This window comes from Acartia tonsa, chromosome 1, assembly GCF_053477335.1.
Source record: "Acartia tonsa isolate MP-2025a chromosome 1, ASM5347733v1, whole genome shotgun sequence".
Taxonomy (NCBI): domain Eukaryota; kingdom Metazoa; phylum Arthropoda; class Copepoda; order Calanoida; family Acartiidae; genus Acartia; species Acartia tonsa.
In genome coordinates, this window is record NC_137260.1 from 38,251,980 (window position 1) to 38,396,158 (window position 144,179).

The 144,179-nt window shown below is 31.3% G+C and overlaps 2 protein-coding genes and 1 long non-coding RNA gene across 12 annotated transcripts; all 3 read left to right on the top strand.

The window, feature by feature from the left end:
- Positions 1–8,033: 8,033 nt before the first annotated feature.
- Positions 8,034–9,275, top strand: LOC145318924 (uncharacterized). Its single transcript, XR_013879589.1, has 2 exons — positions 8,034–8,311; positions 8,794–9,275. It is a non-coding gene; the product is annotated as an uncharacterized LOC145318924 (long non-coding RNA).
- Positions 9,276–13,792: 4,517 nt separating this feature from the next.
- On the top strand, positions 13,793–62,185 carry LOC145318913 (uncharacterized). Of its 2 annotated transcripts, none has more exons than XM_080160613.1 (12): positions 13,793–13,860; positions 14,316–14,418; positions 18,900–19,033; positions 43,887–43,973; positions 51,614–51,698; positions 52,981–53,045; positions 53,732–53,814; positions 55,771–55,830; positions 56,319–56,511; positions 56,742–57,880; positions 58,300–59,770; positions 60,464–62,185. In XM_080160613.1, the coding sequence occupies exons 3-12, from the start codon at positions 18,915–18,917 to the stop codon at positions 60,555–60,557; spliced, it is 3,396 nt and encodes a 1,131-aa protein (XP_080016739.1). In that variant the 5' UTR covers positions 13,793–13,860; positions 14,316–14,418; positions 18,900–18,914; the 3' UTR covers positions 60,558–62,185. The 2 variants fall into 2 exon arrangements, with proteins under 2 accessions (XP_080016739.1, XP_080016749.1); XM_080160623.1 differs by having other exon boundaries at positions 53,732–53,787.
- Positions 62,186–71,889: 9,704 nt separating this feature from the next.
- Positions 71,890–95,816, top strand: LOC145318929 (uncharacterized). 9 transcript variants are annotated; one of them, XM_080160642.1, is made up of 18 exons: positions 72,048–72,188; positions 74,404–74,503; positions 74,898–75,071; positions 75,454–75,635; positions 78,255–78,413; positions 78,765–78,842; positions 79,030–79,128; positions 79,465–79,601; positions 82,019–82,146; positions 82,496–82,578; positions 85,153–85,230; positions 86,529–86,629; positions 86,947–87,037; positions 88,524–88,586; positions 89,943–90,041; positions 90,331–90,479; positions 91,394–91,657; positions 94,312–94,935. In XM_080160642.1, exons 2-18 carry the CDS (start codon positions 74,405–74,407, stop codon positions 94,485–94,487), a joined length of 2,160 nt encoding a protein of 719 aa, XP_080016768.1. In that variant the 5' UTR covers positions 72,048–72,188; position 74,404; the 3' UTR covers positions 94,488–94,935. The 9 variants fall into 9 exon arrangements, with proteins under 9 accessions (XP_080016829.1, XP_080016811.1, XP_080016838.1 ...); XM_080160650.1 differs by having other exon boundaries at positions 86,529–86,623; XM_080160657.1 differs by having other exon boundaries at positions 86,541–86,629.
- Positions 95,817–144,179: the final 48,363 nt, after the last annotated feature.

Genomic DNA, 144,179 nt, shown 5'->3' on the forward strand with positions numbered 1-144,179 from the left:
TTCTAGTCGCAATAGTGGTGAGGAGAACCATATCGGTTCAGCGGTTATATAAATATGTCGATACCATTAGTAGTTCTGCTCGGCATGGATGTTTTTCTCACTGGATAGCTAGGATAGAAACCAAAGCCTCTTTTATTGGCAGGTGCGACTTTTAAAGAAAAAGCTCAGCTTAACACTGCCGCCTATCTCTGCTTGTTAGTAAATATTAATGAAATCATACACATCATGAAGGTGGGTGTAGAAGGTTGACAACATTCTTCTTAATTTTAAAGTTTAGTAAGTATTCCTTCCCCTTTTCTCCAACCCCTCAGTATTTTACACCCACCTGACAAAACCCTGTGCTCGCCACTGAAAAAAGTAATCATTTAAAATTTTAAAAACAAAGTAAATGAAAGCTAACCTCCTAAAGGTTTCCTCTGAAAATGGTCATCCTAATTAAAATAAATTACTATCTAAATTAAGATGGACTATTTACCTAATTAATTTTGTGATGATTGTCCAAATTTTTTTAGTATTATCCTATTGTGAGTGCAATCCATGGTTCTAGTTTTAATTCTGGGATGTTCTACAATTTAGCAAAAAAATGAAAACATACTGATATGTGGGCTGTTTATTACACTATTCCCCAAAGTTTTGTAACAACGTTTTCTTATTCGTTGGCTTAACAACTTTAGGGACTTAAATTTAATTTTAATTGGTTGGTACATTAACTTAAGTGACCAAACGTCACTGATTGTAATCTACAGAAGGGGTAATTTTGTATATTATTATTGGGAATTTACATCAACGTATTTGCCTCTGTCTTATCCCTTTAGATCACTGCACTGGTGTAATATAAAAGTGTGAATCAGTAGCAAATCTTCTCAATAATTCCAATATTGTCAAACTGTTCTTCAGCTACCTTATATAGGAACGTCATTTTATCAGCTTCTATTAAATATATCTAGATATGTTTTGCGATGATTTCCATGATCAATAATAACCTGCAAAATATCTAAGTTTGTTTGTCAGTCTGTTCATCAAGAAGACTAAACTTTTAGATACGAATTTTTTTTTGCATGATTCTCAAGGGATAAGACATTGGCCGATAATTTGATGTATATCCCAATGATGATAAACAAAATTACTCCTTCTGTAGATTACAATTAGTGGTTGAAATGTTTGGACACTCAATTCAAATAGGAATTGTTCTTTGTAATTTAGCTTAATTAAACATCTTTTAGATTTAATTTGCTTTTTTTGTAAGAAAATTATTTTATTGAAAGAGAAATGTAAAATCTGTCAAATCATTAATTTCTCAAACCTAAATCGTGCGTAAGACTTTGTCATTTAAATTTTCAGGCGCTGTCACACAAAGTATAATATTGAACAATGATACCCCCCTCCCCCTTATTTTAAATCAATTGAAAATACGGAGGGGGTGATTTTTTCGTTTGTATGTTTTTTTTACTTTTGTTTAGGTTAGGTTTCATTGGGTACTAATTAGCCCGCAAGGTTAGTGCCCCCGCAGAGGCTAACATAGGAAAAAACTATCTGCCCTTTTCTAAATAAAAATAGAAAAAAAAACAAAGGTTAGGTAGTTAGTGATTAATCGGCTACTTGTGGGAAGGCACCAATTTTCATCAAGACATTATCTAGAGATTTTGAAGAAAATTTAAGCAAAAGCCATGAAAGTACAAGTAATCTTTGGAGGAAAAAATAAGTAATTTAGATAATTTAATATTAAATTAAATTTTCAGTGTTGCAAAAAAAATTCAAATAATTCTTTTATTCTTTAAATTTAGGATATTTCTATCCTTGTCTATTTCTATCTCTCTTTTATTCAATGTTAAAACTTCATTTTCAAACAATAAAGATGCTTAGCAGTAGTGGCGTGCACAGATGAGTTGTAGGGTCTTTGTAGACACCAGTATCAAAGCTAAAGTGGACAATAAGCAAGCTAGAAAAAATCGTTTGAAAGGGAGGGGGGGGGGGGGGATCTGACGTCTATCGATTAGGGGGATTACTTTCCCCTAGCGCTAAAAAAAGAAAGAAAACGAAATATCTTCACAGTAGCATTTCTCCTATTTCTAGCCCCAGCGGGGGGTTTTAACCAAGCGGGGCATTCATTAATATATTCCTAACCTAAAATAACATTTCAAAAGCTACTGTGAAAATACGACGAACCCCACTACTTCGTTTTCTTTCCATGATCAAAAAAAACCTTGTTAAATATCTGAGCACGCTCCTGTGTAAAACATCTAATCTTATATTTAGTTAGCAGAGCTGACTGCAACAAAGAGATGTTTTTACTTTTAATGAACAAGTCAATAAATTAATGTTTATATCCCTAATGTTGAAAGAAATTGAATTATACAATTATAATAAAATAGTTTTAGTAGAGGTCCTTTGTTAGGAAAAGGATAAAGGCGAAATGAGATCTTTAATATTTTTGATTTCTTGATTTCAAAAAGCAAGGATGAGTTTGTCAATAATGAAGCCTGATGTGAGTTGAACAAGTATTTTAAAAAAGGTGTTGAAACTGATATAATATGGTTATGCCGTTACAAGAGCTTTAATGTCTTATATTCACGTTGACTTTAATTCAACTTGAAGAGCTACTCTGACTGAACTAGTCGTTGTATCTAAATTTGTCTCTAACGTAACGATATGTGGGAAATGTGATCTACTCGGCTGATATGTTAAGATGGACAGCTAACATTTTTGTATATCTTCTCTTACCATAGAGTATCCTGTATATAAATAATTTAGTCCGTCTTTTATACACCAAAAAAAATAAAAATTTAAAATTTTCCGTAATGTTTTCTAATTTATCTCATTTTCACATTTTTTATGACATCTTAAAATCACATTTTTGTGCTTCGGTACTTATGGATGTTGTTTATGTAAATTAATAGACATCACCCGAAAACGAGGAGGCAAAAAAGTGACTTGTAAAGTGCTTAGCCTTAAAATTTATGGATGTCTTCCTAAAAGTGATAATAAGATAATTAGAAAGTAGAGTTAATGGTGTTTAAAATGGCTAAAGACCATTTGGAAGATAAGAAATTAAGCTTTTTTCAGGATAGCAACTAAAATTAAGCAGTAGAAGCGAAGCTAATTTACAATTTACCCCTTACCCCATCGGACGACTGTGTAGATATTTTCTTTATATTAGTATGAAATTGCCTTCTTCCGCTTTAATTTATAATTACCCAATTGTTCTAGGAATCGCATTTCTAAAACGAAGAAAGTTAAAGTATTAACAGACTTACTTACGGCTACACTCTAAACGTAGGAATGCAGTTTTGTTGGCCCTGAGAGGCCGATGGCTCGGGCCATCTAGACTGGTATTGATTTTTATAATTCTTATTTTATTATTGGAAGAAATACGATACAAGGTCTTTCAGAACCTAGTAAAAGTTTCTGACTCTGATTATGACGTAAAAAAAATTAGCCAATGAGAGGCCAGTATACACTGTAATTGACCAATGGTAAAATTCATAGTGACCTCTCATTGGCTAATTTTTTTACGTCATAATCAGAGTCAGACACTTTTACTAGGTTCGGTTTTTCAGTATCCAGCGGATGTTAATACGTTTCAAAGCCACACTGTTATACAATCAAGAACTATTGAGTTTAGAAAGACAACTACACAAATACGGAAGCAAGATTGAGATCTTATCTAGTGATGTATCAGAAGCTCAAAATTCAATACATTCATCATGCTGAAACATATTTTTATATTCTTGACCATCTTATACTTTTTATCTAAAATATCAAATACTAGCGGCTAAGCCCCTAGAGGCACTCTTGAGATTTGGAAAGAAAGTAGATCAACACTTTTCCTTTATTTTAATTGGCGGGGGGGGGGTTGGCTTCCAGAGGGAATCTCTCCCCAAAAATAGTTAAAATCCTTCAACAGACCTAAAGCAAGATCCTAAAAAAATACAGACACAAAGAAAGATATGGTGTTATTTTTATATGAGAATTGATAGCCGCGTTATTATTTCCTATAATAAAGTTAACTGGAGTGAAACTTAAGACACCAAAACTAATCTGACCTAAATAATGAAACAAACAAATGAAAAACTAACCATCCCCTCTAATTTTCTATGTATTAAAAAAATAGTGGAGTTTTCGAAAGGGGGTGGGGGGTGAGTGTTATAAAACCTTGTTATAGAGTATGCGAGCTTTCAACAAGAAAATTAAATAAAGAAATACATTTGTAGCATAATTTTCTAAATTTAACAAAGTAATTTTTATACCAAACTGAATTTCAATATGATAATGTTGGGTAGGTTTACATTTTTATGCAAGTTAACAATAAATGCAGAAACAATTTTCAGTGGATCAAGGTATGCTGAAAATGCATTTTTTTCGGTGCTTTTTATGAAAGCAACACCCTTTACGTTTTTGTTTACTTATAATTCTATTCTAAAATTAAGACAGTAGTTTTAATTGCAGCTGACTCTAGGCTGTAGAAAAATGCGCGATTTGCTGAACTACAATTATTTTAGCGGCTGATAGCATGATGGAGTGGAAGGCATTCGCTAGCTGCTGAGTATGATGCAAAAAGAGCGAAAAAGCACGAAAGTAGCTTGGCCACGATTACCGATACAAGTTTATTATTTACATCTTATTATATGAAGCGGTAAGATTTTTGTGTTTGTAGCTTAAGATTGCGATAACTACTGAAAGAATTAAGTTCTCTATTTTAGGAGAGGTTCACATAGGTCCCGTGGTGGTTTTAGGCTCTGTTATTTTAGATTTAAGTCTAAGAATGTAAGCTTATTTCGTCTTTTCCCTACCGCTTAGAGTAGAGAGCCCCTAAATGCTAGTTGACTTATAAACTACTAGTGGCTGCGCCCCTAGCATCTAGGGGCTCTATAATCAAAGGGATATGGATGGGTAAAAATAACTTAAAACCACCTTAGGAAATTTAAGAAGCTTCACTGTAAAGGAGAACCATATCTGTTCGTTAGTTAGCGAGATCCTTCGCTACAGACAGAAAAAAGCATTTTACTTTAAATAATAGGATAAAGTGATTATTTTCTCTAAATCACTATCCTATGAATTCTGTAAAACGTTAAGCATCATATCTTTAGTTACGTCACAAGTATGCATCAAACCAAGAAGGCGTGATGCCGTCAAAATTGCATTAAGCAATTGCCACCACCTCAATCAAATAAGAATGATGAAATCCATGAGCAAACCTCAAATAAATAGATATTCAGGGTCACAAAAACAAGGAGTTACAATATTGTTGATATGCTGTATATATATTTCTAGCGGCTACGGCTTGAGGCCTCTAGGGGCACTTGAATGAAGTCGACCCTCAACTTTCAAATTAAGTTTTTAAAAAAGGTAAAACAAGTTTTTTTTGTGGATTGGGTATAATTTTTTTCAGTGATTATTTCTTTTTGAGTTTGGAAAGTACCCCAAAATAGTTATTAAGCATCATTGAAACTATACTGTAAAGGAGGAATATATTGGTTAAGCTACACACATATGGATAGGAAGACAACATGTTACTTTAATTAAGGATTATATAATTCTCATAGGTCTCATCTATCTATCAGAGCTATTCTTAACGCCGCAAAGTTGAAGTAGGACAAACACGCCAAAATTTTGTAAAAGCATCGCTAAAAAAATCTTGCTACTTCTTTATTCTTTAATGGATAGAAATTTAAATTCCAGTTCTAAATTAACGTTGCAACTTAAGTCTGCAAGAAAACATATCTGATTATTTATGAGCTTAATCTCTAAACTTTGCAATAGGCAAACCCTTGGGTTGATAAACATTTTTGGTGAATTTCTTTTTGTGCAAAATAAACCCCCTCTCCCAGAGTTGATACATTTACTCAAGGGGGGGGGTGATGGATGAATCTAGCCGTACATAACCTTAAAGAAGCTCATAAAGCTCATTAAGATTTGCTCCACGGGGAGGGGGGTTAGGGTGAAAAGTTGTGTCACGTCTTCAATTTGAGAGATACAGAAAAAATTTTTCCTTAATAATTTTGTAGATAAAGTATTTAGCAGATCCTTGTTTCTGTATAATTATAAAACATATTTTTAAGAAAAATTTGTTATTTTAATACTTAAAATAAAAAAAACTGTCTGGCTTTTACATTTTAATGTATCTTTTATTGTATTTGAAAAGTGTCACTAAAAATGTATGACAAAATCCATAAAATGAAGGGCCAAAATTACTAATTGTGGCAACGAACAGAGTAACGTATCTGATATGGATAGAACTAAAATTTTAAAACATGAAAAAGAAAAGTACAAATAAACCTTTTAAAACCAATTATAACAGTCATCTCAGCCCAAGGGCAAGGGTTTGAGTCCATGCAGCGTTTTTATGACAAACGATTCATTTACTATATAATAGAAGTGTAGGAAAAGCTATTAAACGTACAATTAGCTTGATTCATATAAATGCTTTGCATCTATCCTGGTTAATCTAGAACCCTGTGTTGACATACAATTTCAATTATATATTTCGACAGTTAAAAAAGTTATGCCTGAAATATAATTTTCTAATTTACAACGAAGAAAGCATTTTTACTCTATTGGACTTTTAATGGTCTTATTTTGATATGAAAACAGCATTATGATTTGACAGGGTGAATTTCCTAATTCCGGTCAAGGAACTCATAAATACAATCTTAATACACAGTTACAATTTATAACAAATAGTTTCCAAATTTATACAAGTCAAATGACTGTATCCGAAATGACACACATTAGTACTAAGAGTTTGTATAAATTTTAATCTTTATAATTTAACAAGATACTTAGGATAACAAGTACAAAAGGTGCTATTTGGGCTTATAAGAATTTTTGATAATTTTATAATGGTTTTAAAACTTAATCATACATTGTAAATAAAACAAAATACACTTTTTTGCTATAATTTTAGATAGTTTTAAAGGAATATAATTGAAAATTAGAGACAAAACAATATATACTTATTTTGTAACATTACAAATTGTCTAAAAAATCAGCCATGTGACGTCATAAAGATGAAGAATTAATATTATTTTTCTCTTTTTTAGGGATTTTCTTTCCCACTTCTCGACTCATCTCCCTCATTTGTTATGACGTTACATGGCTGTTTTTTGAGACACTTTGTAAAGTTACCTTATTTTTAAATGTTACAATAGAATATTTTGATGTACATTAAAAAGAGCCTTTTTTTACTAAAGCTGCTGTATAGATAGGCTGAAATCTCAGAGTACAACAGCTTAGTACAACGTGTGCCGCTTAACAACGGCCAAATAAAATGATTATCGCTGAACCATAATATAGTTTTACACATTTATACCTTGAGGCAAAAATAACATTTAGTCCCAATTATTGCCAATTGGTCATTAATCATTGACATTACTTGTAGCGCCACTACTTTGTAACTAGTGTTTGATTGTCCGTACGTACGCTGTTTTGCTTTTTAATATTTTTTTGAACTATTTAAATCCAAAAGAGCTGTATTGAATCAAAACCGATTAATATTCCGCAGGATTAGAAATAGTTTTCAGCAATACGGAAAAATCTTCCAAATCATCGTATTACTGACGATTATCCACGAACATTATAATAAAATGATAATATTGATGCTACTAGTTTTGTTAGCAAGTCCTCCCTCGGGTTTTATTCTTCCAATTTTTTATTTCAATATTCACAGAAAGCTGTCTATACTACAATGAAATAAATAACTATTTTTATTTTTAAAATAAAAGAAGAATAATCATCGTATTTTTGTATAAGAAAGAGAAAAAAAATACAAAAGCAAAAATGAGTCATTTCCAACAAAGGGTGTAAAAGCTCAAAATTTCTAACTCATTTTTTTTTCTTTTCCCTTCTTTGTGCTTTTTTCTCACTCTCTTTATGGGCTTCAAAAATCCCTATTGTCTAGGAATAAAAATTGTTTGAAGAAATGGTATAAATAAATATATATAATATACATGAATGGCCACCGCCTTTCTATATTTCCTACGGCTATAGTTGCTGCTACCCTTCTTGCTAAAACCAACTAACTTGTATCGAGTTCAATTTTATCTTTGCGACGGACAATATCTGATTGTTTGAAGGCATAACTTTACTCAGTTGCTATCTAACTGCTGTGGTGGTCACATCCACAACCAACCACTCTCACACACACACACACACAACAGCCACTGCACCGCACCACACCGGAAGTTGTGCTGTTGTTGCCCCTGTTATTCCGCCCACAGCTTTTTCTAAGTGTGTGCGACGACGGGACAAGGATTGTGTTTTTATGTTTAAGTTTTGAAGTTGGTGGAGTTGTGTTGTTAAAAAGCCCCCTGAGGCAAGAATGAGATTTATGAAAATTATGTCTAAAATTACAGTATTGTTCAAAAATAAAAGTTTCAGAAGGAGCAAAAATTTGAATTGTTATGTTTCGCAGTAAAAACTTTAATTACCCTTTGAAAAAAATATTTAGGGTAGATTATAAACAAAAATAAGTAAATTTACTTTTGTAAGTAAAAAATAAAAAGATCATTTTCCAAAACGTTTGCCTTTTAATTGTCTTTTTAGGTTAAATGTGAGATATTTTTTTTATAGTTAAAATTTAGAGGAAAATCAGTCAAGAAAATATTAAAATGCCTAATATTACCAGTTTAGTCATACAGGGTTTTGATAAGTATTTTTGCAAGAAATTTAATGTCTAAGTTCACTTGAGAAAGCCGAGACCATTATTTTCGCATGCATATAAGGCTGTATTTTTGCACATAGCTACTACTATCATATCAACACATCAATCTTATTCTTTCCCGCTTAAAAAAATAGGATCTGATATTTGTGGTATGTGAAATCTGGAAGGAAATCCCAAGTTTTAACGTTAGTGACCATTCCATTGACTTACAAAGCCATAGGAATTCAAACTATAGTGATTAATTTTAAGTGTAGTGATTAAGAAAGCCAAAATAATCAGACAATTTTACATTAAACTTTTATTTAATAGTTTCTGTGAAAAAAATCTGGACCACAAAGTAAAAGTGATAAAAAATATAAAAACAAAAACACTTTTTTTTGCTCCAATTCTTTTGAGGGTAGCATAAAGGCTTTAAAAGTATTGTAGTCTTTTTTATATTAATTGTATAACTACTATTTTAATATAAAACAATATTTAGAGCTCTTGACAGTGTAATATAGAAGCGCTGCATTCAACCGTTATAACCATATTATCGTGAAATAACTTAACTGGACGAATTCTCAGTTTGGCCACAATAATTAAATAATACAATTACTACACGTATTATTAAAAGAAATAATAACGAGTATGTCTTACTCGTCTCAAGGAATTATATAAGTATTAGAAAAGAAAACATTTAAAAATCTTGAAAATTTAACAATATAGGTAATTTTTAAAAAAACCTGATGTTTTAAGATATATTTTTGGTTTTTTTTTTATAAAAGGACAATTTCTTTTATTTAGGTTGATCAGCATCTCCCCCCTCCCTACAAAAAATGTAAAACTTTTAACGCGATTTTGGAACAGACAGTCAACTATTCCATATTTCTATTTTTAAAATTTTAACAACAAATATTCAGATGAATTTGAATTTTAAAGACAATAATAATAATTCAAAATCGATCATCTTTTTTTCCCCTTCAAATTTTGCCCCAATCTACTTTATTGGCTTAAAAATGCAATTTGTTGAATGAAATTATGAATTATCCAATAACCGCAGTAACCATGATTTATTTGCAATTATGTCCAGCGTATAGATGCGTTGTGTCTTTACAAGTGTTAGCTTCCCATGCACTCTATTCAATCAAACTTTGTTATTAATATAGTCATAGATTCAGGGATAGGCAAATGTAAGATATTTTTGTCCTCCTCAATCTTGCAGTGCTAGGCAGCTACGCTTGAGCCGCCTAACTACACTAGTTTGGTTGCTTGAAAAAATATAACTTAACGGACAGTTTTGCCATATCATTAGAACAGTTTAAAATCAGCCTATTTTTAAGTTAGGTTTTAATTCTGCCGAATACTAAATCTTAAATTACTTAATTTCATAGCTTATTGATAGAAAATTTAGTATTTATTGTATTAAGGAAAGTATCTTTTCCCCTCCCATTTCCCTAACTATTGTACTAAAATTTATCTTCGTAGGCCAGGCAGTTATGATTCGTGTATATTCTTGTTTAAAACCAAAATTATGGTAGTTAAATTGGAAAATTAGTTATTCCAAGAACCGTGATCTTGATATCTTAAAAGTGAATTTTAAGTATCCTATTTTTATTCTTAAATTATTCTCAGTAAGAATTTAATTAGTTATAAAAAATCACATATTTCTTATTTAAAAAAAAATTCTATGAAAATTTTACATTATGATTATGAATGAAATGACCATAAGAACTGACTTTTGATTGATTAGTACTATAATTTTAATCAATTGTTGCAAATTTACACGTAAAAACGCTCACACTCACACACAAATACACATCTACAACATTAAATTTATGATATTATTGTCAACGGGGCTACTAGTGGCTAGTTTGCAAGTATAGCTTATAATAGCCGGGGGCTAGTAGTGGTTTAAATTTACAATTTCTCAGAAGGCATTAACGGTACACAAATATTTTGAATGATATTGATTTTTAGAGACTTTAAATCCAGGGATAACTGGTTACTGGATTATTCATCATGATTATTTTTACTATAATCAATTATATAGTGGCTTTGCTCCTAGCATCTATGGACTATTTTGATTATGAGAGGAAGAGAGAGAAGGTGAAATAGATGACAATAACTTAATTACAAATATAAAGCTTTCCTGAAAAGGTTACCAACTAAACCAAGTCATTTTTAAGATTTTTGCTTCAAATATACAACTTAAAACTAAATGATATCATACATATAGTAGGGTTTACTTTTGTCTTAACCCTTACAGATCGGGGGGGGGGGGGGGTCATATTGACCCCCCCCTCTAGTTTTTTCAATGGCATTTTTTTGTAGGTAAGATAGAGAGTTGTGACTTCATGACTTTTTAAGTTTAGTAATTATACGTCGGCAAGAGTTGATTTTATTAGGATATCTGGTCTGTGTCGGTCGTGGTGTCCGGTCAAAGTCGGTTGGGTAGCACCAAAATTTAAAAAAAATTCTAAATAAATCTTAATTTCTACATTATGACTTTTGTGTATAAGGTAGAAACCTAAAATTTTTTTTGGTGAATACTTAGATATCAATGACCTTATGAGAAAAGTGGTGTTATGACCGTTTGACCGCTCCCTGACCGACTTTATGACCGATTTTTGTCCGGCTTTTACTACAGACATATATCATGAATATCGTGGCTTCTATTACAGCTAGAGACCTATAATTTTTTTTGGTAAATCCTTGAGCAACAATAAACAGATAAAAATATTAATTGGCGCCGCCAACCGCCGTTTTACCGCCGTAACCGCCGAAAATGGCGGTTTCCGTTATTTGCCGTTTTTCGGCGATGATCAGAAAAAGTAATTATTTTGTTATGAAAAATTAAAGTTCGTCCTAAAATTTGGTCATCCTAGCTGCAAAATTGGCCGCTCTACAGCTGTTTTAAAATTTAGCGGCTGGCCGCTAAAAAGCGGCTAAGGAGCGGCCTGACCGCTATGACTAGAAAAAGTAATTTTCTCTAAAAATACACATGAACCACCAGAAAAAAATTTTACGTCTTTATCTGTAACAGAAGCCGAGATAGAGGGGGGGGTCAATATGACCCCCCCCCCGATCTATTAAGGTGGGAATAGGGGCCCGATCTGTAAGGGTTAAGGAAATTTCCCCCTAATGAGAGTTTAATAGCACCCAAAATTTAATTTTCATTATTGTTTTTTTAAAAATTCAGTTGGTACTTGCTTACATGTGGTAGACTGGAGCACCGAAAACCCCCCCCCCCCGCTTAGTTTTGACAAAAATCAAAAATAAGGGGGGGGGGGTAGTTTTTTAATGTCTGGAAAACGGCAAGGAGGCAAAAAGCACCGCAAGGCAAAGAATTAACCCCCCCCTTAATTTTGAAGAAAATCAAAAATAAGGGGGGGGGGGTAGTTTTTTCACTGTACAACACGCCAGAAAGTTGAGTGAGGTAAATCAAGTAAATCCAGTATACCAGAGGGGAAACCTTATTACGAGATATTCATGTTTTGTGGCGTAATTTTCTTATTATGCCCCAAAACATGAATATCCCTGTAATAAGGTTTCCCCTCTGGTATACTGGATTTTCTTGATTTACCTCACTCAACTTTCTGGCGTGAAAAAACTACCCCCCCCTTATTTTTGATTTTCTTCAAAATTAAGGGGGGGGGGGGTTAATTCTTTGCCTTGCGGTGCTTTTTTCCTCCTTGCCGTTTTCCAGACATTAAAAAACTACCCCCCCCTTATTTTTGATTTTTGTCAAAACTAAGCGGGGGGGGGGGTTTTCGGTGGTCCGGTCTTCACATGTAAGCAAGCACCATTCAGTTTTTACCATTAACAGTTAGAAAACTACTGCAAAAAAAATATTTTTATGTGATTGAGAGAGAGGCAATTTTTCTTAGATGGAAATTTAGAGGAAAATAATGTTTTTATTAAATAGGAAAGAGAATGGGTAGTACATAGGTGGAATGATTGATTTTTATTTTATTGTTCATGCATTTTTGCGCCAACCTGTTATATAATGAGCGATTTAGATGTGATAAGTATCTTCAAAAATCCACATACCTTAATTCCGCCATCAATGCATTTATCCTATGGATGCTTAGATTTTTGCTTCACCGCCGACCATCCGTGACTAGAGTAGCGAAATCAAGAAAAAACAGTAATATATATGTTATTATATCTTTCAAACGGATTTTTACAATTATTATCTTTCTTTTGATGCTTTGTGATTTTTCATATTGTATACAAAGTTCACTTTCTTAACAGTTTCAAACAAGGATGACTATGACCTAGAGTGGATGCTATACGTGGATGTTTTGTCAAGGGAATTAACTTATACTTGATAAATTGGGCTAAAGCGTGTGTGTTTTTAAAGATTACGAGCCACAAATGTATATAAAAACGATCCATAAAGATTCATAATAGTAATGACTTGAAATGTAGTTTCGGATCATGTTTATTTTGCATATCTTACAAAAAAAATTATTAAACTTTCAATTCAAATTTATGAAGAACTTTGAAATTAAAGAAATTTTGATTTTGTATGATGGTATCTGATTTTAAAGTGTGTTAAGTCAATTTATTGAATAAATATGAAACTGTTTTATGTCACACACTAGCGGCTGTGAACCGGTTCTAATCCAATGATTATTAATCGGTTTCGAAGCCATACTGGAATTTTTTTATATTTTTCTGGTTTACTGGCAAATTATAAAATTTAGATTCTTTCAGAATCATTGTGGATCATGATTACATCTTGTCAAATTAAAATGAATATATATTATAAGATTACACACATGTGGAGACAATTGTTCTTGTTTTTAAACAATAATAGTCAGGGATCTAAAGGGATAAGACATACCAATAAATTGATGTACATTCAATAATGATGCATTTATTCTGTTGAGTAAAATTGGTGGTTAAAACGTTTAAATACTAACCTTACTCAATCAACAAATCAAAGTTCCCTGAATTCCCAAAAGTTGTTAAGTAAACAAATAAGAAAGCGCTTTTATAAAACTTTAAGGACTTTAAGTGTAATAAACATACTATTGTCCCGTGTCTCTCTGATTAATATTCCTATGGCTATATTTTATAATAATTAAGAATGATGTTGTTATGATATCAAGCTACTAAAATTATTACTTATATAATAAACATGGTGTATAGAATTTGTAACTTCATGTGGAACAAAATATGTGTAAAAAGAAGAAAAGTTTCTTATAATAAATCAGGTAATATATGGTCTTACAAATAATAAACAAGGACGATTAAGTCCAGTAATATTAAATTTTGTTGTAAAGTAAAATAGCTAGACTAAATAAGAAAAATAAATCTGTATATGTCGTTATTTTCTTAAATTATAAGGTATTCATTGATTAAAAGAGATTATTTATAATTTACAGAATTTATATAGATAAATATTTGCAGTTAAGTTTCATCTTGCTAATTAGCAGAGCTCGGCTGCCGCGCCTCAGCCTCAAATTTAAAGCCACTTGTGTGCAAAAAAAATAAAATTCTGAAAAGATGGATTGTCTGTTTAGGAAAAGGTTTAGATGTCCAGCTAAATTTTAAAGATATATTATGACACTTACGATTTCACTGAGACTTACACGCGGCTGCCGAGCCCTGCTAATTAGGGAGAACCCCTTTCTTAAATTTTGTAAGACCATATCATATTGCATATCAGAAGAAAGAATTGTACTCCAGAGTATACAGTGAAGAAATAAATAAAGAAGTAGAACTCTAATCAGAAACAATATTAAATCAACACTTATTCATTACAAATTAAGGTAATATTTTTTTTTGCATTTGTTGGGAAGCTACATTTCAACTAACACTATTTGTACGTATATATTTTATATACAAAGTACAACAAAATATCAGTTTGAATCAATCTTAAATTTAATCATGTTATCTGCCTGTGCGTCTGTTCTTTTAGTACTTTTTTGACCAAAGGAATTAATATATAAACATGATAAACATCATAATAATATTGCTTTTTATGAATGTTGTCATCCTTAAATCTATATTCTTCTATTTTTCATAAATTTGAACAAATATTTTTGACCAGAGCCAACAATTAAACGTAAAACCACAAAAAAATATTGTTAAAAGATTTTATGTAAGTTTTTGGCCGGTTTGCATATCTTAAGTTGTCTATGATTTTAAATATAAATTGACTAAGTACGAAAAAGCATATATAACTAAGAATGATTCAAATCAGATAAATCCAACTAGCGGGTATGTCTTTAAAGCCCTTTTGGTGGGGGGCCCTTCACTTTTAATTTAAGAAATTCTCCTTCTTTTTTTGTTGGGGGGAGGGGGGGGGGGGGGGCGGGGTGCACGTTTTTTACTAGGGGCGATTTCCTTTAGTAGTTTCTAACTTTAAAACTTTTAGTTAAACGGTTTGCGATATCTTTCGGTTCATACAGACAGATAGAATTCCTTATCCTATTTTAAAAAGTGGTAAGGTTTTTAATCTAAAGCTTGAGATCTTTCGTACTGTTCTCTATAAGGTTCTCTATTTTAAGTAGGCTTTACATAGATCCAGTGATAATTTTAGTTTATTCAATTATTAGATTTCAAAATTTGTTCATTTGATCCCATTTTGATCATACTTAATACCGTTTTTTTATATAAAATAATAGATAATTTTAACATCTTTTAATTAAAAAAGCATAACCTTAACAGTTTTGTGAAATATTCATGCAATAAGAAACAGTAATAAAATAGTTATAAGTTAGTACCTCAGGGCTCAAAAAGTCCTAATTTGATTTGGCTTTCAATTTACTTTTTTTTCTTTGTCTTTAGTTTTTTTTGCCGAGGGCTGCTACAAATTATAACGTTTATAATTCAATAATGATTTGTAAAAAGGTATTTTAAATATATTAGGTGCGTGCGTTAAAACAAGAAAGTGTCTATCCAGAAATAACAAAGCTTTTTCAAGAATATCAATTATATTTTACTTGTAAAATTTAATTGAATCGATTAGAAAGGGGCTTTATATTCAAAAGGATATGTAAGGACAAAAAATAGCCTAAAACCACCTCAGGACCTTTAAGAAGCTTCACTGTAAAGGAGAACCATATCAGTTCAGTGGTTAGCAAGATCCTTGGCTACAGACTGAAAAAAGCTTGCTACTTTATATAATAGGATAATATTTTAAAAACAGCAATAATACTAAATGACAAATTGATGACCGTGTTTTCAGTCTTATTAACGCAATAAATATGTAAACATTTCAGTAGATAAAATATTTTCGGAATGATATTTAAAGAATAATTTCACCCTCCGCCCCCCCCCCCCTTAAAACATAAATCGAGGGGGGGTGTAATACAGACAATGTTAAAGAGATTGCTCAAATTTTTTCACACCCCTTGGCTGTTTTAGGGGGTAGTAAGATTCAGTATTCAATCTAATTAATTTTGCCAGGAGGGTTGATAAACCACTCTTCTATATGCTTCTATTTATGGGGTAAATCTTCACATTTTAAAAATCTTATATAGAATTTAATGTGGTTGTTATCATTGTATTATATCTGAGCATGAATTCAGAGGTGAATTCTCAAAAAACTTTTGCCCCACTAAAATCAGTGAAGGAAACTTAAAATTTAGAGGGGATAATTTTGCCTCACTAAAATTTTAGTGGGGAAAAGGTTTTTTTAAGAATTCACCTCTGATCTATAGTAAATTTTTTCTGCCACTGCACTGTATTAATGCACATTGTTATATACTACTGTGTTCTTAATTACAATAAGCAAAGTGTTCATTCATATCAAACATTTTATTTTGTGTTTGCCAAAAAGAATTAACTAACTAACATTACTTGATTAAAACAAAAAAAAGCGTAGGTAACAATTGATTGCACAATCTTTGTCTATAAGTTTTATTTAGTTCTGAATGACAATTGTTTGTAATTGTTTATAGGACAAAATTCTATACTTTACATGAAGAAGAACTATAATATTTCTCAAGGTTTTAAAATCCAAAATTTAAATATAATTTTTACTTTATCGGTATAAAAATGATATAATCCTATCATATAAAGTAGTAACGTTTTTTGTCTGTAGCGAAGGATCTCACTAACTGCTGAACCAATATGGTTCTCCTTTTCAGTAAAGCTTCTCATAGGACCCAGAATAGTTTTAGTTTATTTTTTTAAGGTCTGGGTAGAATTTTAGGCTATTTTTCTGCCCTTCCATATCCCTTAGAATATTGAGCCCCTACATGCTAGGGGCGCATCCGCTAGTATTGTACAATATGACATGCAGCATACAATTTTAACTATAATGCATAAACGTGAAACTATGGACCTTGAAATAAAAAGTTGTAATAATTATGCATAATCTAAATGTAATTTTTAGCTGTTTATTAAATTCTGCTGAAAGACTTGTTCTTAAATTTAGCAACACTGGATATATTTGTTTAAATAAAAAAAACTGTCAAAATTACACGAATTTAGTAAAAAAAAATACGTAAAAGAAGAGAAACCTGTATTTTTCAAATTTTTCACTACAACTGTATTATATGTATTATAAACAGCATATGATCATATGCTGCGACGATATATGTTGTGTATAGCTGGCAGCAAGTAGCAAAAATATTGACATTTGATCACGTTCATACTTTTGAAGTTGAAATATTTGCTGAAAAATAAATTCGCAGTTGTATGAAAACAGCGTGATGTATAATGTAAGGATATCTAGGCTTATGATCTATACCCCTACTTTATAAAGACAATAACATTGATATGTATATTTATGTATTTCAATGCATGCCATTATTTATTTATGTAGGTTTCCGTGTCTAAATTCATTTTGGTATTTAAATCAGAGGTGGATTCTTTAAAAAATTAGGGTCCCTAAATCGGCAAGGGGTCACCAAATTTATTTTGTACTAATTTATCTATAAATTTAAAGAAAAGTGTTTAAAATCAAAGAAGGGTTAAAACCATAGGATTTTATTGAATTTTCACTAAAGCTGATAGTTTAATTTTTAAAATTTTTAAAAACCAGAAATAATGGAAAAGCCTTTAAAGAGTAAAACGCAAAACTACACTTTAATTCTATATTTCAGGATACCAGCCTAAATATGAGAGAGGGTGGAGTATACACGTGTTGACCCTACTACTGAGTGTAGCTACTCTATAATTCTATATTTCAGGATATTAGCCTAAATATGAGAGGGTGGAGTATACACGTGTTGACCCTACTGCTGAGCACAGCTACTCTATAATTCTATATTTCAGGATACCAGCCTAAATATGAGAGGGTGGAGTATACACGTGTTGACCCTACTACTGAGTATAGCTACTCTATAATTATAAATTTCAGGATACCAGTCTAAATATGAGAGGGTGTAGTATACACGTGTTGACCCTACTACTGAGTGTAGCTACTCTATAATTTTATATTTCAGGATACCAGCCTAAATATGAGAGGGTGTAGTATTCACGTGTTGACCCTACTGCTGAGCACAGCTACTCTATAATTCTATATTTCAGGATACCAGCCTAAATATGAGAGGGTGTAGTATACACGTGTTGACCCTACTACTGAGTGTAGCTACTCTATAATTCTATATTTCAGGATACCAGCCTAAATATGAGAGGGTGGAGTATACACGTGTTGACCCTACTGCTGAGTGTAGCTACTCTATAATTCTATATTTCAGGATACCAGCCTAAATATGAGAGGGTGGAGTATACACGTGTTGACCCTACTGCTGAGTGTAGCTACTCTATAATTCTATATATCAGGATACCAGCCTGAATATGAGAGGGTGGAGTATACACGTGTTGACCCTACTGCTGAGTGTAGCTACTCTATAATTCTATATTTCAGGATACCAGCCTAAATATGAGAGGGTGGAGTATACATGTGTTGACCCTACTACTGAGTATAGCTACTCTATAATTATATATTTCAGGATACCAGCCTGAATATGAGAGAGGGTGGAGTATACACGTGTTGACCCTACTACTGAGTATAGCTACTCTATAATTTTATATTTCAGGATAGCAGCCTAAATATGAGAGGGTGGAGTATACACGTGTTGACCCTACTGCTGAGCACAGCTACTCTATAATTCTATATTTCAGGATACCAGCCTAAATATGAGAGGGTGGAGTATACATGTGTTGACCCTACTACTGAGTATAGCTACTCTATAATTATATATTTCAGGATACCAGCCTGAATATGAGAGAGGGTGGAGTATACACGTGTTGACCCTACTACTGAGTGTAGCTACTCTATAATTCTATATTTCAGGAAAGCAGCCTAAATATGAGAGGGTGGAGTATACACGTGTTGACCCTACTGCTGAGCACAGCTACTCTAACACTCGCAGATTTCGAAGTTCTCAGTCACATCTGCAAGTTTGGAATTCATACAAATGGAGCGAGGTAAGTTTTAATTTTTTTTTCTTCGGTTATCTTAAAATAATTTATATTGTTTCTCCCAACTGGCTAATATAACGATACCTCTATCTCCATTTAAGACTTTAGCCAGTCCGCTCCCCTAACCATGGAGGAATCCATTGACCAATATTTGAGGACTGTAATAGCAACCTTAAAATTAACTTTACTATTTTGTTCTCTTAAAGATTAACAATAACATGATGTTCAATCAAGAAATCAATACACTTTATCTTAATCATGATTAATACTTTATTTAGTTTATCATACTTCGACTCTCAATGCCTTAAATACACAGATGATATATAAGTTCACAAATCAAATAAAACGCATTTCAAATTCATACAAATACAAAAATATTAATTAAAATTTCCAAATCAACAGTAATATTTTTTAACAAGGACAATTTTGTCCACTTGATTTGAAAATACTAACCCTGAAAAACACACTTATTACAAACAATTTTTAGGCCAAAGTTTATCATTTTTATGCCTATCTAACTTTTTAGAGGAAAAGTTACCTTCCATCCTAATTTGTCTGACCGTCTGTATATCCTATAGAGGCTTTGTAATCTATTTAATACCCAGAAAAAAAAGAGGCCTAATCTAAAGAAAATTGCAATAAGCATGCACTTGTTAGCTTTTCTTTTCTTTAAATGATTAAAAATTTAATGACAAGATAACGTGAAGGTGTCTAGATGTTGTTATTATGAAAAATCATTCTTTACGACCAAATGAATGTTTGGTATTTGTCAAATTAATAACAAATTAAAAATTCTTTTGTGTCGCACAGACAAGGCCAATAAGATGCAAAAGACGCAAAGTGTATAGCAGTTTTGTAGCGCAACTACTCTTTTTTCAAGCACATATCAGTCAAAAGATATCGATATAAATATATACACAAATCTAACTTCGTTATCACATGTATAGGGGAAGCTTTTGCATTGTAAACAAATTAAGATTTAACAAGATTTTCCTAAGTTTCTTTTATTGCTTTTTTTTTCTTTAAACTAAATCTGAATCAAAATGCACTTCTTAAGGGCATAATTGTCTTAGATGTTGTATTAATAGTATGCTAATATATGCGAATGTCAAACCATTTTATTTCAGAGTGAAAAATTACAAAATCCGCTATTCGATATTAATGTCACATATGCATTTTCCATTTGATTGTGTTGGGACCATAGACGCCCCCCTTCTCCCACTAAAAAAATAGTGTAGGTGACAATAAACAAAAACAACAATTTTTAAAAACAATTCCACTCGCTGTGTTAAAACATCCTGTAATTTTCTTCTTTTTTTGTTGTTGAAAAAGCCAGCCACTTGGCTCTAACTTAATTAATACAGCTATTTATTTGGTTAAACCTAATTGTAATTATTCTCAAAGGATTTTGTTTAACCTATTAAAGCCCCCGGGGGGATTATATGCATATTCGTGATGATTATTCCCAGCGATTTCTTTGTTCTAAGTAAAATATTAGGAGCGTAGCTTCTTTAAAATTAGGATTTTTATAATGTATCTGAAATGTTAGCAACAAATCTAAAGCATTAAGATATAATGGACAAAAGATTTTGAAGACAAAAGACTTAATGGACAAAAGATTTTGAAGACAAAAGACTTAATGGACAAAAAACTGAATGGGATAAAGGCCCAATATTTTATTTTTATTCCTTACGACTGTTATTGTTTTCCTTTGAGTCTTTTGTGAAGTAGGTCTTTTGTCCTGTGGGTCTTTTGTCCAGTGGGTCTTTTGTCCAGCGGGTCTTTTGTCCAGTGGGTCTTTTGTCCAGTGGGTATTTTGTCTAGTGGGTATTTTGTCCAGTGGGTCTTTTGTCCAGTGGGTCTTTTGTCCAGTGGTTTTTTTGTCCAGTGGGTCTTTTGTCCAGTGGGGCTTTTGTCCAGTGGGTCTTTTGTCCATTGGGTCTTTTGTCCGTTTGGATTTTTAGATGAACTGAAATTAGTTTCCGAATGTGAACACATTTTCCGAGGTGTTTCCCAATCCTATCTCAATATTTGCTACTAGATAAAAAACCTTCAAACTTAAAAAAAAATCAAAATTTGAATGTATTAACGATTTATACATTATACATTCAAAGTTTTAATTTTTCAAATTTTGATTTTTTTTTTGGAAGTTTGAAGGTTTTTTAGCTAGTAGCAAATATTGAGATAGGATTGGAAAACACCTAGGAAAATGTGTTCACATTCGGAAACTAATTTCAGTTCACCGATTTTTATCCAGTAGGTCTTTTGTCCCAACGCTGTTTTTTAGTGTTTTGGGTTCATAGAATGTTTCTAAGACGTTATGGACGGACATACAGACATATCCTTCATGTAAAACAGCTACACCGTAATTTAACACAACGTTCTGTTGATTTCATTCATACATCAAATAATCAAAATTCAGTATTATTATCATAAAATTAAACTTTACGGATCAAAAAGCACAATATTCAGTTCACAAATATAAAAGTACCACTTATTACATTTTTTTGGATGAAAATTCTTGTAAATTTGTAAATAGTAATTTTAAAGTCTGCATGGTTAGTCAATGGCAAATTAAAATGATTATTTTCATCAGAAATATGGGATAGGTCTATCGGATAAGAAAAAAAGAAAATCTGTAATTATATAAATCTATCAAAGATTCTATAGAAATAGATTTTCATGTTTCCAGTTTTACCAAAATTGTTCTGTTAATTGGGAGGGGACATCGGACTGTAAACACATTCTTTCCTTCGCGTTGGGTCAAAAACTTGGAGGATTTATCAAATCTGGATTAGGAAGTAAAAACGAACAGTTTCAGCAATTATTTATATCAACAGAAATTGTGATTTGTTCGTCGTAATTGGGGGATTTTATCCTCTGTTGTCTAATCCCTTTAGATATTCCTGGAATTTGGAAAAGTTATTTTTTTCTTCGATTGGCGTATCTTTGTATACTTTATTTATAAACAAGATAAATAAAGGAACACATAAAATTTAAATTAAACAATATTTTTTGAAACGTTGCAAATCATATCTTGCAGGGGCAGTCCGTCTCATCAACAATTCTTCAATAATTCTTCAACAATTCTTGGAAAATCACCAAACCTACCACGGTAATTGTCAGCTGATATAGCAAAAAGAAAGATGCAACTACTTCTATTATGTACTATTGTTCATTTATCTGAGTATAAATCATAAGTTATCACCAAACCTTGTTAGCTTAGAATTTTAGAATTGCCGTCTGCTGGTGGAATCAAAACAAAGATTTCTTTCTAAAGAATTTAGAATTAGGGAGATTTAAAAAATATTTTAAAAAACTTCTTAAAATTAAAATCTTTAAATTTTTTTCTTATCCAAAATATTTGTAACTGTTTAAAATCAAAAACAAAATATTTCAAAAAATTTTTAATCCTAAACATTTTCAAGCACTTTGTTTAACCCCCTGAAGTAGGTTAACGCAAAAGTTTCAAAATGATTCAATAACTAATTAATATCTCACTTTATGAATCTATAAAAAATGAAATAGGACAAATTCAATCAAAACAATTTGGATCTTTAAAGAAAAATTGAAAATAATTAGAAAATAATCAAACTTATGCCTAAAGCTCAAAATTAAATTCATATTTCATTATTTATCAAACAAGGATGACAACATCTATGAGATCAAAGCTCTGATACGATAGGACAAATGGACATGAACACTTATAGAATGTCAGAACTGAATAATCAGAAGTGAAATGTATAAGAGTCGAAGCAAAATTGTTAGTAAACTTTGTTGAAAAACTGCTTAATACAGGATAATGTTTATGGACATACTCACATTTCTAGGACTTGATTATAGAGTTGCTTCGCTTATAATATTGTACTTTGTTGTCCCAGGAATCAGTATACCAAATAAATAGGATAATTAGATCACATAAAAATTTGTTATTAAAAAGTAAAAAAAATCAACATAATGTTTAAAATGGACATATGGACATTCTGGTAACAATTATAGAGTTGCTACGCTCTCTAAATTGTATCTAACTACTACAGGAATCACATGCAAAGTTTTAAAACAATAGGACAATTCTAATATGCCGCCCTTTTGATCGTTTTCAATTTGTTTTACATTAATGGTAGGGAAAGGGGGGACTCTGTGCTCTACAAGGCACTTTGAGGGAAATTACCCATATCTTAAATGATTCAAATGTTTGTAAGTTGTAATATTCGGAGAAGATTATAAGTTTTTAGGTTTGATTATTGCAGTACTTATTAAATCATGATTTCAGGGAAGCTTTTTTATTTTACTTCCCTAATTCGCCACTTTCCTCCAACGTGTTTAGCTATTAGAGACAAGAAGTTGCCAAGAAAGTCCAAATCAAACTACTACAAATATTATAAAATGTATTATTGTGAAAATTCATAGCTATGTAGTTCAGAATTTTATTGCTAGGTGTCGTAAAAACCTTTTTTGAATTAAAATATGTATATGAGATAAATTTTTAAATAATCTTAAATTTTTTTCAAAGTATCACAGCTATTCACTCTTTAGGATTTTTATAAATTTATTCACTCTTTAACATATAATTTAAGAGTAGTTTATGATTTAGATAAAATACCTAAATATTGTAAAAAGCTTTATTTTTGCCCATACATCTTTAAACTGGACGTGCAGGCAAACTCTGTCTATCCTTTTAGCATGGCTTTTAGTAAACAAAGCAAAAAGTGTTAAAATAATGCTTGAGTTTATTATCAAATTCTGCCAAAAGTTGCTTTATCTCATCATCAAGTTTAAACTGGAAATCTAAGAAATCAGCTCTAAAGCATTGTTTGCCAGAATAGCCTTCCCTTGTCCCTGCATATCTTGTGGTTATATAGCGAAGCTACTCTATATTTAGGGTATGTTTGTACGTCACTCTGAGGCAGTAAGTCATAGGAATGATATGTTTCTTCTTTGTTTATTAAGATTATATTAATGAAGATCTCTTCCATGATACACGGTGCAGTTATGACATACTGAAAAATCATGTATCGTATCATATTATATCCAGTTTTCTACGAATTTAAAATTGTACAATTATAAGATTAAAAGCAGTTTTGCTAGACCGTGCCTTCGGCATCTCTGGTCTAACAAAACTGGTTTCAATCTTATAATTGTACAATTTTATATCTTAAGCAAGTTGTTTATAATATGATGCTATAAATAACTATTATTTCCTTCTTTTGAACGGAATGTTCCTTGTTTTTTAGCATTTTTTTTTGCATAAGATGTAGGTTTACATTACATTTCATGTTTAGTAATAGTTACACGCAATTTCAACAATTCTTAGTTTGTTTGTTATTATCATGTTTTATCTTATTTTACAAAATAATATCGCTTTTTATTTATTGCTCGTTTAGCTAGTTGGTCAAGAATTTAATTAAGAATATTTCTATTAGATTCTGTTAGAGCAAGTAACTTTTGATAGTCACAGGTTCTCTTCTTGGATCTCTTCTTTATTAACAAAACCTAAATTATTTTCCTCACAAATTTAAAAAAATTAAAATGATAAATTACAAAGTTCGTAATTAGGAAGAAAGTTGATTAATTGAAACCCCAAATATTTAAAATTAAAGATTGGGGTAAAATTTACCCTAGTAGAAAGAAAATAAATTGCAAATATAACATAAATCAGTGGCGTGCACAGCGATTCACCTGAGGGGGGGGGGGGGGGGGTTAAATCTTTGGGAAGAGAAAAAGGTGACGACAGGCCTTCTCAAATTTGATTTTAAGAGGGGGTGGGGGCGTTGAAACCTTTCTACACCCCCTACCATACGTTACTGATATAGTGTATTATTTGATATTTCTTAGATATTAGGTAGATAATTTTAGCTTTTTTTTCAATTATTTTAATGTTAAGTCGGGGAACTTTTCATCATAATCTTTATCTAATTAATGAAAGGAAGGGTGCTTCCCAGCCTTTGGTGCAGTAAAAACCACATTTCAAAACAAATGCAGTTCATTAAAAAATAAATACTTGCATTTTTAACACGCCCAACGTGTTCTATAAAGGTTCGTTTCCCTTTGTATGTCAGCTACTAATTACAATACACAATTTACTCTATCTATTTTTACATTAACTAGTTATTTCTGTACTTTTTATGAACAAAATTTTCCTAAATTAGAAATTCATCTCAGAATTTAAAACATTTATACAAAAGATGCTAAAAAATATTTTGCAATTAAAGGTAGTTTGTCAAAAATTCATTGAAATATTATGTAAAAAAGCAAAAAAGTTTTGCTAAGAAAATGAGTGAAAAAATTAAGTGTTGGTGGGATATGCCTCATTTAACACACATATTCACTTATTTTAAGGGATTATACATTAAAAAAACTAACACTTTTCCACGGAAAATTAAGAGGAAAATGGTTTAATGTTATTTTTTAAAGACAATCCACTGACAAATAAATATCTAATATAGAACCTTCTTTGTACGTCTGTATGTCTGTTCCTCAGTTCATGCTACTAGTATCCATTGATTTTCAATATCTAAACTCCTGGAAACGGCCACTATGCACTATATATAGGAGTGTGTGATTTCAAATCTTAAGATAAGCTACGGAGTGATAATTTAGTAAATCTTTGGACGTTTGTCCCACTCCTAAGTCTGTCCACTCCGACGTTTGGGTCTCCTACGTTTGGGGTAGGACCCTTATTAAAACAGTTATTTGTGTCTGTAATAAAATAAATTTATAATAGTTAAATTGGTTATAAGTTCCAATAATAACTTTTTCAAAGGCAAATATTTTCTGAGATGAAAATCTTTGTTAAAAATTGTATTGAATAACTGGTTTATTGACTACTTGTGGGAGAGGGAGTAAGTCAAACTCTCTTATTTCGTTGACTCATTGAAATAATTATTGTTATTTTAATATAAAAGGTTAGATATCAAAGTGTGTAACAGTCTGTTCGAGTGTTGAATTATTTATATTTATGAATGATCACATGAAACTAATTAATCAAAATAATCTGGGAAAATTAATTTATCTATGTAATCGATGTTTAAATAAATACATGTTTATCATGTTCATGTTTTCAACAAGTTTTTATGATCATTATCAAATTTAAATTTTAAATCCCTCTTTGAAAGTTTTCATTTTTTTCTAATCCAAATCTTAAAAAAAAATATCTTTTTGCTAATCTGCATGTATTAATCTAATCTTGAATGCATGATTAAATATTCAATAGTTGGTTAGTTGTAAGTAATGCTTGGAGAAATTCTATTTCTTATACTTACAATTATTAGGTATTATTGCCTTTTTTTCATTCTATTTATCACATTGAAGTGAAGCCCGAGATGCAGTTATAACACTCCCCTCTCTTTATAAGAAATTACAGCTCAACATCTCTAGTTGTGGAGATGGAGAAGGTAACATTTTTTTTCGCTTGAGCAGAAGCTAACCGGCCCAAAAAACGGCGGCTCTACATCGCTGCATGATCATATTATGTTCCATGCCTTACTTCACCACAATAAATGAATAAAACACAAATTCATACTATCATTAAAATACCTTTGATTACTGTAAAAGATATAATATGATTAAAAAAAATAAGTGATAGAACAATTTGACAAACATTTAAATCTCCGATATTGATTTTATTGTTTATAGATTTTATATGTAATATAAACTTTAATAAAAAAAAATTAAAATATTTTTAACATATTTTTAATATTTTTAATGTCTTTGGGATTTGTTTATCGTCTATACCCAGGGGCGTCCAAGCTTTCCATTTTGGGGGGGGTAAAATGGCGCGCGAAGCGCGCCGCAAATTATTTTTACCCCCCCCAAAATTTTTACCCCGGGGGTAAAATTTTTTTTGTTAGAGATTTTCTATTTTGGGGGGGGGGTAATACCCCCTCCTAAATGGTTGGAGTGCCTACGGCACCCCCAGGGTAGGGGTAAATTTTAAATGGGGGGGGGGGGGGGTAAAATGAAAAAATTTTTGGGGGTGCAAATTCGTTTGGGGGGGTAATCGCCCCATTACCCCCCCCCCCCTTGGACGCCTATGTCTATACCATCCATAAATGGTTGGTTGTTGGATATTGAGACAGGAAATATATCTTGGCAGTCATATCAACAGTGAATACATATCAAATATAATTCATCTTATGCTTAGCAATAATTTTATTCTTAATTTCAATTTCATATGCTAGTTTTATTTATTAGCTTTGATTTAATTTTTGCAAGGACAAATTTAAATTTCCCCCATTTATGAACTAATATATTTATACCATCGCATTATTTAAAGCTTTCCAGAAAAGAAAATATAAAGTTATATGATTACTGTTTTGTTTACCACGGGGACTTACAGTAAGGGGGCCGAAGTCCACGGCTAACTAAATCTGAACTATACTTTTTTGTTACTTTATTAAGGTCAGATTATATTATTCTAAGTTAAAAAATTTGATTAAGTAATTTTATTTTTCATTGCCAGGGGTTAGATTTTGTTATCTTTAACTCTTTAACTACATTTTTACTTTTATTTTATTCTGTAATATACTTTTGCTAATTAAAATTCTCTGATTATTATTTTATTACTGTCTAAAATACATCTCTTAACTCAGCACGGCTCATAAAATATGGAAACCGAGAAATCCAATTTTGGCAATAACCTCCCGTAAATTTTTGCGTGCAAATTTCTATGAAGGCCTTTCTTTTATTTATGGTGTATGCAACATTTTTAGGCAGCACAAGTAGAGCAGCTACTCTATGTTTTACTTTGCTGCATTACTTGAACCATAAATGTTTATAATTTCTTATATTTTAATGGGTATAATGTTCTAACATTGAATTATTATATAATTTAAATTATTTGAGGGTTGTTTCGTTTCGCAGTTTCGCAATTTTAGGGATCTTTAGTAACTATTCAACCCTATTTAAACCTTCAACAGATGAATGATAAGTAGAATTGATATAAATGCAATATTTAAGTGGAAAATAAAATTACTTTCTCTGAACTGAAATGAATGAAAATGATTTGAAATTGTTTCAACGTGTTTCAGCCCACACAATTATTCGTCATTACTTTTAGGTTTAGCTATAGGAAATATCCTTCATTTTTTATTGGAGTCAAAAATATTTTTAAATCATTTCAATGTAAAAAGATGATTTAAATTTGTAGGATATATGCATGCCTGTCTTTCAGTTTAGGTGTAGGGCTCACTGCTCGTTCAATTAGCAAAACTTTTATACATTATTTCTGTCTATTTTGTAAGGGAATCTCACGGGAGTAAGCGACTTTGTTTTTAAATCAATCAGAAAGTTTATGTTACATTCACTAAAATAATTGTTTAGTAGTTCATTCATATTTTTTAATAACCAACTTTTATGACGAAGCCCAATCTGTACCACTTTTGATTCCTGTGACGTCATGAAATTAGGAAGATGAGAGGATAGTGGGAAAGAAAATCCCTAAAAAAGTGATGGAGAATTCCTAATCAAAAGTGGTACAAAAGTGGTTCAGATTGAGCTTCGTAACTTATAATATTTCTTACTTTCATTAAAAAGTCTTGCAATAGTAAGAAAATTACATTTTAAATATACCTTTTAGCATTAATATTGCTAAAATTTAAAATTAAAAACATTCTAACCATTCTTTTTCCAACCAAAAAGGCATAAATAACGCCTCTGTAAATATCTTGAAAAAACATCCTTAATTTTTTATTATTGTTCGCCACCTTTTTGCTGATTTTATTGTGTTTGTAGTAAAGAGTGTGAGATTGTATTTCTTTGTTCAGTAGACACTCCACCAAAAAACCGTGGGATGAGTTCAGAAAGAAAATTATAAATTTCTGCAACCATTCATTTTATTGCAAATAGAAAAAAACTTTCGTAGGCCTGCCTAATTTTTATGTGTTTTTTTCCAGCAAATTTAATGAATATTTTCCACCTTTGTTTGTGAATTCGAAACAGAAATAACCAGTAAATGAGCTTAAGCCTTTGGTTATGTTTATATTTTTGTTAACAATTTTTTTATTAAACCATACATAGTTCTCCACAGGGATCTAAAGGGATAAGACAATGCAGGACGATAAATTAATGAACATTCTCAATGATAATGCACAAACTTACCACTATATATTACAATTAGTGGTTCAAACGTCTGGACACTCAACTTAAGGAACCAACCATTCAAAATTCATTAAAAGTCCCCAAAGTTGATAAGCCAACGAATAAGAATACGTTATTATAAAACTTTGGGGACTAGTATAATAAACAGCCCGATGTCCCCTACCTCCTTAGTTTTCAAGAAGTAAATAAAAAAAGTTTATTTAATTTTAAGTTCCTATTTTTAAGGCTAGAATTTCCTGCATTTGATTTATACATATTTTGGACAAATATGGATCAATATGCAATATGTTGCCTAATATGGTTTTATAAGGTTGCATATGCATGATGATAGTAGGGGCATTAAAATAACTCCAGTCTACTTGTCAGTTACAATTTACTTACATCTTTTCAATGTACATACACGTGGAGTGAACCATTTTTATCACATAAATTATTAACTATCATTAAAAATAGAATCTAATAGATAAAAAAAAGTTAGATGGAATCAATTTTTATTTCAGTATAGATATACGTATTGTAGATTTGTATTTGAGTAGCAAAAATCAAGATTCTTTGTATATTATTTTTTTTTCGCGTAAAGATCTATTGAAGTCAAAATGCTCACAAAAAAACTGCAAATCAAATGATGATATATCAATGAAAAGCATATTATAGGGAAAAGTATATTACCCACATAAGGAGTTAACTGTCCACTCAAATTCCACACTGTACAATATACAATATAAATAATTTTGATCAATATGCACGATTTTATATTTGACATTACTTACTGTGTACTTAAAAGGATTTGATCAGGGATAAGTCAATGGAAGATAAATCAATATGATATGAGATCTCACTGGACACAATATCTTATTTTTAAAATGATTACCAAGTCAAACTATCAAAATTCCACTTAATTTACACTTAAGAATTTGGATTAAGAACCGGTTCTTAGCCATACTGAAAAATCATGTATAGCATAAAAAAACAGACATATTTCCACGAATATCAAAATAAAAATTATAAATATACTACCAGTTTTGTTGGCCCCAATGGTTTTATATCAGTACACAAATTGTAAGCTTCGAATGTATCATTCAAATTCTTTTTTTTTTGAAATCTAAGACCTTCTTATGACAACTTCGTTGATTTTGTGTTTTTTGTTGTTTCAAAACTAATATCTCTAAAATATCTTACAACTAATGACTTAAAAAAATTAAATATAGACAATATTTAGAACATATGTTGGGCTGAATGTTAAGCCATGATTTTAAAACATGTGTATTTTCATTTGTAAGATTTTTTAAAATTGGTTGATGCTTTGCGTTCAGTGGCGTGCACAAAAATATTTCGATTTTAAAACATGTGTATTTTCATTTGTAAGATTTTTTAAAATTGGTTGATGCTTTGCGTTCAGTGGCGTGCACAAAAATATTTCGATTTTAAAACATGTGTATTTTCATTTGTAAGAATTTTTAAAAATTAGTTGATGCTTTGCGTTCAGTGGCGTGCACATAATTATTTCATGGGAATGTATTTTTTTGCAAAGGGGGGGGGGAATGAACATTTAGCATTAAGGGAGGTGTTGACAATCCCTTACACCCCTTCCCCTTCTGCACGAATATATTAGGAAGCTTGTTAATACTAGGCGGAAGAATTTTGTGTTGATTAATTTATCTGCCATTGTCATTTACCTTCCTATAAATAAATGAATTAGTTTCAGCTGTATCATTCACTTTAATTATTAACAAAGATGACAGCAACCATAAAAAATAGAAGCGAAAAATGACATATCTTAAAGTAGCCCCCCTTTCAAAATTGAAAAAAAAAAAATAATTTGCACTTTTAGAAGTTTAAATGTTAAATTGCCATATATGTAGAATTAAGGTTGCTTAATTTGAACCTGCCTCAATTGTAATACGTATTTGAATATTTTAAAGATGTAAGAGCTTTCCGTAAGTAATGGTTGGATATATCCTAAATGTAGAAAATCTTCATTTTTAGAGATATTTTAATGATAAATGATGCAGGACTAAGCCGGGATAAAACCATTATCATAATATTTAAAACTTATTTAGTTTAAAGGTAAAATTACTTAATATTGCATAAGATTTTCTTTATTATTTAATATATATATTGTTAAGTATTTTTGGACATAATTATCCTAGCCTATTCTATTACTTGCACGCTTTAATAATGAATTGATAGAGAAAGATAATTAATTTTTCATAGTCATTGTTTGTTCAAATTATTATGGTCATTTCTTTTACTAGTAACATCTGTCTCAAGTAAATAAGATGATACGAAAATTGAAAATAAAGAGAAAACATTAAAGATACATAGAAAAATAGAATTAGCTGCGCGAAGCGAGCGAAAAAATGTATAACCCTCTTCATTTCAAAAAGGAATTAAACTGTTATAAATGGGTTGTAACCCTTTATTTACATTGATTCATAATGACGTTTATATCCCATTCTTCGCATTTTTTGGGTCAATTGTCTTCCTGCAATCAATTTTTGCACGCCGCCCCTAGGACATTCAGAAAATTTAATATTGTTTTGTTTTGACAAAAATTTATGCTTTGATATTTTCATTCATTTAAAGCCAATATAAACCATAGATAAATGGATCTATAAAAAAATTTTATGCAATTTTATTTATTGGATAATTCATCTTTAGGTCTGTATCTATTAAGCAACACTTTATGAATGTTGACAGCGACCCAGTATCTTGGAGATAGGTATTTAAAGGAGGAGGGTAAAAATAGCCTAAAACAAACCCATGAAATAAATATAAAAATAGACTCAGACAACTCCGAGACCTATGTGAAACTTTCCGAAAATAGTTAGCTCCATAAGTTCATTAAAAAACCATACTACTTTTTTTTCTGTAATCTGCTTTTATAATAATAAAAAGTGACTACATTTTCTTCTATTACATTAACCCTGAACCCGTGAATTTAGGAAGTCAGGATTAAAATAAATACAGAATGCAGGAATGATTATTATTATTCAATAAACAAGTCGTGGGAACATGTTCTAAAAATGGTAAAATATCCTTTTCATTTCAAATACCCCCCCCCCCCCCAAAAAAAAAAATAGATATTAAAATGGGCTATTTACTTATCTCTTAGCTAATGAACAGTGTAAAAAGGACTAAACAATTCAGTTTTAACGTGACAAAGAGAGCAAACCAACATTCCAAAAAAATGAATAGCATCAATACAACTAAAACATATCAAATTTTGAGAAAAGAAGTAATAACAAAAAAAGACTTTTTTTAAATATTAAGAAAAAAATCATCTAGTGGTTTTTCTAACACTATTAGATATTTCCAGGGATAATAAATAGCTTTTTCACAGGACAAATTCTGTTGAAAAAGTAATAAAAAAATGGCCACACGTTCGAGAGTTTATTTCTTTATCCTACACTAGCGGCTGTGTCCCTAGGATCTATTGGGAGGAACAAGAAAGAGCAGAAAAATAGCCTAAAATAATACAATTAAATTGAATTTAATCAATTATGAAAGTTTGTCCTGAAGGATCAGATTTTAAGATCGGAAGCATAAATTGATTGATTGATTAGCCATTGTTTCTTAGGGTTTGGGCCTAAGTAGTCATGGAGTAGGCTGAGACACTTTTGTCTAGCCACTAGGGCTATCAAGCTCCACGTTCAAGCACATTATGACTTGACCCGCTGTCTCATGAGAGCTACTCATTATTACCTCACCCTCGCCGAGTATGGCAGGTGTCCCAATTTAAATAGATATTGCATTAAAAATACAATTACATGCAATAGTGGACATTCAAGCTTTTTATTTGAAAGTATTAAGTGTTTTTTTTTTTTTGGGGGGGGGTTAGGTAATACCTATACTCCCTCTAATATTTTTTTGCAGCGTCCTTTGAAAAAAGAACCTCGGACTCCCTTGAGCAAAGCTGTTTTTAATAACAGACAAAATAATGTGAAAACAAAAAGCCAAAAATTAAAAAGTTTGCTCATATTAAGCAAAATTTAAAATGTAAAAAATCGGTTTTGTCGCGACAAATCTCGTTAGTGCTAAAGAAAAAGACACAATCACTTATAGGGTAGCTTTGCTTCTGAAACCTTACCATGCAAGGACTCAAACTCATGTTCTACCTCGTTTGGCAAAGCTCCTAGGGTCTAGGGGAGATGCCACTTATTCCCATCTTATAGAAATGAAACTCTTTATGACAAATTACACTCTTAATAATCGTTACAGTATAATACGTGAACGATGATTTCAAAGTAATTAACTTAATTATGTATAATTTATATACCTACACACAGGGATATAAAGATATTTAAATGGAAGGTAAATTTATATTATCCTCTTAATTTTTAACTTACACAAGAAAGAAAAGAATGATTAATGATTCGAGGGAAAGATTAATTTCTCTTCTATTGACCTAACCCCTTATTCCTGAACTCTTGCTATCATTTTACAATTACATATGAAACAAAACTATATATTTATTAGATTTGGATTGTTTGTAGTGCGGATATTTTATAGGGTTATGTTTGACGTCTGTAATCTAACAATCTTTCGATGATTATCGCATCGCATTATAGGCAGCTTTTTGTGGATAGTAAAAAGAAAAATTCCTAGATTAATGCCATTTTCGTTAGCCAAGAGGGGCCCAAGGCCCAGACTAACAAAACTGGTATAAGTATTATTATTTTATTTTATTATCTATAGAAAATTGCCTGTAATACGATGCGATACGAAGCAGTTTTAAAACAGCTGATATCAACCGGTTTTGATATACACTGAAAATAGTTTCCTTGTCTTTTGACTGAGATATGCCATTGATAAATCCACCAAAATGTGTCCATATAACTTTTAAAAAAATCTATTTCCACTGCATATTATGATAAAACAAATTGATAGGTTTTTATTACTTATGTACAACATCGTATTTGTATGATAAGTATTAATCAGTTCAGATAACTGAACCTTATTAGTGGTAAAGCTACTCTATAATTTAATTTGTCCGTAACGCAATGGGAGAAATGCTATTTTATCAGCTGATTTCGCTTGCTTTAAACTTTGACCGTTTGTTAATCCATTACATTTGTGCATTTTCTTTTTGCTTTTTATCTAGCTAAAAAATAGAAATTCATTATTTTAATATAATTTTCTCGTATTCATTCGAATCCGTTGGATAGGAACCGGTTCTCATCCATACGAAAAAACTATGTCTAGCATCGTATTATATCCAGCTTTCTACGAATATAAAAATGTACAATCATAAGATTAAAACCAATTTTTTTAGCCCGTGCCTACGGCACCTAGGGGCTAAAAAACTGGTTTTAATCTTTTAATTGTACATTCTATATCCGCGGAAAGCCGTTTATAATACGTTGCGAGAAATAACTATTCTTAATGCTCATAATCGATTTATGATTGCTTTGATATATTGTGCGGGGAAATTTTTTTTTCAATTTAGGTTGCTAATATTGACCTTTTCTATTGTTCGTTCCTCCAGTAAAGGTGGAGGGGATGTTGGGTATCGTTATTTTATCCAGCTGAAAGTATTAGCGTAAATAAAAATCTGATGCAACATCCAATTATATATCGATTATGCTCATATATTAACGAACGGACAAATCCTAGTTATTGAATAACTGCTCTACTAAAATTCCAAAACATTGCAATATTTTTGATGTATCTAAATACTATTTACAAAATTTAGTGCATGTAAAAAATATTATTAACTAATTATGGAATGCGCATACTTTCAGCTTTATGGCTTATTTCATGTTTATATTTTAACTTCGTAGCTACTCTATATGCCATTTGTGTAATAAGTTTAGGGCGTCATTTTGGTTATTTAATATCTTTGGAGGGCGAGGATAAGATAGGAATATTTTTTATAAATGTGTCGTGGAGGTGTCGGGTTCTAGTCGGGGACTACTCAGCACTTGACATTAATAGTAAGTATAATTAGAAAGTTGTAGACCATATACTAAACGATGTACAGTTATAACTTACGGACAAGGTCGTGCAATCAAAGAGATGGTTGTCTGTTGGTGTTATATTACATTACACCTTTGTTTAGACTGAAAAGGAAGCATTGGTTTTTAATAATTTTAAAAAGACACCATTATCGAAATAAAACAGACCAAATTGTGTGTAAACATGGCAACTTGGAGCATTTTAGGCATGCGATGTAAATTAACGCTTTGCTAATATTGGACAAAATCGTCCTTGTTTATTAGATATACTGCATATATGAGAGTGTAACTACATATTTGGACATAAAATATTATCTTTGCCGCAAAATGTATTAGCCATATAATTATTAATTATATATACTTAGAATATACAAGAACGATTGCATCCAGTAGCGAAATTTTTAGATTTAAAAGTATAAAATGGATAAGTAGAAATTACTTTATATTTTAAATTCAGAACATAGGAGAAAAGAGAAAAAAAAGAGTCAGAGGAAGCGGTCATAAACTACTAAAGACTAGCGTTAAAAACTAACGTACAGTCAGACATTTATTGACAGAGTAGCTTTGCTACAAAATACATTTATATGAGTGTTAGATGGAGGTTCTCATAAATAACTTTTGTTATAACAATTTTAAAAATAAGAACATCCTATAAATATTATGACAATGTTTTAATAAAAAATGAAAAAATATTCTACTTGCCACTCAAAATGTGCTTTACACTATAAGCTTCCCCTATTCTATCTGTCTGTCTTTTTGTCCTTTTTTAAAGAGTAATACTTGTTTAGAGCGATCTTAAATTTCAATACTAAATCGATTTTCAAAAAGGCGTTAATGTTTTGAACTAAAGTTTAAGGATATATTTTTACCACAATAACTACTTTTTAGCTATAGATTCTTAATGGATAATGTTAATATACCTAAAAGAGTTAATCTGCCTCGAAACCTATTCTGTGCAAGATAATTGCAAAACTGTTTAATTATCACTAATTATCTGATGCTATGGAAAGGGTGTGTCTTTTTCCAAAATACTCAGCCCTTTAATTGTTCGTTTATAGGATTAAAGAATAATTTAAAAAAATAAACAATGTGTAACATTATAAGCATATAAAGATTTTTAAATTGCTTTTGGAAGTTTAGTTTGGATGAATTTTAAAAAAATATTAATCCTTAAAATATCCAGTAAATTTTAACAGAAATTTAAAAAAATTCCTTAATCTGTTATAATAATAAGAAAAAATTAGTTTTGATAAAGTGACTTTATAAGCAGCTATACTCTTAAGCAAATTCGGTGGTATAAAGATCACCCACCTTTATCACGAACTAAAGGAAGAAAATAAGAAATAATGACGAGGGGAAACTGAAGCAAAGCACCCTGAAATGAATCATCAACAAAAAAAGAAAAATTGCTCATTTGCATTTTTCTTTCTTTTGCTAATTTCTTAAGAAAAAAAATTTTAAAATAAAAGATCCCCAATATTTTAAATTTATTTATGATGTAACCCTTTTTCTTTAAAATTAGTCACCTCTAACTGTGTTTTTTATTGATGCCCATTTTTGTATGGCTTACATTCTTGTTAAATGCAATGCTTTTTAATAATCTAGACTTGTCCGGGCCATTTTTCAATACCCAATGTTCTTGGCACTTATTTCTAAATCAAAGATGAGTTGTATATATTTAACTTAAGACGAGTTTTGTAGGACATGAAATGTTCTACTAAGGGGTTACCTACCGTGGAATCTTTTTAAAACAAATTTAAAAGCTTTCTAAAGAAAACAGTAAAAGTGTCTGACTATGACGTCAGAAAAAATTAACAACTAACCAATGAGAGGCCGCTATATATTTTACCATTGTGAATACTGGCTTCTCATTGGTTAATTAATAATTTTTTCTGGCGTCATAGTCAGACACTTTTACTGTGTCCCTTTCTAAAATAAGTACTTTACAGATCAGGCTTTTTTCAAGATCCTTAGTCATAGAGTTAGAAAGAGGCTGCTTGGGGAGTTTTCATCCTTGTTGTTGAAGAAGATCACTTTGCAAGCCATTAAAGTTAGCAACCACCACACTTTAAAAGGCAATACAATCTATTCATCCTAAACTCCTTTTTTAGTTTATTCAAATTGCCAATGTCTGAAAAGCAGGGGCGTGTTTAGTAGTTTTAAGTAGAGGTATGTCAGTAAAAATGTAGCATTTTTGAGAGCGCAGCTTCTTTAGAAATTAAATTAACTTTGATTTGAATTGTCAAAATTTATTTTTTTGTTATTTTTCGCTCATTTAAAAGGATTGACTTTTCTAATATCTGATAATATTTTTTTATGGGGGAGTAAAATCTCCTGTTTCTTTAACTTACGCACGCCGCCTAAGTGATTTTCCTTATCTTAAACCATTTGGCTGACAAATTGCCCGAATCTTTAACTCAATAGATAAAAATGTTTTTTTGCTATATTTCAATGTATTTGTATAAAATAAAATTCATCTTTGAAACTTTATTTGAATTTTTAAAACCTGCCTTTAAAATACATCTTTCATAAGTTCTTTACTTTTTGTTAAAGGACAATTTTAAAATTTTCATCAAGGTTTTGGATTGTATCAAAAGAATTAATAGTATTTGTTGATGATTTAACTGTTGCATAACATTAAAACATTATTTCACAGATGTTTTATATTGAAAGGTTTCTGCCAAAAGTATACAATTTAGAAAGCCTTTTATTGATCAGTATCTTTTGGTTGAGAAGTTGAAAAAAAATTTTATTTTTAAACTAGATTCATAGTAATTTAAATGTTGTAAACCTATCATGGTTTATCACTACTTGAAAAATAACTAAAGTAAGATCATATTTAAATCTAAATCTTAATCTTAAATTTCAACAAAAATCTTTTACCAGAGGCTTGCAGAAGGGGTTGTAGGGAGATATATCAACTCTCCTGGCAATAAAATAACAGCCTTTTGTTGTCTGTATTACAACCCCCTACACCCTTTTGATTTAAAGTGAGTTGTCAAAATCCCTCTGGTTAAACCCTGTGCATAAACCACTGCTTTTGACTCTTGATATCTTAAATCATCTTTTCTTTAAGAGAACAAAATTATTATCACCAACCCGAGTGTTTTTATTTGCTTGGCAAATTGTTCCTAAAGAAGACAATACTTTTAAACAAATACACTCTTTTATGCCAATCCTTATCATATTTTTAAATCTATTATCTAGGTAGTGTAGGCGGAGCTATGCTGATTTATTCTTTTTTTTTAGTTTTGGGTTATTTAAAAATACGTAACATCCATAAAAATAATTAAAAAATATTCTTCTCTTTAATTTAGACAACTAAGTAACACATGCTTAAAATCTATTTTGTTCTGCTGCAGACATAATTATCCCTGTTCTATTATTTGTTTGGGTTCTACTGCAGTTCACGGTAAAATATCCTTTGTTGGATCTACTGCAGTTCACGGTAAAATATTGCTGGTAAGCAATATTTCCAAAAATCTATGAATTTTAAAGGCTGCTAGCTGCCAAACGGCTGAACGTACAGATCATGCACACACACTGTTTTTAGCGGCATACAAAGGCCTACAAATAATCTGGAATAGCCATAAATCAATAATGAATAATTATCTCACAGTGCAGAGAAATGCGCGAAAAAGACCTATTTTACGCGTTTTTTCTTCAGTGAAGCTTTTCCTGTGCATAATTGGATCTTGGCTATTCCAGATTATATGTAGGCCTTCTTATGCCACTTAAAATGGTGTGCGGGTATGATCTGTAGGTTCAGTCGTTTGGCAGCTAGCTAGCTGCCTTTAAAATTCGTAGATTTTTGGAAATATTGTTTACCAGCAATATTTTACCGTGAACTGCAGTAGATCCTTTGTTTGTTATATTATCAATAGTATCCGTGTCGTTTATTGCATTTTAGAAACAAGGACAATGTTTTCCACAAGTATTACACCTCAAACAATATAACACTAAGTCGAAATGAAGTTTTATATGATTAATTTAAAGAAAATCCTAACAGTGTTTGGGCGTTTGCTTGTAATTTAGGAGAGAGAAGAGAGCCAATAGATTAAAGGGGAGTATGAATTACGGTAAGGGAGTAGTGGTTATCTTTTAGAAGGATGAGTGATGGGTAAGAACTGATATGTGGTTACTGTTGATAAGAGAAAAGACATACTAAAAAAAGAGTGAAGGGTAGGAGCAGATTTGTAGTTTTCTGTAATATAAAAGAGTAGATAAACCAAAAAGAGTGAAGGGTAGAGGCAGATGTGTGGTTGTCTGTCACAAAAGAGATAGACTAAAAAGAGTGAAGGGTGAAGGCAAATGTGTGGTTGTCTGTCACAAAAGAGATAGACTAAAAAGAGTGAAGGGTAGAGGCAGATGTGTGGGGATGGTGGGATGTCAATACACCACCTTAAATTTTAGTTTTTAAATGGAAAAGTTTACAAGTTTAGGGGAGTTTTCTTTTGAGATGGTGGAGGTGCCCTCCCCATAACTAGATATTAAAAAACCTTCCAGGAACCTTTTTGAAGCTTTATTGTGAACGAGAGGTCCAGTGATTGGTGAGAATCTTATTACAGGCACCAAGACACAGTCATATAGTCAGACAAACATTCTGTTACTTTTTATACTGATTCATATCAATTGAAAGAAATTTATTTACTTAGACACTGTAAATCTTGCTGTTTTTGGGTCTTTAAGGCCTTTCAATATCAAAATAATATTATTTTAAAACAATCCTTTAATTGTCTTATTTAGCATGCTTTGCTAATCTTGTATATTTAGACACTTAGTACTGGTACCCAATTTGTTAGATTTTTATGAAATGTTTCAGAAGCTCAATATTACTTACTTTCGTATAGCTACACCTCTTATGATGGTTGCCCGTTAAATAACCTTAAACAAGCTCTGATACAATTCTTCACTGAAAATTTTGGAAGGCTAGGTACATCTTGGGACGAGATCTTACTGTATATGAAAACACTACCTACTTTTTAGTAAAGAATAATGAAATATTATATATGCAACGTCAAATTGGCAAAAAATCATAATAATTTGAAAAAAATAGGCAATTCTTAGATATTTAGTGAACAAGTATTTGTAACAATACCGTTAACTTCAGATGAGATCAGACCATTTATTATAGGTAGTTAAATTAGGACTTATTTCGCCATTTTACTGTTTGTTTAAGAAGTTTATTTGCCCTACATTTAAATTAAAGATGTTTATTTTTCACTAGATTTCATGTAATTTGGCTCCAAATGTTAAGGTATTTAAATCTTGAATTGAAATCTGTAGCAACTGATAAAACTCTAAAAGATTATTTTTACAGCTAATCTTGTTGTCATTAAAAATTCTTTACTACGAATAAATTTAATCAAACCTGATTTTAATCATAAACATCCAAAAATAAGTTTCTATATGTTAGGCGGGAGTTAGTTTAAAACCTTTAACATTTAAAACAGAAAATAAAATGTTTTTAAAGGTTTTTTTTATATAAAGTGGTTTAAGGGTACACCTTGAATACATAACCTTGAGATTAGCAATCAAGATTAGAATCTTGAGATTTGTTTTTCACAAATGAAATGTGGGTCTAGGTTAATCTTTTTTAAAGCGAAGCTTGTTTATATTTAGGATAGGTCTGGTGGTCTGTACAGGTTAGCTCTTATCGTTGATTAAGGCATATTAGAATATTAGAACTATCGATTCCAAACTTTACAAGATGATACCTATAACAGTAAGGTAAAATTTAAAAATGTAAGTATGTCAATATTAATTCTCCAGTTTCTATGTAATTTTAAGAATTTTAATTCAGACTTCTAAATAACGTGAACATCAAATGAGTTATACTCTACATTTTAGTGTTTGTTGTCAGACCGTCTGCTTTGTTGAGCTTCGCATTCATAGATTTTGGCATACTTTTTTAACAGGGTGGCTATATCAATCATTAGGTTAGAATCGATTATTTAGAAAAAAATATTCTAAATTAATATACATATAATATATATGAAACTCGAAAATGATTTCATAAATGACCATTCTCTACATTGAATTGGCTGGAATGTTCGTGTGTCTTAATTAAGATATCTATAACAGTAAGGCTCGTCAATCGTCATAAATGTTAGGAAGAGCTTTTTTTGAGTGGTTTTAGGCTATTCTCCAACTAAAAGCTTATTTATTGATAAAACACCGGTTAGTTTTGTCTTGGTTTAATAAATTTTAGATTTGTCTTATCTTCACTGTAGATAATTATGCACACACAACACTTTGACACTGACAGTGGTACTTTAGAACTCGGCTTTACTTTGATCTTAAATTTTTGGAATTGCAGGAATCATAGATCTTTCATAACAATTTTACCCTCAGATTTTATATTTTCACTTTTGGAAAAAAAAACTATTTAGTTTCAAAGAGAGAATGGATTTAAAGAGTTTAATTTATTTTCTTATTTTCCAGTTATCTCTCCCTGCATCTTTGTAAAGCATAATAGCACTGTATATACAGGGAAGGGAAACAGGAAGAAAATGTTTGCATGTGTAATAATTTGTCTAATATACACTTTGCTTTCAAACATAATCATACAAAATATTACAATCATAAATGTTTGGCAATTTGAGTTCATGCAGGTTTGCGAAAAAAAAAGGTTTTCTTCATCATTATACATTTATTTGATACTTCAAATGAAACTTGAAAAAATCTTTATGATATATTGAGGGACGTGCGTGAGTTTAAAGTAGTAGAGGGTTGAAAGCAAGGGAGTAAAAACCCAAATGATTAAGAGTTGTGTCTTTTATATCTCTTCTTTTCCCACTGTTTTTTCTTTATTAGTGGTACAAGAAAAAAACCTTTCCTTCATAAAACTTTACTTTAAAAACAATATTTGTAAAAGCTAAAAATCAGAAGATGTTAAAAGTTTTGATTTTAACATATTTCAGAGATTTTCAAGTTGACATAGAACAAGCAAAGATATTAATTAGCAACTGTGATTGATGGGCTTTTAAAAAGATATTTTCGTTAAAGCATTAGCATGACATACCCAACCATCCTGGAGACACAATAAAAAACACAAATTCTCCACCACATAGTAAACAATCCCTGATGAATGAAAGGAACCCAATAACACTATTGTTCAATATCCCAGGGATCTAAAGGGATAAGACAATGACCGATAAATTGTTGCACAAAATTACCCTTTCTGTATATTACAATTAGTGGTTGAAACGTTTAAACACTCAACTAAATGACCCTACCAATCAAAATTCAATAAAAGTCCCTAAGGTTATTAAGCAATCGAATAAGTAAACGTTATTATAAACCTTTGGGGACTAGTGTAATAACTATCCAATGTCCCCTCCCTCCCTGTCAATATCTACCAGAAGCGCCCAGACAGACATTGTGTGGGTCAATTTCTTCCTTCCTTCACAACCCAAAAACCACTTCCTTTCATGCCAGTATACTACTCAGTAAGGTTCACAGGAAATCATTTTTATTGGTGTATGTCAGGGGAGTGAGGAGACATTGGGATGTTTACTACACTGGTCCCCAAAGTTTTTCGATAAAGTTTTTTTTCAACTACTCAGATGAGTTTTTTTTTATTTAGATTGTTTTTTTTTTCATTAAATTGAGTGTCCAATCATGTCAACCACTAAATAATATCTACAGAAAAGGTAATTTTGTGTATCATTATTCAAAAAGTACGTCAATTTATCGGCCATTGTCTTATCCATTTAGATCCCTGGGCGTATGTGCTTCTGAATCAAAAGTGTACAATTAAATTAATATCCCTAATTTTAAAGTAAAAACTAAACTAACCAATGTTTGAGAAAGGATCAACATAAAGAAAAGCTGATTCTTTATTTCCAAGGATTACCTAAATGACTAGAAATATATTTGAAAATTCCATGATTAAAACCTATTTAATTCCATCCCTGTAATATATTGGGGAAGTAAAGAAACTGTATGAGAGATAGCGTAGACAAATTGTTAAAGGATGTTGAATAATTAGCGCGACATATTATAAAATTTAGACAGTATGTTGATGCTCCTTTGTAGCTCACTATTTCCGTATGTTCTTCCTTTACAAATTAAGCTTTAAAGTCGCCAATAACCTTGCAGGACTTCTTCTAACCCCCACTGAGCATAACCTATTAAAATGGAATCTAAAATACACTTTTAAAATGAATAAACAAGCTATTTTAAAAAGGATAATTTAAACTTTGCGTTGTCTATGTACAGAAATATCCTTGTTTTGAAACATTTCCTTTCTTTTTAAATTACATTACTTAACTGTAAATTTTAATTTAATTTGTTAATACAGATAGTTAGTTACTTACAAATTAACTTTTTCCGCCCATCACGAATATATAAAAGTTCTATTCCATATAAATCAATTACAAAATGTGCTTAGTCAGTACATGTTTGAATTGAGTAGAAGCTACTCTAAAAGTTTAAATACCGTCTGTCGGTTTGTCAATATCTGTAAAGTCTTGATAAATTGTATGAAATATCCTTATTTATATAAAAATTTGCTCTTAAAATATTCATAGTTCCTTAGCAAAATGGGGATAGATGTCACTGATTTGGCCTACCTCTTTTAACGACGTCAGGAAATACCCTATACCCCATCTCTTTTCTATGGGGATACTTTCCCCTCCTCTTTCTCTTTCCCTCTTCAATAACGTCAATAGAATAGGTAGGCCAAAGGCTGTGATACAGATCCCCATTTTCCTAGGTCACTAAACACAGCTACAACTTAGAGACATTTTAATTAAGTCAAGAAAAATTATTGAATATTAATAGTCCTTTTTTTATTTCAGGGAGCGTATGGAGTGTTGGGCCGCGTTGAGTTACTGTAAACGAGATCTTAGCCGAGGTCCTATCAATCCAAGAGCAGCAAAATCAATCAGGAAAACACAAATTAATCAACTTGATATTTTAAATTACTTCAACTAAAATGAATTCATGAGGTAAATAATTAATCACAAATAAAATTTTTAAATAAGATTATATCTGAGACATACTAAATCCTAAACTGCGCGTAATGCTGAATATAATTTTTATTAGTTGGATCTTACACCGGATTAACATGTACCCTAATAAAGTGAAAATTGAAGCTGGCTAAAATAACGATAACTCAATCAACCCCCTTTACCTTTGTCTGTTTATTTGTCTATGTAGATTTTTTCTTGTTAAAATGTTGTCATTTTATCATCCAAGGACTACCCTCAACTATACTGCCATATGAATCCAAGCAATTTTTCTCAATGTGGCTTATTGAGCAGTTAACATCGCCCTTATTTTTAAATTAATTGAATATAGGGTGGGACGGGAAGTTTTTTTTTATTTGTTTATTAGGTACAGGGTAGTCCCTACAGGGTTAGAACTCTCGCAAATGTTAGACTTTTAAAAAAACTAACCCACCCCCTCGCCTCTTATTTTAGATAAATTTCAAAATCTATATCTTAAGATTTTGATGTGCTGATTGAGTTCTTTTTTTTATGGAAGCTTCTTATAGTTCCTTGGGTGGTTTTATTATACAAATAAACATGAAAAAAATATTATTTTTCTAAAGAAAAAAAAATTAATGTACAAAATTTTTATTGTTTTTTAAATATACATGCACAGTCACACATTTAAGCATTAAGCATACATACAATACATATTACATACCATATATGTGAATAAAATTCTCTGTCTTTTCTCAGTGTGAAAACCACAACAATTTCTTATATAATTATATCATGTGAGAATTATAACGGGTCAAATATTTTTTCCAACCCCCGCCTTTCTCTGCCTTACACCAGGAATATAGAGATATATGTATAAATCAACGGAATAAAATTAGAATTTATTTTATAGTTATAATCTAAGGCATATGCATGTGCATGTTTTTGCTTGGGGAATTTGGAAAGCACTTAAAATTATATATCGGTGTACAATATTCAATTAAGGGGGATTTTAGATGTTTATAGTGGTTGTACTTTTTGTTAAGATTAAAACAAAAACTATTCAGCTGCATTCAAGGGTATTTTATTAAACCTTTCAGAAAAAAAACATTCTAAATTATATTATCTTTCAACTTATTACTTTTTAGAATGCAAACAAATAGGAATGGGAAGATATCGTATATCTTTTATTTAATTTAGCTTTTCTCCTATTTCTAGCCCCTGTGGGGGGCACTAACCCTGCGGGGCCAATTTCATAACACTTCGTGGCGATCATTAGTATTTACCTTATCCACAATAATCTATTAAAAGCTACGGTAAAAATACAACGAAATCCGCTAATTCGTTTTCTTTCCACTAGGCTACGACCCTAGAAGCTTCTAGGGGCTCTTAAGGTAGGCGGGGGAAAAGTCAACCTCTTCCCATTTTAAATATGTGTTCAAAAGAGTAATAAAGAATATTTTTTGGGGGGAAGGGGGTGAAGACACCCTGCCCAAAAATAGTTTTAAAAATTCCCATGACCTATAAGAAGCTTAACTGTAAAGGAGAACAATATTGGTTCAGCGGTTAGCAAGATCCTTCGGGACAGACAAAAAACGCTTACTACTTTATATATTAGGATTATCAAAAAACAATTCTAATTTTGTAAATTGTCTATCACTTTAACCCTGATTCTTAAGAACAATTGAACATTATGTAAAATTAAACACACAAACAAACAATTTATAAAAAGTGTTGCAGTTAGTAAAAATCAGTCTGAAGAATTTTTAAACAAGAATCAGAGTATCCAGTGGTTTGTTATAAATTTAAAACATTTTTGGACCATAATTATACATTTCAGTTCTGTGAAGCATAGACCATCTCTCCTTATTTAAAAAAATAAATTGAAAAAAGGGTGATGGGTTACTTTCTTTTCTATGCCTAACCCTTGCAGGGAGCCTTAACCCTGCTGGCCTCCTACGGTGGTGCCAAAACCCTATCCATAAATATTGTAATTAAAATTACAATTCCAGCTAAAATATACAATGGCTAACAATGTTAATTTCTTTAAAAGCCTTACGGGGACCCAGTACAAAAATTGCAAATAGTTTATTGTGCGAGGGCGCGTGCGTGTTTTTATTGTGTACTTGTTTTAATTTTTTGTGGATTTTCTTTGAAGACAGCAAATATATTTATTATTGTGATTTTTCCATCATAAGTAGGCAGTAAAAATTAGTACAAATTTTAGAACCTAGTAAAAGTGTCTGACTCTGATTATGACGTAACAATTGGCCAATTTGTTTTACTTAACATTTTTCCTAATGGCCCGTGGTTTATATGTAATATACTATATAGGTAATTTTTAACCGATGGGCAGCTGTCACCATTTAAAATTTGCAGTTTTAGTAAAACACTTTTTGCAGATTTCTTTGTGTAATAAAATTCTCACGTAGCGCTAAGTAGTTATAATTTCAGGGATAGAAGGAATTAAAATCCAATAATGTATTATTTTAGAATGGCGCTAAGCTTGTCATTATGTTAATAGAAAAATTACGTTTAAATATTAAAATTTTGTTGCCATGCTCATTAAGAGATATAAGTTTTCCGGAATTTTAATGTAGGGAGTAGATTTGAAATCTGCATCAAATTTTAAGGATTTTTTATAAAATTCGTTTTTTTGTAAAATTCTTTATCTAAAAGCGAAAATACATTTTAAGTTAATTAATTTTGACCAATAGGATAGGTGGATTTTAAACTACCTGCGCTCTAATTGGTTGAATGATGTACGACATCCAATCAGAGCGCAGATTTTTTAAATCCACCAATCACAGATGCCAAAATTAATTAACTTAATTTGTATTTCCGCTTTTAGATAAAGAATTATACAAAAAACGAATTTTATAAAAAATCCTTAAAATTTGATGCAGATTTCAAATCTACTCCCTACATTACAATTCCGGAAAACTTATATCTCTTAATGCTCATAAAACCTATAACATTCTTTTTTAACTTTATTGTGACTTCAAGTTATCGTCGATGAACTTATAATTTCAACTTGCAGAGGTTATCTAAAAATCTAAGACTTGGTTCATTTTACTTTTTGACTTATACTTTATTTCCCTGCAAATATTTGATCATTGATCACGGTCGTGTGAATAACGATATAAAAACCATTCGTGTCACTCAGAGTGGCAAAATTTTCAATTTCTCAACAAAATTTTTTGATATCATTTTTTTGTGGTAATTAACATGAGGTAAAGACATAGAAATTTTTAGGCTTTTCATTAATGAATGGGAATATAAATACTATTTAAATTGTGATATAATAACAAAGAAATCGTTGTCAAAAAGTTGCGCATCAATAACAATGTCTTACAAAACCAAATAAACTGTAATACAGTAATAACAGAAAAAATCATCTGATATTTCTAGTAAATATAATGTTTAAGTGATGAATCATAAATAGTCTTTTGTAGTCGAGGGTTTGCTCTTTATATGGCGCACTATATGTATTTCATCCCTATGCATCATTGTTATCACAAAAAAAACTTGAACGGACAGACGAAGGTACGCAGTAAAGTACTGCCATAGCTTCATTGAAAAGAGTTACTAAAAAATACGTTTTGAAAATGTTTTGCTATAAAATACTTTTACTACAATTAATTTACAAAAAAAACTGTTTTAAAGTTGATATTCTATGGTCCTTTCAGTAAGGACTTTGTTAATTTGTTTAAGAGCAAAACAGACAGACAGACAGACAAACAATAAGACTAATGATAGCATGCTGTTATACTTGACATAGGTAGGCAGATCAATATAGTTTAACTTTATTAAATTATAAAGAAAATTCTATCTTACCACTTAAACTTAAAGGGTATAAAAATTGAGGTGCAAAATCATATTATCAAATAACAAATTGACAACGCAAATTTTAATTTTAGTTATAAACGAAAAAAAAGAGAAAATATTTGAGGGTTGGGGGGGGGGGGTTCAAGGGGCAATTTCTCATGATATATGTTTAGGGGTTATCGAGATACTTCGTAATACACAAAAATACACACACACACACACACAAGATAGTCATCCTATTACTTTTATACACGGATTATTGTCGACCTAAATATATAGCAATTTAGTTCTCATGTAGAATTGTAAAATGTTTCATCTGCCTAACTATAAAACCAAAACTTTGCAATATTGCATTAAAATACGTTGCCGCGCGCAACAAATTTTGCTTTCTATTACAATATGAGTTTTTACTCCAGGAGGATTTGTGTGGATTTATAACAACAGATTATCTGTATTATGTAATATAGACAGAGCGATAAAGGGACAGTACAATACTTATTTATTTTTTATAAATGTACACAGTTTAGAATATCAAATGATAGTTTTCCGAAAAATTCATCTTATTATCTATTATTACTCAGTTTAGGTTAGGGAGCATTCTACTGAAAACTATAATGGTACCCAAACTAGATTGTCTTATTTATTGGCTTAAAAACTTTGGGACTTTGGGAAGTTTTATTGAATATTGATGAGTCGGATCCAATATATTAGTGTTCAAATGTTTCAACCAATAATTCTAATCTACATTAGAAGTACTTTCGTTTTACATCATTAGGGATGTATTTAAATTAAACGTTTAATGTCTTATCCTTTAAGATCCCTGATTATCAGACTACATTTGAGAGCAATGCTAAGAAAATTTATTTTGATTGTGTTTTACGTGTTAATCACGCGATGAGTGATAACATCTTAGCATGTGCTTATTTCATAGTTTAGTAAAATTACTGGCTGTCAAATTACATAAAATGGATTTTGTTTTAGACGACATGATTGCATTTTGAGTATAAAAGCCAATAAATAGGAATTAATCCTATAAATTTTGATAAATGTAAATGCAGAAAACCAGTCAATAAAAAACATTGTAGATTCTAGAAATAATAAGATCAAAGTAGTGTCTTTTGATTGTATTCATAATATGCCTCTAGCAGAAAGTTGTAAAATAAAACCAACTTTTCACTCAAGGTTATATTAGGCTCAATTGTCATGTTCAAACTAGGTTCATACCTAAGTATTCAAAGATATGTCAATGGCAGATAAGATTAATTTTCCCAATAACAAGTACAACATTATGCATCAGAAAAAAAAGAAAAGTAGCTAACACAAAAAAATCATTGATGGACAAATGAATTTGAATTGCATAAAATCACAAAACCGTTTTCTATTGTAAATATATTTGTCTTTGACCGACAGACTGACGGACCAAGTAAATTGTTTACTGGATTCTCTTTATTAAAGGGTATCTCATCAAAAAAATCAAGCACTCTATCTTAGATAGCATAAAGAAAACTACGCTTCCCCCATACCTTTACAGACGAACTAAAAGACAAATTAAATCATAGAGTTACTTTGCTACTAAAAATAAAAAACGTCGTTAGGTTAAACTTGGAAATGAAGTATCTAATTCCTTTTTAAAATTCAATTATAGTTTTTTATCATGAATAAGATACGACAGGATAATCCAACCCATTCTTTACAAATATTTGGGGTATAGTCCCTTTCGTAACATCGCACCTTCGTAGCTTTTCTCCTATGTCTAGCCATTGCAGAGAGCTCTAACCCTGCGGGGCCAATTACCTAACCCTGTAGAGCAATCACCTAACCCAATATAACCTAACCTAACCTAAAATAACCTATTAAAAGCCATTTTAAAAATACGACGAATCGCCCCTTATGGGGCGATGTTACGAAAGGGACTATTCCCAATATTTGGTTTGTATTTTCTGTTTTGTTGATTTAGATTCAAAATAAACTGCTTTGAAAACTTCTTTGAATTGAGGATTAAATTTAACACACACAAACACAGACTACTCATTGTATAAAAATACACAAAGTAAATCACAAACACACTGACACACACACACACACACACACACATCTTTACACAAAAACTCACACAGACAAAATCTAAACCAAACTGAATAGTTTTAGGGCATTTACGCCGCCGCGTCGTTTGGACATAAAACCCCTCTAAATACCTTTAAAAACCATAACATTGAATTGATGGATTTATTACACTAGATGGTCAATCAGAAACAATAGCTCTTCTAATTTAAAAAGGAATTTTTATCAGCGATTATATTTATTCAACACCACGAAACAACGATATGTTTGGAAATTCTTAATTTCCTGAAGCAATTCAGTTCTATTTCTAGCTGATTTATTATATGAAAGTTATAAAAATAACTGTAATTTGGTATCAAAATAACTAAACTTTCTAATCAATAATTTGGCCGGATTGTTTCTTATATTTTTATTGAATTAAATGAACAGTTATGATGAATTTTTGCCTCCAACGATTTCATGCCCGCGGAAAACTTATTTGGGGTTTAGATGCAAAAACCATTGTAATAATTGTTACACAAAGAATTTTAAGAGTTTAGCAAAAGTACATTTTAATATAGGTGTAGATATATCCAACTTATATTCATTTTATTTTTGTTGTCCTTTCCTCCTGGAGATTTTAAAAAATACATAAGTGAGCTAAAAATTCTAATTTGTTTTAGTGTAAATTAAAAATACAAAATGGTAAAGTAATAAATATACTCTAACAGTTTGACCCCAAGGGCACTCTTGTAACAGTTACTCTAACATACAACATTTCTTAGTCAGTCACTGAATCAGTGAGTAAATGAGGGAGGCTAATATTATTACTTATAGAGATGCCAAGCAACTAAAAATTGGTTGTACTAAAATTCCAAAGATATTATTGAATTTTAAAAAATTTACGCAAAATACAGAACTTTAATACAGAAAATATACTGCACTGTGATATATTTTTAATGAGTATTGTATTTAGATGATAGGTGGACAGTATTTTTCTCATGTTTCTTTTATCCTTCTGTCTAAGAAGGATTCATCACAAGAAATCATACTTGCAATTCCAAAGGTCATCTTTATCATAAATACGGCAGTTGTACACCTTTAATAATAAGTGTGCCTAACAGTGGAATTGCCTAAGAATATTGTAAAGTATCTAAATAAATATTTAGTTAAATATTTGCTTTACTCATAATTTTTGCACCCTAAGTGAATAAAAGCATAACCATGTTTAAAGAGAACAAAGAAAATCATTCGGTACGTTTTGATGGCATTTACTCATAATCTCATTCATAATTTCTCACATGAAATGTAAAAACAAGCAAAATTTAAGTGCTAGATTAACGAAAGAGTTTAGAGTACCAGAAATTTCAGTAATTTTATAAATTTATTATTAAAATAGTGGCTACGACACTAAAGGCCTCTAGGATGCAAGGGGAACAGTCAACACTCCCCAACTTCAAATTTCTTAATGGTGGGAGGGGTATTGTTTTTTTCTAGGGGCTATTTTTCTGGGGATTGTGGTACCCTCTCCCAAAATAGTTAAACTTCCACAAGACCCATGAAAAGCTATACTGTAAAGGAGGATCATGTCGGTTTAGCGTCAGCGAGATCCTTCTGTACAAATAGATGGACAGACAGTCATCCTGTTACATTTTTACGAGGATAACATGCATGAGAGTAAACTAGATAAAGTTAAGAATTAGAAAATTTAAGTTGTGTTTTGTGTTGTGCAGAGATTACGAAGTATTAGAATACAGACAAGAGCTTAGGTCTTGCTCGTTTGGTACTAACTTCCAATATAAATGTGTTGAAAAGGTAAGTTGACAACCTTAAAATTAATAAATCTATCATGTTTTTTATCCTAGTTAAATAGTAAGGTTTTTTGTCTCTTGCTTAAGATTTTGATAACCGGTTTTCCACTGTAGGGAAGGTTAAAATAGGTTCTGGATGATTTTAGACGATTTTATTCCATTCTCATCCCCTTTCATTACAGAGCCCTTAGATGATAGGGGCGCAGCAGGTAGTTCTATTTTCAAATAAGTGGAATGTTTGTCTGATTGCTTAAAGTTAAGGTATTTCGAATAACTTAATCCCCTTTATGAGTTACCCTAGAGGCTAGGGACTTTTTATATACATTCTTCCTTTTTAAAGAAACTAGCGGCTTCGCCCCTAGCCTCTAGGGGCTTCGCCCTATATAGTTTTGGGAAGTCAACCCTCCTTAATAGAAATATTCAAAAAATTATTCTTTGTTTAATTACTCTGTGGTAAAATTAAACCCAGGTTGTGCGCTTTATGCACAAAAATTTTAATTTGTACAAATTAAACCCAGGTTGTTTGCCGTATACACAAAAATTTCAATTCGTAAAAATTAGACCTAGGTTGTTTGCATACACAAAAATTAAAATTAAAAAAAAAAATATTTTTATTTTTTTGGGGGGGGGGGGATTCATGGGGGCTTCGCCCCATGTTGCAGTGGGGTTCCCCCACCCCAATTACTGGTTTTTGTTTTTAAAAAATTAAAAAAAAAACAATTTTGGAAGTGGGGATTTTTTATTTTTGGGGGGGTTGGGGTGTCCCACCCCCCAAGAAAATAGCTTAAAACCACCAGAGGACCAGTAGGTATATTCCCTGAAAAGTAGAATCCGATCGGTTCAGTGGTTACCGAGATCTTACAAATAATGTAAAAAAAAATTTTGGGGGTTGGATTTTTTTCATTTTTGGGGGGGTTGGGGGTGTCCCACCCCCCAAGAAAATAGCCTAAAACCACCACAGGACCAGTAGGTATATTCCCTGAAAAGTAGAATCCGATCGGTTTAGTGGTTACCGAGATCTTAAGGGACAGACAGACAGACGGACAGACAGACGGACAGACGGTCAGACGGTCAGACGGACAGACGGACAGACGGACAGACATCAAGCTACTTTGTATTATAGATTGAATGTTTGCCTGTCAATGACAAAGAAGTTGCACTGAGAAAATATAGAGATTGGCTCTAAGAATATTTTAATCTAGAATATTTTGAAATCTAGTAATAAGAAACGTAAAAAATAATTAAACTTTTTAAAAATATTGTAAAAATCAACTCGTTTTAATTAGGAGAGTGAGCTATGTTTTGAAGTGTTAAAGAATAGCAGAAGTAACGTGCCAATCAATGAAATCAGGTAAAATATTTCAGGTCTTACATTCTATGTCTTACAACAATAATTATTTTTTTTCTGAATTAGATTTGAAATTTTTCAAAGGTTGCGTGAAAATTAAAATTTAACAGGTTTGGTGATTTTTTTAAATTTAAGCGTAGAAAAATTAACATTAGTTCTTGCAAAAAATATATTTTCCAGTATGGCTTCGAAACCAATAAAGATCCGCTGTATTAGAACCTGTTTTAATCTTTGTTTTTCATTTCAATATCCACGGAAAGCTGTCTATAATATGGGGTCCCTAAGAAATCGTTTGTAATTCCCCTTATTATCTTATTGGAATGAGATTAAATTCCATAATGTAAACTCTAAATTGTCGATGGATAGCAGCAATTGCGCTATCTCCCAAGCAAGGGGGTACCTGACAGCACCTAATAAACATTATTATTATTAAAGAACTATTCCTGAGCTTTAAAAATAATTATAATAAAAAAGTACACAGGCTAAACACTTGGTGTTTGTCTTGTAAGATGACAATTTTAAATATTTCAAATTAAAATCCAGGGAGCAAAAAAACAATTTTTTGTATATTTTCCTTAGCTTCAAACACAATTACAATAACAAATACACAGGCTATACAGTACAATTTTGTCTTATATGAGAACAAGTTAAAATTTTTCTAGTTGAAAACATAATATATAATTTTTCAGAGGCCATACCGTAGGATTCCCTCATGAGTTGGGACCCGGGGAGGAGAACCAATCAGGTGCAGTGGCCTTGAATCCAACAACTGGTAATGGATTTTAATTTTATTTATATGCATTTCATTTTGAAATACAATTGTTGCTTACTCAATAAAAATTAAATATTTTGGAACCAAAATTAAAACAAAATGATTCAAGTTATAGCTGATCAAAAGTCCCAGTCCCCTTTTTGGCATCTATAATTAACTAAATTAATTTTTTGTTAATACAAAATTAATTATTGTAAAATGTAAACTGACCAACCTTTATACACTAAACAATCTTAATCTTATTCTCATTTATAGCTTAACTAATAAGTCTAGGACTCGGCAGCCGTGCGTCAGCCGCATATAACCCTCAATAAAATAGTCATATCCAGTGGCGTGCGAAGCACTTTGTCTAGGGGGGGGCATTTTGAAGATTTTGTAAAATTTTGCCCCCCCCTAAATCAAAGTGCCCCGGGGGGCCACTTTGCTTTAGGGGGGGGGCATTTTGATTATATATACTAATTTTAAATAAGGGCGTTTTAAGGGGTGGGATTATTTGATTATGGGCCTCCTAGTCCTTATCCCTTCTTCCCCATCCCTTCCCCCATCCCTATTTCCCATTTATATTCCCCACCTCTTCCCCCCTCATCTCTCCCCCCCCCATCTCTTCTACCCCATCCCTTCTCCCCACCCTGCAATGACTGAAGGGAAGGGAGCTAGAAAGCATCTTCGAAAAAATAGTACAGAAGATAAATTAACCTTTCCCCCCCCCCCTCCACCACAAAACATTTTTAATGGGTGGAAGGGGATGTTATAAAATCTCAGCAGGAAGGATAAATAACCCCATTAAAAAAATTGGGGGGGGGGGGGAAATAAAAACACTCATTTTGGAAATAATTTACCAAAAATTAACCTAATATGAGAAAATGATATTAAATATTTCTTTATTGTTTGACAACAAGGATGACAACATCTTTAAGTAGCAAAGCACAAAAAATCATTAATAAGAATACAGACAAGTAGATTTAAAGAGCATCTGTTGAAATAAATATATATTTTAGGTAGAAAAAGTGACAAATCCTTTTTCCTGTATGTTGTGTGATGACAGTCAAAGTAAATTACATACTGAATGCTCGAAACAGCGAGAAATTTTATTTTTTTTAATATTATAATCCACAAAAAAATCTATTGTACTATAAAAACCAAAGATATAATGAACTGTGTAAAAAATAAAAAAAATTACTTTCATTGTGATAAAAAGCAGAAACTATTTGGAAGGGCGCGAAGCGCAAATTTTTTTCTTCAAATATGCAGGGAGGGAGGGGTTTTTGGGCTATTTATTACACTAGTCCCCAATATTTCATAGCAGAAACCATTTAGAAGGGCGCAAAGCACAAATTTTTTTCTTCAAATATGCAGGGAGGGAGGGGTTTTTGGGCTATTTATTACACTAGTCCCCAATATTTCATAGCAGAAACCATTTGGAAGGGCGCGAAGCGCAAATTTTTTTCTTCAAATATGCAGGGAGGGAGGGGTTTTTGAAAAAAGATTATAACCTAATTTCTACACTAATTAAAAAATTTGGTAAGGTTAAATGAATAGTAACTGTCTGTTTGGCGCGAAGCGGCAAAATTTTTTTTTGGAGTATTTCTTGATCTTTTTTTTTTTAAACTGGGATAGTTTTGCTTTTTGTAGGGTAGGGGGCAAAAAGGGGCATTTTTGTTGACCAGGGGGGGGCAAAATGGGGCATTTTTTAACATTTAGGGGGGGGCAGGGGGGGCGGTTGCTAGGGGGGGGGCAGGGGGGGGCGTTTTGGTCGCTAGGGGGGGGGCGATTGCCCCAAATGCCCCCTTCGGTTCGCACGCCACTGGTCATATCATAACTTTAAATTCAGCTAAGTGTATAAACCTGTTCCTAAAAAGACAACCCATATTTTCAAAAAAAAAATTTTTTGTTACACTAGTAGGTTTTTTTAAGGTTCATTATTCAACATATTCATTCTAAACTAATTCTTTTTAGGTTTGCCAACCCACAACAGTTTCCAGCCATCACCAGCAGAAAACCCAAGAGCCAATGCTGTCAGGGAATAATAGACAAGATTATGCTATATGTTTTAGATTTTAGTAAATTGATAGCTTAAATTTTAACCTTTAAGCTCCTAGCTTTATTTTAAGATTTCTTTATTGAAGAGAAATGGTAGATATTTTATCAAAAACTTTGAAACAGAGTGAATTATTAATTTGGTAAAGATTTTATGATTTTATTAGCTTAAAGTTAATATTGTTGGAACATATTTTCCATTGTCGCTTTAATAGCAATTTATATCCGGCGGATTAGAACCGGTTCTCAGCCACACTGAAAATTTTGTATATCATCGTATTATTAAATCCAGTTTTCTACGAATACAAAAATGGTTTTAATTCTATAATTTTACATTTTTATATCTACGGAAAGCTGTTTAATGTTTATAATACGATGCTATAGATAACTATTACACTACTAATGAGCAGCAAATTTTTAATGGCTATACACATTCCATCATATTATAATCTACTCTATTATTATTCTCAGAGGCTTCCAATCTCCAACCACCCCTACATTCCAGAACCAAAACAGTTTCATAACTGAGAGACCCAGCATTCAGCAACAACCTTTTATTAGCCAGCAACAACCTGTCCAGAATGATATCCCCAGACAACCCTTCATTGGTCAACAGCAACCTGTTCAGAATCCAACTTTGTTTAATCCATTTGTTACAAGGTGACCAAATGAATTATTATTTCTAATAGCTTATACTCTAGTCATATTTATTATTTTTAAAAAACTGATCTCATTTTCTTTTTGCTTATTTATATTTTTTTTCATTTTTTATTCTATCTTTAGTCCTCATTCTAAGTGCAATTTCTTACTGACTAAATTCAAGTTACTTTTTATGTTTTTATCATGTATTACACCATAAGCAAAATGTAAAAATGCTTTCCCTTTTTCAGTGCACTAGTTGTATTCCCAACAGACGCCCCGCAGGTTGCCGCCAATCCATTGCCTAACTTCTGCAAGTTTGTTGACTGTAGATTTACAGGCAGACAGAATCATATCTGTTGTGATGGCCAGAATCCTTTGACCGCCAGACAACCAACTACACAGCCCTTATTTGAAACTGTTCAAACTACGTTTGCCCCTAGGCCTATTCCAACTTTTACCACAACTACAACAACTGAACCTACAACAACTACAACTACAACAACCACAACTACTACAACTACTACAACAACAACAACTACTACTACAACTACAACTACAACCACTACAACTACCACAACAACAACTACTACAACAACCACTGAGCCAACAACTACAACAACCACAACTACTCCTGAGCCAACAACAACAACAGAGGAACCTACAACGACAGAAGAGCCAACAACACTTGAACTAACAACAACAGTGGAACCAACTACTACTGAAGAACCAACCACAACTACCACAACTACTACAACTACTACAACAACCACTACCACTACAACTGAAGAGCCAACAACCACTACAACTACTACAACCACAACTGAACCTACTACAACTACCACAACCACAACTACCACAACCACAACTACAACTACTACAACTACAACTACTACAACTACAACTACTACAACTACCACAACTACAACTACCACAACTACTACTACTACAACCACTACCACAACCACAGAAGAGCCCACAACAACAACAACCACTACTACAACTGCAAGACCATTTACCCTGATAACCGATCAAGTTGATGAAGATCGAACTGACAGATTTATAAATTTCAATGAGATGACCAATGCTATCCCTATCGATGCTGTGCTTGCTTATAATGATCTTTATCCTGATGGTAGAATGGGTCTTGACAATGATGAATTTATTGGCTTTGGTGACATTCCTGTTGATTTTCTGGATTATATTCAAGTGTCTCAGGATATTAAAGAGGTTACTCCTGCCAATTCTTTCAAAGGTGATATTATTGAGAATATTGTTGAAGAAGAAGAAATTAGATCAATTGACAATGGTTCTAAGAACAAGAATTCTTTTAATGTCCCAGATGAGTTTGATTATTATGATGATAAAAAGAATATTCCTTCAGAAACAGGTATGTTATTATAATTTCAAAATTTTAAATATGAAAAAATTTAGAAGCTTTTTATAATGCCTATAAAAAATGACACTATACTGGCCTACCATTGGTCAATTAAAATGAATACTGGCCTGCCATTGGTAATTTAGTCTGTGTATCCCCTATCATTTGCCATTTGTTTTGTATGACGTCATTTTTTTATAAAGAGCTTTAAAGCTTTATAAATAAGAAAATTAAATATTTTTTTTCTTCAATTAGAGAGTTCTTAAAGGAATCTAACTAAATATTCAAGACTACAATTGAGCAAGTTTTCTTATTTCTTATATTAAAATAAATACTTTTATTATAAATTATCATATGGAAGGTATCCTTGCAAATTTTAATTGGTCAAAAAATGTTTACAACCAAAATTAAAGATTTTTTTTTTATTTTAGATGAGGATTATAAAGAATATACAAACTCTCAGATTGACACAACATCTTCACAAGAGAATTCTATCTTCACACAGACAACTGACTTTGAGCAATCCAACGATGAAGAAAGTGCATTTATTCCGTCAGCTGTTACAGTCATGCCAGTGTCAGTTATCAGCAGTGAAGAGGTACAGTCAGAAGTAGCTGACCCTGTGTTCATCAACATTCAGCCAAATGAACCTGAACCTTCAGCTCCTGCTTTCATTGTTTATCCTGCAACTGTTCCAGCATCTACAACTACCAAACAACCAACCATCTTTGCTGAAACTGAACCTGAGAATGAAGAAGACATTCCTTCAACCATCATAGATTCCATCAATATTTTATCTACATTTTCTTCCAATATTCCAGCTGCTGAAGGTACAGAATCAGTAACAACAGACCAACCTGAAGACAGCCAAGAAGATAAATCAACTATTGATGATATAATTGGCATTATTGATGGTTTTGTTGTCAACACAAAAGCAAAGGAAACTTCAACTGTTTCAAGTGATTCCACTGTTAGCTTTGATGAAACAGAAGCGCTGAAAAGTTTATTTGATCAAGATAAGACCATAGAAAATGAGCTTGAAACAGACACACCTGAAATAGAAAAGCCAAGAGTTAAGGTTGTCAGACCTAGACTTAAATTAAAAGATATTCTGAGAGGAATTCCATTGAACAGACCTTCAGCTCAAGATATTAGAGAACAAGAACCTGTGGTCATCATTGAACCAGAACAACAGACAACTACTACAACAACTACCACTACAACAACCACCACCACAACAACAACTACAACTACTACAACAACAACTACAACTACTACAACAACAACTACAACCACCACAACAGAAGAAATAACAACTCTTCCAGAGGAAACTACAACAGTCTATGAGCCTGAACCTACAACTACTCAGGAACCAACTACAACTACCACCACCACTACAACAACAACAACTCCTGAGCCTACAACAACAACTACCACAACCACTCCAGAGCCAACAACAACAACTACTACAACTACAACTACAGAGGAGCCAACTACTATAACAACAACTACTACAACCACAACTACTACAACTACAACAACAACTACTACAACAACTACTACCACAACAACTACAGAAGAGCCTACTACCACTACTACAACAACTACAGAGGAACCAACCACCACTACAACAACTACCACTACTACTACAACAACTGAAGAGCCCACCACAACAACTACTACAACTGAGCCGACAACAACTACTACAACTGAGCCAACAACAACTACCTCAACAACCACCACCACAACCGAAGCAGACACAACAACCGAAAAGCGTCACCGCCTGAAGTTCCGCGGACGTCCGTTCCGTAGATTTACAACATCAACACGAGCTCCAACAACACAGTCAACAAGAAGAACATCCTTTATTCCTTTCTCAGCAACAGAGGAAAGTACTAACAGGTAAAACTTTTTAAAATAGCACCGCGTTTTTCAATTTCATCCTTACATATGTAAAAGTATCAGGATGCTGTGTGTCCGTCTGTCGAGGATCTTGCTTACCGCTAAACCAATATTTTTATCCTTGACATCGTGACATCGTAGTTTTTCATAGGTCTTGTAAAAATTTATAACTATTTTAGGGGAGGGTACCATTGCCCTCACAAGAGAAATTGACCTTAGAAAATATAACTCTGAATTTTTTTACTTTTTCTTTATAAAACTAAAATTAAAAGTGGGAGGATCTTCACCCCCTCCCCCTCCCAACCATCCTTCTTACCTCTAAAAGCTCCTAAAGGCCTTTCTGGGCACAGCTACTAGTAATGGAGAAAGAGGGGAAAGTACATTATATCAATGTCTCTCTATATGGGGTTATTGTATTTTTTATAAGTTGACAAAAACTTAAAAAAAAAGGTTTTAATTCAATGTGCCAAAATTTTCTTTTTGTCTACACCTAAATTGTCATAATTTACGCTAAATTACATTCCATCATCTTTTTAACCACTTGATCTATAAAAACAACATTGTATCATTATTTTTTTTTTAATTTCAAACTTTTGAAGTAAATAAATAATCCAAAAAGTATAGATTTTTTAGATTTGACTTATTTTAAGTAACTTATTTTTATACTTATACAAATTAAATTTAATATTTTAGTTCTGATAACCAAGAGGAGGGAATTGAGGTATCTGAAGAGGAAAGAAGAGCAATTTTAAGAAAACTTTTTGGAAATAGAAACAGAGGACGCTAAACAAAACTAATTATAGAGAAGATTCGCTACAACAAATAACAATTTAGGCAAAAAATTCAAAATTAAAAAAGAAATTGTATAAAAATCTGTAAATAATTATTATGTTACCTCCATTAAATATAAATAAATTGAAGTAAAAAAAAAAGAATAGAACAAGAAACTACAATACTGCTATAAAGACAGAAAATGCATGATGTAATACAATTCATAGTGATAAAAATAAGAATCATAAATAACGTATAACCACATAGGAGAACCTACTATCACACATGTATTCCAATATAGGTAGATTTGAAATGTCAACTATTTCTATGACCCTGCAATTAGCAGTAAAAAATGCCCATAAAAAAATTTAAGATTTAAAAAAATCAACTTTTGATTAAAATTTGGCCTTATTATTTGATTAGTTATTTGAAAGGGCATTAAGATAACAAAGTGCCTTTAGTAATTTTCGTCTCTGTGATTCGTTTTATTCTTGTTCTCTTATGAACTAATTTTGTGCCAATATTAATTTTATATTAAGGTTTATTTTCATTGAAAATTGGGGTGTGATTGTAGATATACCGTAGATATAAGTATATATATGCAAATTACAGAAAGCTAAAATGTATACCTTTATTACGATATATCTACATAAATCTCACCTCCATTTATAATTAATTCTAATTTAATTTTGTTAGATAAAAATTAATTCAAGTGCCACTTGCCTGCCAATTTAGAATTACAGATTTTTTGTTATGTTTTATTATCATATGTTTTATAAAAAAAAAGTATTTGTTTCATTGCTCAAGAAATTAATAATATTATGATTTTTTAAAAATATTAAGAATATGTGAAAATTATTTGTACATTAATCCTAACATTTTTGAGGTAAATTTTAATTTTAAAAGATTTTAAATTTCATAGAAACCTATAACCTTATCAATGTTCGTTTATACAAATATGATTTTAAATAATTTGTTTTAAATATGTTTGTATGACTACTAATTATTGTGTCCTTGTCAGACAAAATATTCTCAATTGTAACCCTGTAACTGTAACCTTGTAATCGTAACCGTAACATTCCTGTTTTACTTTGATATAATATATTGACATATTTTTTTAATGATTTTGTAAGCTATGCCAATAGTTGAAAATTATTTTTGAAATAATATATGCTAACTTACTGTCTGACATTTACATCGACTTTATGTACAATATGGCATCATCAAAGTTTAACAGAATTCTTTCGGTTACTGTTAGTGTAACTGTAACCTTGTAACCTTACCTGAATCAAAATTATCAGTTTTAATATTCTCCATTCGGTATCATAGTATAGTTGTAGTTCTATTGTATTTCCTTACTGTAATACTTTAATATTTTGGTTAAACAAAATTTTGAAGCCATAGCTTAAAAACTTTTCATTTGAATCCTGTATTAAAAAAATGAAAAATAAATAAAACCAAATAGATTAAAACAAAAAATGTTTCATAAAATAATTGGTTTCTAAAGTAAGGCCATTCTATGAATCTATAAATACTGCATAATTACTAAATATTTCGAATTTTAAAGATTTTTCAATACAACAATCATAAATATGTATCTTCTTACTTATACAATTTTAATGAGTAATAAATGTATAAAATAAATGACAAGGTGTTTTTTTTGTTATAATGAAAAGCCAGTTTGTTTAATTTAATGTAATTTTAATTCCTTTTATATAGATAGTAAGGCATTTTTGTCTGAAGATGTTGATTAAGATTGGTTTTAATTTTCAGAGAAGTTAATTATTAATGTTGAACCGGATTGGTTATACTTTTTAAAAGTTGGGGGTAGGGTTAGTCTGACCATCTACTTCTTTCCCTAGAGGCTAGGGGCGATCGAAGCAACTAGTTTAGGACTCTCAGCACAATCAACGCTTAAATTTCACGACTTTAGCCTGGAAGTACTGACTGTACATGCCAAAGACCTAACAATAGACCATGTACTTCAATCAACTATTTTGTTAAAGTCAATCCCTTGACGTGGAAGTAGTGATAATTCCAATTCTTGGTATTTTAACTTACCAATAATGAAAATTTAACATTTAAATAAAAACCAACAAAACTTAATTAAAATTCATAACACATCTGTTTTTAGAGCAAGGGAACCGAATCAAAATAGAAACACCGCGTACTCAAAATAGAAATAAGGAATAATAATAAATATTGGATTGACGGATCAGAAACTCTAATCAACACGCGTTAAAACAAGAACATTTGCGTGCATAAAAAGCACAACAATATCAATTTATCAAATCTACAGAACTTTATAATAAGAACAGAAAATTGTTAAAGCAACGCTTAAAGACCAAATAATTGCCAAATAAACTCATATTCTTAGGATCTAATAATAGAATTGATATATATACAAAGATTAATTACAATCAACTAACTTTTACGAGCAGACGTAAAGACATTATCCAACCTATAACTGTGGAAAAGCTTCGCTTTTACAAATAAGAGGAAGGGGTGAATAGAATTGTGAATAATTTAAATAATTTGAATTAAATCCGAACTAATGCAATCAAATTTCACAGGTTTCAGAGAAAGTAATATTAAACTTTATGTTGAATGGAAGACAAAGGCTCTTAACCCTATTCGTTGGGGCACTTTAAATAACCTATTTATTAAGGTAGGTGGGGAAGTGAGGGGACAATCCCTCCCCCCTTACCCTGTAAATCTGTTTCTTCTGGACACAAAGCTTTGTTCATTTGAAATTATGATCTTAAAGGCATAAGTGAATTTAAAATTTAAATAGCCCTTTTAATTGGCTAATTGGCAGCTTCCTAGAGACTGGCCTCTAATTCTGGACAAGAATGTCAGAAGGAAACACTAAAACCCGTCTTTGACAGTTTAATGAAAAAAGAACAAGATCATCGATTAAAAAAAATTATAATTCTAAAGCAATTTTACATTTCACAATAAAATTTTTGGTTTTTATAAAAATCGACATTACACCGAAGCTTGGCGTAAAGGAGAAGCGACGAAAGCACTTTAAAAAAAACTTTTTTCATTTTGTTTCACAAAAAAATATTTGTTGGTTGAATTATCTATAGGTTTTACCACAATTTAAGAGGTTTAGATAAATCAAAATCAAATTTGTAATTCTTGATTTCGTATTTTTACAATTAAGCTATAAATTCCATTTAATATCAGAAGTTCATCAATAATCCAAAGTAGAACAATTTGGTCCGTCCTTCTATGGGGGCTGGGGCTTGAACAACCTACTTTCGAAAAAAATATGTTTTATTCTTCAGACTTACGAGGCGTGACACTGAAAGAAATGAGCTTTTGAGTGCTAAGCAAAATGAGATAGCTATGCACTAATAGAGATTTATTATAACGTGAAAAAAATTCAAGATGAAGTTTTGCTGGAACATCTTTTAAGTAGGGGAATATTCGTATTTAGGAGTGCAATAGTTTACGTATATACTATATAAATATCTTTCTATCGCAAAAATTAATCATTTCATTAAATTGTATAATCTTGATATGAAAGAATCAGAATTCCAAGGTCGAAATATTGAATTTCTGTTATATGATCTTTGGTAAGGTGCCAATCTAATTTGCTATGCAAGAAAGTGATTATAGTCATTTTTAATACATGCATATTTGGTGGCAGGAATGTTCAAAGGGGTGAGGGGCTAGAGTAACAAATCTTGTGGAGCCCTCCACCTTGGTAAATATAACCCCTGGGACAAAAAAATGCGTATTACTCCCAAAAAAGCTTTGGCGTACTTGGTTAAATTTTGGCGATTTTATCAAATTGGTGTTTGTGTGAAATTGAATGATGTCCCGTATTTTAATTTGCATTGATAAATGCAAATCAACGTATCATTGGATTTTATTATTCCGCAGAGCAAAGTAAAGGATTTTATAACAAATTTTATTATTCTAATCTTACACACACATCAATATACAGTTTTCCCTCTCTTTAACACAAAAGTCAAATATTTCTTGAATTTATATTTAACATTTTGTAAATCTTTTCCTACTTTGTAATCTAAAGCCTGTAAGTTCTAACAGTGCTATGAATGGTACGATTTTTGCATGATTTTTTATTGTGAGGGAGGTAAACACACCCCCCCGTACACAATTAAAATACCCGAAAGTCAAAAAGCATTTTTTGTCTGTTAAATTTACGCGCGATGGGTGTAAATTTGTTCACGTCCCCCTTTAAGTTGAAGTGAATAATTGTAAATAATAATAATTAAGAAATATTTTTCAATTAATGTTACTCACGGAAAAAATGGATTCCTGAAAACACGAAACCTTGCTGATTAAATTAGTTAACAATCAAAATAAAATCAAATCAATCGCTCTTAACAATATCAAAATTTTAAAAAGTATATAATATGGAGTATTAAGTTTTTAGTGTGAACCATAAGATCTAAGAATTACTTTTCCGACAAAGATAGAAATATATTAATATTTCAAATATTATAAGAAGTGGTAAGATTTTTTTTGTCGGAAGCCTAATATTTCAATAACTACTAGACTTATCGAGTTCTCAATCTAAAGGAAGCTACACAAAGGCTTACGGATGGTTTTTAGGCTATTCTATGATTAGATTTAAGTGACAGTCTGGTTTAAAGCTATTTTAACCTCAATCCTATTTTTACAAAAAAAAAGAGCCTCTAGCTTGCTAGAGGCGCAATAGTATAGATAAATAATAATAATAAAAGATAATAGAAATTAATATGCCAATGTATAATTCTTCCAAAAGTATATGTATAGTGTGTACTAGTGTAGTATAGTGTAGAGAGTCCCCAGAGTTGCTACAAAACTTTCGCCATGTAATATCTTAAACTTGCCGTTTATCCTACACCGATTCTTTCATAATTTTCCAGCATGTATATATCCATATTAACGGAGCTTAACAGAATATCATACACAATTCTGAAGTCTGAACAAATTTTTTATGTTTACCTCTTGCGTTATTATCCTAGGATGCACCAATAAAGAATAAACCTATAAATTTGACATGACAATTATTTTATTTGAAATTATGGGATCATGTTTATTATGACTGTTGGGAATACTGTTAAAGTTATTTCTCGCATCGTATTATAAACGGCTTTCCGCGGATATAGAAAGTACAATTATGAGATTAAAACTAGTTTTTTAGCCCCCTGGTGCCGAAGGCATCGGCTAAAAAAACTGGTTTTAATCTTATATTCGTAGAAAGCTGGATAAAATACGATGCTAGACATAGTTTTTTTTCGTATGGATGAGAACCGGTTCCTAACTTCCTATCCACCGTATTCGAATGAATACGAGAAAAGATTTTACCTAATTGTTACAGGAATTTAAGTTTTTAAATCTATTGGACGGTTCTAACAAGCCCTGAATTAAAGAACCTAATAGTAAACAATCTAATATAACCGCAGAAATAAAAATTTAAAGAAGGTGTATCAACTTTTTTTTTTATAGCTAGCCGGCTCTTTTAGTAAGTAGTAGATGTAAAATTTTTCATAGAATTCAGATATGCAATCGGTTTTTTTTGTAGACCTCTTATTTTTTAAGTAATTTAAGTTTAAAAAAAAAAAATTAAGTCGATTTTAAGGTACTAAAATGCAACAAAAAAAAAGAAAGAAAATGGCCATTATGAACAAAAATAGTAAGATTTTTAATTTGACACCTTACTTTTTCAATTCTGTCAGGTAATTATTGAAAAAATTGATTTTTTTAAACCCACGAGAATAAAAACTTTGAACTTATTTTTTTCATTCCCCAGGCATAAGAAATAGGCATTATATATACTGTTAGAATGAGAAAAGTATTACAAATCCTTTCTAAGCAAAATTGAAATAAAAAGTTTACAATATAGTATATAAACTACAATAAAAGGAATTATATGAAAATATCATATTATATTATACAGGCAACGTCTTAATTCTTGAATTGAGTATAAAAATGGGAAGGGGGTAAAGAGGGGGTAAAGAAGGGGTAAAAAAGGGAAGACCAAAGTGTTGCCTGAACAAAAAATATAATTGGCCAATTGTTTATTTTTTATTTTTTTACTTTTTTTCAATTTTGCTTACAATGGATTCGTAGTATTTTTCTGATTCTAAAGGTATATATTAACCCATATTTTTTTACCTGTGAAATGATAAAATTAAGTTCAAAGTTTTTATTCTCGTGGGTTTAAAAAAATCAATTTTTTTAATAATTACCTGACAAAATTCAAAAAGTAATGTGTCAAATTAAAGTCTACTATTTTTGTACATAATGGACATTTTCTTCCTTTTTTTTGTTGCATTTTAGTACCTTAAAATCGACTTAATCTTTTTTAAAAAAAACTTAAATTACTTTAAAAATAAGAGGTCTACAAAAAAACCGATTGCATATCTGAATTCTATGAAAAATTTTACATCTACTACTTACTAAAAGAACCGGCTAGCTATAAAAAAAAGTTGATACACCTTCTTTTAAAATTTGTATTAAATCATGGATTCAAAGTTAAAAAAAACTAAATAGCTGAGGTACTAAAATCTTTCAAACTTAATTCATGTTAAAAGAAACGTCTAGTCAATGCTATAGTGGGGAGGGGGAGAGGGGGGGGGGGATTAGTTATCAAAGTTTTCTCTATAAAAAGTTTTCCTCTTGAAGGAGAAGTTTGGTTTTGGTAGCAAGTATAAATGTAGGAGAATTATTTACAAAACTAGGATAGTCACACACATATAAAAATGCAGCTGCAAATAATTGCATTTTTATAATTTTTATAAAAAAAAATCATATTTCTTATCACATAATTAGTAAGGTGTTATTGTAAGGTGTTTTAAAGACAAATCTAAAAAAAAATTCCAAAGATTAATAATTCCAATTTTAATACCATAGAAAGCTACCCTGAGAGACACATTTTAATCAATCTTTTATGTAAATGAACAAAAAATAATTAGCAATTGTAATAAAAATAATGAAATTAAAAATAGTGTAATACAAAATTGACTTTATGGATGATATTATAGTAGAGGCATTAATCTAAAATTTCAATTGTTCGTATTATTACATTTTAAGATTTACGAAAAAAAGATTAGGATTTATACTAAGCATCTATTTGACATATGCTTTTGAAATTTGGTCAGAAGCATTTATTTTGTATTTATTTACTTATGAATGTTTCTATCCTTGTTTCATATTTATAATTTGCATTTATCATAAATCTAATATAATTATAATAATAAAAAAAAGTTTTGATTTGATAAATAATTTATTGATATCTCATAAGATTAAGAATCAATAAAATTACATTTATATATCCCTATATAAGAGTAACAGGAAGTCTATTTGTCTGTTTGTACCAAAGTATCTCGCTAACCGCTATACTGATATCTTAGTCCTTTACAGCTTAGCTTCTTATAGGTTCTGTGAAAGTTTATAACTTTTCTTAGGGGAGGGTACCACCACCCTCCAAAAAATCTATGATTTGTTAAATAATTGATAAGATGAACAATCAATAAACTCATTATATTTAGTGAGATCTTATGCTTTCTTGTGATTAAATAAATAAATTAGAATTTTTTGTTAAAGGCAGGGCTTAGCAGCCTCAGCCGTAGCCATTATCATCAAGCGGCTTTTAAGCAGCTGTGTGCGCTGCAATTTTAGAATAGAATTTTCGGGTATAGTCCCTTTCGTGACCACGCCTCTTAAGGGGTGTTTTGTCGAATTTTCACAGTAGCTTTTCTCCTATTCCTAGCCCCTGTGGGGGGCTCTAATCCTGCGGGGCCAATTGCCTAACTCTGCGGGCCAATCACCTATCTTAACATAACCCAACCTAACCTTAAATACCTATCAAAAGCTAATGTGAAAATACTACAATACGCTCCTTAAGAGGCGTTGTCACGAAGGGGACTATAACCGAATTTTCTCGTGATTGATGTTCTGCTTTGCTACAAAATGATTTGACTAACAACATATTTTGTCTCAAAATGAATAAATTCGACGGAGAAAGAAGTTTAAGCATAAAATATATTTTCTTCCGTTGCCATTTAACCCATCTCTGATTCCCTTATCCCTAGAATGAATAAATCACGCAACCTTATTAATAATTAATAAATGAAGGGAGGAAAAAGAATATTTATGTATATGACCAACCAAAGGGACAGATATATACCGATTTTTATCATTTTAATAGTCGATTTTTTTTATTTCTCGTTTAAAACAACTTATTTTTAATCTTCTTGCACTTCTACCCTTTCTTTGTTCGATATATTGATTTATAGAACCAACAATTTAACTGGTGTTGGTCGTAATCAGCCTTGTTAAAGTTTTGAAGGTATACTAAATGACAAATGACCAAAAGTATTTGAATCCAAATAATAAAGTTTACAATGTTATCCACTTGCACTTTTCAAACTTTAGGTTTTAATATCTTTTCTCAAGTTTTTGTAGTATCATAATTATAGAAAAAAATACCGCCTGGATTGTTTTTAAAGTTTGTGCACCTTAGGCAAAGTATACTTCTACACTCAACACAGACTTTCCAGGAAATAAAACTTTTTAAAATGAAAACTTTGTGTGAAAGTCAAACTAAGTAAAACTATTTTTCCTTCCATCTTTCTCTCTCTCTCTCTCTCTCTCTCTCTCTCTCTCATAGTATTTGTGTCCCTATAACTCATCTATTTTAGAAGAAATAAATATTGGATAATAGAAACATAACGTTAATTTTTTTTCTTTTATATTAAAGTTATTTTTAACAAGACTTTATTTCGCGACTAGCGTTCAAAGAGGTAGGAACTATTTTTATTTGACAAAAATTTTTTTTGTGAGAAACCCATTTTTTCTGTTTTGAATCCTATTGAGGCAAAGAAAATTATTATTGATTAGTAATCATGTTATTAGATCCATTATAAAGTTGATATGTGAGTATAGTTCCAATATATATACAACTTTTAAAAGTTGTTCAGCCATAGTTGGCCAAGTGTATGTTAAGTTTCACAACTAACTTTCTGTAATATCTGGTGCTAGGCTGTACCCCCTCTCCATCCTGACAGGCCTGCAGTTGATAAGTTTGGAGCCTGGTGCATGCAACAAACTTAGTTTTACTACTTTCTCAAACTCTCTCATATTCTCTTAACAATTATTACATCATCATTATAACTTTGGAATTCAGTGTAGCAATAAAAAAAGAATCCTAAAACTTTTTAAAAGTATTAATTCATCCTATAATATAAAGTAATAAGTTTTTTTGTCTGTAGCTTAAGATTTCTCTAACTAATGAACCGATTGGGTTCCATTTTAGCGAACTTTTACACAGGTCCTTGGATGGTTTTAGGCTAATTTGTAATTTAGATGCAGGTTTTGAATTGGTTTTAGGCTTTTTTAGACCACTAGTTTCAAATAAAGTAATGAATATTAAACTTTACATTAGAGACATCAAAAAAATTGTCTTCAAGAATGATTTAAAAATCTCAACAATTAGGAATGTGTATATGAGACTTTTAGAACTAATATTATCATATTGTAAAACTTTATTTTACAGAAAAAATTATGTTTTCATAGTATGCAGTAACTTTGGCGAAAATTCTACTTTTTTTCTACCAACCACTTCCCTATGATATATATTTTTTACATATATGACTGCCCTACCTCCCCCTTTTCACCACCTCCCCTCCGATTTGCTTTTATAGACTAAATTATCACCCCTCTCATCCTTTCCCCATGTAAACTCCCTTCTTTCTAGTATGTATTTGAACTAAAATATAGAGGCCTAGAAAAGGCATGGATTTAGGAATAGGACAATGGACAATTGAATCATTTTTAATAGTATAAAGTTCTAATAGTCGTATTTATCATGAAAATTCCTCTTAATTTGACAAGTTCATAATTTCATGAGTTTTTAAACTAGAAAAATTAGACCGCAAAGAATTATATTTAGTTGACTGATAATTAATTTGCCCCGTGTAATATTAAGTATTTGATATTTCTTAAGTTAAGATATAGGTTTAATATTTAAAGAAAATTTAGAAGTATCCAATAACTAAATATTCATATTTTTATGAACGCTTTAATTTGAAAAGATAAACTTTTTTGGTTATATGCTTAGTTAAAATTTTTTGTTCTGATAAAGATCCTTTTCTGAGTAAAATAGGTTCACTAGAATAATAGGTTATATCTGTAACAGTTCACTATCTCCCAAATCTAAATTTAGTTAAATTGGCCTATCTCTATACCCCTGAGAAAAGTAGGCGGAGTTTTATACGACAAATTAGAGTCTCTCGCAAATTCTCAGAATAAAGAGTATGTGTTGCATTGCTTTTTTTAAAGAAAAAGAGGAGGGGGAGGGGAAGGGGAGAATTTGCCGCCAAAATGGTCACTAACACTACTAGATATATTGTGCGTGGCGGGTTGGTCCAGCCACAAAATGGCGGACTCTCGGAGCGCGAGGGATTCTCCGCAAACAAAAATGGAGTGCAGGGGAATAAATTAAAAAAGGAGAGAGTATTTTAACAAACTCTCTGTCCGCATTTTTACAAGTAAGGGAGTTGAAAGTATCGGGGAAATGGGGAAGAATTAGTTTTTAAAGTAAAATTGAAGTAAATTGGGGAGGAAGGTTTGTGAATGAAGAGAATTATCTTTCAAATAATGGTATTCAGGGTTGCCATGTCATTTATAAAATTTTGAATTATATAAAAAACTAAAAATTTAAAAATCAACTATTAAATGAATAAATCCATTTAAAAATCATTTTAAATTTTGACATTTTCATTATTGTATTTTTTTTTTTAACTATTCCACTATTTTTATTTTTCTATAATTTTTTTTTTTCGTTACAGAATACGACACTGTTCTGTTCATCATATTTATGATGAATTTGATATTATTACTTTAAACTAGATGTTTTGTTTCATTTTATCTTTAAAAGCTTATTTTATTAATCTTATTATTTTCTTGATTAATTTAATGTAATTCCATTTGATAAATATAATAAAATTTAAACAATATGATCGCTAATTTTAATTTAATTTTAAAATTTGGTTTTATATATGTTATTTTAGATTTTGAATTTGGAAACTCTGAAAGAATTGTTAGGTCTTGACTATGAGACCCCATGGGAAAGCTGTAACAAGGGGAAAAGAAACCGAGGGGAAGTAGGAGGGATTTTAATGTTAAAGTAGGGGAATTTCGGTGGACACTGTGAAAATAGGGTTGGTTCGCTCGTCAGAGGTTCACATACCAACCAAACCATCCACTGAAAGCCCGCTCCGGGAGCTCCTAATATCCTCCCCCCCCCCCCATTCCACGCAAAACCCTCAGAGAACAACCCTTGGACTGGTACGGCCGTGGGAGCACCTAACCACCCTCCATCCACTCCTCGCAGGATCCTGTTTAGTTGCCAGGCCTCAACAAGCCGATACGTGTCTCCAGAATAAAAAGTTTCCAGTGAAATAACTTTTTTATCCACAATATAATCAGTGCATATTCTAAAAATCAACCAAAACTTCTTAATTTTTACTTTAAAATAATTAGAAATATGTCATAAATACAAGAAAGAATATGTCAACAATAACTAGAAACGCATCCTAGGCGTGAACTTAATTTGACCCAGAAAAAAAAAGTTTTTTGAAAACTTCTTGACGCGGCTCCAAACTTTAAAAACAAAGTTGAGGTAAGAAAAGCCCCTCTCTCCGGCCCTTCCTTGCTTGATATAAGTTACTTCTTATTATGTATAAAGTTTTGGTCATATGTATCATCATATTCACTTTAGCATTATTTCAAACTATTTATAACTTTAAAACTTAGTTTATAGGTAATTGATTAATAAGTAATCAATAATCATACTTATTATTGATATAACTTTAACTGTAACTCAGTTAAGCTTACAATAATTACTCGTAAGTTATCGAAAATGAGTTTTATAAAAGCTAAATAGTGTATAAATAGAAATTTTTCATGCGTTTATTAGAAAATAATTTAAAACAAAAAAACATATTTGAAAACAAATAAATAAACCGAGGCTAAAATATATTTCTACTTGCAGCTACGCCACTAGAAGCCTCTAGGGGTCACTTAAGGCGAGGGGGGGGGGAGGGAGAAGTCGCCCCCTTCCTCCATCTTCAATTTTATTTTTAAAAAATAGAAAAAGAGAAGCCACATTTAAAAAATAACCGTATCGGTTTAGTGGTTAGCAAGATCCTTCAGTACAGACAATTATCCTAACACTTTATGGTATTTATTTACCAAAAATAAAAAAATATGGATATGGATCTTATGATTCTATTTTAGATTTTATTCAAAAAAAAATCATACTAGTTCAAATTACTAGATATCAACACCCAATTGAAAACTGAAACACAATATTCAAACCAAATTCAACTTAGGATTTACTCGAGGATGGTTAAATATTAGATGTGTTTTTCAAATACCAAAAAGGCAAAATGATGAAATTTCTATTTTTTCTTTTCTTTGATTTATATAATAATGACATAAATGTTATTATTTGTTAATGGCTATTAATTATTTTTTTATTATCCTTTGATTACGGGGTTAAATAATTTTATTATGATTATAATGGGGAGCCCTAATATGAGAGAAACATATTTTATACATCAAAATACAATATCAAACTGTTAGTATTTCAGCAATAACAAGTTAACAAAACCTTTTTTTAAAGAATGAAACATAGCGATATCATACAGTAAAATAGATAGTTTTTATCATCGTTAAATCAAAATTATTTCACGCAAGTTTCGTTCATGGACGTATAAATATTCCAAACTACAGAGTAGTTGTGCTATATAAGCTGAACTTAAAATTAAAATGATTGATTTGAATTTTTTTTCTGCTTCAACGTTATTGGTTTAAACTAAAAAAAGTTAAAGCTCATGATATTATTAAAAATTGTCATAAATAACACTGGATGAAATGATATTTTGATAGGGCAAAATTGTGTAATAGCTAATGAATTAGAATAATGTGTTTATTAACTTATTCATTTCTGCAAAGTTTATGACTACTTGTCTTTTGTTTTTCTATCTATCTATCTATCTATATATCTATCTATCTATCTATCTATCTATCTATCTATCTATCTATCTATCTATCTATCTATCTATCTATCTATCTATCTATCTATCTATCTATCTATCTATCTATCTATCTATCTATCTATCTATCTATCTATCTATCTATCTATCTATCTATCTATCTATCTATCTATCTATCTATATATCTATCTATCTATCTATCTATCTATCTATCTATCTATCTATCTATCTATCTATCTATCTATCTATCTATCTATCTATCTATCTATCTATCTATCTATCTATCTATCTATCTATCTATATATCTATCTATCTATCTATCTATCTATCTATCTATCTATCTATCTATCTATCTATCTATCTATCTATCTATCTATCTATCTATCTATCTATCTATCTATCTATCTATCTATCTATCTATCTATCTATCTATCTATCTATCTATCTATCTATCTATCTATCTATCTATCTATCTATCTATCTATCTATCTATCTATCTATCTATCTATCTATCTATCTATCTATCTATCTATCTATCTATCTATCTATCTATCTATCTATCTATCTATCTATCTATCTATCTATCTATCTATCTATCTATCTATCTATCTATCTATCTATATATCTATCTATCTATCTATCTATCTATCTATCTATCTATCTATCTATCTATCTATCTATCTATCTATCTATCTATCTATCTATCTATCTATCTATCTATCTATCTATCTATTTATCTATCTATCTATCTATCTATCTATCTATCTATCTATCTATCTATCTATCTATCTATCTATCTATATATCTATCTATCTATCTATCTATCTATCTATCTAGAATGAAGACTACATCTCCCGACTATAGTCCAGGGGACTCATACTGCCCCAACCTGCCCACAGCTCCCCTCCCAGAGGTCGAAAATAAAACCATAAAACAGGTAAAACTTATTTAATATTGTTATCTCAATATTGCTGCGCTACTCATGGACAATTTTTGGGTGGTTTTCCTCATAGTGCATAGTGGAGCCAAGACCCCCCCCCCTATTATTTCAAATAAATAGAAAATAAGGGAGGGGTAGATTATTATGTATTTTTAAAAACTTTTGAAAGGTTAGGTTAGGTTGAGTTTTATTTGGTACTGGTAACAGGGATAGGGCAAGGCAGTTAGAGGACCTCTGCAGTTGTTAGGTATAAAAAAACTTTCCCTAATTTCGAAATGGAAGGGGGGGTGCAAACTAGGTACTGAGGAACCCTAATTTGATCCAGTTAGGTTTAAGAAATAACAAAAGAGTTGAATATCTTTAATTACAAAATATTTGATTTATGTATCAGAATGTAACCTATGACACCTCAACTGGGAAAGTTTACGAGGAGCTGGGTGGATCCACAACAAATAGAACTAATAACAACAACAATACCTCAACCACAAACAACAACAACACAGGCAGTGGTGGTGGGACTGCAGGGTTAGATACAAGGAATACTGATAGATCCTCTTACTTCCAGGTAAAGATTATAGTTAATATTGGTCTGTTTGTATGTTACGTGGTGTAGTTTTATGTTTTCTTGTCGTTGTCCACGTGTTTTAAAATTGTTTCTATTTGTACTGTTCATTATTCATATGTATTATTCTTCTCCCCCTCTCTCTCTCTCTCTCTCTCTCTCTCTCTCTCTCTCTCTCGATCTCTCTCTCTGTTGCTATTTATTACTTAATTTTTCTCTGTCACCTTTCATACCCCTTCTTATGCCCCTTCTCCCCTCTCTCTTGCTTCTTTTAAATATTTTCTTTTTGTTTTTTTCTCCCTTTTCACTTTTCAAAATTTATTTTATACTTAAAAACAATAATATTTTAAATATTACATTTTTAAATACAAAACATTTTAATCAGAATGGCTTGAGTACCTACAACTACTCATACGCGACTCCGCAGCCCACCCCTGTGCAACAGCAACAGCAGACACAGCCTGTGCAACCACAGCCGCTGCAGCCAGTGAATCCTGTACAACCTGTACCTTTACAAGCCACACCCTGCATGGGATCATACTCATCTTATGCAACTTCTTATGAAAGGTAAATTTGAAATTCATTTCTCTCCATTTTAAAAACTTAAATGAAAATTTCATAAGACTTTTTTAATATAAGATTTTATTGAGAAAATCGTATTTTAGTTTTACTACGTATGTTGGAGGTAATATATAATTGATCCTGTCAAACAAATAATTGAACTAGTTGTCTAACTATCTAAATAAGGGTAAGATTCAAATCCACTAAAATTAAATGATATTAATACACTTCTGAAAATTTAGCCTTTCTACTTTTTACTGTCTTCTATTTAACTAATAATAAATGCCCTTGGTTACAAATTTAAATTATTCTGTTTAAAATATCTAAACTTGGGGTTTAAGATTAAAATATAAAAAAAAAAACTTAATCTGTATTTATTACAAAAATAAATAAAAATATAAAAAAAATATTTAATTTAAATTAAAAGTAAAGGATTTGTTGTAAAACCTATGTGACCATAAATTAAGCAAACTTTTGCCCTCCTTCCTCATTACTAGAAGTCCTAGTTACGGCTAGATACATGATGGCATTTCTGTTAACGAGAAAATCAAATAAATTATTGGATTTTGTTAAACATTTTCAAAAAGTTTTTGCACCTAATGACTTAAAAACATATTTTTATTTTTTAAAAAATTTTCTTTTTGCTATTAATTAATCTTAAGTAATAAGGTTTCTTTCGTCTTAAGCCTGGAAACTCGGAAAACTGGCTATACTTATTATGGAAACTTTATGAATGTTTTAGGGTTGTTTTAGGCTATTTAACTGACCTCCCGTTCTGTCCTATAGAGGCTATGGGCGAAGCAAATTGTATTAACCTGAAGTTTCGATGTGGTTGATAAACCACAGATAAATTTAGTTAACATAAACTCTTCAGGAACATAAGAACCTAAACATGTATCTAACTACAATAAGTACATATATATATTTCACTCTAAATTCTACTAATTAAACTGAAGGGACGTCAAAGGGTATGTTTAAGAGGAAAGAAGAACTGGAAGAGGGGGAGGGGGGGGGGTCAACCAACATCTTTGTCTCAATTACTACAGTTGAACAAATATCGTAATTAGATTTTGTTGAATTAAGAAAAGTATAGGGGCTGGTTGTCCTGTCCTCTATGTGTACCATTACAATTTCAAGGGTTAATTACAAATTATAAATCTCTAGTTAAATCCCTTATTCAATACACACACACACACAAACAAACACACACACCCAGACACACACACACACACACATACACACACTTAAAGTACCATTACTGATTTATTTGCCATATGTCCTTTTATGCTATTTAATTTGAATTTAAACTTAAATCTCATTAATCAAGTAGGATCAAGTAAAGGGGTAGTGTCAAAGGTTATTGGGTAAGGTAAATATTGTACCCTAAAACCATCAGAAAGGAATATACAAATAAAATAGCCTTAAACCAACCAGGGACCCATGAGACGCTTCCCTAAGATGGTGAAATAAATCGGTTCATTATTTAACGATGACTTAACCGACTGACTAAAAAGCCTTACTACTTTATATAAAAGTATGGAAGATATTATAAACAAATTAGTTTTTATCCATGTGCTTAAAATATTTTTTAAAAAGTTTTAATTTAAGTTGGACTAACTTTATGTCAAATAGACTAAAACCTGCCCTGAAAAAATTCTACGTTCTCTAAAAATAGTGGACAGACAGATCGGTTCAGCTATTTGAGAGATCTTAATGGACCAACATACATAGTATATTATTTTATTGGAAAAATGAACAATATATTGTAATAAGTAGATGTATTGTCCATTTTTTGGTGTCAAGGACAGATTGTAAATAAAAAGAATATGAGACCAAACTGGAAAACTCATAATCTTAATTTTCTATAATTAGCAAAAAGTGATGTGAGTTATGTACTGTGTTCTAAAGACAAGGAAATGTTGTACAATAATATCTCAGTCAATTCAGGCTTTCAAGCATTTAGATTTAGCAAATAATTCAATATTCAGTAAATGTAATTAGAATACATTAACAGGACAATTAATATGGATTACGCTTAAACTTAAAACACAATAAGTGTGGTATGTTTGATACAAACGTGTTTTCTTTTGGATTGTATGCTCTGTTGAATGCATACAATACCTTATCATAGAGTAGCTGCGCTGCACAAAAAAACCAAATGATGTGTGTTTTATTTGTATGATATCTAGTTGAACAAAAAGCAGCCCAGACAAAATAGTAGTAAATGATAGACAATAAAATCTTTTTGTTTTCTATAATATTTGTATTATAATACTATAATACCAGATTTTTCATATTTGTTATGTTTTACTATATTATTTTGATCAAATTTTAGCAACATTATTTTTAAAATTTTTTTTGTGAATTTCAATTTCGAATTTGGAAACATTTTCAGTATTGCTTCGATCGAAACCGATTAATATCCTATGGATTAGAACCGGTTCTCCGCCATACTAAAAAAATGTATTGTGTATATAATTCAATTCTATACAGTTAAATTTCTACTGATTTAACATAAAATATGACTAGTTTGTTATAAGTAAGCTATTTGTTCATATAACTATTCTTTTAAACTTTAATTTTCTGAGTTCATTGGTCCAAAAAAAAAGATTGATATTTTTGCAGGTCCGCCTATCCTTTCAGCACACCCGGTGCATTTATCCCTCACTCCGCCATCAACCTGTCTGTCAAAGGGGTTGACCAGCCGAGCCCGCCGCTACAGAGTCTGGATTTATCGGTCACAGAGGCAGGAGCCATTCCCACTTCAAGAACGGATTTTCTTAGGTAAAAATTCCTTAGCCTAAAAAACATGTAGTTTATTGCGCATTTCTGAAGCAAGAATCTCTTCCATTCACATTTAGAACAAAGTCTGGTTACACTTTGATAAAAGTTTGAAAGTATCTTAAACTTTTAAAAGAAGTTTGACATGAATTCTTAATAAGTAAACTTTTATTAACCTACTACTATCAAACGCGATGATTTAGTCAAACTGTATGAAATTTAAACTTCTTTGCTTGTTTCTAAGTTAAGATTTTTCGAATATATTGTAAAGTTTACAAACTTTTTTATTTTATCCTTATAAACTAGAAGATATTTAGTAATTAGCTTAGCAACTAAAGAATGGTATTATTTTAGCCCAAGTGTAACAACGTCTGGCTTCCAAACTCCGGCATCGTCTCAAATTCTTGATCTCACACGTCCTATGCCAATTAGGTAACACATATTCTTATGTAATTTGTTCAAGTTTAGAAATAGCTTTGAAAATATAACACTTAAAGTCAATGTTTAAATTTACCTTTTACTTATATTAATTGTTAAGAATTATAATTAGTTGTAGAAAACACTGTTGCACAATTTAAAATTAGCCACGTAGCTTTAAAATATAATGGTCCTTGTTTAGTGTGTCAAGTGGTTCCACTGAAGCCTTCTCAACAGCTAGCAACCCAGCTGATACAAGCGGACTCGTCAGCTCTGCTATTCCAGCCATACCTACCACCAGGTAATAGTTTTATTCTCAACTTACTTTGGCCGACTGTAGCATAAAACGTAGTGCATCCGCGCGTTGTTGGATAGGTGATAGTTTCGAATCTTGATCAAACCGCGTCAAAACTAAAACTAAGTGGTTAATGGTTGTTCTTACTGCTGCTATGACAGGTGAGTAGGAGGGATACCTTGGCCAGGCATAACTTATTACACTGCAAAGTAAGGACTTTAAGACAAATCAACGACATGTTTGTCTAAAATAGATGGGATGTTAGTGCCTTGAGGTATCAATCTACGTTGTTATCAACCGTCCCTACAGGTTTTAATCAAAATACTGAAACATTTTACTCAGGTCAACTACTGGAAAGGAACAGACGGAGCCAGTTGACTTCTCCAGCTCTCAGAGCCCAGGTTTCCGCGGGTTCGAGCCCTGCTTCCCTCGCACTGGCACAACAGCAGATTCGTTGGCTAGATATAGATCTCAAAATGGTGAGTATCAGTTATTTCTTTTTTACAAAAGAAACTAATAGCTCTCTAAAATATCAGCTGTTTAACAAAAAAAAATTATAAAAAAATCAAGATTACTTAAATCTCAAATAATTGTTTAATTGGTCTATAATAGTGTCAATAATTTGATTTTGAAATATTTACACATAACATATATGCTATAAATATATACATATACAACATAATAAATTTCAATTTGTGTTGAAAGTTCAAGTCTTTGAAATCAACAAAAGATTTGAATTGAAATGTTTGGATTTAGAGGCGAGAATTTTGGTCAGATTGGTGAAATATTGGATTAGTAACCACCGGCTACCACCAGAAAGGGGAATATAATAAATATATAAATTTTAAATGTTGAAATTAAATGATAAATAAACAAGTGTGGTTTATTTTATAAGAAATTGACCACACTTCATTTATTTAGCTCTATGTTTTATGAAATTCATAGCAATAAAAATATTTATTGTGTCGACAAAATGGCACAGAATAAAGTGCCCATGGCTAATACGATATAGAATTAAAGTTTAAAAGCTCTCTTGCCTGATTATATAAATTTTTTAACTGATAATTAGATTGTTCTCGTGTAGATTTTATATTAGCACAAAAGCAACTAATTCAAAACTAAAAATTGAATAGACCATTATTAATTTCTAGAAACTGCTGCTACGTAATTAAGCCGCTAAAAAAATGCTGCTGAAGTGATATGAAATGTATTTTGCAGCTATACAATTCGACATGTGCAGAGTGAAGTTGAAATATAGTGGACACACGTCCATACATTCATACTGAAAGTTTTTATTAAAAATAGCATGTTATGAAATATTACAATTTTTGAAAGATTACCATCGAATTTTGGTTTAATTTTGTAATGAACTAAGACTGATTTGGTGAGCTGTGTTATTTATATTAAATAGCTATCCCCATTTTTAACATCAAAGTAGAAACACTATTTGATGGGTAGATATAGAGTGTGTGTGGGGGAATGTACTTGAAGGTTTTCAGATGGTTTCATGCTTCTCAAGGAATTTATCTTGCCTGTCCATATAAATCTTACCAACAGACAAATATAAATTTATAGCTGGTCTCACCCCTCCCACTTCATTAAGCACAAACTATTTACTGCCCACCACTATTCCCCTTTTCTCTATACTTTTATCATTTAGCCCTTTTTTAGAAGCGAAGCAACCGTACAACTTGTATATGTCAATACATCAATTATTTGACAGCCTTCTCCTAAAGATTGTGTAGTGAAAGATAGTACCTACCCTTCTATTGTGTCAAAGACAGCAACTGGCATCAGCGACGCGCAATAGAGCCTAAACTAAAGCTTTAGTTGAGACACTTAAATTCATTAAAAAATTCGGCTCCAATTTTATTAAATCTATCTGAAGCCGGAGCCGGATTTGAAGCTTTTGTTTTATAGAGCTGAGTTTATAATTCTTTGTTAATTCTGCAATCCTTTTTACCAAATTTGTTCTTGTTCTTTCTCTGCGCTGGTTGACCAAGTTTTAAGCTTTCAAGTTGTATTATCAGAAAAATCATTGAATTTTCCCAAAATTCTTTAGTTTTCACCAAAAATATATTCCATAAGATAAACTTTTGAGACATTTTTAAAAGCGAAGCTTTTCTATAATTAGGGTCGGTCCGTCCGTACGTCCGTCCGTCCGTCCGAGATAGATAGCTTTTATTCGTTAATTTAGGCATGTTAGAATTGTCCTATCGATTTCAAACTTTGCATGATGATTCCTGTAGTAGTTGGGTACGATTTAGAAAGCGTAGCAACTTTATAATTATTACCAGAATGTCCGTACGTCCATTTTAAACATGTTGATTTTTCTACTTTTTTAACAACAAATTTTCAAGTGTTTTAATTATCCGTTTGATCTGATTTTTGGTTTATTGATTCCTGGGACAACAAAGAACAATATTATAAGAGAAGCAACTCTATAATCAAGTCCAAAAATGTAAGTATGTCCATAAACATTATCCTGTTTTTAAGCAGTTTTTCAACAAATTTACCTACAATTTTGATTCGACATTTATACATTTATGTTCCGATTTTTCAGTTCAGATACTATACAAGTGTTATTGTCCGTTTGTCCTACCGTTTCAGTGCTTTGCTTTTATGGATGTTGTCATCCTTGTTTATTGATTTTTATAAAATCTTTCTAAAAATTTGTTTACATTTTAGTAGCGAAGCCGATAGTTCATCTATCCGTTTTGCTATGAGGGAAATTTAATTTTCTCGGCTGCTGTTTAAGTTAGACTGTTTTTATCTAGTGTAGTTTATAGTGTTTTAATGTTGACAAAGGTTTCTTTTGTTAACACAATGTTTAAATACGCAACAAGATTTATATTGAGTAGCATATCAAAAAATGATAATTATATTTTTCTTTAAGGTTCCGTATTCTCTCCACTAGCCTTGAGCCCTGGGTATGGATATTCTAGCTATCCTTCTTACCAACAGTCCTACTCCTGCCTCGCACCCTACCCACCCACTTCATTTCCCACCATGTCACCATACCAGGTAATCATAGATTTTTAGGAATGTGTTAGACGGCAAATTCTGTGTTGTAATTAAACAATAAACCAGGGAGGGAGGGGACATTAGAAGTAAATAATTTACAAACCAATAGTGTCCAAACTTGAACCCCATCAGCTGTAATCTACAGAATTGTGGTAATTTTATTTATCTAATTAATTGGCGTTTTACATCAATTTATACTCCATTTTCTTATCCCTAAAAGAAAAAATAGAGAGATAGAAAATGATCTTTTCAGCAAATGATTTAGTTATTCTAATATTATTTAAAATGAGTCTAAGTTTTGATTTAATGATGATACGCTACTTCTCTATATATTGGTTCTTGTTTACAGGACAGTTTAGTTGGTGGATATGGGATGGTTGGGTCCTCCTCATCAATACCAAGTCCAGATAGTTCTCTTAAGCCAGATATAAGGTAACAAAATATACAAAATAACTCCTTTAAGTTCTACTAAGGTGGGTTTTTAGAAATTCAAGTATAGCTTAATCGGCTATGGTAGCCAGATCGCAAATTTTATTTTGTACAAAGTCTATAAAATAAAAAAAGTATTCTAAAGTCTTAAGGGTTATTAATGTAAGATTTTAACAAATTTTCTGGAAATTTTTAACATAAATGTTCAAAATTTTTCTACAAAAATACTTTATTTTACTTTTAAAATCACAAATCAAAATTTCTTTGAAACCATCATTTTTAATTTAACTAAAACAATTATGTAAGAGTAAATTCCTCTGTTTGTATGGTAAGAAAGTTTTAGCTATATACATCAATATGTTAAAACTAAACATAGACATTTTAATAACCAAACTTTACCAGCATAATAGACATAATAGATTAGATTAATATAATCAACTTCAAAAAGAAATTTCCAAAAATTTGAATCAGATAATTTTATGATAAAGCAAAAAAAACCTTTAATTCCATTATTATATATCTTATCCCAAAGCAATTTTTGTTTGTTAAATACATCTATTGTTCATTGCTATCTTTCTCCCCTCCTTCCTATTAAAACAAAGTTTGGAAATACACCTTCATACACACACACACACACACACACACACAATCACACAGACTTACACACACACAAAATACAAAAGCGCAGAAACAAAGTTTTTAGGTAAAATTAATAATTTCCATTCTCTATGTTTAAAGTTTTGAAAGGGAAATACATATTTCTACTTGTTTTTTATCAAATGCTTTGTTGTATATGTAGTGTCGTTAACTTATCAATATACTGTTTGGCATACTTAGTGTATGTTATGTGCGTTTAAAAAAAAAAAAATATTCTAAGATTTTTATTCTTTTATACCTTAACAAATATTTCAAAATTGAAAGCAAAACAAATTCCAAAATTCGAGCATACAAAGAAATTTCTTTTACCAGATAAGTTTGAATATTTCAATACATCAAATTGACCAAAACCATTCAATTTTCCCTCCAAAGTAATATCTCAATTCAATTTCTTTAGAGAATTTAGTTTATTTTAGTGTGTATTCCCTTAACTCAAAGTGATAAGAATTTTTAAAGACTTTTGTAAAATAGACTATTTTTAAAACAATAACATTTAACATTAAAACTTTTATTATTGTTTAAGCCCTGCTTTAAATAAAATGAAGCTCCTTGTTTCAACGTAAACAATATAGAATACTAAATTGAAAAATGCAAATTTTAAAGAATAAATTGAATATATGCATCAGCTCTAACAAAGCAATCATATTTCATAGAATTACAAATACTGACCCGCTCATTTCCTGATATGCAAAAGGCTTTTGATTGTATTCTACATTTTAAAATGTTATTGAAAATCATAATTACGATGATACCAGGATAATTGCTGGAAAATCTAAACAAATTTGTGAGAATGCCCTCTCAACTTATTTTTTTAACCTTTAATTCTTTTTCCATATTATCTTATTTTAAAAATTTTGTCATAAATGAAATTTTAATTTCTTTCAGTAGGTTGAAAACCAATATAGATTACACCAATAAATTCTAACATACACTAAGAATTTTAGAGACTTTATTTGTGGGCTTGTGTGTGTGTTTCAGTGAATACTTGTGTGTGTGTGTGTGTTGTGTACTCCCCAAGGGTTAAAAGTTTGATTCTAAATATAAATTTATTCCTTGTAGAGTGTTGACAAAGAAAGTTATTTATGTAAATGTATTTTTACACCCCCATTGATCTGAACTGATCTGGCCAGTTTCAATAATATACATAAATATATATTTATATGTCTGTGCCACGGATACATGCCCAAATAAATTCCTTTTTCAGTCATAACCATTCAAGAGTCTTTTTCTTTTAATATATCTTCAGTAAACATTCTTTTAACACCTAATCTTAACTAGTCACATATTAAAACAGTTTTAAAAGAGCATAAAAATAGCATCTAGGGGCTTTGTATTAGTAGGGGTAGAGAAAGTGTTGAAAAATAGCCTTAAACCAATTTACGACTTAAACCTAAATAATTCTAAAATCATCTCAAGACCTATGTGAAGCCTTCCTAAAATGGAGAACTTAATCGGTTTAGTAGTAATCGAAATCGTAAGCTACAGACAAAAAAATCTTACCACTTTATATAGTAGGATATAATTATTGAATTGTAAATCTTGCTTATCTACCTGTCCCAACAACCCTGATATTTGTATGTGTAGATGGGTAATACAATTATTGGATCTGGAATCTAAATTGAGCCTTCACAATAAAATTTATTTGAATAATCCATAATATTTTGACTAACACAATTTAAAAGGAAGGAATATATTTCACCTGAAAATATTAGTTTTCCTCCAACAATAACATTTTGTCAATAATTAATATTAATTTGAAATAAAAAAGAAAACATCAAAATTTTTCAATGTTATATATTAATTTTCATACAAAACATAATTACTACCTGTTATTTCCTTTATATATTTACCTATGACAATATGACAAAATTAAGGGGTAATTCCTAGTCTGCAATGTTGCTTAACCTGGTTGAAATTTAGTATGATGAGTCACTACACTAGAGGGGTCCATGGGCTAGAGGCGCAATTCTTGGATTCATGTGTTATAGCCAACTGTAGGTAAGTAGACATAGGAATTACCCCATTATACTCATTGATTATTATTGATGACTGTACCTTTAAATTAAACTATCATTTCTATAAATCAAATTTCTATGAGCAATGTTTCCGGTCATTTCATTCCCATTTCGAATACAAAAATCAATAATTATATTATTTTTATAATTACTTTTTCCTTTTAAAATTCAATATTTATATTATATATGTATATATATTCCTATACTAAATTATCCTTTCAAGAATTATTTAAAATGTTAATGGTATTCCTATTTAGAATCCTTATCTTTCCTTCCCTTCCTTTTAATCAGTATCCATACGCTCACATCAATACAGAAATGTTGGGATTTATTAGTTTTATAAATAAACTATTAAGAGTAAAATTTTAAAAATTACAAGAAATGTTAGGAATCAAGAAACAATTTGAAGAACTTGAATATAACCTTTTCGTTTCCTTTATTATTTACATTCTAAATAATTGTATAATTGTAATCAAAATAAATATATTGTATTTCTGCTTAACAAATATTATGAAAGTGACTTTTACTGACTTACTCCCATACCCTTATTATGGAGTGTAAGCCATATATCATTTAATGTTAATAAAGTTTTTATCTCATTTGCTTCACCTCTGATAAGAATTTTTTTCTGCAAGTTACCTATCCTTTGATTCTACACACACACACACACACACACACACACACACACACACACACACACACACATAATTTCTACTCGTATCATGTTTACGCACGTCCGAGTTTTAAAGCAGTTTTAAATAGGGAAAATTATCTTACAGTAAATTTCAAAGAAAATTTAAACGATTCCAGATCTTTATCTGTTTTTCTTGGCTCAGTTGGAAGGGAGATAGTTTTCATTAAGGGGGGGTTCTCTCATTTGGTTAAATAAAATCAAATTTAAAATCATAAACTCTTTTAAACATTTAGATTTCAATTATTCATTAAATGCTAGTTTTTGATATCTAGGCTACAAACCCAAAGAAAATACTATCAAAATAAAAATGAGCAGCTGCACTTTTAGGCTCTAGGGGCCATTGCCTCAAAATTTAGATTAAAAAAGATTAATCATTCTTGGGATAAAAAGATAATGTAAGGTAGGTCTAACTACTATTTCTAATAATTTGCTTTCAACAAAACCTCACTTCTATATTTCATAAAAAATGAAAATTATTTACTTCATTAAGTGCTTTTAAAATCTTTTAAATAATAAAATTATAACTATTAAAGGATCTATTTGTAGATTCAATGACGTTTTCTAGAAATAGTTAATGTTTTTCATAGCCTTTATTTTAGTGGGTGTGGACGGAACGAGCCCGGCCGTAGCCAGGAGCTGAAATGTCCGACGCCAGGATGTGACGGCTCTGGACACTCCACAGGTAAAAGTCAGTAATTTTCCTTGCAGCGGAGCTACTCTACCAATATTTGTGTTGTCATGTCACACTTATATTCGTACAAAACAAAGGCATTTTTGTTCTAGCCTTTTACTCCATTATTTATAAAAAAAACTTCAAAGCCTTTTTAAAATCATAATGTTTTTTAAAGCATCTAATTATTAGGTTTGCATATTCACAATGATTGGTTGGTCTATGTGTAAGATTAGAAGCAATGTTAGATATAGGACTTTATGATTTTGTTCGGAATTTCATATATTTAAAGCCCAAATTAATGCAACAATTACTTTAAAACATGTATTTTTTAGGCAATTATTCATCGCATCGGTCTCTGTCTGGATGTCCCCGCGCTAACAAACCGAAGAGAAGCAAGGACGGAGCAGAATCTGAACCTCTAAGGTTAGTACAAAAGTCAAGACACATACGAGTTTAATTTTAAACCATTCAAAAACTGTCGTTTCTTTATAAATGTCTTCTTGAGCATAGAATCCCCCTTTTCCCCCCTTATTTTTAAATTTAATGAAAATGAGAAGGAAGAGGGGTTACTTTGCTTTTGTCTGTTTATTACTTTGCGTCAGGCTAGGTAAGGTTAGGCACTGGGTGGCCCCTGATGATTAGAGCACCCCGTAGGGGTTTGTCATAGGAAAAAAAACTATCTTCCCCTTATTTCAATTTTAAAAAAGGGATGAGGCTTAGTGCTCGACATCTTTCATTTTAATTTTAAACTTTTGATAAGCATTGGTTGGAAATCATAACTTGCTAAAAGAGAATAATACTTACCCTCAATATATTTTCTTTTGCAATATATTATACATATATGTATATTATAAGAAAGCTGACTTTGATTTTATTATTCAATAATGATTACAAAGTTGAGAACTAATTCTGATATAAAAAGTTCACAACCTTTGTCCAAAAATCTTTTTATACAAAAAAAATGTAAAACAAAAGAAAGATTTTGCATCCTTCCTTCTTCTCTCTCTCTTTCTCTGTCCCCGTTCTTTCTATATCTTCAGGGAGGGAGAGGACATTGGACTGTAAATTACACGGACATCCAAATTTTTTAATCCCCTCATCTTATTATTGGCTCAAAAACTTTTATTGAATTCTAATTGTTTGGTTCTTAACTTGTGTGTCCGAACTTTTAAATCATTGAATTATATAAGTTATTATTTTGTTTATCATCATTGGGAATTTATATCTATCTTTGTCTTATCCCCTAAGATCCCTGGATGACTCTCATGCCTATTGTTATTTTAGTTTCTTGATAAGATCCCTTTAAATGATTAGTGATCACTTAATCCCCCCCCCGCCCTTTAACATTTTTTTGTAGGAAAAAAAGATGATATAAAAAAAAGAACTGACAAAGCAATTTAATTGCTGTTCAATTTCATGGACATTACTATAGCGATTAAGTATAGAAAACTTTCATCCTTTTTGAGAGGAGGGGTGGGGGTGCTGGGGAGTCAATGAGTGGTCAACTGACAATTCAAAGATTTTTCCAGTTTCTTTGGTAACCTGAATTAGCATTGAAAAGCCACTAAACCAATCAGCAAAAAGTTTAATAAGATTTGACATTGCGCTTTTTGTGTCTGGGTTTCTTTTTATAACAGGACTGTCCTATTGTATATTCTGATAACAATTTTTGTAAGTTTTATTCGAAGACAGCACTATAAGAACTTCTAATATCTCCTTGGTGTCTAGTACATGGATACCTAGTTATAAAATATGTGAATTTTTAGATGGCCTCTAACCGGATATCTTGATATCTAATATATTAGCTTATAGTTGTCCTGTAACCCGATAGAAGATATTTAATAAATTTATATATCTGTAGATGCCCTGTACCTTAATAGCTAGATATCTAACATAAATATATTTGTAGATGTCCTGTACCTGGATGTGATGGATCTGGACACGCAACTGGCAAGTTTTTGTCTCACAGAAGGTAGGATATTTATTAAAGCGCAGCTACTCTAAGATTAGGTCATTTCCGTCTAAAAACTTTTGTTAAACTTTTACCATCATGTTTATGGAATGAGAATAAATATGCGAAGAATGAAATTTGCTGTGATTTATTGACATTACCTGTTAGAATTTCTTTTTTTGTTGTCATTTTTAATATAAACTATTTTATTTCTTATATTTTTTTGACACATTACTCTATAGAGCAAAGGTTATTTGTACAAGTAAATTTTAAAATATTTTTTAGAGTAATAGCTTTTGGTATATGAAAATCAACAAAAAACAGATTTAAAAAAAAGCCTATTGTTGCTGCGCTAATTATGGAAACAAATTGTCTATTTATGTATAGTGAAGAAAAAAATTATTAACTAAACATTTCATGTTAACCTAAACTACTTTTTACTCTTTACTCTTGTTAGATCTTTATCAAGATAAATTGTTTTAAACACAAAAACTATGTTCATTCATTATTTATAACAATTTGGATAAATGTTGTTTTGGTAAAACATGGCTCAATTTTCCCATGAGCAACATAAAGCAAACCAAAAAAGCTGTAAGTTTTTTTTTGTGTGAGTTTGCATGGTTGTATTTTTTTTGTTTAAATGAAATTGTTTGAAAAGAGATTTTTACTGATTTTGATATTTTTGCAAATTGTAATGAACCTGAAAATTTAGTGGTGATAAGAATAAATGATAATATATACCAATATTTTTTTTTATATAATTGTACAAAAAAACTAGTAGCAAAGAGAAAAAGTTCTGTATAAGAAAAGAACTATTTTGTGTAACTAATAAAAAGTTGTAATTACTGGGTGCACATTCAGGTGTGCCTACACTTCCACATATTATTGTATCTGCTTAGTGGTTTATATTTGCAAAATTCACAATAGCAAATCAATAATATGTAGCGATGAATTATGTGATTGAAGCAAAGGGAGATAGTAGTTTGAGTTATTGTAATATTTAGCGATTCGGATAATTAGAATGTATTGTTTGTGTGGAAGTGATTGCTTACCACACCTTGAGTGAGCTGGTACTTGCCATGTATCTTGTTAACTAACTAACTTTTTGCAGACACCTTTTTTACTTACAGTTTTTTTTGTGAGTAATTACCAACAGAAAATGAAAGTTCTAGTCAAGTTAGAATGTTAGAAATCAAATTTTAATATTGTTATTATTATTTATTTTTGATAGCATTTGAAGCATAATATATAAAAATATAGGAAATCACTAAACATGCAGCAATTTAAGCAATTTGCAATTATACGCTACGTTTTAAAGGTTCCTTTTATATGTTATTATGAAATATTTAAATGATATAACATATGATTTTTGTTCAGTGCAAGTGGATGCCCCCACGCCAGCAGGAACAAGACCCGCAGCTTGGACGCCACAGGGCTGGGTGGCCGCATCCTTGACTCCACTCTCGTCGCTGGCAGGTAAATCAATCGATAGTCGATATTTTGATGTATTGTAGACTTGCTTCGATTAACTTTGACTTGTTGCTGGTAATTTTCTAATTTTTTTTTCAGATGCGATTTCTTTTCTAAAATTATTTATAAACCTTTCCTGGACCTATAAAAATCTTACCTATAAAGTATATATTGGTCCAGTGGTTAGAGAGATCCTTCGGTAAAGATAAACAATTAAAAAGATAGACAGATATCCTGTTACTTTTATATAAGGATAGTAATAGCACTATATTTTATTTTTTACTATGTATTTCAGGTCTCTAGACACCTCATCCTTGGTTGGCAGATCCCTTGAGACATCCTTCAGCGCCATGAACAGCAGCTCCATGTTGAAGTACGGAGCAGCCGCTGCCACAGCCGCTCACATGAGAGCCGCCTTGCCAACTTCCATACATTCTTCAACAGGTACGCATTATTAATTTCTTGCGTTGTCATTTCCTTTACTGTATCATAACTGAAGATGTTAGAAATGTTTCATAATACCTGTAAATGTAAAAGAAAGTATAGGGAGAATGCAATGACCTAGAAGAAGACGGAAATCATGAAAATCAATAGTAAGGATTTTGTTTTTAGAAATCTTGTAATCATAAGGCCGGTTGTTTGGGGAATTATCAAGTACTTCTTTAAGGTAAATAGGGTTCTGATATTTGATATATTTAGATCCATCTTATATTTCATAAGTTTTTTATTTTGATTAGTATAGGGTCTTTGTTTGAATATGATTTTACATTCAAAGGAGGAAATATATTCGAACTGAGGATATTTCTTAGGTTAAGAAATAAAAGTGTAAGACAATAGGCAAAAATTAGTGTATCTATGAAAATTCTGTAAAATCTTATTTTACTTTTTAATAGTTTAGAAGCAACTAACATTGGCGAATAAAAAATTAAGTCATACAAAACAAATGACCATAGGCCAGTATACAATTTACCATTAGTAAATTCAAATGTATACTGGCCTATCATTGTTGTATGGCGTCATTTTTTTAAAGCGATATAAGCTGCTTCATTGTAAATGCTTTATGCAAGTAAAAATAAAAACAAACTCAAAATTTAATCTCTTATGCGTAACCCTTTATTTCTGGTATTATTATGAATGGATAGGATAAAACAAATATTGAAATAGGAATGATTTCAATTCCACAAAATTGAAACACATTTTTCATTTATAATAAGGATTCATATTTTCTATCGTTGTACATTTATTGTATAAAAATGTTTTAAAATATATGTTTAAATAAATAAGTTCTTTTGTTTCAGACAAGAATCTATAAATTATATTTTATTATTTGAATTTTGTATGTATTTTTTTTATTTCAGGGTACGAAACTGGGGAGCTGATGAGCCTTGAGGAGGAGATGAGCGCCCTGGCCAAGGAGAACAGCAAGGTCGAGTCACAGATCAACCAGATGAAGGCGGGGGAGACCCTGCTCCCCTCCCTGCCTGGGGCCCTGAACTCTACATCTGGAATGGGGGGACTACACACTGCAGTAGCGGAGGAGAAAGAGAATGAGTTGAAAAGAAAGAGTGCTAAGATTTCCTCGTATTATGAAAATTTACGCAGCAATGTCTTTTCACTTCTAGGTAATTAATTATTTATTACTGACAAATACATCTGGCGCGTTTATACAGAGTTTCCTAGTAAACAGGTTTGGTTAGGTTATATTGGGTACTGGGTAGTCCTTCAGGGTTAGGTATTCCAGGTGTATGCCTCGCGGAGTCAGTTCATTCTAGGTATATGCCCCGCAGGGTTAGAGAAGGCGTAGGGCATGAGAAAAAAATTTCCTTTACTGTTTTCAATTTATTTACAAGAACTATGGGGAAGGCATTGGTGCTCAGGTGGTTCTTTTTGTGAAAGCATGAAACATCTAATTCTAATGGTTGAATTCTATAATTATTTTTTGTCGGACAAGGCGTTTTTATCGAAAAGACGTTAGAATGAAGAAAATATCTTAAATCAAAGATTGACTATCTTCCAGTTCTTAGAAAAATTCTAAATTTTGATTTCATAAAATCCCAAAAATCCATTGGATTAAGCAAGATTTGTGTAAATCTAGCAATATCCTAATTTAGTCTGGCTAGGTAAGAAAGAGTATAATAGCAAAGTTTTGTGTTATATAAGGTTTATAAGATTTTACAAGCTAGCAATATCATTCAGATATAAATTATAACTTTAGTTTGTCGAGTCTACCAACTTTTCTTCAAACAAATGCACAGTTAGCTAGTAGTATAAAAGTGTGCAAAAAAAACTTTAATAACTCTTCACAGGTTTTCCTTTTGTGTGTTTTTTTCAAATGTTTTGTTAAAGTCTAAAGAGCTATAAATAAATATTTAGCATCGATAAACATGAATTTAAATTGGACTATATTTTTTCTTAAAATTCTTGTATTTTACTTAATCTTTTTCTATACTTTTAAAGTACTAAAAGTAAAAATCTTTATTCTTTGGCTAAAACTTGAATAAAAGACACATTTGCTTATTGAAAGGTAAATATGTTTTATCCAATGCTTTCTGATATTTGATAAAAAGTTGACACGAACCTTCCTGTTTTTACCAGGTATTTCTACCCTCCATGCAAATTTGATGCAGCATTTATACATTTGTCTGTAAAGCAGAGATTTGCCATAAGTTATGGATTAGAAATTAAATCATATACTCCAAATAAATGAACATTTTATTATATAAAGTTTTTTTGTTTGTCTGTAAAGTTCTCGCAAACCGCTAAACCGATATGGTTCTCCTTTTCATTGAAGATTCTTATAGGTATTGATATGTGTTTAGGCTATTTTTGTACCCTTCCATAGTCCTTTGAATATAGATCCCCTAGATGCTAGGGACGCAGCCGCTAGTTTATTCTATAACGTAGTCAGTTTTTTGATTGTCTGCAAAGATCTTACTAACAACGGAATCATTGATTTTTTTTTTTTTTAAAAGCTTAATATAGGTTCAGGTATTGGTTTAGGCTATTTTTTATGCCTCCTTCTTCTTCTTTAAAAAATTGAGCTCATAGAAGTTGATATGATTGAAAGTTTTTATTTATCAATTTGTCTATGAAGTGACCTAGAAAATATTATTTCTATATGAAATATACATTTATAGCACTGGTTAAGAAATACAAATCAGGGGAAAAACCTTTAGTTAAACTTTTAAATGCAATTTTTATAATTAAATTTCTAATAGCCATGCTAAAAAATTATGTATAGCATCGAATGACAGAAATATTCCACAAATATTACAATAAAAATCCATAGGTTCAGAATATCGGGGCTAACAAAACTTATTTCAAATTATATTTTTTATTTTAATGTCCTTGGAAAGCTGTTTATAATACAATGCGATAAGTAACTATTACATGATTAAAATCAATGAATAATTGTCCGTATCCTGGATATAAAATCTTTGTTTGAATATTCCAAACTTCTTGTTATAAATTCTGGTTACAGATGCATTGCATTTAATTTTTGAAATTTGCATGAAATTGTTATAATTATATGCAGCAAGGCACCATGCAAGTTAGATAAATCAAAACAAAACATTTCTTTAATCCTTTCGAGAGAAGGACGAAGTATATATTTGTTTCATTGCCTACCAAAAGTTATTTGTTATGTTTAGTGAAATATTAATATTTAGATTAAGTGGATATTAATGTCACGCATAGACGTCCAAGGGGGGGGGGTAATGGGGCGATTACCCCCCCCCCATTTAAAATTTACCCCTACCCTACGGCACCCCAACCATTTAGGAGGGGCTATTTACCCCCCCAAACAATTTTTTTTTGGGGGGGGGGTAAATACCCCCCCCCCCCAAAAAATAAAAAATTTCTAATAAAAATTTTTGCGCACTTCACGCGCATTTTTAATACTAAATATTTAATAAAATTTAAGTTACCCCCCCAAAAAAATTTTACCCCGGGGGTAAATTTTTTTAGGGGGGGGGTAAACTAAATTTACTCCTGCCAACAGATTTCAGGGGGGGTAATTACCCCCTCCAAGCTAATTTTACCCCCGGGGTAAAAATTTTGGGGGGGGTAAAAAAATTTGCGGCCCGCTTCGCGCGCCATTTTACCCCCCCCCCCCAAAGCGAATTACCCCCCCCCCAAAAAAAAGCTTGGACGTCTATGATGTCACGCATAAGTGTAACTTCCAAATTCTCAATTAATATGTCCTATTATTGTACCTCTAAAATTTACTGGCCGCATTTATCGACTACTTACTATTGATTACATGTTTTGTTTGCAGGGCCTAAATGCATGAAGACTGAAGAGGGGGAGAAGTATGACAACTACCTGACAAAGCTTCAGAACATCTGTACAGACAGTGTCGGCGATGAGGCCAAGCCTGGCCATCCTCAGGCTGAGGCTGGCGGTCTCAAGTCTAGCAGCCTTGCACTGTCCGCCCTCCCCACGGCCACATAATACTACGCTGGATAGCAGGCACTTGGAGAGCTAGCTGTGACACAGCCGTACAGTTATAAGCAGACTGCAGCCACGGCTAGCTTCAACCTGCCGTCCTTCTCTACTGTCTTGTAATAGAGTGGCAAATAGTAACTCAAACTCAAAACCTGGAAAAGGTAAAACACACTAATTTTGTTGCCATAAAAACGGTGACAAAATTTATACCAAATAGACGAATACAAGAATGGACTGAATCTTTTAAAATGTATGTTAAAAATAAATCAAAATTAAATTTTTGAAATGTGACAATGAACAAAAAAAGAAAATTACAAACTTAAAAAAAGACTCCGAATAAAAACAATAAAACGATATAATAACATAAGTTTGCAAAAGTTGAAAGCTTCCCTTACAAGTTAAAATGTGCCAATTAATAAACTTAAAATTAAAATAAGACAGTCATACTAAAAAAGCCATGTTTTTGCTTCATTTTTTATAAGTTTTACAAATATTTCTTCATAATTAGAAGTGATTAAGTTATAAATTCAGCTAAAATTTAATTGCTATAGTAAAATATTCTTATTTTAATATTTTTAAGTTCTAATATTATTCAAGTTAAACATTGTAATTATTATTGCCTCTTTTTCTAGTTATTAAATCTAGTCTTTTTTTACATTTTTGTCATAATAAACGCAAAATAAATTATAAGAAAACAAAATTTTTGTTCAAAATTTTGGCCAATTTTTTTTTGTACAGTTTGTTAAATATCTTCTTTTTAAATAGTTAAAACGCCCCTTCTGTGATACTGATGTTTCTTTAAATTTAAACCCTTTGTTTTAATAACTTCTTAAGCAAATTAAAATTTGCTTTTTGGTAAGCAAAGCTATGTCTAAATAATCTTTTCAAACTGAAAAACTGCTAAGATTATTAGTATTTTAATAACACATAAAAATGATTTTAAAAAACTATTACTGAAAAGTTTTACAAATTTGCATTATTTGTAACTTAAAATAATCTAACTGAAAATTGTAATCAAAATATTTTTGAATCGTTAGCTTCCATAATTTATTGTAAATTAGTAATTTTAAATCATAATTTTTAAAACATTACTTTTAGCACATTATTTAATTTTACTCAATGTTTTTATTTATATTGTTTATGTATTTGTTTGATTGTAACCTATTATTTGATATTTGATTAATCGAATTATTTATAAAATTGTGAGAAATTGTTTAATTTGATTTATTCATTGAATTTTTTCTTGTTTTAAACATATCAAAATGAAAAAAAAATTTGTGTTCAATTTTTTGTAGTTAAATTTTAGTTGTTGATGTTAATACATTTTTTAGTCAATTTTTGCTGTTTTAGTTCAGAAGCGAAGCTACTCTATAATTTTAAGTGTCTTCTTGATTTCTTCCCTGTAAAAATAGATTTGACATTAAATTGCAATGGATTTATCATTACTTGGATCTTACATCAGATTATAATGTACTGTAATAAAGTGAAACTTGAAGCTGGCTAAAATAACGATCCTCCCGTCCACCCCTTTTACTCCATCAACTCCTCTCCTACTTGATGAACAGACCAAAAAATGAAGTCCATATTAGCAAGCTAAAATAATGACAAAATTAACCCCTGTCAACAGGGGCGTCCAAGCTTTTTTTTTGGGGGGGGTAATTCGTTTTTTGGGGGGGGGGGTAAAATGGCGCGCGAAGCGCGCCGCAAATTTTTTTTACCTCCCCCTAAAATTTTTACCCCGGGGGTAAAATTTGCTTGGGGGGGGTAATTACCCCCCCCTGAAATCAGTTGGCAGGGGTAAACGGGGGGGGTAAAGTGAAAAAAATTTTGGGGGTGCCTACGGCACCCCCAAAATCGTTTGGGGGGTTAATCGCCCCATTACCCCCCCCCCCTTGGACGTCTATGCCTGTCAATAAATCCACCTATATCCTATATCAACCATGCAGTTTTTTTTCAAAGCCATGTTCTTAATGTATACTAAATTATTTAGGTCGACTTTATGTTTAGTAATTAAATGTAATTATACTAATAGCCAATATTTGTTCCTTTGGCTATAGTCTTGTCACCTTGTGTTAATACAAAACAGCATAAATTAAAATTACTATATTTAAGCTGAACAATGTGTATATTAGATCTTATTTAATTTTAATCCAATTTTATTCATTCGCAAGAGAAACACAAATTGAAAATTCAAAATGAACTCTTAAAAAGTTTTGTTGATGTTATCTTCTTTGGAAAACAGGAAGAGGGGGACATGAGAGATACAATTAGAGATAGGTAGATAAATATAGAGGACAGGGGAGATAAATAGATAGATACAAAAGTATGGAAAGAGGGGCGTTGATGAAAGAATTCACCCAGTTTTAATTTTCAAAACGGGCGGACGTCAAATATACATTACAATATTCGAGTAGTTTTAGTTTTAGTAGATTCTAGATTTATGAAAAACTAGAAGTTAAAAAAAGATTATGTTTATAAATGAGCAAAGGAGCAATAGATACTCAAAATAGTTTTATACAGGGAGTAAGGGAGGGGACAATGGGCAATTAATTCAATTTAAGAGGGTTCGCTGAAAAGCAATGAAAACTAGATTTATCAAGAAAATTTTACTAAAATTGTAAAGGGATCATGGTAACCTAATTTAGAACAAAATTAGTTCTAAGAAAAAAATCATTTACTTGAAAATTAAATTATCAACACATCACAATGTAGTAAACATTCTGTAATTAATCACTAGAAAAGTCTTGTTTAGATCTACCTCAACCCTTCTGATATATTTATAACTGACCCTAAATTCAAGCGGTTCTTAGATTATTTAATACATAAATATCACAGTAGAGTTTCTATACATGAAAAGACATTTTCTTGGGAAAAAATATTTGTTAAAACCAGCGATAAATAACAAACTTTTCTGTCTGCATATTCAAAACTAGCTCAGCTAGTTAGCGGGGCATTGATGCGCAAGTCCCCAAAATCAGTAAGAATCTGCTGTATTCTTGCACATTCTCTTTAAGCCAGTCCCCAAAGTCTGAGACTCCTTAAAAATTGAATATTCGATCCATTGTCCCCTCCCTTACTCCCTGAGTTTTATATATTTATGCCACATTAGGAAGTGAATTTAAACAAAAAAAATCACCCATCTTTTTCTTGTAAGAAATTTTAATAGCACCCCACTCCACCTTTCTTATGTAAACACCCCACTCATTTAAAACAGAGTTGCAGCCATACAAAAACTCCCCCCCCCTACCCCCCCCCCCTCTCCAGTATCTGTGAGTCCATCCATACGTCATCTAAAACTTGTTCCCAGTCCCCCAGGGCATCTCATTAGCCCCTCTTAAACAACAAGGAACAAAAACATGCCTTAATGGCGAAACTTTCAATAAAACCTAAAATTTATTTACAGTATTTACAAGCCTTAAACCATAGGGATTAAAATGGTGAAATGTCTTGAGGAACATTAACCCAAAGAGAAGGACAAAAATCCATTTATGAAAGTAAAAGGATGTCTATCCGTCTATATTTGTGTCTATAGCTTAAAATATAGCTAACCGCTTGACCAATATGATTCTCCTTTACATCCAAGGTTCTTATAGGTCTTGGGAATGTTTATAACTATTATACGGTATCTTTACATTCCAAAGAGAAATCACCCCTGGAAAAAGCACTTATTCTTTTTTTTTTTTTTTTAAATTCAAGTTTAGGGGTGAACCCCCCCCCCCCCCCCTTCCCGCCCCATTTTTCTGAAGTGCCATGAGAGGCCTCTAGGGGCGTAACCACAAGTAATGAATAATTTGCTATTGTATAAAGTTAAAATATTAGTAACGTTTAATCCCCCGAATAGTCTATTGTTTACTATATTAGTAAATGACTAACGGATAAAATAATAGTAAAGTTGCTACGCATCATAAAAATAAAGTAAAAGAAAAGAAGTTGTACAAAGAGGGGGAGAGAAGGGAAAGAGATTTGATGAGAGGCCAAACTTTGAAGAAAATACATGAAAATTTAATTCTAAATTTCCTATCTGAATTTTCCCCTATAATAATTGGTGAGTGAGAGGTACATAGGAGGATTTTTTATTCTTCTTGTAGGTAAGCAGTATATTCACCAATTAATATCATTTATTTCTAAAAGCAAAGCTATACTATAATTAGGGTCGATCCTACCGTACGTCCGTTGTTAATTTAGGCAGGTTAGAATCGTTCTATCGATTTTAAAATAGTGTTCTATTCATATAATTTTTGGAATATTGATTCTCAGGCTAACAAAGTACAAAGTTATAAGCGAATCATCTCTATAAACAAGTCCTAAAATTAAAAATAGTAAATATGTCCTTAAACAGTATCCTGCATTTAATCAGTTTTGCAACAAATTTACCTACAATTTTGTTTAGACTTATACATTTATATTCTGCTTATTCAGTTTCTTTAAAAACTTTATAATCAAGTTTTTATTCAAAATATAAAAAATGGACGAATTAAAGTTTTTACCAAAAAATACCATACTTGTCCTAAAATTAAAATAACTAGATGATATAAAGTGCTTTATTATTTGCTGATATTTAGGTAAAATGAGAAAACCTAAGGGAATTTCAAACTATTCAATATCATAAATTCTTCATAAAAATATGAAAACATTTTGTTACTTCTATAGACTTTAGTTCAAGTCATAGTTTAGAAATCTAAGTTTTTATTACAGGTTAGGTTAGGCTTTTCAAACATAGCAAAACTAGTTAAAAGTAACGAAAAATTTCTTTTTTAATTTAATTTGAGTTTTTGTTTTTTCAGAAAAACAAGAATAATTAATGAAAAAAAATACTTTGGTATATTTCATTGGGTTCAATTGTTTTTTGTGTCTTTGGCTGTTAGGTATCATTTTACTCTTCCCCCTAAAAAAACTGGATTAATTTTTTCAACAAATTGTGGATGATCCAAAACATGATACAGAATTAGTCTCTACAAATTTCGAAATTTGATAGTGTGGCATTTAAATTGCCAGATTTTTTCTTTCTCGAATATTCACAATTTACAAAATTGCGGGTAAATTTAGCTATAGTATAAACTAAGGGGCGTGTTGGAGGAGGGGTAAGCCCCTAAATCTTGTAAAGAGAGTGTGTTCAACCCATTAAACTTTTTAGTTGCAGTTGAATTTCCTCCTTAGTACCAAATCTTAATATAAACTTCAACCCCCACCACCAGTGCACTAATCTCAAATCTAAATTTAATTCTAGATCTTTAAACCGAGATATTAGTTTTAGTATTTGTCCAGTTAGATCTCAAATAACTGAACAGGCATGGACATATTCTTTATGAAGCTTAACATTGGTCATTGCGCAGTCACCTCTTCTGACATTTTCATGTAATATTAAAGACTTCTTTCTTTGTTTATTTAAAAGCACAATCTTACAATTATTTTAAAATCTTAGGTATCCTAAATTAAACTTTACAGAAAAATTTCCTAATGAGCGTATTCCTTACCACACTAGGTTGTTGAAACCAAACTTGCAAGAAAATCAATAATGAAATTTATTAGACATTCTTTTTTCATTGGGGTGATCTTTTAACTTTTTAAGTTTTGTAGCAGAAAATAATTTAGAAGCAGACGAAAGAGGACTTTGAAAAAGAAAGTAAGGTAGTTGACTGTATATACATCTATACTAAAGATCTGTTACTAAAATCTTAATCTTTAGACAAAAATAAACATACTTTTTTTATATAATAAGATATGCAGCATACATATGAGAGGTGTCTAAACTCTTTTTCATTTGTTTTCAAAAATCAAATCAAATTATTTTAGCATAAGTTACAATCAATTGTGTATTAATAATACAGCATACAAAAATTAAGTAGGAAAAACTCGGAATGGTTTTTAGTGGTTTAGTAAATAGTTATTTTTATTCTAATCAGCTATAGACATGGCATAAGAAACAAATGAGAATTTATTTCTTGTGATATATCCTTAACCAACAAAAAACACTGTTCCTTCCTGAATTAATAATGTATAACAAGTATATTAGTTTCCTATACATCACAGTTTTTAAAATAAAAAAATGACAAAAGTGTTTATTCTATTTACCATAAATCTGGAATAATATCTTTAATGTTATTGGAATCTGTTGTTTTATATCTATCCTCTGGGTGAAGCAATAAGCTTAATTAGCATAAAATATTTATTTAAAAGATTTTATTTGGTACACTTTATGGGAATAGTCACGTTCGTGGCAACGCCCCTTAAGGGGCGATTTGTCGTATTTTTAAAATGACTTTTTAAAGGTTATCTTAGGTAAGGTTAGGTTATGTTGGGTTAGGTGATTGCCCTACAGGGTTAGGCAAATAGCCCCGCAGTGTTAGAGCCCCCCGCAGGGGCTAGAAATAGGAGAAAAGCTACTGTGAAAAAAAACGAAGAATCCCTCTTAAGGTGCATTGCCACGTAAGAAACTATACCCCACTTTATTTATGATGTCAATTGCATATAAAATAAAATAACTGTTAAATACAACATCTTAAAATACTAAGACAGCAATTACTACAGTTTTTGTACAGAAATATACAGAAAAAACATATAATTGGCCTGATTAATGATTATTAATTAGTAGTTGTAGGGCAAATAGTTTTCCTTCAGATGAAATATCCATTCCATACCAATAATTTTCTGATATCATGTGAAATGAGCATTTATTTGGTTTCTTTGTTTTACAATTTAAGGTTGTGTGTGTGTGTGTGTGTGTGTGTTTGTGTGTGTATATGTAAAAAGTATTCCCAATCAGATAAATTTGATTATCCAGAAATAAAGGTTGAGGATTAGTTTGTAGGTATTATACCAAACCACCACATAAACCTTTTTATTCTTTTACCAACAAAAAGGTTACGTGATATTTATTATAACAATAGGAAAAATATAACATCTTGAAAAAGGAACGGTCAATTTTCCTTAAAAATAAAACACTTTAAAAAAAAGATATCTAAGATAAAAATTAATTCGCAAATGGTATTGCAAAACGTTTGTAATCTAATCCAATAAAATCACTACAAAAAGTACATGATCTTAATCGAGAAAAATTGAGTGTGTTTGTCGCATTAAAAATTTCTATACCTAGAATAGCCTAATAGCATCCTCAATCGGTTCAGTTGTAATCGAAATCTTAAGCTACTTGAAAAAAACCTTACTACTTTACATAATAGGAAAATATTAATAAATGAACATGATCTAACCCAATAAAAATCGGCACAAAATATACATGATCCCAACTCGTGACATGAATTAAGTGTGTGCGCCTAATTTTCTTTCACGGCGGTTTCCATGTTATCGCATATGGACCATTAACAAGTTTTCTTCATAGAAAAAACTTGTTTTATGTTTCATTGAGTTTATGTTAGGTTTGGGTTTCATGAGTCCAGCAATAATAGTATTCTGTCGGTATAGGGTTTCACACAGTCTTGATTCAAATTCTTTCAGAAAATTGAAAATTTTGTGGGAGGTGGGAGTACATCGGTGGTCCAAAATAAATATGAAGGAAAGTATCTCTTTTCCTTTATCTGAACTCTGCACTAACTTTTCCTAATCCTAAGCCTGGCTATTCAAAGACCTTCTACAAATTTGCTTTCTATTCTAAATCTACATCATAATCAAATATTTAGGTTGTTTATTTTCTGTGCTTTTTCTAATAATTGATTTGATAAAAAAAACCTTAACTAAAGGCTATTACGTATTTGTTGTTATTTGTCAGTTCCTTCATTAAGTATTATTTGATGAATTTCTAAACTAATTATGATACAAAATTTTACACTGCAAGTCCTAAAATATAGAAAGTATTACACATATAGTTGGTCCAATCCTTTTAGGCATTTCCAATACATAGTTGAAAGAGAGAGACTGAGAGAGATAACACGCAAGGCTCGGCAGTCGCTGCTCCATCCACCATTAGCCAGGCGGCTCTCAGAAGTCACACTGGATACTAAACCATTCACCCTAAGGTGGAATTCAGCCCAAATCACCAGCCACAGCTGTTTTCAATTAGCAGCCTTTTGCAGCTTTAACCGCAGTAATATTCATTTTGACAATTCAGACAAAGCTGAAGTAGCAGTCGTAACTAACCGCACGGATTCGAGAAAACCTAGCGACTTCAAGAAAGAATCAACCACTCTCAGCCAAACTAGCCTCAAAATTTTTGATTAGCTGAACTCCATATTACTTAGCCTACGACCCCTGATAGTAAGAATGAGGGAGATTTGGGTAAAATAACTTAAAGTACATGAGATAAGCTTTCTAAAAAAATTAACCAATTTATACTTTTTTTTGTTGATAGCCATAACAACATTATACAATAGATCAAAATGCAGAAAAACATAACTAGGAAAAAAGTTTTAGGCTAAAAGTGCTTTGGCCAGATAAAATATTCCTTTTGGATTGTTAGATTTCTTTCAAATTAACAAATTGATATAAAATCAAGGATAATATGCTGACAAAAAATAAATGAACATTGGTGCTATTGTTGTATCAACATTATACTGTTGAGTGTTAACTTAAGTAGATATTGGACTTTATAGATATAAATTGTAAAGATTGTGTGTCAACTCTTTAATATACATTAAGGTTCAAAGGGGCCAGCAAAATAAAGATATAAAACAAATAAAGAAAAAGCATGAAATATATTCTGGAGGGTATAGGGAGCATTTTTTGCCCTATCTGTATTATTAACACAAAATAGACGCTTTTTATTTAAGAAAGTTGATCACAATTATTTATGTAAAAGTTTTTTTTATGATATTGAACAAACAAATGATTTTATGAGATATTTTTCTTCTAACATTTAGTTTTATATTTGGGTAATCTGCTGTAAATCATAAGGCATGGCTGCGGCTGTGCATAATGTTAAGGATTAAACCAAAATCAAGCTGCAAAACTGCGCTGAAAGTATAAAATTATAAAATAAAGTATTTACCTCGGCTTTTGGTTCCTAACCTGAATAATCAGCCTTATCTGAATATCATCTTATAACGCTCAATAACCTCTATAGCCACATTTTAAGCTGCATACAGCCAGTGTTTCTAGCAGTCGTTGTTATTTAGATACAAGCACCGCAGCTGCAGAGATAGCCAGTTTATTTTTTTCATGAGATAAATCAAGCTAAAATGTTATGTATAATTAGGTATTATTTTGCAATAATAGCTGCAGTCGCAGAAATATAATACTTATTTTATTTTATTTCAAATATAATCTATAAAATGTTTACATTGGTAGCTGATGATAAAAATTGCAAAAGAATTATCCGATATTGTCCTTTTCCTTCCTGTTTTTACATCCATTATTATACATAATCCATGTAAACATGATGATAAAAATTTGAATACAATAATTTGCATACAAATTTTACATAGTTATGAAATATATGCAAAATCCACAATTTTTGCCATTGGACCATATCTACTACCCCAATCTTTATTTCATTCCAATAAAAAGTAAAAGTAACATGATATCTCTCTATCTTTAGCTAAGGATCTTGCTTACTACTAAACCGATATGGTTTTCCATTACAGTGAAGGTTTAAAACTAATTTGGTAGAAGATAACTATATAAATGATCCCTGTAAAGAAAACCTCCTCCAAACAAATGTCAGTTTAAGATATATAAGCCTCTAAACAATCCACCAATATGGGGAGCCATATGACATTCATTGATAAATGACGCGATTCTACCAAATTATCTTTTTATATCGTCTTGTCTCCGTATAATATGTCTTAATGTTGGGATATTTCTTTTAAAAAGTTTAATGTATTCAAATAATTGTATTCAAAAATATGAAAATACACGGGGACATTCAAATGACAAATACAAACTTTTTGTTTAAATGCTCACTAGAGTTGTTGTGAAATATCGAATAGTTTTTTGAATAATAAGTTTGATTTAATAATTTAGTCCAATTTTTCTTGTATTAAGAAATAACGATTGACTTTCGATATTCTTTATTAGATCGCACTATGATTCGGGTTAGAAGTTCTCTTAATTAAAAATGTAACAAAAAAAAACAAAAAAATTCTATTTGAGGCAAATATTTTATTTTTTCAAATTCATTGCTGTAATTGGACTGAGAATAACCAAATGTTTGCACTTACCCTACTTATGTCTTAGCCAGTCTTTTCTATTGCAAGATAGAACCATAGAGCCATCCTTTTGTGGTTTCCACCCCCCCCCCCCCCTAAACCAGACACCACCTTACTAATCCATGAAAGCATTCTTTTATTGTTTATTTTAATGTTTTCATATAAAACACAAGGAATAGATGAAAAGAATTTAAATAGTCGCCATTTCACAAAACTTTTCTATATTTTCTGTAGGGTTGGAAAATGTTATATTTTAACAATGGGAAATAAATTTTATTCCTAATATTATTTTTTATGCATTTTAAAGAGCAAAGCTTTTATTGGATAAATGATTTAGATTAGTATGAACTATGAAGTAATTAGATGTCTGTGTGATTGATGTCAGTCCAATAAGATCTTTAAAACGGGTTTACAAAGGGAAGCATTATATTCAAGTTTACCACTCTAACAAATTTCTTTATGAAAACAGTCCTAGAAAATTAGAAATAGTTTTTAATATTTAAATGTAAAAGGAGGTCTGTAAGTCCGTGTTTGTGTGTTTGTTTATACCAAAAAATATCGCCAACCGCTGCACTGGACTGATATGGTTCTTTTTTACAATGTAGCTTTTTATAGGTCCTGGGAAGGTTCATAAATATAAACACCATCCTTACAAGAGAAATTGCCTATAGAAAAAAATGACCCTCCCCAATTTACTTTTGCTTTCTAATCTAAAATTAAATACGGGGGCTACCCCCCTCCCACCAAAAGTGCCCCCAGTGGCCTCCAGGGGCGTAGCCGCTAGTACTTACAAAAGTAAAATAAATAAAATATTTGAACAATAGGTTCCATTTGGCACATACTTTATGAAAATATCTTTACTTTTTGTCCATCTAGAAAACCTTTTTGTCAATAAAATGCTAAAAAGTTTTCTGTTACTTAGGGTGCATATTTGACAATTGGTAAAGTAACTCTTACATCAAAAATGTACAATTTTAGATATTTTTTTTCTAAAAGTTGAATTCTTTAATTTTCCTTTTTCTGGAAATATACCATAGGAAAATTATAAATTCTTGACATGCCCTTTATTCTAATAAATGATTTTTAGATTAGGTTAGGTAAAGGTTAGGCCTCCACAAATATAGTCCCATCAGTGGAATTTGTAATTTTAGCATTTTTTTTATAGTTGACTTTGTTTCATATAAATCTATACAAAATCTCTATATTTTTAGCGTGTAATTGTAATTCTTAGTTAGAATCCATGTATAGTATATCTAATACTTATTTCAATTTTTAAAACTTTTTGCTTCCCTAAAAATATTTTGATCCTCTTGATTGCAATTGTTAGTAGAGTAAGTAAATCTCCTATTCTCTAAATTGTCAAAAAGATATAGCAGTATGAATAGAATATTTATATAATTTTCAAAAATTTTCTTTCTTTTTGTTTCTTTGATTAACCTTAATGAATAATTAACTTCATTTTGACTAAAAAACAACATTTGATATTAGTTACTTATTTAATTTATTCTTTTTCCAAAATTAATCCTTTGTTTTATTGTATAGTTTGTATTGCTATGATTTCTTTTCCCTAGGAATTAGTAAATCTTAAATATAGTTGGTAGGTATACTGGATATTGTAACTAGGGTTCGAAGCCGCATTTTGGACCAACAGCAATTTTTTCAGCATTTATTTTTTTGGGGGTCTAGTCTTAAAAGTTAATCTATAATACAAAGTAGCTTGAAATCTGTCCGTCCGTCCGTCCGTCCGTCCGTCCGTCCGTCTGTCCGTCCGTCTGAAGCTTAAGATCTCGGTAACCACTGAACCGATTGGATTCTACTCTTCTGGGTATATACCTATTGGTCCTGTGGTGGTTTTAAGCTATTTTCTTGGGGGGTGGGACACCCCAACCCCCCCAAAAACAAAAAAAATCCCCCCCATTTTTTTTTTTTTGTAACCTTTGTGGAAGATTTCCACACTTTTTTTACCATCTCTTGGGGCAAAGCCCCTAGAGGCTAGGGGCGAAGCCGCTAGTGTATCTTATAAAGTGTTAAGAACTGAAGAACTTTTTTGGGGTGGAATCATCACACGATATTTCAGATGTTTATCTCATATGTTACCCAAACAAAGGCAAAACTAAACTTATTTTTGTATTTACTTATATCAATCAGCTTGCAGAGTTTTAAGTTAATAGGGTAGTTCTATCATGCACATTTATTTAAAGAATCAACAAAATTTGCTGCGGAAAACCTATAAAAAAATTTGGAGATTGTTGATCCCTAAGTTTTATACCTTTCCCTCTTTTTGAGCCAATATTATAGAAAATCCAATCCACCTACTAGATAAACTTTCTTAATTTTCTTATACTCAACACACACTCTCATACACACACACATACAGACTTACTGACTGCCAAACAGACAAACACATGGAATAAACCTACAGTTTTAACCCCAACAAATGGAATTTTAAATGAGTGTGTGTGTAAGCTAAAGAAGGGTTGAAATGATTCATAAATGAATTAACAAGAATGATAACATTAAGAAAATAGCAAAGTCAAAAAAAATAGTCGCCCGACTTTAACAATAATAGAAATCGAGCAATAAAAATGCCAAGCTATTGGAGCTTTCAAACAACAGAATATATTTTACTTATTTAACACCGATATTAACCTCTTAGAAATCATCTAAAATATAAGATACTTAATATGCAAGTATTTATTATGCTTATTATACTTTTGAAAGATGGAAACTAATAAAAGGACTATGTACTTGCTTGCCTAAATCAGTAGTCAGACAAGACATAAGTGTATAAAAGCTTTGCCTAAAAAAAGAATATTTACTCCGCCTGAAGATGTTTTTACAGCAAACATAATTTCTATACTCAACTGTAAATGAACTCTTTTATATTCAAACATTTAAAATTCATAGAATGTTAAAAAGACATTAAAAGAAACCATACTTTTAAAATTAGACTACAGTTGATGTGTATAATATTGCAACGAAACTCCAATTACTTTTATAAGCATTCCTGTAACAATCAAGAATGATCTAGAAAGAGTTGCTACTCTGTAATTGATTCGTTACAAGAAATGTGGTTATTTTAAATATGCTGATCTATAAATCTAATAGATACAAAATTTTCCGGATTTTTAAATTTGTGGTTTAACAATGATTTAGAAGAGTTTTAAAGCGTAGCATCTCCAAATCAGACTTTGTAATGTTTGCACGTTCATATCTATATTCTATATTTTATGCATTTTAGACCGATTGATGTTTCTTTTTCTGACTCTAAAGATATTCCATAACATCAATTTTAAAGCGCTATCATATTGCGCTTCGCTTTTATGAAGAATGTTGTTAATTCATCATCTGTATAAAAATAAGTGACATTTTTCTTATTTCGAACATCGTGTTTCAGGTCGATAATGATGAATTAAATTGAAGCTAAATTCTAAAATTAGGTATGCAATCTCATTAAGGCTAAATTTGCAACTGCTTGTTTTTTTAGGTTGGTAAATTTTATTTCCTTTGCCTAACCCCTGCGAAGGCGGCCTATATCTTCGGTGCAATTCCCTAAACCAGCGGCGGGGCTAATCAGTGGAAAGTATCCAATATAACCTAACCTAAGATTCTAAACAATCAAAAGAAAAACTACCCTTCCTCTATTTTCTTAAATTACATAAAAAAAAATAGGTAGATTGGAGGGGGTTCAGAACTCAACAAGGCACTTTGCGCAAAAGCGCCTTCCAATCTGACAGAAAGCATTTCATAACCGTATTATGAGTAATCCATGGCGCATATGTACAGTACACCTCCAGCACATACAGCTTACAATATTAAAAAAGTTTAGCTCAACCAAATCTAAACAATCCGCTTTTAATGAATATTGTGTTGAGTGATGAGTGGGGGGAGGGGTGTGGTAGGGGCAGGTGGGGGTAGGTAAACAGACTCTAATATAGAAAAGGGTTAGAAAATGAAAATCCCTTGAGTTCAATCCTTAAAACTTTCATTGTTAAATTAATTTGTTGTTAAATAATATCCTTATAGTATGTTTATATATTTTTTACTGCAATATAAAACATCATCTTTTATCATTTTTATGGAAATTGGACCCTTTTGAATTATATTAAATACTTTTAGTCCTTGCGTGACCCTGTCCTTAAGAAGTACTGCCACTGCATGGATTTTCTATTATAAGCTTAACTTAAAATAAGAATCAAAGTTCGTGTGAATATAATATGCAGTTATGAAAACAACTTACATTTAGGTTTTGTGAAAAAAATGCAAATATTATCATTAAAAAAAGATTTTATTAAAGAATTATGTAGCGAAAGAGTGTTTTAACGTTAGACTTTTAATTACAACTAATTAATTCTTTTTAAAATTGATGAAAGTAAAAATTTTAAATAATTTTTTAGTATTGATCCTTTAGTTTTGCTTACACTCAAGGATGGACCAGGAAAGTACGTGACACACAAGCTCAACCTAAAAGCTGGTTCTAAAAATTAAATTTATATTGAATCACAGTAAATTTTAGGTAAATCTAGTTAGCAAATGTGCTGTTATAATAAAGTTATTTACTAACACTGAAAGTCTTCCAAATTATTCTTAGATATTCTTTACCCCAATACTTTTTAGTCTGGTATTTAGTCTAATTTAGAATAGGGAAAAATAATAAGTCTTTTTTTCCACTTTTTCTTTAGTTACATGTTGAAGGATACAATATTTATGAATTCATTTTTTCGGCTATTTTTCAGTATAAATTGTAATAGCTGTAATAATATTTTGGGATTCTCAGGGATAAGGGATAGGAAACCTGGCCATAAATTAGGTCTCGGCCTGGTTTTGAAAGGGATCATGCAACTTTTACCATTTGCCTAATTTAATGACCTTACTGGCGGACGGCTCATATTGGCTACCGCTCTAAACCAATAGTGTTCTGTGATTTGGGCTTGTTTTGTATCAACCAATCACCAATTGGCGGAGCCAAAACAAGCCCAAATCACAGATGGCGGAAATTTTACAAGCAGACAATTCTAGAAAAAATAATGATTTCGTCTGCTACGAAAAAATAAATATAAATGGTGTTAGATCACATTAGTTTAATTATTAAATCTGCTTAGAGTTAAACATTAAAAAAGGGCCACATAGAAAAAACAAAAATAACGGGATTATTTTTTTGGAAAGAAGGTAGCTACGAATTTTCATTTGGTAGTTAATAAATTAGATGTTGTATTTTGAATTTTAAAAATTTAGTACGGAGTTGATACAACACCTTCACCCTAATTTTGATAGCCTGATATCTAGTTGCCGAATGTGTACGCAGTTTCCTGAGTGTTTCCTCATCCTAGCTCAATATTTACTACTAGCTACAAATCTTCAAACTTCCCTTAAAAAAATCAAAATTTGAATGTGTAAACGATTTATACAATATACATTATAAATTTGAATTTTTTAAATTTTGATTTTTTTTTTTTTGAAGTTTGAAGCTTTTTTAGCTAGTAGTAAATATTGAGCTAGGATGAGGAAACACTCAGGAAACTGCGTACACATTCGGCAACTAGATATCAGGCTATCCTAATTTTTGTACAATACAACACAGTACAGATATATCATTACATTATATCCAGTATAGTATCCAAAGAACTTGATAGAATGTTACCCAAGTGCATATTTATTTATTTATTTTGAATTTTAATTAGCAATGAAATTTTCCAATAAAATTTTTACTCATTAATAAAAATGCAAATAATACAAACTAAAATCTGTCTGAGGGAAACCCAACGATAGCTTTCTGACAGTTCAAATTACCAAAGTAAAAGATAAAAAATTTTGGGAGAGAAAAAACTTCATTTTAACAAAAGCCATTAATATATAGGTTTATAAAAAGCTATGTTTTTTACTTTAAACTAGCTACCTGAATTTGATTCTATACTTTATCTACACACACACACACAGCTTTTTCATTAGCATTTTATACGAACCACTGCGCTATCCCAAAACTGGTTTATTAGGCTAGAAATAGGCCTAGGCTTGAAATAGGCCTGAAATAATATTTTCCTACGTTTCCCATCCCTTATCCCTGGGGATTCTATAATGTAAAGTTGTAAAGATAGACTGCTGTTTTTATTATTTTAATAAAGAGAAACCAGGTTTATATACTTTTACATCTTTTTTAATCTTTTTATGATTTCTGAACATATGCTCTATAACTCACTTTGTCCGTCCACCCATTCATTATTTTTTTGTCATAAATTAAACTTCTTATACATATCATAATGTAGATTTAATGTAGAACATTGTATCTTAAATTGAAATTAAATTTCTATATGAATATATTGAATATTAAACCAATTAAAATTGGATCGTTTTCTGATATCAAATTTCTAGTGCAGACTTCTTCTTCTCCTTGTATCTTTCACTTCAGCAAATTCGAGTTTTTATAAATATCTTACTCTTTTTTTTAAATACTTTTTTTTACAATATTACTGGCTGCACTTGATTAGGTAAAATACAAAATTTCGCAATTTACAACTTGAAGTCCTGCAATATAAAATACTTTTTTTAGTAACTTAGCACCTAGCCTTTAGGGGAGGTCGGGAAAGTTCAGAAAAATAGCTTAAAACCAACACAAGATTTTTATAAAGCTTACCTGAAAAGTATAACAAATTAGGTATAGGTTAACTCTAGCTGGCTTTATATTGAGTATCAATGTATTCTGTAATAAATTATTTTTATGTCATCAGAGATACGCTCAAGTGATAAAATTACATTATCTTTGCTTAAATTTTTTTAAAGCCTTGACTTTTTGTGATGTTGCATACCCCAAGAGAATGGCGCTAGTAAGAATTTATCGATCTTAAACTTTGATAGATTCCCTATTTAGATTTTAATGCAATAGACCAATTAGTTCTAGATTTTAGATAATATATAAAACAACATTTGTCTTGCTGTCCGTACATCTTTCCCTAGGAAGCGCTAGATCTCTTTCACCACGTGACCAATGAGGATCTGCTTTTAATAGAATCTACCTAATAGTCACACCATGGTTTTAAGATATTATAAAAAAGTTAATCTTAGATCATATTGTCAAATGATGGATTTACCTATCTGTCCTTTTTGACCAAAACCCCTAGATGCAAGGGGCGAATATACTTGCTTTTAATATAGGTCAGGTAAAATACATTAACGAAAAAAGACAGCAAATTGAAAAAATAGGAGTTTATTCCTATTTAGCTCAAAAGATAAAATTTTGTTGAATATATCATTTTCTATTCGTCTCTTAATTGATTAATGAAAAAAGAAAAGTATTAAGGTTTTAAGTTTTATGTCTATTTTGTGATTAAAGAATGGTATGTTGGGGGATCCGAAGTCTGCATATTAATTGGTATTAATTACGTTGATTAGAAAGTCAGGAATAAAAATTCGGTAAATGAGCAAAATTATTGAAATCTTGCAAAAAAGTTGAATTCGTGTGATAAAATAGTAAAAAGTGCAAAAAAAGTGCAAGTATTGAATGTGCAAACTTTTTTATTCTTAAACATACATGACTGTGTTATGCTTTTCAATAACAGGTTTTTGGTCATAAGCTGTTTCTACAGAATTTATCGCTTTTATTTATAGAGGTTTGCTGTCTGTTTGTACAAAAAGATCTCGTAAACCCCTGAACTGATGGTTTACCATTACACTAAAGGTGCTTCTTAGAAGAGGTTAAAGGGTAGTTCAAGACTTACATAAAACATCGCCCCTATATCTTTAAATAAACCCCCTAACCAAAACAGTTCCAATTTTCTACATTACTAAAATTAAAGATAGCGTGGTTCCTCTCTTTCCCTCGTAGAATTCCTCAGGAAAATTAATTCTGTAATTATTCCCATTTCTATTTCCATGAAAAATATAAACCCTTCTTCTTCAAACATAGAGAATATATACACTTCTTGAAATATTAATGATCAAATAAACTACACATTTTGCTCTCATCATAATAATGCAGGATTGATGAGTTGAATGGGGGTAAATGAGTAAACACGTTCTTAGCTTCATCAATTATTAATGCGTTATACCCAAGATAAAGATGAAGGGTTATGCTATTTACATTTTACATCTGGCTTATTTTTAAATTCAGACAAAATATTTAAATTTTTTCAAGATATTATAGTAGAATAGATTTTTGGATTTCAAAAAAGCTTTTGACTCCGTCTATCTTTCATGAATAAGCTCTACAGTTGTGACCAGTAATTGTTTGAACAAGCTGCAGCTTTTACTATAACCCAACACCTATTTTTTAACATTCCATAGCCAAAGCCTCATCTGACAATTGTACAATAATTCACAGCTGTAATCCAGCCGCTCAAACTTTGTAAAGCCTTGCACCGCTAAACATGGCATCTAAGCATGGCTAAATGCAGTCTCTACCATTTTTAGCGATTTGTATCAATAGATAGCTCAAAATTAAACAAAAAACTGTTGTTTGATCATTAACTTAAATAACTACACTTTAAAGTAAAAAGATAAAAACAGCCCACCAAATAAAAGTGTAAATATTTGTATTCAGATTTATTCTGTTCTTGAATTGATGTTGAGGGGTGAAATATTTATGACCAGAGGTGCTAACTAAGTCAGGAAATAGATAAATCTTATCATTCAATATATATCAATTTCAGAATAAATTTATCAAACAAGATTTGTGTCCATGTAAATAAAAAAAATATGTATGTATGTATAGGTAAAAAAAAGAATGTTTATAAATGATTACAGTATTTTAAAATATATATAAAAAAAAACAAGGATGACAACATTCTTAAATGCGTAGCTCTAAAGTCAAACGGTACAACCAACAACCAACAAGTATGAACACATGTAGAGTGTCAGAACTGAGTAAACAGAAAATCAATTTAAAAGTATACAAAAAATTGTAAATATACTTGATGGAAAATTAACTACATAACTAAAGGATTCTGTTTAAAGACATACCTACTTTTTTTTGACCTAGTTCAAATATGCTAACTGTGATGAACGTTCTAATTATAGAAAAGCTTCGCTTTAAAAAATTTATATCATATGATTTACAAAAGACTCTAATCAGACAGGAAATAAAATAATCTGTCAGAATGTATTGAGATATAAAATATGATCTCCTCACATTTATACTGTCTAGGTCAACAATACTAATATCGTAAACCACACCAAACATCAGACAGGGTTGTCAGATCTCTTGAAAAATACGTAAATCTCACCAAGCATAAGACAAGAGTGCCAGATCACCTGAAAAATGACTTAAACAACACAAAGAATTAGACAAGGGTGTCAGGTCACCTAAAAAAGGATGGAAATTGCATTAGATAATAAACAAGTGTGTCAGATCTCCTGGAAAATTATGTAAACTACACCAAGCAACAGACAAGGGTGTGATGGCACCTGGAAAATTACGTAAAACACACAAAACACAAGGCAAGGGTGTCATGTCATCTAAATAATGACGTAAACCACACCAAGCAACAGACAAGGGTGTCAGAACATCTGGATAATGACGTATATATCACCAAGCAACAGACTAAGGCGTAATGTTACCTAGATAATGATGTAATACTCACCAAAAATCAAACATTCTATATCTTTTTAATAGTGATATTATAAATATGGGGTACTAGAAAGGAAATATACAGTGTGTTTTTTTTATGAGAACTTTTTTGAAAGCAATTTTACCCCACTTATATTTATCAGAATTTAATGATTAGTGGCTTATTTTCTTTGTTTTTAAAGGCAATTAATAGAACAACAAAAAAATATTTCAGTTTTTATTTAAAAAGTACAGTAAAATCTAAATTTCAAAACTTAGGTGTCAACATATAAAAATGGTTTTAGCGCATTTTTCTTTAAAAAAATGGATTTTCTGTAGTCGACTTTGGGGGGCCAGTACTCCCTTCCTGGTTGAGATATGACCTTCAAACTTTGATATGTTCTAGTACATGTCCCTAATAGTATCTGTATACATTTTAAGCTCTATATCTCAACTTTGAAGTGTTTAGCAGCCATTCTTGCAAAAGGTTGATTATTTTAGCATAAGAAAAATGCGCTAAAACCATTTTTAGATGTTGACACCTAAGTTTTGAATTTTAGATTTTACTGTACTTTTTAAATAAAAACTGAAATATTTTTTTGTTGTTCTATTATTTGCCTTAAAAAACAAAGAAAATAAGCCATTAATCATTAAATTCTGATAACTAAAAGTGGGGTAAAATTGCTTTCAAAAAAGTTCTCATAAAAAAAAACACACTGTATATATGGCACCCATTTTCAAAAGAAATATGGGTACTAAACTAAATGGGGTACTAGAAAGGAAATATATATCTGGCACCCATGTTCAAAAGATATATGGGTACTAAACTAAATGGGGTACTAGAAAGGAAATATATATCTGGCACCCATGTTCAAAAGATATATGGGTACTAAACTAAATGGGGTACTAGAAAGGAAATATATATCTGGCACCCATGTTCAAAAGATATATGGGTACTAAACTAAATGGAGTACTAGAAAGGAAATATATATCTGGCACCCATGTTCAAAAGATATATGGGTACTAAACTAAATGGGGTACTAGAAAGGGAATATTAGAACAAATCTCATCTACTTAGGAGGGATAAGAGAATACTTTTGAGGTTTTACTACAGGTCAATTTACATTTAGATATTATCATTGTTATTTTTTATATTGATACTAAATTTTTCAATTGAATTTTCAAAAATGAAAGAAAAGGCAAAAACTGAAGATTTATTTTTTATTCACTGTTATGAATCTGGATACAAACCGGTTCTGATTCGTTTTAAAGATATTTACATTAAAGTAGGATGATAACAATTACACTACAAAGCCAGGTATGGCTATAGGTTTTAGTCTTCTCCACGCACATTGAATCATACTTTCCGCACTTTAGTTAATGCATCCTTTGGATATGAGGTTTTATCAGCACCCAACAAATAACCTTTCAATTGCAAACCTTTGTGTGGAGTTCCACCTGCAAGGTAACGAGTTGTTCCTGTTTATGGATCAAGTCACCTTCTTCCTTTACTATTAATATCTCGTGCATTAAAATTTTCATCATTTTCATTCTTTTAGAAATATTTCTTTTTTTTGTTTGAGCTATGGCTTGTTGTGTATAAAAGAGACTTAGTTAAACCAACAAAATACTAATTTGATAGCTTAATGAATATTGATACAATAAAGGCTGTGCCTGTTTTTTAGTTACTTTCAATTTAAGATCCTGTAAATAAAAGCACAGAATACTTAATTTTATATAAATATTTGAAACAAAGGGCAAAGGTTTCTGTAATTCCATTGCTAAAGAGATTATAGAACTAATGGTTAAATATATTTGTATGAGAGGATCATATGAATTATAAAACTAGAAACAAAGAACATAAGGATCCATAAATATGATTTTATGTGAAGATAGATTTTCAGGAATTAGGAACACTTTTATTCTCATCTATTATTAATGTTGCTTTGAGAGGTCAACATCTTTAAAGGTCCATTCATAATAATAACTATCTGATTACATTCACATTCGCTTAAAAAATGCTAGAAAAACCATTATTATGGTTTGTCCCTGATTGTCTATATTGTTGTATTGCACACAAGACAGCTAATAAGATATGAGTGGGGGAGTTGTCTCTACACACAAGGGGTGGTAAGATGCACTAATTATTCAATCATTCCAGACACAATTATACACACAAACTATCACACCTGTCCTGAACTAGAATTAGAAATATTCCAGACATAATTATACACACAAATTTTCACACCTGTCCTGAACTAGAACTAGAAATATTCCAGACATAATTATACACAAACTATCACACCTGTCCTGAACTAGAACTAGAAATATTTCAGACATAATTATACACACAAACTCTCACACCTGTCCCTAACTAGAACTAGAAATATTCCAGACATAATTATACACACAAACTATCTTACCTGTCCTGAACTAGAACTAGAAATATTCCAGACATAATTATACACACAAACTTTCACACCTGTCCCTAACTAGAACTAGAAATATTCCAGACATAATTATACACACAAACTATCACACCTGTCCTGAACTAGAACTAGAAATATTCCAGACATAATTATACACACAAACTATCACACCTGTCCTGAACTAGAAATATTCCAGACATAATTATACACACAAACTATCACACCTGTCCTGAACTAGAACTAGAAATATTTCAGACATAAGTATACATACAAACTATCACACCTGTCCTGAACTAGAAATATTCTAGACATAATTATACACACAAACTATCTTGTCTGTCCTGAACTAGAACTAGAAATATTCCAGACATAATTATACACACAAACTATCACACCTGTCCTGAACTAGAACTAGAAATATTCCAGACATAATTATACACAAGAACTAGAAATATTCCAGACATAATTATACACACAAACTATCACACCTGTCCTGAACTAGAACTAGAAATATTCCAGACATAATTATACACACAAACTATCACACCTGTCCATAACTAGAACTAAGAATATTCTTTGCAAATGAACATAATTTTCATTTTTTTTTTCAAACACTTTTTCTTCTTTCATTTAACTTCATACCATGGTCCTAAACATAAAATAAAAATTTCCAGTACAAAAACTTCCTTTTTAGTTTCAGCAAAGTGTGTTTTTGTGGAGTTCAGACACCTTGAACCTTGGGTGCCAAATCCAATACTTTGTATTGATGAGCTACAATATTGTATATATATATCATATCCGTACACATATCATACATTGGTATATACATTATACATGTTTAGATGTATTGAGAGATACAAAAAAAATTTATTAGACCAGGAGAAATAATAGTTACTCGAGAAGAAATATGTTTGTTTTTTACCTTAAGAATATACAAACACCGATGACCAATAATAGGCCAAAAAACAGACTAAACTAACAATGCAATGGAAGGCCAGTATACATTTCAATTGACCATTGATAGGCCAGTATGACGTCATTTTAGGCCATTTTATTTAGGATTTTGAATGTTTATTGTATTGCATTTAATTTGTAAATTTTATCTTTTATAACATTATGAAGTTTTTTAAAATTGGTAAAAGAAGCAAAGATATCATAATATCATGTTGATCAAAACCATATAATAAATATACTGAAAAACTTTTACATTATTAACGTTATGCTATCTAAAATAAAAATCATTATACGAGTCCTATGTATAATATATCACGCTTGGTTTTTTATTAAATGAATAAGTTAGGGTACAATGTTTGGCACCTTCAATATAAGTAAATGATAATAAAAAACCCATAGAATGCGATAATAACTTCAGAAAAATCGAAGAAAATAGTTTTAATACTTAATTAACGTTTTTAAGTTTTTCTTCAAAAAGTTTAGATAAGATGCCTTTAAAAGTCGTCTATGATTTTGTCAGGGATAAAAATGTAACTTTAAAATAAGAATTACAACATATTTTTTCAATTAGTACAAAGTAAAATTTTGAACATTTTATTGATCAGTATATTTTTTAAAATGTGAAGTAGAAACCTGAATATTTTATCATGAAAATTGTGTTATGATTTGATTGTCTGCTAGATTACAAGAAAAAAGATACTGACAGTACTTGTTGGTTCTTTAAAAAAAATTAGGTAGATTACTTTTAGAACCCCTCTTTTTGCAACGTTATTTCAATAGAACAGAGCCGTAGTCTTAGTGTACTCAATATCTAGACAGCCAACCATTGTTTTAGAATTGTTCAATTTTTTAAACTTCTGATAAAAACAGAATTAATGGTATTTTTGTAAATATTATACCTCCAAGAAATGGCTATACTTCCCAATCATATGTTGTGTGATATTTAAGAGGAATTATTTTGATATAATGTCATTAAAATATTCGTTAAAAAAAGTGCTATTCTAGCTTATACTTTACATTTTAATGTGTATGATAATTCAAATAAAAGATAATGAAGATTTATATTATATTTAATTGTTATAATTATAAAGAAAAACCTGGAAACAGTAAAAAACTGACTTTATTTTATTGACGTAGGGAAAATTTTGTCAAATATTTGAATAAAAATACAATATAAAACAAAATAAATTATTTTTAATATAGTCACAAAAAGGCTTAATGAGTTTAGGAAATATTTCATTTACTAATCATGTCATTTAAACTCTATTACACTGAATACAGTGTAAAAAGATGTTCTCGTTTTAATTTTAAGTAATTTGAAATGCATTTTAATACCTTTTAATGATTTATTTTTTGAAACATCTTTTTATAAAATGTTATTGATTTTTGAAGTTATATGTTAAAATGTTTTTAAATTTTGTTAACATTTTGTTTTAAATGTAGAAAATTGGTAATTCTAAACATTCAAAAAATGATTTTATTAAATTTTCATCACTTAAATTGCATGTTTGATGAAATTTTCAACTGATAATTCAAGAAAAATCGTTTAAGTTTTATTATATTTTACTTTGAAATGTTAAAAAAATATAATTGTTGTAAAAAATGTGGAAGTTATACTTTCCTCAAAAAAAGACCTAAAACATGCAAATTAACACGTGTAATGAGATTTTTTTTCTTTTAGGTTTAATTTTAAGTAATTATTGATATTTTTTGTAAAAAGGATTTTATATAAAAAGTTTTAAAACTCGAGTTATGTAGTGGTTCTAAAAAAGGTTGCGAATTTATGCAATTTTCTTGCAAAAAAAATTTTCTAGGATTTTAAAAATAGCAAAGGGTGTTATTAGACGTACTTACAGATACAATTGCAAAGTCATTTTGGCCAAACACTAAAATAAAGTTTTGACATCTGAGGGTCCAACCGTGATATTCCAACCAAAATAGAATTAATATGAGAGCAACAATATACAAACTAATTAACAGACATTAAAATTTTATTATTTCCTTAAACTTACAAACATACAAATGTATTATTAAATCAACGTGGTTAGAGGTCGTTTACAGGAATGGTAAATAAGACCAAAATAACAAAAGAGAAGCTACTTATAAAAAAATTATTTAAAATTCTCAAATTATTTTAGGTATTAAATTTGTTAATTATCCTTTGAATAACGATTATCTACTTTTATCTTATCTTTGGATTTTTATAAATATTTAAAACATAAAACATGTAGCTTCACATCACTTAAAAAGTAAAGATATTCCTAAAGAAACAAGGATGACAACATCTTAAAGTAGCGAAGTCTATAGTCATAAAAGAATTTACATAAGGAAAGGAGGGACAAAGAGAGTTTTTAGACTCAATGCTAACATCTTGAAGAAACGAATGGACATTTCAAATTTTAGAGTAGCTTTTTTTTGTAGATTTTAACAATTGTTAAAGCTTAAAAGCAAGTGCCATTTGTCTAAAATGATTGCTTTAAAAATATTAAATTCAATAAGAATACATACATAAAATACGAATTGCGCCCTTAAACCCCATGCATTGTTTTGGTTTTATTATGTATTTGCATATTTAATTTCAAGGAAACCTAATGCAGTTGGGGTCATGAAACTATTATTCATCTGTTTTTACATAGAAATTCAAACTTATGAATTTTTTTTTAAAACTAAAAATTATAAAAAAAACAAGATTTTTCAAAATGATTTATTCCCAAAGATAATTTTTAAAAAATATAACTACTTCCAGAAATCTAAAAAATGTGATAAAAAACCTCAAATTTCTTTTCTGTTAAATATGTCAAAATTGACCCCTTTTTAGTTAGTTCAGCAATCCTTTTTTCAGGGATTAAAAGACATAAGACCATAAATTGTAAATTACACTGTTCCCAAAAGTTTTATAAACACGAATTCTTATTTAGAGCTGAAAAATTTTTGTGATTTTTATTGAATCTTGATTGAGTTGTACAAACCTTCTACCTCAATATTTGTTTAACCTTATAAAGGAATACTTTCTATCTTTATGGAGGTCTTTTATCGTCCATTATTTTTAAAAGCGAAGCTTTTCTATAATTAGGGTTTTCTGTCCGTCCGTCCGTACGTCCATCCATACGTTCGTCCGTACGTCCATCCGTCACAAACAGATAGCTCTTTTCGTTAATTTAAATAGGTTAGAATTGTCCCATCGATTCCAAACTTTGCATGGTGATTCCTGTAGGAGTTAGGTATGAATTAGAAAGCGAAGCAACTCTATAATCGTTACCAGAAAGTCCGTACGTCCATTTTAAACATGTTGCTTTTCAACTTTTTAAACAACTTTTACGTCCATACGACCATAAAATAATCCGATTGGTCTGAATTTTGGAATACTGATTCCTAGGACAACAAAGTACATTGCTATTAGCAAAGCATCTCTATAATCAAGTCCCCAAAATGTAAGTATATCCTTAAACAATATCCTGTATTTAAGCAGTTTTTTTCAGCAGATTTACTTACAATTTTGTTTTATTTGACTTTAATACATTCATATTCTGATTATTTAGTTCTGACACTATACAAGTGTTAATGTTCATTTGTCTTACCGTTTCAGAACTTCGCTTTTATGGATATTGTCATCCTTGTTTAAAAGCGATGCTTTTCTATAATTAGGGTCGGTCCGTACGTAACGGATAGCTCTTTTCGTTAATTTAGGCTTGTTAAAATTGTCCTATTGATTTGAAACTTTGTATGATGATTCCTATAGAGTTAGGTAATAGTTAGAAAGCAAAGCAACTCAATAATCGTTACCAGAAAGTCCGTACGTCCATTTTGAACATATTGCATTTTAACTTTTTAACATCAAATTTTTATGTGATAAAAATATCCGATTGGTCTGATTTTTGGAATACTGATTATAGGACATCAAAGTACATTCTTAAAGGTGAAGCATCTCTATAATACATTTATATTCTGATTTTTCAGTTCTGACAATATACAAGTGTTAATGTTCGTTTGTCCTACCGTTTCAGAGCTTTGCTTTCATGGATATTGTCATCCTTGTTCTTATGCATATTTTGGACTACAATGTAATTACTCTGACGCTACCAATAAATTAAAAATTCAATCTTATAGATTTAGAATAGTTGGTTTAACGCCACCAACTCTTATAGAAATGAAAGCATATCTGAATAAATTAGAAGGAGAAATTACCTCTGTGTTTCCTTAAAAATTGAACCTGGATGACTTCAGAGATGGTTATTACATCCTGTCTTTCAATTAATTTTTCATGGGTTCAAATAAATTGTCTCCATTGTCTTTTATAAATTAGATGGTTACTGTAAATTTTTTAGTAAAAATTAATATTGACCATTGCTGACATATGACATATCATCGAAATATAATTTTACATTAAGTTATATACTCTATCAATATAAAGATTATAAAAAAATAACAAATCAATAAGTTTAAGTAACCAGCTGTCTGTCTATCTCTCTAGACCATGTGTTAATTAAGATCTTTATTTGACTAACAATAGGTCCCGACAATTCAGATTAGCCAATGGTTTACTTTTGTTTACTTAGGCAGTCACACTCAGGGAGTAAGGGAGGGGACAATGGATCGAATATTCATTTTTTAAGGAGTCTCAGACTTTGGGGACTGGCTTAAAGGGAATGTGCACGAATACAGCAGATTCTTACTGATTTTGGGGACTTGCGCATCAATGCCCCGCTAACTAGCTGAGCTAGTTTTGAATATGCAGACAGAAAAGTTTGTTATTTATCGCTGGTTTTAACAAATATTTTTTCCCAAAAAAATGTCTTTTCATGTATAGAAACTCTACTGTGATATTTATGTATTAAATAATCTAAGAACCGCTTGAATTTAAGGGTCAGTTATAAATATATCAGAAGGGTTGAGGTAGTTCTAAACAAGACTTTTCTAGTGATTAATTACAGAATGTTTACTTCATTGTGATGTGTCGATAATTTAATTTTCAAGTAAATGATTTTTTTCTTAGAACTAATTCTGTTCTAAATTAGGTTACCATGATCCCCTTACAATTTTGGTAATATTTTCTTGATAAATCTGGTTTTCATTGCTTTTCAGCGAACGCTCTTAAATTGAATTAATTGCCCATTGTCCCCTCCCTTACTCCCTGAGTCACACTGCAACTAAATCGAAGCAAAGTCAACACAAGTTTATCGGAAAGAAAAATTTTATGTAAATGGTAATATGTAGATATTTATCACATCGTAATAAAGACAGCTTTCCTCGGATACTATGAAAATGAAAAATTAAAAGATTAATTCCAGATTAGTTGACCTCCGAGGCGCCTGAGGCCTTGACCAACTAAATTGGTATTGACTTTATGAATCTTATTTTTTTATGCGTGAAAATTGCCTGTAATATGATTTTTTAGTTTTTCTTAGAACCGGTTCTAATACTACGAATAATAATCGGTTTGGAGCCATACTGGAAATCTTTAATGGTTATATCTTTACTAGAGCATAGGTTAATATTCCAGATGGACAGTTAACTTAACAAAGAAAGGTTAATATCATATCTTATAAGGATATACAACAAGAAAAGGTATATCCATAGAAAGCCCAACGATGTGGTCTATTATATATTATAAAAACTCTTTATAGTGTTTAATATTAAATGAACCTAAAAACTGTTTTGAATCAAAATTATCCGCTAATAAAACATGAAAAAAAATACAATGTGTTGCTTTCTATGAAGAAAGGTTGGTCTATTAGGTAGATAGACATACCTACCTAAACATGAGAAATACCTAATTATAAAAATATTTAACTAACTGTTTTATGTGATACCAGCCTTCAAAAGTTGTATTTTGTGCCATACCTTGTTTTTAACCACTATCAGAACCAACAATGGCCGAAAATATAATCTAAAAATAAAACTCAAAACACCAACATAATTCATGGAGGATTTGAGTAAGTTAAAGAGATGCTTCGCTGCTTATACCAAGATAAAGGTAGATCATTTGTCAAGTAAATCTGTCCCATATTTCCTTCTGTATTGTCATAATTGTACAAGCCTAATCATCCAAAAATAATCACATAGCAATAAGGTGGTATTCCTACAATCTGGTGATATTTTGTAAAAATAAATAAACCCAAAATAAAGAGTAGTCAAAAGTTAAATAGAAGATGTTTATTTGTCATAAATCAAATCCAATTTTGTAAAAAGAAATCTAAATTCTCTTAGTGCATTACCGACTGACGGATTAATAAATTAAGTAGGTAATATACTGGTCTCTGGAAAAGGCAGTCCTCTCATATATATCAGCCTTCTACCTTTTATAGCAGATGAATAAATCCCATTGAGAGTATGGACAGACTGACAGAAGGACAGACAAAATTAGTTGTAGAGTAAAAAGGTATTTATTACAGTTTTGAATTGAAGAATTGTGTTATTTGTACGACAACCATATAAAAATAGCAAGGACAAGAACAAATATTTTGAGATTTAAATCGATGTTAATTATAAAAAGTATGGAATAAATCATTAAAATATGTTTTTTTAACATTTGAAAGGTTTAAATATAAAGAAACTAGGTAAAAAATGAAAATTAATAACTGTGTGATTATTTTTCATGAATAAAATTTGTAAATATCTCATCCTATTCCGGAATAAAAACCAAAAGGGGGATAAGAGAGGAGGGGGTGAGGTGGTTGGTGGTAAAAAGGCAAATGTAGGGGAAAATTATCTATTATATCAATATTTTAGTGAATACATCTGTCACACTATGCTACACTTGCGGACATAAATACTATGCAAAACAGATATTTTTTTTTTTTGGGGGGGGAATAAAGGGGGAAGTTAATGGGAAAGGGGGACAGAATGACAGGGCATGGAGGGAAGAAAATAGAATACAAAGGGGAAAATGTGGTTCCAAAAACGGTGAAAGGGGGTGGGTGGAGACTTTTGATGGATGAGTGGTTTCAAGTGGATAGGAGTGAGGGGGGGGGGAATATGGGGTATTAATAAAAAGTTTAAACGCTTAAAATAATTTAAAACCATAAAAGCACTAAAAAAGAAAGTGTTGAGGTTATTCAATTGTATGACCTGGCAAAAGTAAAAGAAAATAAACTAACTTTCAATAGGTTAAATTAAAAATAACAGCATCATTTAAATCATGCGTTTCTTTTATGAATCATAATCCTATTATTAGTGAGAGTTTTTTTTGTCAAAATCTTAAGACCTCGATAACTACTGAACAGATTGGGTTCCCTTTTTTAGGTAAGATTCAAATAAAGGTTTTGTGATGGTTTTAGGCTATTTTATTTTTATATTTAAGTCTTGGTTTGGTTGTAAGCTATCATTCGTAGTATCGCAAACATAACTGAATTAATAATAATCATTACCCATAAACAAATGGTCAATCATAATATACAATCATTTGTAACAATCATAGTTTATCTTATGATATAATTAGTTTTCATTCATTTATCAAAATATAAAATTTCATTATTTATTGTTTTCTGTGCTTTGGCTGGAAGCCTTCTTTGTTCAGATACTGAGATATTGGAATAAAAGTGTCATTAGCGATTTAAAAAAATTAATTATCAAAAGTAAATAAATCATATATATTCTGCTTAACTTAACAAGAACGAAAACATCCATTTATTTAAACTTTAAAGATTGCGGATTAAATACAAATCTGAAAGTAAATTGCAATATAAATATCTGTGATCCAAATATGTTTACAAAAAACTTAAGAATCATAATAATATCTGAATTAACCTTTAGTAATAAAGCAGGATTACATAATAAAGATCGCCTATTTTCATCAATTACGACTTGACAATGTTTCTTTGCTGTATTATAATTAAATTAACGCTATACTAATAATGCACTAGCTAGCTGACGTACAGATCCTAATTATAGAAAATCTTCGCTTTCAGCAATCATATGCAAATTCTATTAAGATAATAAGAATATAATAAACATAAATAATTCGTAGAAAAGTTATATTTGATTATTTGTATTATTAGATAAATATGTTACACCTTAATCTAATAATTGATATAAAGTCTGTTAAAGATAATATCACTGCTGCCCATAAATCAAATCTACAATACATTTTTCTCCTTACACTGGATAGTTTTTAAAATGTTTTTTTTTTTTAGTAAATAAATTTCTATGGTTTGGGTAATAATTTTTTATTCACTACAATATCAGAATGGTTATTATATGACCTCTAAGATCTTGTAAACGGCTAGATCGATCGTTTCATGAATTTCTGTAAACTTTTACATATTTTGAGGTAGGTTATGACTCTCTAAATTTAATTTTTTAACAATTATTATTCCAATGGCATTTGAGTTTTTATAGATTTTCTTTGAGGCGAACTCTTATAATGGTGAGTGTTTGTAGTGTCTGTTGAATGACTTTTTTTTCGTAAGTAGAAATGTGTTTACGCATAGATTAGACATACCCTAGTTATAGAGCAGCTTTACAATAGAATTTATTCTTAGATTTCTAAACTGTTAGAGGTAAAAATAACTTTTTACTTAGACAAAAAAAATGAAGAAAAGAAATATTTTTAAATGTTGAGCCAATATAACAGGGGAAATTTAGTTTCTCCACACCGGAACAAAATAAAATGATTGAGAGAGCAAAAAATATTCAGGTTTCTCAGCCGCATGTAAAAAGGATTTTTGCAGAAATGATAACAGTTATGCATGTGGTTGAGACAACCAAGAAATCTTCAACTTTTGAGTAGGTGTGCAAAAGAATTATTTTCTAAATATACATGTATATGACAAAGAATGATAGACAATACACCCCCACCCCCCTCGTCCTCCGATTATAATTAACAAAACTACTCCTTTGGTAGATGAACGTTACTTTTGTAAGCTCTTCCTGTTCCAAAGAATCATATTAAGCTAACAAAGCGTTATCATATTTTTTTCAATACTAAAACTCCAAAAATTTTATTTAAAAACATTATACGGCATTTAACACTCTTAAATAATGCGAACACTAAGTTAATATTTATCCTGGAATAAGGTATAACCAACAAGCAAAATAAGTATATAATAATAAATTGGGGGGCGAATGGAGAGGTCGCCAATTCTACTATGTGTTGCCCCCAGTAACAGCTGAATATCACATATAGGTTTCGTGATTTAAAAAAAATTATTTCGTTGTTGGTATAAGCTGATGTTTATCATAATGTAAAATGCAACTAGCGAACCCTGTAAAAATTGTAGATAATTCTAAATGATAAGTATCAAGCAATTTTTTCAATCTAGCCGGACAAAAGAACTTGGGGATAATTGAAAGGAAGAGGGTTAATCCTTTATAGAAAGCACTTCTTTAACTTTATATTTATTGTAATTTTCTGTAATTTTACTAATTATTTTCAGACAGTTTTTAGTACACTAAGTAGAAAACATTATATCAAAAGCGGAAAATTTTCTACCAATAAAAGAATAAAGAAAAATAGTTACCAGTAAAAAAAAACCTAAAAATACTATTAACTTTTATACCCATTTCCTATTTTATGATCATTTAGGATTAACTTGTAGATTTAACTTAAAATAGACTAGCTGAGCCTGCAATAACTTAATATGCAAAATATATGAAAATATTTTATTAGATTGTAAAATGAAAATCTCAGAATGTGAAGAATTTTTCAAAATTTAGCTAGAGGGTTGGTGTAGCAAAAATTATGCAAAATAGTCCTCCTCAGTTTATTATTACATATTTTATTACAGAAATCGATATATTCAATATCTTAAATCATATATTGTATATGTAAAGAAACTCAGGGATCTTAAAGGATAAGACAATGGATGATTAATTGATAAACATCCGCAAGGTTATATACAATATTTCGCCTTATTAGTGGAAAGATTTGATACTACCATGTAGACTGGAGCTAACTGAACTTAATTCAATGAATCCAAAGTATTTAATATTGATAACGTGATAATAAAACATTGGGAACCAGTTTCTAATTTTTAGACCTTAACCAAACCACAAATTATCTAAACATAATAATTAAATGATTTTTAAAATTTTTTATTTACTTTGTAGTTTGTGTCTGCACGAATAACCTTAATTAATATTTAAACATATGAAAATAAACACATTTATTATTGATGGGTAAAAAGTAACATAGTCAAATGTGGACAATAAGTGTTTTAAGTGATTCTTGGTGGGTATATGTTCAGATCAGGAATTTAAGGACATATATTCTCTATATAAAATTATCCATTATATTATGTTTCTTTGATTTTATAAAGAAATATAGAGAAAATAGAGATAGGGTTTTTTGATAAATAATAATAAAACGTGTTTGTGATAGATAGAAGGACAGACAGAGTGACAGACAGAAGGACAGACAGAAGGACAGACAGAATGACAGACAGAGTGACAGACAGAAGGACAGACAGAAGGACAGACAGAAGGACAGACAGAAGGACAGACAGAAGGACAGACAGAAGGACAGACAGAGTGACAGACAGAAGGACAGACAGAAGGACAGACAAAAGGACAGACAGAAGGACAGACAGAAGGACAGACAAAAGGACAGACAGAAGGACAGACAGAAGGACAGACAGAAGGACAGACAGAAGGACAGACAGAAGGACAGACAGAAGAACAGACAGAAGGACAGACAGAAGGACATACAGAAGGACATACAGAAGGACAGACAGAAGGATAGACAGAAGGACAGACATAAGGACAGACATAAGGACAGACAGAAGGACAGACAGAAGGACAGACAGAAGGACAGACAGAAGAATAGACATTAGGATAGACAGAAGGACAGACAGAAGGACAGACAGAAGGACAGACAGAAGGATAGACAGAAGGACAGACATAAGGACAGACATAAGGACAGACAGAAGGACAGACAGAAGGACAGACAGAAGAATAGACATTAGGATAGACAGAAGGACAGACAGAAGGACAGACAGAAGGACAGACAGAAGGATAGACAGAAGGATAGACAGAAGAACAGACAAAAAGACAGACAAAATGATAGACCGAAGGACAGACAGAAGAACAGACAGAAGGGCAGACAGAAGGATAGACAGAAGAACAGACAAAAGGACAGACAAAATGACAGACAGAAGGACAGACAGAAGAACAGACAAAAGGACAGACATAAGGACAGACAGAAGGATAGACAGATGGACAGACAGAAGGACAGACAGACGGACAGACAGAAGTACAGACAGACGGACAGACAGAAGGACAAACAGAAGGACAAACAGAAGGACAAACAGAATGACTGACAGAAAGACAGAAAGAAAGACAGACAGAAGGACAGACAAAAGGATTGACAGAGGGATATACAAAAGGACAGTTAAGAGGACAGACTGAAGGACAGACAGAAGGACAAACAGAAGAACAAACACAGAATGACAGAAAGAAGGACAGACAGAAGGACCGACAGAGGGATTGAGAAAAGGATAGACAAGGGTCAGTCTAAATGACAAACAGATGGACCGATAGAGGAACTGATAGGACAGACAGAAACACAGACAGAAAGATAGATGAGCATTTTTTTCAAAATTAATTTATCCCAGTATCCGTGTTATGTTTATTGAAATGGTTGAAAGAATAATGTTGATGTCCAACTTAAAGTGTATACTCAGGCTGGGATCTAAAGGGATAAGATAATGGCCGATAAATTGATGTACATTCCTAAAGATAATACACAAAATTACCTCTTCTGTAGATTTATATTAGTGGTTGAAACGTTTGAACACTCAGCTTAATGATTCAACAATTCAAGTATCCAAAGTTTTTAAGCCAACCAATTAGAAAACTCTAGTTTAAGACCTTGGGGACTAATTTAAGAAACAGCCCAATGTCTCCCTCCTCCCTGATACTCAGGTCCAAGGGAGACATTACATTAATATTTAATTTCTCTTTTTTTTAGATTTATTTAAGAAAATCATTTTCTTTTTTTTTGGTTGGAGTAGTATTTTTACTTTTTCATTCCCAAAATTCCCCTTAAAAATATTTATTTTATCATAGCTCATAAAAGTATCTTTTATACGAATAATTAAAATTTTTTGTACAATCTGATTAGTATATACATTTATATTCTTTAATTAATTATAAAATCTTTAAAAAAGTCAAGGATATGAAAGAATTTAATAAGATAACAATATCAGCAAAACATAAATTTTTCCTTTTATCGTAAATTATTTGAAATTGTAAAGCATCTTTAAAACTGATACATTACAAAAATAAACCACGAGTAGATATGTATAAATATTGTATAAAGAAAGCGACCCTCTTCCATTTTCTAATCAGGACTTAATTAGTTTTTGTGTATTTCTTATATATCCGAAGAAATTTGTTATAAAAACGTATAATCAGCCAGGGAATTAACAATTTTTAACCAAATTATTAATTTAATTACATTCAGTTATAAGATATAAAAAAATCATAACGTCAGATGTTAAAAAATTAGTTGAATATTATGAATTGAAGCCATTTTAGCATACTAAAGGTTTTGACTTAACCCTATAGAAGTTGGGTTAACCCCCCCCCCCCCCCTCCACCTCAATGAACCTTAGATTATATCAAATATAATTTTGTTAGATTTTGTTAAAATCAAGTTTAAAATTCTTTAAATCTGCACCAAACATCCACTGAAAATTCGTTGTTAAGACAAACAAGGTTAACTAAAGAGAAGCTTTGCTATCGATATCTTTAAAATACATACTTACAGCTATAAGACAGGATAATATGATCACATCAGAATATTTAGGGTTTACAGGTATAGGACACTGAAAGATAATGATATCTTTAAAAAACATTCTTAAAGCTATAAGACAGGATAATATGATCACATCAGAATATTCAGGATGTACAGGTATAGGACAATGAAAGATATATAAAAACATCTTTTTTAAAACAAAAAATAATAGACATATGTCGATACTATATAAATTTGAGTATATATACAATATTATATACCACTATAATACAAGTTATTAAAATATTAAATTTCAAATAAGGAAATTTATTTATTTTACATTACTAATTCCAGTATTCCTGAAAATAATGGTAGAAGAATTTATAAAAATATTGATGTAATGATATGCAAAATTTTATATAAATATTCCCCAAGGAGAGTTTTATATATAAATACAGATTTACAAACAAGAGATATAGGCATTGTAAAAAGAAAGGAAATTATGGCATAGTTATTTATCGCATCGTATTATAGACAGCTTTACGCGGATATTAAAATGAAAAAAGATTGATAAAGTAAGCCCCGAAAGACAGAACACCCGGGCTAACGAAACTGGTATTGATCTTGTGATTTTTATTTTAACATTCGTGGCAAATTGTCTGTTATGTTGCTATACATGATTTTTAAGTATGCTCAGAACCAGTTATATTCCAGTGGATATTTATCGGTTTCGATCTATACTTGAAAATATTTTTACTAAAATGTTAACTAGATACTATTTTATCACAATTAATATAATTTTCCAGAAAAATCTCTGGCGAAGAAAAGATTTAAAATATATTTACGGTATAAAACAGGGAAAATGTAAATTTTGTTTACAAATTATGTAAAAGTTTTTTCTCTCGAGTTTTGATGAAGATTTAGTGAGCCTTTCTCAGAAAAGTTTTATTCTGAAATATACCTATTTATAGACGAAGGCTTGTATACATTTTATGTATAACTTACATAAATATAATTTTCTAAAAATATTTAGCTCTAAATGCTTTGATTGTTACAGTTCTCGTTATTAGACACGATAGGCTTTGTCCCCAGTTTTCTTTCTTTAACTCTTGTTTAAATAAATACTTTAAAACAAAGATTTTGGATCTACTGTAAAATGTTTCTTTAAGTATATTCTTTTATCCTCTCCAAGCAAAACAAAACATTAAAAAAGAATTACCTAGTTAAAGATATCCAAAAGTCCCAAAAGTACTTAAGTTGATTTAATTGAATTTAACAACGTTAAACGCTTTGTTTTAATCAAACTGAACAAAACTACAAAAAAAAAATGAAAATCACTTGTCATTGTGGAATGTTTGTATATTAAAAATCAAATTTCTATATATTTACTAATTAAAAATAAACATGTTAAATAATTAAATTGTATTAAATATCAATTGTTTTTTTTGCTTTAAAAACAGGCGAACGTTTTATAAAGCGCAAAATTTTTAGAATTGTAATTGTAGTTACTTCAAAAATAAAAGCCAAAAATGGCAAGTATATCAATTTTAATTTTAATCTTTTTCAAAAATTTTATTCTAATTGTGACTTTCTATTATGTTGATTGAGCAATGCTAATTATTTTAATACTCAATTTTATGGATATTTTCAACATGGTTTTTTACAACGAAAAATTTATACATGTTATAACAAATTATATGATAATATAAAAAGAATCATTTGTTATACTCTAATGCCTTCTTATGATACAATGAAATAAGGGCGATACTGTACATAAGTAGCGACGAAATCAAGGATGACAATATCCATAAAAGCGAAGCCCAATAAATCAGACGGATAGACATAAGAACATTGACAAATGTAGTGTAACAACTCATTTAATAATTACCATCACAGAGAGCTTGATATGGAGATAATAAGACTTCGAGACTTGATTAAAGAGATAAAACATACCCAATCGTCCTGGTAATAGAATTAATACAATTATATAATAAAAAATTGTATCCAAAAAAATCAAAAAAAATCATCGTGGTAAAAAAGGACTTGCATACTTTATGGTAATCAATACAGAGTTTCTACTCTTTCTAAATTGTATCAAACTGTAATAGGAATTATCATGCAAAGTTGTAAACCAACAGGATAATTCTAACATAATTTTACGCTGATAGCTATCCGTTACGGAAGGATGTATATACTTACGTACGGATGTAAAAAGCTTCGCTTTAAAAATGTGGACTGCAGCTTACTTAATTCTAACAACTGAGTAAGTCTAAAATTTGTTAATTTACGTTTACAGAAGGACGGACATACAGACATAACTTCTTTTTAGTAGCTGCGCTACTTATAAACCATTATTGTAAAATACCTGAATTAACTATTTCTATCAATACATGTTCTTTTATACCAACAAACAATTTATCATTTTGTATAGATACTCCGTGAATAGTAATATCATATCACACAGGGAATATACAGGGGGAATCTGAAAGAATTTATTTTATTTAGTAATTTTTAGGAAATTTTTGAGGATTTTATGTTACACTCTGGCGAATACATTAATCAAATTCACTGGTGGTCAAATTGATGAAAATTTGCGCCCAATTTACACCTCAATTGCCTATTGAGAGAACAGATTAGGTTATATAGATATTTATCTATCTAATTATTCTAATTTCGACTATGCTATTTCATTTATATTATCATTTATATTAGAAAATTTTCTTAAGATGTTAAACGCGTGATTTTCTTAAAAATAAAACTGCTACCATTATCAAATTTAGTTTGATTTTAGTCTTTGTACTTTTACTAATGCAAAACGTATTATTGGATGCCTCATTTTCTGCCAAAAGTTTGCCAATTGCCTAATGTATTTACTGCAGTGCAGACCAAAAAGCATTGCTTTTAAAGATCTTTTTGGACAGTAGCTTAAGCTGTTTTTTTTGGTATATATCTTAGAAATGAGCATTCACTCATTGGATCACTTTGTCAATCATTCCATTACTCATTAATATTCTTATTATTTTTTAAAAATTCTGTGTATATATTTGAGATTCGCAACTTAAGAATGTTGTTATCCTTGTTTTTAAATGAGGGGAGACAGATAATATGCATTTACATGGGATAGAGGGGGGAGGGTCAACAGCTTTGACTTCCATTTGGAAGTCATTAAAAAACTTTGCTCATTTGTTCTTACTTAATTATTCAGAAAAAGTTCTAAATTTAAATGAGTTCATCTTAAATTATGGCTGTCTTTTTATAGGGAATTTTATAACAGCGCAGCTACTCTACAATTAGGTTTTATCTTTAGTACATAAGTAGTAGGTCAAAAAGTCCTCATTTTAGTTTTCATTGATTTCATAAAACATAAAATTATTTAAAATATCAAGTCAAAGGATTTATTGGAGGTAAGTTTGTCAATGCTAATGCTAGTTGGGTCACCTATGAATAAATCTTTTGGTCTGAAGCTAAAGATCCTAGAAGCTGGTCAGTATGGATTGTACTTTTTAGGGAATGTTTACAAAAGTTTTGGTGCGGTTTAAGGCTATTTTCCCGCCTTACTTTAAGGACTAGGTGGAAGAAACTAGTCTAAGATATAGTAGAAAGTTTTTGACGATCAGTTAGCCTAAATTTTTGTTAGCTTTAAATTTGACTATTCTCTAAAATAAAAAGAAATAAACCTTCAAAATATGATTTATATTTTCTCTCTTTCTCTTTCTTTTTCACTTCTCTACTTGTCTTTTCTTTCTTCGTTTATCCTTTTAAACTATCTCTCTCTCTCTCTCTCTCTCTCCCTGCTCTTTAGGTTTTAAATCTAATTCTGGTTTTCAACGAAATTAATTGAAAATTGAATTTGCCAAAGAGATGAGGAATTAGAAATAAAGGGGTTGAGAGGTGGAAAGATATGTTAGCTCCTCGGGGAATATCATCAAGCTTAATATCTAAAATCAATTTATCTAAGAAAATCATCATATATTTGTAAAAACAAGGATGACAACATCCAACAAGTAAAGAGCCGATCAAATAAAAAGCTTGAAGATCTTACCAACAATTTGATATTCTGAATACAAAATTATGAATCCAACATTGATATTTTAAAATTTTGTAATCCAGATTTTTCATTAGTACTAAAGATTTCCTATGATTAAAATATTTCCGTTCATCTGTCTGTCCATCAATAAAGCTCACTCAAGAATAGTTATTTCTCGCATAGTATTTTAAACAGCTTTCCGCGGATATACAATGTACAATAATAAGATTAAAACCAGTATTTTAAGCCCCGAAGTGCCGAAGGCACGGGTTAAAAACCTGGTTTTAATCTTATGATTGTACATTTTTATATTCGTAGAAAGCTGAATATAATACGATGCTAGACATAGTTTTTTCGTATGGATGAGAACCGGTTCCTATCCACCGGATTCGTATGAATACGAGAAGACAAATTAAACTGCCTTGGTTTACAAATTGCCTTCCCACACAGACACACTAAATTATTTTTTTACTCAACCTTATTCTATACTTACTAAATATGTCAAAACATTTTATTGTTATGTTTTCCTTTTTTTTGTAAATGGAATTATCGTTAATTTTATACTTTTGGTCTAATTGTCCCAAATCTAATTATAATTTATATCTATTTCTCTTCTTAAAATTTGTATAATGATATTTCATAGACACCCTGTATGTATGTCTACCTATCATAATAAAGTTGTATAATGATATCTGTTATGATATAGTTGATGTAAAGAAGATTAGCAAAGGTTCACAAATTTTGCTGACCCAATCACAATCAAATACTTTTCAATAAAAATATGTAGGTTCACAAAATAGGGAATAAAAAGTCACCAGTTTAAAAGTAAAATGTTTCTTATGAACAAAACATAAAGATTCAAAGAAGATAGAAATATGATTTAAATTTAAAAGAAATGAGAAAATAGTTTTTATAGCTCTTCTTTTATTTCATATGTAAGTGGATCAGTTTTTAAAAAGTCTTGTGTGCAAATATTACATAACATTTAATAAAGTAAAAATCATATAATTAGTAGAAAGATAATTTATTGTATAAAATTAATGAATTTTGTAGATTTTGATATGTAGATAGGACAGATATGTAAGATAAACTAATCATCCTCAATATTTAGAATCTAAAATTCTTATCAGTGGAAAAAGGATGTAGATTGATTCAAGACCATTGTCCACTCCATACCTAGCAAATATTGGAGTTAAAGTTTTGATGTAGTCCAGGTCTACTCTGGGAGGTAGGGTTAGGGATATATATTTACAAAAACAAAGATATTTAAATGTATGAAAGACATGAACCTTATATAAAGTTTGAAAACAAACTTTTTGGGTAAAATATTGATATTGATAGCACTACTGGTAGAAGTACTTTATTTTTGAAAATTATTTTATCTAAATCTATTAAATTGTAGGTCTAATTATTGATTCAAGGCTTATATGTATCACGTTTAATTTTTGATTCTGTTATTATACTTGTATCTTATGTTTCTTTATTCTGGTCCTGATTTTCGGTCTTTACATTCATTCTGAAAGATTTTATACAAAGAAACAAAAAAAACTTTAAAATAATAATATTTTTTTGGTGAAGCAGCCACTCTATTCGAATTTTGGCTTATCTGTAAAAATAACTTATTTTTAGAAACTACTTTTTTTAACAATACTTTATTTGAATAAACTAAAAATTTCATAAGTTCCACGCAATGCTATGCTGATTAATCATATAATTGTTTCCTTACATTTTCACAATTTGCTAACTTTTGTCCCCTAGTAATTTAGCTGTTTCAACTAAAAACCTAGGAATTGAGATTGTTCCGCCATGCGAATAATTTGTATGGGGCTTTACTCCATACTCTATAAACTCAATACTTTACATAAAATGAAAGTTGAAAAGGATTATTCATTTTTTTACTTGAAATATATTTTTTACTATTGTTTTATATACAGGCAGTTGACCATGGATACGTAAATGAAAAATTCTAGGGAATATCATATTTTCGAGCCTAGTCGAGCAACCATCCCCCCCCCCTAATTTGGAATACATTTTAAATAAGTGGGTAGATTTCCGTTTTATTTTTTGTATTGTGGTCATGTTAGGTTATAATTGGTATTGGGCAGCCCCCTGAAAGGATTGAGCTTATGGGGAAAAACTACCCCCATCTCAGAGTCAATTTTCAAATGACTCTGCATTCAGACCAATTTCTTTAAATGTAGCATCGCTACTAAAAACCTAGAAGTTAGACATTCTTAACTGGTATGTAGCATGATGAATTGAAAATATAATGTGACAGTAATATAATATTATATGCATGTATTTAATGAAGACAAGAACGACAACATCCTAAAAAGCGAAGCTCACACATTAACAATTGGTAACCTATGATTGATTAAAAACAATCCTCAACAAATAAACAATAAAATATCAATTCATTCAGTTCAATTGTGCAATAAAATTATATAAAAAAAGAGAACACTTTAGTCCCTGACTTAAATACATAATGTCTTAACCTCTTTTCGAGGAAGCTTTGTGTTTATCAAGATCGAAATTAATTCCTTATTCATTATCCCAAATTAAGCGCAAATGTCGTCTTGTTTGACTTTCCTTTTCTAAAGAGACGCGGCATGGATTGTTTATATTTTGATGCGTCCACATTCGTTACTTTTGAATGATATGTGAGTGTGTGAAGATTTCGGAGAACAAAGTTGGGCCTATCATTGGTCTCATAGTGCGTGAACGACCCTAGTATACCAGGGGCTTGAAACCATAAGAACTTCAGGTAGAATTTGTTAATTTTATTTAAATGAGTGGCGTATAGGACGATGTTATTAAGTGTAAAAGGCTTTAGCCAGCTAAACATGAAACTTTATTATGATTTAATTATTATGTTTTAGTAATTTTTTATGTGCCCTTATTTTTGCATTTAACAATGATTATTAAACCAAATAATTTTCCTTTAAAGCCAAGGTTTCCAAAGATTCTTAACCGTAGAAAAGAAATGATTTTAAAAAGCAAATAAGATTACGTGGTTATAAAAACTGGAATTTTGTATTAATTGATTTTGTAATTTCAGGACTTTGAAATAGTTGCCTCAATAAATCTATAATCAAACCTGCTGTTGAAACTTGATGGTTCCTGGTATTGGGGGTTTGTGTGTACGTCAACAAGATCTCTAGAACTTCCCGCTAATTCGGAAGTCACACTCAACCAAAGTGTCATGGTTGAGACAATTTCAAAGTATCTGAAGAATAGGCGTTAGCATTCTTCAAGAGATCAATAGCATCCAGTGATTATTGATGCAATAAACTGTGACAATTTTTTCTGTGAAATAAGTACCTAGTGAATCAATATGCCACTAACCAAAAAGCAGAAAATTGAGCGAGCTATCGCTATTGGCAGTGAAAGGCTAGAAGTGTTTGATGAACAGTTAAAAGTGTTTTATGACAATCTAAAAGCCTGCCAAAGTTTTAGTTCATGTGAAAATGTGAATTTAAAATCAATTCGTGACATTTTTAGTGAGGTCAAGGACCAATCTGACCTAATAAAAAGTCTAAAACCTGCCGTGGAGACTAGTGAGTTGCGCGAGTTCAAGCGTGATTTGGATGAAGCTAGTGAACAGAAAACTGTTGCAGATAAAATTTATGCGTCGTTGGAGCAGTGTACAAAAATTCTGCACTGGCTTGGAACCTCGACGTCATTGAGAAGGTGAGGATGGACATGGGAGTGCTTAAAATTTCCATGGAGTTGCGCCAAGAAGTACGTGATATGTACCGAAGGCTTAGAGAGATGGAACGTCGTTCATCTAACTTGGATGAGAGTGGACCACCTGCCATACTCTCCAGAAGTATGTCTGCCGTGGATATTCGGAGTTCCAACCCGCAGTATGGGCGCTGGGACAACAGTTTGTTGCCGTCCTTTGACGGTACTGACACGGATTACTCCAACTTTAAACAGGTCTTTAAAGATCTATGCGCTGGTTACGGATTTTCTGATCAGAGGTTAAGTCTGATGTTGTGTATGGAGAAGGTGATAACCAACCCGGAGCTACGCAAGCAAGTGTCAGCGATTAGAGATCACAATGAACAATGGTTGTTTTTGGATCAGATGTTTTTATCAAACACCCGCCGGTTCATGAAGATTTTAACTAAGCTGAACAAGATGAAACCTGTGGATAAACCTGTGGACGTGATTAGTGCAATTGCTACCTTCAAGAGCACCATGCAGGAAGTAGAAGCCATTGTTGGTTCTGAAGCTAAGGATTACCACCACCTAACTCTTATTCATATTTTCAAAGACAAATGTCCAGATGCCCTGAGAGAGAAAATTATGATGGAGCTAGGTAGCATGAACCAACCAGACATCAAGAAGATTGTAGAACTGCTGGAGAGGACAAGGGGAGCAATGTTGGCTGGTGATATGTCCTATGACACTAGCGCCGGCAAGAGAAATCGTGACAGAGCTGCCGCCGCGCAAGTATCTGGCTGCAGCGACAATAAGAATGGAAAGGCTGGAAAGGACAAGACTTCCAAGTGGAACAGTATATGTCCTGTTGAAAGCTGCAAGGAGAAACATCCGATTTTCCGTTGCCTCACGTTTAAGAAGATGGATGTGGTTGACCGAAAAAAAGTTGTCCAGCAGAAGAAGTTGTGTGAACTCTGCCTGTGTGATGGCCATGCTGCTGACAAGTGTAATAAATCGGATAAGCTTGGTGTTTGTGGCACCAATAATTGCGACAGATATCATAGCCGGTTGATCCATGAGGCTAGTGCTGGTGTGAATACAGTTTACAAGTCAAGTTCTGCACCCAGCCCCTGTACCTTCTCACTTCAGTTAGTTCCTGTTGTAGCACCTGGCGGCGGCACCTGCCACGCCACCATCATGTTTGACTCCGGTGCAAATTTGCCACTTGTGTCTGAGAAGTTATCCAACAAGTTGAAGCTGAAATCTACCGGCAGATATACAACTATTTCTGTGGCTGACGGCAGTGAGACTTCCTGCCGCAATGTTGTGTTTTATCTGAAGGATAGGGACGGTAATTTGAGGGAGTTTGAGGCAGCTGTCATGCCTACCCTCGGCGGGGCCAACGAGATGCGCTCGGTCCACCCCGAAACCGCCGCCGCAATATTTAAGATGCCGCCAGAAAGATTTACATATATTAGTGGAGGCTTAGATATCATCATTGGAAATACACATCCTGACGTGTTTCCATCAACCTACCAGAAAGTGGGCCAGTCTATGTTGTGGCGAACCATTTTTGGTAGTGGTTTTATCTGTACAAGTGCTGACGGTGGAGCTGGTGACCAAAAATCGGCATATAAAGCTGTCAGTGTTAGTGGAGGCATCTTGCCAGACTTTTTGACGTCTGAATCGTTTGGCGTACAGCCGCAGGCACTTTGTCCAGGATGTACTGCCTGTCAAGAGTGCAAGGCTATGGCCGACGGCACTACCTGGGACCAGCGTGAGAGGCAGAGAATAATTGAGGCAGGTTTAACACTAGACTTGCAATCCAACAAGTGGACAGGTCAATATGCTTACATTGAAGATCCTCACACTTTGCCCTACAATGAGAGTTTAGCCCGCAAAATTGCTGAAAAGGATCGTGCCAGGATGGTCAAGGAAGGTTTCTATGATATGTATGTGCAGGTATTCAATGACGCCATCTCCAGAGGCGTTTTTCAAAAAGCAACGCCTGAAGAATTGAAGTATGAAGGGCCTAAGTCTTGTTCATCAATAGTGGTTGCTTTCAAGGAGGATTCAAGTTCCACACCCATGAGATTGTGTGCAAATAGTTCTCTGACGTTCAAGGGTACCAGTTTTAATCACATAATGCTGGGAGGTCCGCCGCCAATGCAGAAGATTTTTTATCATTTGTTGCTGTTCCGCGGTTATAAGGTTGGTTTAACCGCAGACATTTCCAAGTTTTATAACTCCATCCTGGCCACAGAGTTCGACAGCCAGATGAAGAGAGTTTTATTTTCCCCGACGCCAGACGGTCCACTTGAAATTTACCTGACTAAAGTGGTGAATTTTGGCGAGTTGGCTGCTGGGAATCTGGCAGTTACAGCCCTGAAGTTGACGTCCCGCCTGTTGGCCGAAAGAGTGAAGCAGAGGTCAAGGAGATGTATGGAGAGGGACAGATAAATGGTAGTGATATTGTTGCAAAACCTGAATTATGGAAGGAGCCAGAAATACCTACCTACCCCGAGGAAGATTTCAAGTTACCTCAGATTCCAGTTGCAGTCAAGCTTGAGAAGCACAGCTTCATAGATGATGTCATTTCGGGGGCAGGATCTGTGCCAGAAGCCAAGGAGATGATGAAAGAAGCCGACAGAATTATCAGCAAAGGTAGTTTTTCCTTCAAACAAGTCATTTATTCTGGTGATGATTGCCAGCCAACCAAGGTTCTTGGGCTGATATGGAAGCCAGCCACTGATGTGTTATCCATCGCCACGAGAGTCAACCAAGATGGTAAAGTCAAGGGAAAGAAGGTGAAAGAGGATGCTGATTTGTACAACCTCCAGGACGCCTTGGACAAGAATCTGACAAAGAAGATGGTCCACAGGTTCGCCGCCCAGACCTTCGACCCGCTCGGGCTTTGCAGCCCTATCCTGTTGAGAATTAAACTTGTCCTGCAGAAAACATGTTTGCTGAATTTGGGCTGGCAAGATTTCATTCCAAAAAGTCTACGGGATGAACTTGTTAAGTCGCTGGAGGACAGAGCTGAGGTCGCTAAATTGGAGTTTGACCGTTGTGTGGTCCCGGAGGAACCAACTGGCCTTCCATCCTTGATGATGTTTTCGGATGGGTCATCAGAGGCATATTCATGTATGGCATATTTGAGGTGGCCAACTAGGCAAGGGTTTGAAACGTTCCTGCTAGCCACCAAGTCAAGAGTTGCGCCGGTCAAGACTGAATCAATTCCACGCCTTGAATTGATGGGTTGCCAGATGTCCACCAGGTTGTCAAAGTCCATCAGAGATGCCCTGCCCTTTGATGTTATCAGAGTGATGTACTTTACTGATTCATCGTGTGTTTTATCACAAATTGTTTCCAACAGTGCCATGTTGAACACATTTAATTCTCATCGCATTGGAGAAATCCAATCTGTAACCAACAAGGATGACTGGAGGTGGGTCCCTGGGACACACAATGTTGCAGATTTGGGCACCAGAAGCACCTGCAAGGTATCAGATTTAGGTCCAGGTTCCAGGTACAGATTGGGCCCAGAATGGTTGCGCCAGGATGAAAGTGCGTGGCCGGTGAAAACTGCCGAGCAAGTCAAGCAGGATTTACCACCGGAGGAGTTGAATACCAAAATGGTTAAGTTATGTTCAATGAAAGTTACCGGAGAAGCCGCTGAAGATGTCTTTAGGTTTAAGCACAGGAGATCATTCGGGCAGGCCAAACGTATTATGGCAGCTGTCCTGCAAGTATCGAACACCTGGTTGATGAAGCTAAAGAGCAGACAAGAAGGCAAGACTACAGCCGCTGGTAGTCATGTAGCAGCCGCAGATTCTGTGTACAAGCCGTCTTTGTACAATTTTATGGCGGCGGCGGAACTTTTCATTGTGTCATGTAGCCAACAGGATGAGTGGATAAATGACGCTAAAGGCAATTATTCGTCATTAAATCCATTGGTGCATGAGGTATCCTTGACCTGGCCTGTTGTTGGTCCCGGAGGTAAATATGTGACCAGGGAGATGCGTATTCTGAAAATGGTTGGTCGTGGTGAGCCGGTCATTGACGCCATTACTGGTGGCCGTAAAATGCTATTTGAAGACATGCCAGGTTTAGTAATTTTGGAGCCTGGTAATTGGTTAGCTTCTGTCATTATGAGAGAAGCGCATGTTGAGCTTCATTCTGGTGTCCGTGGAACTTTAGCTGAGAGCCGCCGTTGGTGCTGGATTGTGAAGGCAAGGAAGTTGTCCATCATGGAGGTGAAGAAGTGTTGGCCCTGCAGTGTTGAGAGGGCCAAGGAATGTCGTACTACCATGAAGGATGTTTTACCTGACAAGTTGGTTCCGAGCAGGCCATTTGAAGCTGTGCAAGTTGACCTTATGGGTCCGCTGGTTACGAGGAGAGCTGCCGCAAAAACGAGGAGTCAGACAGCAACGAAGAAGGTGTGGGTGTTCATGGTAGTCTGCAGGTTCTCGGGGGCGCTATGGCTGGATGCCTTGGAGAAGTATGATACCAGCAGTATCCTGTTGTCCCTGCGCAAGTTGGAGGCTGTTCATTGTCTGCCAAAGGTTATAGTAAGCGACATGGGCACACAATTGTCTGCTGCTCGCAAAGTTTTAGAGCAGAAGTTGGGCAGCCAGGTAGAGTTTTCTTGGTCCCAGATTCCGGCCCGAGCCAGCCATTTTATTGGGCAAGCTGAGAAAATGGTGGGATTAACCAAGAGATTGCTGTCCAAGAAGTTGGTGAATAGTTCTGTTAATTTTAATGAGCTCCTGGTGCTGTTGGCAGAGGTTAGCAAGTTAATGAATAGCAGACCATTGACGATAGAAGCTGCGAATGACGTGGAGAATTGGCGGCTGATTACCCCTGGCCAGCTGCTGGGAAATGTAGACCGCCAGCCGTTGTGCAATGTGGCGATGAAACCGGAGGACCAAATTTCCTCCAGGTTGAAGTTATTAGAAGATTTGTCTGCCCAGTTTTGGACTTCCTACCGCCAGGAGATTTTGCCGAAGATATTAAGGATGTCCAAGTGGAAAGATGAAATGGCGGAGCCGCTAGCTGACGGAGATATAGTGCTGGTTACGAGTACAAATCCGCTTATGAGATGTCTGCGGATGGGCCGTGTGACGAGGATTGAGGATGGGAGAAAGACTGCAAGAGTCTTGTTCAGGCTGACAGATAAATCTCCCCTGGAAGAACATGCTGTATCAGTCAGGCAGTTATTAAAAATTATGATTAATAATTGATTCTTATTTTATGGAAACTGAGATTTTTTTAGTAAAAAAAAAAGCCACATTTTCATATGCCTATTTTTATGCCTAAAATAAGAATCAACCGAAATGCGATTAATTTTTATTCTATTTCATATGCTCAAATTTAATTTTATTGAGTTTAATTTCTTTTCAAAAGTACAATTCATTATAAAACTTACCTGAAAAGTTTACCAAAAAAGAATAAATGTGTCGAGGTTGCGTGATTCGATATTTATTCTAAGGAAAAAAATCAAGTATTTTTTAGCAGATTTTTTTTAAGATTACATATGAATTTCAATCAAGTAAAACATTTTTATTCAGATCAAGGAATGATTGAAAATTCATATTAAAATTTTCATTTTTTTTACAAAGAAAAATTGGTATTTTTTTTTCATAATTTCGATGAAAATTCTAACAAAGATATTATTGTTATTTTGCTATTATCTAAGTATTGAAAAGTTTTATTGTTGATTAAGATAGTTGCAGTTCTTATTCATTAAGTTTGAAAAACTTTCTGCCCAAGGATTTTGAAATATTTTTTCTTACTACTCTTTTTGATGCTTAACAAATTTAGTTTTAAGTACCTATAAATCTTAATTTTCTTGTCTAAGATTTATTTCGTTTTATATTTTACCATTATTTCTTTACATTTCAACCTGATTTCGTAGGTACTTATTGATTTATTAATAATGATTATTACCTATTGATTATGAAATGATTATTAATTAGTATAAGTTGTTATATTTACAACATCATGATTAATAGGATTATCCATTTTAGGATTTGTGTATGTGATCTTGTGAGTGTCATGTGCCTGGAATATTGTATGGTACAAACCAATCCCCATCCTTCTATCCTAAAATGTGAGGTATTATGAGTCCTAGTGAGGAGTATAATATTGTGTATGCATTTCACGGGGTTTCATTTAGTTAGGAGCAAAAATTGTCATGTTTTTCGGGATGTGGCCATTCTCATGTGATTATGGTGAGTTGAGTTTAGTGAGAAATGTTGCTAGTGCTCAGCGCAAAAAACCTTGAATCTCGTTAAGGAAGTTAATTTGACTTT

Bases quoted from the DNA above. Each gene is read 5' to 3' on its own strand.
- LOC145318913 (XM_080160613.1), top strand. From the start codon at position 18,915: ATGAGAGGGTGGAGTATACACGTGTTGACCCTACTGCTGAGCACAGCT. The intron at 19,034-43,886 runs GTAAGTTTTAAT...TTTTTATTTCAG, and splicing joins ATTCATACAAATGGAGCGAG to GGAGCGTATGGAGTGTTGGG. The intron at 59,771-60,463 runs GTAAAACTTTTT...TTAATATTTTAG, and splicing joins ACAGAGGAAAGTACTAACAG to TTCTGATAACCAAGAGGAGG.
- LOC145318929 (XM_080160642.1), top strand. From the start codon at position 74,405: ATGAAGACTACATCTCCCGACTATAGTCCAGGGGACTCATACTGCCCC. The intron at 74,504-74,897 runs GTAAAACTTATT...TTTATGTATCAG, and splicing joins AAAATAAAACCATAAAACAG to AATGTAACCTATGACACCTC. The intron at 82,579-85,152 runs GTAACAAAATAT...GTTGAAATTTAG, and splicing joins TCTCTTAAGCCAGATATAAG to TATGATGAGTCACTACACTA.